This window comes from Salmo salar, chromosome ssa20 (assembly GCF_905237065.1).
Source record: "Salmo salar chromosome ssa20, Ssal_v3.1, whole genome shotgun sequence".
NCBI classification, from domain to species: domain Eukaryota; kingdom Metazoa; phylum Chordata; class Actinopteri; order Salmoniformes; family Salmonidae; genus Salmo; species Salmo salar.
In genome coordinates, this window is record NC_059461.1 from 6251448 (window position 1) to 6361988 (window position 110541).

A 110541-nucleotide genomic window follows, 5' to 3' on the forward strand; every position below is an offset into this window, starting at 1 on the left:
GTTGCTAAACAACGATACAAAAAACGTTCTAATGCAACTAGTATTCAACTTGACCAGGATTTCATAAAAGACGTCATAATGATGTTGTTGCAACCAGTTTTGCCCGCTGGGTATAATTAATAACAACACCATAGATACTGCAGGCATTTCAAGACGTTCTACTCTTTCCCATTTACATGAGAGTGCTTATATGCGTAGAGGCAGTGGCATCATGCACCAATTGTTTTAACAGGTCACTAATGGTATCAATTCTGTATTTTTATTGTATAGTTTAATAATAAATATTGATCAAATTGTAGGGGAACGAGCGCCCTCAGTTTCAATAGGTGTGGCACATCTTGGCTCTATGGCCCATTACTTAACAAAACATTTTGAAAAACATTGTGGCTACTGGGCTACCTTTCAACTACTGATCAAGTAAATCCGTTTTGATGACAAGGAACATTTGGCATTGAAACTTGGCAGGTAATAGAAATGTTGAGAAGCTCTCAAATGTCTTGACTTCATATAATAATCAAATCAAATCAAATGTATTTATATAGCCCTTCTTACATCAGCTGATATCTCAAAGTGCTGTACAGAAACCCAGCCTGAAACCCCAAACAGCAAGCAATGCAGGTGTAGAAGCACGGTGGCTAGGAAAAACTCCCTAGAAAGGCCAAAACCTAGGAAGAAACCTAGAGAAACCAGGCTATGATGGGTGGCCAGACCTCTTCTGGCTGTGCCGGGTGGAGATTATAACAGAACATGGCCAAGATGTTCAAATGTTCATAAATGACCAGCATGGTCAAATAATAATAATCACAGTGGTTGTCGAGGGTGCAACAGGTCAGCACCTCAGGATTAAATGTCAGTTGGCTTTTCATAGCCGATCATTGAGAGTATCTCTAACGCTCCTGCTGTCTCTAGAGAGTTGAAAACAGCAGGTCTGGGACAGGTAGCACGTCCGGTGAATAGGTCAGGGTTCCATAGCCGCAGGCAGAACAGTTGAAACTGGTGCAGCAGCACGGCCAGGTGGACTGGGGACAGCAAGGAGTCATCATGCCAGGTAGTCCTGAGGCATGGTCCTAGGGCTCAGGTCCTCCAAGAGAGAGAAAGAAAGAAAGAGTGAAAGAGAGAATTTGAGAGAGCATACTTAAATTCACACAGGACACTGGAGAAATACTCCAGATATAACAGACTGACCCTAGCCCCCTGACACATAAACTACTACAGCATAAATCCCCCCTACCTCTGAGGAAGCACAGTTCCCGTTCAGCCCAGTCAAAACTGTTCGCTGCTCTGGCACCCCAATGGTGGAACAAGCTCCCTCACGACGCCAGGACAGCGGAGTCAATCACCACCTTCCGGAGACACCTGAAACCCCACCTCTTTAAGGAATACCTAGGATAGGATAAAGTAATCCTTCTAACCCCCCCCCCTTAAAATATTTAGATGCACTATTGTAAAGTGGTTGTTCCACTGGATATCATAAGGTGAATGCACCATTTTGTAAGTCGCTCTGGATAAGAGCGTCTGCTAAATGACTTAAATGTAAATGTAAATAAATACTGGAGGCTGAGACAGGAGGGGTCAGGAGACATTGTGACCCCATCCGATGATACCCCCCGGACAGGCTCAAACAGGCAGGACATAACCCCACCCACTTTGCCAAAGGACAGCCCCCACACCACGCCATAATAATATATGCCATGTAGCAGACACTTTTTTTCCAAAGCATCTAACAGTAATGCATGCATACATTTTACATATGGGTGGTCCTGGGAATCAAACCCATTATTCTGGCGTTGCAAGTGCAATGTTCTACCAACTGAGCTACAGAGAACCACTTTTCAGTCGATCGGTAACCCTTGGAATTTACAGGCAATTTCTTCATAGTTTGTTCAAAACAAATCAAAGTTTATTTGTCACATGCACCGAAATCAACAGGTGTAGAAGTTACAGTGAAATGCTTACTTACAAGCCCTAACCAACAGTGCAATTTAAGTAAAAAAATAGTTATTAGGTAAACAATAGATAAGTAAAGAAATACAAAATAAAAATAACAGTAAAATGACAGTGAAAATAACAGTAGCGAGGCAATGTACAGGTGGTACCGGTACAGAGTCAATGTGCGGGGGCACCGGTTAGTCGGGCTAATTGAGGTTATATGTACATATAGGTATAGTTAAAGTGACTATGCATAGATGATAAACAGAGAGTAGCAGCAGCGTAAAAGGGGGTTGGCAGGGGGGGTGACGAGACGCAATGCATATAGTCATGGTTGCCAATGTGCGGGGGGACCGGTTAGTCGGGCTAGTTGAGGTAATATGTACTTCAATGTATAGTTAAAGTGACTACGCATAGATGGTAAACAGAGAGTAGCAGCAGCATAAAAGAGGGGTTGTTGGGGGCGGGGTGATGGGACTCAATGCAAATAGTCCGGTAGCCATTTGATTACCTGTTCAGGAGTCTTATAATACAAAAGACCAGTTGTTTTTTCCAGATCTATTGTGTTATATTCTCCTACATTCCTTTCACATTTCCACAAACATCAAAGTGTTTCCTTTCAAATGGTACTAAGATTATGCATATCCTTGCTTCAGGGCCTGAGCTACAGGCAGTTCGATTTTGGAATGTCATTTTAGGTGAATATTGAAAAAAGGGGCGGATCCGTAAGATGTTAAAACCCCTTCCTTCACGATCAATATATTTTCTTAATATAACATTTTATTCCATTTCAATAAAAGAAAGGCCCTAAAATCAATGGGACTGAAATACTGACCCAATACTGAAATGTATGAATTTATTTCCATGCCTCTAATTCAGGCAGTGATGCAACCAGTCAGGATGCTCTCAATGTTGCAGCTGGAGAACCTTTTGAGGATCTGAGAACCCATGCCAAATCTTTTCAGTCTCCTGAGGGGGAATAGGTTTTGTCGTGCCCTCTTCACGACTGTCTTGGTGTGTTTGGACTATTCTAGTTTGTTGGTGATGTGGACACCAAGCTCTCAACCTGCTCCACCACAGCCCCGTCGATGAGAATGTGGGCGTGCTCGGTCCTCCTTTTCCTGTAGTCCACAATCATCTCCTTTGTTTTGATTACGTTGAGGGATAGGTTGTTATTCTGGCACCACCCAGCCAGGTCTCTGACCTCCTCCCTATAGGCAGTCTCGTCGTTGTCGGTGATCCGACTGTTGTGTTGTCTGCAAACTTAATGATGGTGTTGGAGTCGTGCCTGGACAGGGATAGTTAGCAGATGGATCCTATCTAATGTATCAACGTATTAGTAAAATTAAATACTTTTTAAGTAAAATTTTTGCTTTTGCCTGAAGCCGAAAAAAATACAACTTCAAAAGCTAGTTTGACCTATGCACTAATGAGGCTTTTCAGTATAAGCACCTTGACCTCTGCTAGAGTACTGTAGCTTTATTGATCTACTGTACTTCAACAACAGATGCACTCATATTGGATGGGTTGTCAAACCTTCTCTCAAACAGCCTAATACATACTCTTAGAGTAGGTTTACCCCATTAATGTATTTGGTAATGTAAATGGATTTTTTCATGTAAGACATCAACCCATTCCACTCATTTAAACAATATGGGGAGACACAGATTGAGTCTAGTCCTGGACTAAAAAGCAAGATCAATGGAAAATCTCCAGCCAAGATTCTATAAAGACGCGACCCAGTCGTTAATTATTTTTGATTTGTTGCTATTTATGGGTTGGTTGTTTAGCAACAAAACCGATGCGTGTGCAACTATGGGGTGGTACAGAACCAAGATAAAGTAGGTTTTATATCAAACATTCAACAGACGTTCAATAGACATTCGCTGTTAGCCTATTAAAAGGTTGACAACAATTTTCATTCCTCTCTGATTACCTCAAAGGATCTTTCACACAAATTCTTATTTACAATGATGGCCTACCAAAAGGCAAAAGGCCTCTTGTGGGGATGGGGGCCTGTGATAAAAAATAAATACAATGTAAATATAGGACAAAACACACATCACAACAAGAGAGACAACACAACACATAATTAAGAGAGACCTAAGACAACAACATAGCAAGGCAGCAACACATGACAACACAGCATGGTATCAAAACAATATGACAACAACATGGTAGAAACACAATATGGTAGCAGCATAAAACGGTACAAACATTACTGGGCACCGACAACAGCACAAAGGGCAAGAAGGTAGAGACAACAATACATCACACAAAGCAGACACAACTGTCAGTAAGAGTGTCCATGATTGAGTCTTTGAATGAATAGATTGAGATAAAACTGTCCAGTTTGAGTGTTTGTTGCAGCTCATTCCAGTCGCTAGCTGCAGCAAACTGAAAAGAGGAGCGACCCAGGGGTGTGTGTGCTTTGGAGACCTTTAACAGAACGTGACTGGCAGACCGGGTGTTGTATGTGGAGGATGAGGGCTGCAGTAGATAACTCAGATGGGGGGAGTGAGGCATAAGTGAGTTTTAATAATAAGCATCAACCAGTGGGTCTTGCGACAGGTATACCGAGACGACCAGTTTACTAAGGAGTGTAGAGTGCAGTGATGTTTCCTATAAGGAGCATTGGTGGCAAATCTGATGGCCGAATGGTAAAGAACATCTAGCCACTCGAGAGCACCCTTACCTGGCGATCTATAAATTACATCTCCATAATCTAGCATGGGTAGGATGGTCATCAGAATCATGGTTAGTTTGGCAGCTGGGGTGAAAGAGGAGCGATTACAATAGAGGACGGTTTACCGTCTAGCCATAGTCCCATGTACTTGTATGAGGTGACTACCTCAAGCTCTAACCCCTCAGAGGTAGTAATAACACCTGTGGGAAGAGGGGCATTCTTCTTTCCAAACCACATGACCATTGTTTTGGCGGTGTTCAGAAAAAGGTTAAGGGTAGAGAAAGCTTGTTGGACAATAAGAAAGCTTAGGTATGGATCCTCAGATTCTCAAAAGGTTCTACAGCTGCACCATTGAGACTATCCTGACTGGTTGCATCACTGCCTGTTATGGCAACTGCTTGGCCTCCGACTACAAGGCACGACAGAAGGTAGTACATCACTGGGTCAAGCTTCATGCCATTCAGGACCTCTATACCAGAGGAAGGCCCTAAAAATTGTCAGACTCCAGCCACCCTAATCATAGACTGTTCTCTCTGCATCTGCACGGCAAGTCGGTTTCCTATTTCGCAACAAAGCATCCTTCACTCATGCTGTCAAACATACCCTCGTAAAACTGACTATCCTACCGATCCTTGACTTTGGCGATGTCATTTACAAAATAGCCTTCAACACTCTACTCAACAAATTGGATGCAGTCTATCACAGTGCCATCCGTTTTGTCACCAAAGCCCCATATACTACCCACCACTGCGACCTGTTTGATCTCGTTGGCTGGCCCTCGCTTCATATTCATCGCCAAACCCACTGGCTCCAGGTCATCTATAAAGCCCCGCCTTATCTCAGCTCACTGGTCACCATAGCAGCACCCACCCGTAGCACCCGCTCCAGCAGGTATATTTCACTGGTCACCCCCAAAGCCTATTCCTCTTTTGGCCGCCTTTCCTTACAGTTCTCTGCTGCCAATGACTGGAACGAATTACAAAAATCACTGAAGCTGGAGAGTCATATCTCCCTCTCTAACTTTAAGCACCAGCTGTCAGAGCAGTTCACAGATCACTGCACCTGTACATAGCCCATCTGTAAATAGCCCATCCAACTACCTTATCTCCATACTGTTATTTTTTTGTTGTTGCTCCTTTGCACCCCAGTATCTCTACTTGCACATTCATCTTCTGCACATCTATCACTCCAGTGTTTAATTGCTAAATTATAATTATTTCGCCACTATGGCCTATTTATTGCCTTACCTCCCTTACCTCATTTGCACACACTGTATATAGACTTTTCTATAGTGTTAATGTAAGGGGTGCGTACTGGCGGCAGAGAAGTCAGACACAGGAGAGCAAAAACTGTGTTTCCAACGGCGCAGTTTAATAATTAAAACCCAATGGAAAACAGAACTGTCACAACTTCGGAGGAAGTCGTGACAGTACCCCCCCCCTTGATGAGCGGCTCCAGCAGCGCGTCGACACCGGCCTCGAGGACGACCCGGAGGGCGAGGCGCCGGGTGATCCGGATGAAGACGGTGGAACTCCTGCAGCATTAAAGGGTCCAACACGTCCTCGACTGGAACCCAGCACCTCTCCTCTGGACCGTACCCCTCCCACTCCACGAGATACTGAAGGCCCCTCGCCCGACGCCTCGAATCCAGTATGGAGCGAACAGAGTACGCCGGGGCCCCCTCGATATCCAGAGGGGACGGAGGAACCTCCCGCACCTCAGACTCCTGGAGCGGGCCAGCCACCACCGACCTGAGGAGAGACATGGAACGAGGGGTTAATACAGTAATTGGGGGGAAGCTGTAACCTATAACAAACCTCGTTCACTCTCCTCAGGACTGTAAATGGCCCCACAAACTGTGGACCCAGCTTCCGGCAGGGCAGGCGGAGGGGCAGGTTTCGGGTTGAGAGCCAGACCCGGTCCCCCGGTGCGAACACCGGGGCCTCACTGCAGTGGCGGTCTGCGTTCTCCTTTTGGCACAGCACGTCCCACTGAAGGTGAACACGGACAGCTTCCCATGTCTCCTCTGTGCGCCTAAACCAGTCGTCCACCGCAGGAGCGTCGGTCTGACCCTGATGCCAAGGCGCCAGAACAGGCTGGTACCCCAGTACACACTGGAAGGGAAAGAGGTTAGTGGAGGAGTGGCGAAGCGAGTTCTGTGCCATCTCGGCCCAGGGCACAAAGGCAGCCCACTCCCCCGGCCGGTCCTGGCAATAGGACCACAGAAACCTGCACACATCCTGGTTTACTTTCTCCACCTGCCCATTACTCTCAGGGTGAAACCCCCCCCCGTAGTGCCAGAAGACGTGCGTAAACAAGACCTCCGCAGTCTGTAGGGCCGTAGGGAGACCGGGCAGAGGGAGGAGATGACAGGACTTTAAAAAACAATCCACAATGACCAGGATCGCAGTGTTACCCTGTGAGGGGGGGAGAGATCGGTTAGAAAATCCACCGACAGGTGCGACCAAGGCCGTTGTGGAACAGGTAAGGGGTGTAGCTTCCCTCTGGGCAGGTGCCTAGGAGCCTTACACTGGGCGCACACCGAGCAGGAGGAAACATAAACCCTCACGTTCTTACTGTCCGACCGATCCCAGGATGACCAGAGGAGGGTGACGTGTTTGCCCAATAGATCAACCGGTCACGAACAGCAGACTGGACGTACAGACGCCCAGCGGGACACTGGACGGGAGCGGGCTCTGCACGTAACGCCTGCTCAATGTCCGCATCCAGCTCCCACACTACCGGCGCCACCAGGCAGGAGGTAGGGAGTATGGCAGTGGGATCCATGGTCCGCTCCTCTGTGTTATACAGCCGGGACAATGCGTCTGCATTCACGTTCTGGGAGACTGACCTGTAGGAAAGGGTAAACACAAAACGGGTGAGAAACATGGCCCACTTTGCCTGGCGAGGGTTCAATCTCCTCACTGCCCGGATGTACTCCAGATTGTGGTGGTCAGTCCAGATGAGGAAAGGGTGTTTAGCCCCCTCAAGCCAATGTCTCCACGCCTTCAGAGCCTTGACGACAGCCAACAGCTCCTGGTCCCCCACATCATAGTTTCGCTCCGCCGGGCTGAGCTTCTTCAAGAAGAAGGCACAGGTGCAGAGCTTCGGTGGCGTACCCGGGCGCTGAGAGAGCACAGCTCCTATCCCAGACTCGGACGCGTCCACCTCCACTATGAACTTCAAAGAGGTATCCGGATGGGCCAGCCCGGGAGCCAATGTAAACAGAGCCCTCAGGTGACCAAAAGCCCTGTCCGCCTCAGCCGACCACTGTAAATGCACCGGGCCCCCCTTCAGCAGTGAGGTAATGGGAGCCGCTACCTGACCAAATCCCCGGATAAATCTTCGGTAGTAGTTGGCAAACCCTAAAAACCGCTGCACCTCCTTTAGCGTGGTGGGAGTCGGCCAATTACGCACGGCTGAAATGCGGTCACTCTCCATCTCCACCCCTGAGGTGAAAATGCGGTACCCTAGGAAGGAGATGGACTGCTGGAAGAACAGGCACTTCTCAGCCTTGATGTACAGGTCATGCTCCAACAGGCAACCAAGCACCCTGCACACCAGGGACATATTCTCGGGGTGTGTAGCGGAGTATATCAGAATGTCATCAATATACACCACTACACCCTGCCCATGAAGGTCCCTGAAAATCTCATCTACAAAGGCCTGGAAGACTGATGGTGCATTCATCAACCCGTACGGCATGACGAGGTACTCATAATGCCCTGAGTTGGTACTGAAAGCAGTCTTCCACTCGTCCCCCTCCCAGATACGCACAGGTTGTAAGCGCTCCAGATGTCTAGTTTGGGGAAGAAGCGCGCCCCGTGCATTGACTCAATCGCTGTGGCTATGAGCAGTAGCGGGTAACTATACCTCACAGTGATCTGGTTCAGACCCCGATAGTCAATACATGGGCGCAGACCTCCCTCCTTCTTCTTCACAAAAAATAAACTCGAGGAGGCGGGTGAAGTGGAGGACCGAATGTACCCCTGATGCAGGGATTTGGAGACATATGTTTCCATAGCCTCCGTTTCCACCTGTGAGAGGGGATACACGTGACTCCTGGGAAGTGCAGCGTCTACCAGGAGATTTATCGCACAATCGCCCCGTTGATGGGGTGCTAATTGAGTCACCTTCTTTTTGGAGAAGGCGAGAGCCAAATCGGCATATTCAGGGGGAATGCGCACGGTGGAGACCTGGTCTGGACTTTCCACCATAGTAGCACCAACAGAAACCCCTAAACACCTCCCCGAGCACTCTCACGACCATCCGTGAGAGCCCTCTGTGGCCAAGAAACAGTGGGGTCATGACAAGCTAACCAGGGTAGGTCTAGCACCATGGGAAACGCAGGAGAGTCAATAAGGAAGAGACTAATTCTCTCTTGTGACCCCCCTGCGTCACCATGCCCAGAAGAGCGGTGGCCTCCCTAATCAACCCTGACCCTAATGGTCGACTATCTAAGGTGTGAACGGGGAAGGGCACAGCCACGGGAACAATGAGGATCCCTAAACTATGGGCGAACGATCTATCTATAAAACTCCCAGCCGAGCCTGAATCGACGAGCGCCTTATGCTGGGAATGCGGGGAAAACTCAGGAAAAGTGACATACACAAACATATGTGCAACAGAGGGCTCTGGGTGAGAATGGTGCCGGCTCACCTGGGGTGACACCAGAGCGCCCTGACTGCTGCCTCGATACCCAGAGGAACCAACCCGGCACCGACCGGCAGTGTGACCTCTGCGGCCACAGATGGTGCACGAGCTGGAACCCCCTCCGTTCTCCCTGCGCACCGCCTCTCCCAGCTCCATGGCTATCGGAGAGGGGGTGCAAGGGGATGGAACCAACAGACCCCGATCTGAACGTCCGCGGGTAGCCAGCAGGTTATCCAGCCGGATGGACTGGTCCACCAGCTGGTCGAACGTGAGGGTGGTGTCTCTGCAGGCCAACTCCTGATGGACAGCCTCGCGCAGACTGCAGTGATAATGGTCGATCTGGGCCCTGTCGTTCCATCCCGCGCCGGCAGCCATGGTCCGAAACTCCAGGGCAAACTCCTGGGCGCTCCTCGTCCCCTGCCTCAGATGGAAGAGGCATTCACAACCGTCCACCCGGCTCCTTCGGGCCATGACAGGGTGTCCGCCCTCGTCTCGTGCCTCACCGGGAAAGCCCTGGAGTGGGCCAACGCCGTCTGGAGAGAGGTCTGATGCGGCATTGGACCAGTTTGAGGAGTTCACCCGCCATTTCCGGGCAGTCTTTCGACCACCCGCCCGAGGGTAGAGTGGCGGGTGAACTGGTCCAATGCCGCATCTCCCTCTCTCCAGACGGCGAGGGGCGCGTAGTGGAGACCCCGGCTGTGCTGGTGGAGGCGCTGGGAGAACTCCCTGTCTCTCTCAGTGGTCCATTGTCTGGACAACGCGGTCCATGGCGGTCCCAAGATGGTGGAGCATTGCTGCGTGCTCCCAGACATGCTCCTCCACCCCTATACACAGGGTACATGCTCCTGCTGACTCCATAAGTTTGGTCCGGAATGCGTACTGGTGGCAGAGAAGTCAGATGCAGGAGAGCAAAAACAATGTTTCCAACGGCGCAGTTTAAACTCCCTGGGCAAGGTGGGACGTTTGCATTTTCCACCACTTGTGGCAGACCAGGGGATTGGGTCAAGACGTTTACACAGATAAGACATGGACAGAGTATGATTAGCTCGGTTTCAAGGGTGTTTATTAATAATAAAAACCCACCGGAAAACAGAACAATCAATAAATGGGTACAAAACCCGACGCACACCAGACATAACGTGCACAAGCACTTACAACAAACAATTCCGGACAAGGACATGGGGGGAACAGAGGGTTAAATACACAACATGTAATGAATGGAATTGGAACCAGGTGTGTGGGAAGACAAGACAAAACAAATGGAAAATTAAAGGTGGATCGGCGATGGCTAGAAGACCAGTGACGTCGACCGCCGAACGTCGCCCGAACAAGGAGAGGGACCGACTTCGGAGGAAGTCGTGACAGTTATTGACTGTATGTTTGAGACAGGACACATTTTTTAACATAAACTCAGCAAAAAAATAAACGTCCTCTCACTGTCAACTATGTTTACTTTCAGCAAACTTAAACCATTCACAATGAAAATCTTTGAAATTATTTGGATTTTTACGAATTATCTTTAAAAGACAGGGTCCTGAAAAAGGAACTTCCTTTTTTTGCTGAGTTTAGTACTCTGCATCAACCATAGTCTGTTCTGGACTTGGGGACTGTGAAGAGACCTCTTGTGGCATGTCTTGTGGGGTATGCATGGGTGTCCGAGCTGTGTGCCAGTGGTTTAGACAGACAGCTTGGTGCATTCAACATGTCAATACCTCTCATAAATACAAGTAGTGATGAAGTCAATCTCTCCTCCACTTTGGCATGAGTATAATAAATATTAGCTCTCTATGTACATCCAAGTGCCAGCCGTGCTTTCCTGTTCTGAGCCATTTTTTTTATTGCACCTGACAACACGACTGAACAGTAGTCCAGGTGTTACAAAACTAGGGCCTGTAGGACCTTCCTTGTTGATAGTGTTGTTAAGAAGGCAGAGAAGCACTTTATTATGGACATACTTCTCCCCATCTTAGCTATTATTGTATCAATATATTTTGACCATGACAGTTTACAATCCAGGTATACTCCAAGCAGTCTAGTCATCTCAGCTCAATTTCCACATGATTTATTTTCAAGATTTAGTTGAGGTTTAGCGTTTAGTGAATGTTTTGTCCCAAATACAATGCTTTTTGTTTTAGAAATATTTAGGGATAACTTATTCCTTGCCACCCACTCAAACTAACTGCAGCTCGTTAAAGAACACCCTCTGTGTTCTGTTAGACAATTAACGTTTTATCCACATTATAGCAGGGGGTGCAAAGCCATAACACAAACGTTTTTCCAGCAGCAGACTATGATCGATAATGTCAAAATCTTCACTGAAGTCTAACAAGATAGCCCCCACAATCATTTTATTTTATTTTTTTTTACTTTATTTATAGATTTTCAGATATAACAACAAAAACAGTACAACCCCAAACCCTCATTCTCCCATTCATCCCTCCCTCCCTCCCACCAGTCATTCCCTCCCAACCACCCACCCACCAAGGCATCTATAAAAGTTAAATAGGAAAGAAACAGAAACAAACAGTAATACAAAGAAAAACATTAGGAAAAATGTTAAAGAAAAATTCTTATCAGCACAAATGGCCACTAGAACAGAAATGACTGCTTACCACATTGTGCAAGTTACACTAAGTAAAAGACAGTCTCTCTACGTATTGTATTAATGGGGACCAGGTTAAGTCGAACTTTTGTCGGGACTCATTCACAGTGTACCTAACCTTCTCCAGAGGCAGAGATGACATCACCTCCTTAACCCACTGCATAAAGGAGGGCGGCTTTGCAGACTTCCAGTGAAAGATGACAAGGCGGCGAGTTTTCGCATTTGCCTGATGCGTGGTGGCATTCTGGTCTAGAGGAAGTACCTCAAAAATGGCAGTGACCGGGTTGGGGCTAACAGTTGTATTACACATATGTGAGAATGCCTAAAAAATGGAGTCCCAGAGGCCACTCAAAGATTGGTATGACCAAAACGTGTCCCACATACACTGGTGGCATCTCAAACACTTGGGGTCAACATTTGGGTACATTTTTGCCAATCTGTCATTTGAGTAAAGGAGACGGTGCAAAACCTTAAACTTAATAAGCCCATGCCTTATGCAAAATGATGATGTGTGGATACGCTCAATATTTTGTTGCCATATATCATTGGGTAGCTTGCCACCTATGTCTTGCTCCCATGCAGATTTTGTATTTGCAAAGGAAGGCGGATTAATGTTCTGTATTATGTCGTATAATCTGGAGATTGTGCCCTTCAGATAAGGGTTAAGATCTAAGCATCTCTCGACTGGACACTTAGTAGGATCGAGTGGATATTAAGGCAAATGTTTTTTGGCAAAGCTGCAAGTTTGCAGGTATCTAAAAAAAAGTGGGTAGTTGGAATATTATGGTCAACACTCAGAGTATCGAATGAGACAAATATGTTATCAACAAATAGGTCACATAAAAACACCAGATCGTTCCTATGCCAGAACTGGAATGCCGTGTCAATCTGTGACGCTGGGTAGAGATGATTAGATGTTAATGGAGAGAAGCCGCTTGCTTGTTTAAGGCTAAAGTGATTTTGAATTGGGACCAGATTTTAAGGGAGTTCTTAACAATGGGGTTCAAAACATGGGTGCCAAGGTTCATGGGCATTGGGGAGCACAGGAGCGAGACTGGAGAAGTTGGAAGTTATTAATTTGGACTTATTCCAAATGAAGTTGGAAATGTAGCTGTCCAGTTGTTTGAACATCGACTTTGGCAGAAAAATGGGAATCATTTGGAATAAGTACAAAAACCTAGGTAGTACAGTCATCTTAACAGAATTAATGCGACCTGCTAATGAAATGGGAAGAGACGACCACCTTATGAAATCCGGCTTCATGCACTCCAGGAGTGTTTTGAAGTTCTGTTTAAACAGAGCCTTAAATGAGCTTGTGACCTTTATCCCCAAATAAGTAAAGACCTGATGCTCCACCTTTAATAAGAATTTGTTCTTAACTGACTTGCCTAGTTAAATAAAGGTAAAATAAAATTAAATATTAAATTAAAATGGGAAATTGGAATACCCAATTCCTTCTGCTAACTGATTAATGGGGTTAACGGTATCATATATTTGAATTAAATAATAAACTTTGCTTACCTTAATACATTGAAATATCATGCTTATTGGTAGGCTACTTGTAAGTTGGTTCAACCACCGTTCTCTTGAGTTGTCATGCTGGAATGGAATGGCAGTTGGTTTTGAATCGGAATGATTGTTCAATTTTGATTTAACCAACAGGTTCTAAATATAACCCCTTTTATAAATCTAAGAGTGTATGCTTTTATTAAACACATTATGTCCTCTTGCTTCTAGCTAGCATTTAGTTTGCAACAGACCAGGTTTGTATGAACCTTGCCGTTGCCACTCAGACCTATGAATGTGAATAATAATATGATTTAGATCTTCCTCTTGCCATTGAGAGCTAACGTTCTCCACGGCGTCTCCAGACTCTGTCATGTCTGTCACGTGCTCAGTGTGAACCTGCTTTCATCTGTGAAGAGCACAGGGCGCCAGTGGCGAATTTGCCAATCTTGGTGTTCTCTGGCAAATGCCAAACATCCTGCACGGTGTTGGGCTGTAAGCACAACCCCCACCTGTGGACGTCGGGCCCTCATACCACCCTCATGGAGTCTGTTTCTGACCATTTGAGCAGACACATGCACATTTGTGGCCTGCTGGAGGTCATTTTGCAGGGCTCTGGCAGTGCTTCTCCTGCTCCTCCTTGCACAAAGACGGAGGTAGCGGTCCTGCTGCTGGGTTGATATCCTCCTACGGCCTCCTCCACGTCTCCTGATGTACTGGCCTGTCTCCTGGCAGCACCTCCATGCTCTGGACACTACACTGACAGACACAGCAAACCTTCTTGCCACAGCTCGCATTGATGTGCCATCCTGGATGAGCTGCACTACCTGAGCCACTTGTGTGGGTTGTAGACTCCGTCTCATGCTACCACTAGAGTAAAAGCACCGCCAGCATTCAAAAGTCACCAAAACATCAGCCAGGAAGCATAGGAACTGAGAAGTGGTCTGTGGTCTCCACTTGCAGAACCACTCCTTTATTGGGGGTGTCTTGCTAATTGCCTATAATTTCCACCTGTTGTCTATTCCATTTGCACAACAGCATGTGAAATTTATTGTCAATCAGTGTTGCTTCCTAAGTGGACAGTTTGATTTCACAGAAGTGTGATTGACTTGGAGTTACATTGTGTTGTTTAAGTGTTCCCTTTATTTTTTTGAGCAGTGTATATACATATATATATATATATATATATATTTATTTTATTTTATTTTTTATTTAAAAAGTGGATGGGGTTGGTCGGGTGGGGGGGGGGACGGACATGTTCCTATACCTCCTTTTTTATATATTGTTTTACTATCCTTCAAGTATGAATATTGCTTAAGATACCTTAGATAACTGAGGTGGTTCCCTCCACAGAATCCGACCCTGGTATAAACTTGATTATGTTCGCCCTGGATAGAGCTCTACTGAGGTTCAGTTTAACATGGTAGCATTTTGCTCTAGTCTAGGAGAGGTAGATGCATAGGGGTCCAAGGTTTTCTTCTGGGTATTTTGTTCTATTTTCTTTATATTTTATTACTCTGACCTTTTAGCACATTGGCGATGTGATCGTACTAACATTCCTTTCTGATTACTATGACTATTCCTAATTCTATGCTTTATCAGCTCGAACGTGAAAGGAATTAACCAGGTGATCAAGCGTAGCCGAGTGTATGCTCATCTTAAGTCCTTAAGTCCGGACATTGTTTTCTCCAAGAGACCCATCTCTGGTCCAGCAACCACGATAAACTAAAGAGAGGATGGGTAGACCAAATATTTCACTCCAACTTTGGTGTTAAGGCCAGAGGTGAAGCCATCCTTGTCGCCTCCAAAGTAATTTCAGATACTAATGGAAGATATATTATAGTGATGGGGAAACTGTTTAGCACACAGGTTATTCTGGCTAACCTCTATGGTCCTAATTGAGATGATGCTTAATTTTTCTCTGACCTCATCGCAACACATCTTGACCTTAACTTTCATCGTTTGATATTGGGTGAAGATTTCAATTTTGTGTTGCATCTAAGTCTAGACAGATCCAGACCAAAGCCCAACAATGTAATTTCAAAATCAGGCGCAGTAATCAACAAATTTCTAGAATCCTATAAATTGTCTGATCCATGGAGGAGGAGCAATCCCACTGCAAAACAGTACTCCTTTTTTTCTCCAGTCCACCGCTCATACTCTAGGATTTAATTTTTCCTGCTGGACAATAGAATTCTTCCTTTTGTAACTAATAGCCAATATCACAGTATCGTTATCTCAGACCATAGCCCTGTCTAGCTGTAACGAAGTACGCTGAGAGTCGGGAAGCAAGTTCAGGGAGTGAAATAATTGAATAAATAAATGAACAAAACAAGAAACACGAACAGCACAACGAAAAGTAAACAGCAACAATGACGACTGGGGAAGAAACCAAAGGGAGTGACATATTAAGGGCAGGTAATCAAGGAGGTGATGGAGTCCAGGTGAGTGCCATTATGCACGTAATGCTGGTGACAGGTGTGCGCCATAAATCCGCTTTCCGGACAATACTGTGTCACAACATCCATGGCTACTTGACCCACTACTATTATCCTGTAGTGCCTTTAAAAAATACATATCAACTCACATTGATGTCTTTTACAGACCAACTGCAACCTTGACGTGTCTCACTCTACTGTGGGGGAGTCGTTAAAAGCATATCTAAGGGGTCAAATTATTTCATACACTGTGTATTACAACAAACAGAGCACTGGAGCTATCTCAACTCATTCTAGATGTGGACAACAGATATGCCTCTACTCTGACTCCTGAACTCTACAAAGAGAGACTGCTACACCAATTGGAATCTGACAATCTTTCCACCAAACAAACGGAGAAGCTTCTGTTTAAGTCGAGGCAAAAAAATCTATAAACACGGAGAGAAAGCTGGCAAGTTGTTATCTCACCAGCATTGACAATCTGCTGCTAGCAGCGCCATACCTGAAATATGTGTTGCAGCTGATTTAACTTCTACCAATCCCAAAGAAATCAACAATCAAATTAAGCAATTCTACTCTGCTCTTTACTCGTCAGAGGCTCTTCCTGACACATCTCGTATGCATGCATTTCTAGACAATCTGGACATCCCCTGTTTCAATTCAGATGAACAAACTAACACGGATGCCTCAATAAGTGATGATGAAGCTACTCGGTAAAGCGGTAAAGCCCCTGAGCCTGATGGCTGCCCTACTGAATTTTATAAAGCATTCTCCTCTAAATTATCCCTTATCCTCAGCTCTATGTACAATGAAATCCTTTCTAGTCAGAAACTGCCACAGACACTTACCCAGGCGACTATTTCGGTTTTGCTTAAAAAAATTCAAAAATACCCTAGGGCTCATTATAGGGCTCATACCGCCCTATAAGCCTTTTGTGCTGCAATAATAAAATTCTCACTAAGGTCCTCTTGCGACGTTTAGAGAAAGTGATGCCTAATACAATTAACTCTGACCAAACCGGATTTATCTCTGGTAAGCAATCTTTCTATAATATGCGCTGGCTATTTAATGTTCTTTACTCTGCCCACTCAACTCTACAGACAGAGGTTGTCATCTCAGGGATTTGTGATGGCCACTCCAATACCTTGACTTTGTTGTCCTTGTGGCCATTTTGCCACAACTTCGGAAGTATGCTTGGGGTCATCGTCCATTTGGAAGACCCATGTGTGACCAAGCTTTAACTTCCCGACTGATGTCTTGAGATGCTGTTTCAATACATCCACATCATTTTCCTGCCTCATGATCCCATCTATTTTGTGAAGTGCACCAGTCCCTCCTGCAGCAAATTCACCCTCATAACATGATGCTGCCACACCCGTGCTTCACGGTTGGGATGATGTTCTTCGGCTTGCAAGCCTCCATATTTCCCTCCAAATATAACGATGGTCATTATGGCCAAACAGTTCTATTTTTGTTTCATCAGACCAGAGGACATTTCTCCGATCTTTGTCCCCATGTGCAGTTGCAAACCGTAGTTTGGCTTTTTATGGTGGTTTTAGAGCAGTGGCTTCTTCCTTGCTGAGCGGCCTTTCAGGTTATGTCGATATAGGACTCGTTTTACTGTGGATATAGATACGTTTGTGCATGTTTCCTCCAGCATCTTCACAAGGTCCTTTGCTGTTGTTCTGAGATTGATTTGCACTTTTCACACTAAAGTACATTCATCTCTAGGAGATAGAACTCGTCTCCTTCCTGAGCGGTATGACGCCTGCGTGGTCCCATGATGTTTATACTTGCATTCTATTGTTTGTACAAATGAATGTGGTACCTTCAGGCGTTTGGAAATTGCTGGATGAATCAGGCTCGTGGAGGTCTACCATCATTTTTCTGAGGTCTTAGCTGATTTCTTTTGATTTTCCCATGATGTCAAGCAACAAGGCACTGAGTTTGAAGGTATGCCTTGAAATACGTCCACAGGTGCACCTCCAATTCACTCAAATGATGTCAATTAGCCTATCAGAAGCTTCTAAAGCCATGACATAATTTTCTGGAATTTTCCAAGCTGTTTAAAGGCATAGTCAACTTAGTGTATGTAAACTTCTGATCCACTGGAATTGTGATACAGTGAATTATAAGTGACATAATCTGTCTGTAAACAATTGTTGGAAAAATTACTTGTCATGCACAAAGTAGATGTTGTTGGAAAAATTACTTGTCATGCACAAAGTAGATGTCCCAACCGACTTGCCAAAACTATAGTTTGCTAACAAGAAATTTGTGGAGTGATTGAAAAACTAGTTTTAATGACTCCAACCTAAGTGTATGTAAACTTTAACCAGTGCCTGAAACCTGGATCAGGTTGTCAGTCAACCTACCAGGGTAGTTACAGTCAGCACAGGAATTAACTCATCAACAAGTATTGATCACATCTTTACTAACACAGCAGATATTTGCTTTAAAGCCGTATCCAAATCCATAGAATGTAGTGATCACAATATAATAGCCATATCTAGGAAAACCAAAGTTCCAAAGGCTGGGCCTAATATAGTGTATAAGAGGTCATACAAAAAGGTTTGTAGTGATTCATATGTTGATGATGTAAAGAATAATTGCTGGTCTGTGGTGTGTATTGAGGAGCAACCAGACGCTGCACTTGACGCATTTATGAAACGACTTATTCCAGTTACTAATAAGCACGCACCCATTAACCCATTAAGAAAATTACTGTAAAAACTGTTAAGCCCCTTTGTATTGATGAGGAATTGAAAAATGTTATGGTTGAGAGGGATGAGGCAAGAGGGATGAGGCAAAAGGTATGGCAATTAAGTCTGGCAGCCCAACTGATTGGCAAACATACTGCAAATTAAGAAATCATGTGACTAAACTAAATAAAAATAAACCACACTATTAAACAAATATAAATGAAATAAAAAATTATAATAAAAAGCTTTGGGGCACCTTAAAATACATTTTGGGGAAAAAAGCCAACTCGGCTCTTTCATTCATCACAAAGCCCACTGATTTTGCAAACTACTTTAATGACTTTTTGTCACCTCCTGACCAGCAGAGGGCATAATGGTGTTAGTTTTGGTCAGGATGTGGCAGGGTTTTTGTGTGTGTGAATGGTTGTGTTGGTGATTGGACTCCCAATTGAAGGCAGGTGTGTTGAGTTGCCTTTGATTGGGAGTCCTATATAGTACTGTGTGTTTTTCTTTGGGGTTGTGGGTAGTTGTTTTTGCACTGCGTTTGATAGCCTGCAAAACTGTTGCTGTCTTGTTTATTGTTTTTTCCTGTGGATGCCTTACTCTTTTGAATTCAAATATGAGTATCCACATTCCCGCTGCGCCTTGGTCCATTCTTGAAGACAGCGGTTACACTTTTTCATTGGCAAGATAAGAAAACTTAGGGATGACATGCCAGCAACAAACGCTGACACTACACATCCAAGTATATGGAACCAAATTATGAAAGACAAGAATTGTACTTTTGAATTCCGTAAAGTCAGTTGTGGAAGAGGTGAAAAAAATTGTTGCTGTCTATCAACAAAGAAAAGGCACCGGGGTCTGACAATCTGGATGGAAAATTACTGAGGATAATAGCAGATTATATTGCCACTCCTATTTGCCACATCTTCAATTTAAGCCTACTAGAGAGCGTGTGCACTCAGGCCTGGAGGGAAGCTAAAGTCATTCTGCTACCCAAGAATAGTAAAGCCCTCTTTACTGGCTCAAATAGCCGATCAATCAGCCTGTTACCAACCCTTCGTAAACTTCTGGAAAAAATTATGTTTGACTAGATACAATGCTATTTCACAGTAAACAAATTGACAACAGAATTTCAGCATGCTTATAGGGAAGGACACTCAACAATCACAGCACTTACACAAATGACTGATGATTGGCTGAGAGAAATTGATGATAAAATGATTGTGGGGGCTGTCTTGTAAGACTTATGTGCAGATTTTGACATTATCGGTCATAGTCTGCTGCTGGAAAAACGTATGTGTTATGGCTTTACACCCCCTGCTATAATGTGGATAAAGAGTTACTTGTCTAACAGATCACAAAGGGTGTGCTTTAATGGAAGCCTCTAAAATATAATCCAGTTAGAATTAGGAATTCCCAAGGGTAGCTGTTTAGGCCCCTAGCTTTTTTCAATTTTTACTAACAACATGTTTGGGTGCTTTCTGTTAAGATAATGTTTTTTTGTTTAAAGGCTGAATAGCACAAAGCGAGTAAGCAAAGGCACTATGTGTAATCCTGGGATTAAGTGTACTTATTGGTATAATTCTATAATGGCCTATAGTTATCTGTACTTAATCATATAATGGCCCGTAATAATGTTATAGTCAGATAATAGCATGTAGAAATCTTATAATTGCCTATAGTAATCTGTATTTATTATTTTATGGAAATAATGTATTGACACGCCACCAATATAATTGATCCAAGGACTGACCCACCGCCAAACCGGTCATGCTGGAAGATGTTGCAGGCAGCAGAACGTTCTCCACGGCGTCTCCAGACTCTGTCACGTCTGTCACGTGCTCAGTGTGAACCTGCTTTCATCTGTGAAGAGCACAGGGCGCCAGTGGTGAATTTGCCAATCTTGGTGTTCTCTGGCAAATGCCAAACGTCCTGCACGGTGTTGGGCTGTAAGCACAACCCCCACCTGTGGAAGTCGGGCCCTCATACCACCCTTATGGAGTCTGTTTCTGACCGTTTGAGCAGACACATACACATTTGTGGCCTGCTGGAGGTCATTTTGCAGGGCTCTGGCAGTGCTCCTCCTTGCACAAAGGCGGAGGTAGCGGTCCTGCTGCTGGGTTGTTGCCCTCCTATGGCCTCCTCCACGTCTCCTGATGTACTGGCCTGTCTCCTGGTAGCGCCTCCATACTCTGGACACTACGCTGACAGACACAGCAAACCTTCTTTCCACAGCTCGCATTGATGTGCCATCCTGGATGAGCTGCACTACCTGAGCCACTTGTGTGGGTTGCAGACTCCGTCTCATGCTACCACTAGAGTGAAAGCACCGCCAGCATTCAAAAGTGATGAAAACATCAGCAAGAAAGCATAGGAACTGAGAAGTGGTCTGTGGTCTCCACCTGCAGAACCACTCCTTTATTGGGGGTGTCTTGCTTATTGCCTATAATTTCCACCTGTTGTCTATTCCATTTGCACAACAGCATGTGAAATTTATTGTCAATCAGTGTTGCTTCCTAAGTGGACAGTTTGATTTCACAGAAGTGTGATTGATTTGGAGTTACATTGTGTTGTTTAAGTGTTCCCTTTATTTTTTTTAGCAGTATATTTAGTTTCTTCTGTACTGCTAGTTGGTAAAGCTGGCTGGCAATTGATCTCCAATCAGAGGTAACGTGGATCAGCTGCCTTCAACTGGAGATCAACCCAAAAAAACAACATAGAAATAGAAAAACTAGAACTAAAACATAGAAATAGACAACATAGAAAAACCAAAACACCCCCGTTACACCCTGACCTACTCTACTATAGAAAATGACATCTTACTAGGGTCAGGACGTGACAGTACCCCCCCCCCCAAAGGTGCAGACCCCGAATGCAACAAAAACAAAAGAAACCACAAAACAAAAGGGAGGGTAGGGAGGGTGACAAAAGTCTATGGCGGCTCAAATGCAGTCCACATAACCTTAACCTCCAGCATAGGAGGCGGCTCCAGTTCTGGGCGTACTCCCCACTCCACCCGCTGATCCTTCTGCTTTATTACCACCTGACCGTGGATCGTCGTCGAAGGAACCGGACTGTAGATCATTGCTGGAGGTTCTGGGCTGCAGACCGCCGCTGGAGGTTCTGGGCGGCAGGCCGCCGCTGGAGGTTCTGGGCTGCAGGCCGCCGCTGGAGGTTCTGGGCTGCAGGCCGGCGCTGGAGGTTCTGGGCTGCAGGCCGCTGCTGGAGGTTCTGGGCTGCAGACCGCCGCTGGAGGTTCTGGGCTGCAGACCATCGCTGGAGGCTCCGGACTGGGGAGCGTCGTTGGAGGCTCCGGACTGGGGAGCGTCGCTGGAGGCTCCGGACTGGGGAGCGTCGCTGGAGGCTCCGGACTGGGGAGCGTCGCTGGAGGCTCCGGACATGGGAGTGTTGCTGTAGGTTCCGGACTGGGGACCGTCGCTGCAGGCTCCGTGCCATGGATCATCACTACAGGTTCCGCGCCATGGATCATCACTGGAGGCTTTGTGCCATGGATCATCACTGGAGTCTCCAGGCCATGGATTATCACTGGAGGCTTTGTGCCATGGATCATCCCTACAGGCTCCGGGCCATAGATTATCACTGGAAGCTTCGTGCCATGGATCATCCCTACAGGCTCCGGGCCATGGATCATCACTGGAGGCTTCGTGCCATGGATCATCCCTATAGGCTCCGGGCCATGGATCATCACTGGAGGCTTCGTGCCATGGATTATCACTGGCGGCTTCAGACCATTGATCATCACTGGAGGCTTCCTACGTGGAGCTGGAACCGGTCTTACCGGACTGGGGAGACGCACAGGAGACTGGGTGTGCAGAGCAGGCACAGGCTATACTGGGCCGTGGAGGCGCACTTGAGGTATGGAGCTTAGGGCTGGCACACCCCGTCCTGGCTGGATGGTTATTTTAGCCCAGCAATGGCAGAGTGCTGGTACAGGACGAACTGGGCTGTGCTGGTGAACGGGGGGTACCGTGCGTAGTGCTGGCGCAGGATAACCTGGGCCGAAGAGACGCACCGGAGACCAGGAACGCTGAGCAGGCACACTCCTTCCTGGCTGAGTACCAACGGCAACGGTGAGGAGCTTGCACCGAGCGCACCAGGCTGTGAGTGCACATTGGCGACACAGTGCGCATCATCGCATAACACGGTGCTTGCTCGGTCACTCGCTCCCCACGGTAAGCACGGGGAGTTGGCTCAGGTCTCAACCCCGACTTCGCCAATCTCCCCGTGTGCCCCCCCCCCAAAAAAATGTGCCGCTTCCTCTCGGGCTTCCATTGTTTCCTTGCCTGTTCCTCCCAGTATCGCCGTTCTGCTTTCGCTGCCTCTATCTCTTCTTGCAGACGGCGATACTCCCCAGGCCTTGTCCAGGGTCCTGCCCCATCCAGGATTTCCTCCCAGGTCCAGTCAATCGGCCCACGCTGCTTGGTCCTTTGATGGTGGGTAGTTCTGTTACGGCTGTCGAAAGGAGGGGAGCAAAGCGCAGCGTGGTGAGTGTTCATGATAATTATTTAATAATACGAAACACTTTAACAAATGAAACAAAACGAAAGCCAACAGTTCTGTCAGGTCACATAAGACAAAACAGAAAACAACTACCCACAAAAACCAGGTGGGAAAAAGCTGCCTAAGTATGGCTCCCAATTAGAGACAACGATAGACAGCTGCCTCTGATTGGAAACCATACCCGGCCAAAACATAGAAATAAAATACATAGAATGCCCACCCCATATCACACCCCGACCTAACTAAACAGAGAAAAACGGCTCTCTCAGGTCAGGGCGTGACACACACACACACACACACACACACACACACACACACACACACAAATGCAAGCACACCTAAATACCTATCACACCCTACAGTAACCTGTGGATCATGAGATAACCTTCATAAATCAGCAGAATCAAATCAAAGTGTATTTGTCACGTGCGCCGAATACAACAAGTATAGACCTTACAGTGAAATGCTTACTTACAGGCTCTAACCAATAGTGCAAAAAAAGGTATTAGGTGAACAATAGGTAGGTAAAGAAATAAAAACAACAGTAAAAAGACAGGCTATATACAGTAGCGAGGCTATAAAAGTAGCGAGGCTACATACAGACACCGGTTAGTTGGGCTGATTGAGGTAGTGTGTACATGTAGATATGGTTAAAGTGACTATGCATATATGATGAACAGAAAGTAGCAGTAGCGTAAAAGAGGGGTTGGCAGGTGGTGGGTGGGACGCAATGCAGATAGCCCGGTTAGCCAATGTGCGGAAGCAGTGGTTGGTCAGCCCAATTAGGTAGTATGGTAGTATGTACGTGAGTGTATAGTTACAGTGAGGGAAAAAAGTATTTGATCCCCTGCTGATTTTGTACGTTTGCCCACTGACAAAGAAATGATCAGTCTATCATTTTAATGGTAGGTTTATATGAACAGTGAGAGACAGAATAACAACAAAAAAATCCAGAAAAACGCATCTCAGAAATTTTATAAATTGATTTGCATTTTAATGTATTTGACCCCCTCTCAATCAGAAAGATTTCTGGCTCCCAGGTGTCTTTTATACAGGTAACGAGCTGAGATTAGGAGCACACTCTTAAAGGGAGTGCTCATAATCTCAGTTTGTTACCTGTATAAAAGACACCTGTCCACAGAAGCAATCAATCAATCAGATTCCAAACTCTCCACCATGGCCAAGACCAAAGAGCTCTCCAAGGATGTCAGGGACAAGATTGTAGACCTACACAAGGCTGGAATGGGCTACAAGACCATCGCCAAGCAGCTTGGTGAGAAGGTGACAACAGTTATTCGCAAATGGAAGAAACACAAAAGAACTGTCAATCTCCCTCGGCCTGGGGCTCCATGCAAGATCTCACCTCGTGGAGTTGCAATGATCATGAGAACGGTGAGGAATCAGCCCAGAACTACACGGGAGGATCTTGTCAATGATCTCAAGGCAGCTGGGACCAAAGTCACCAAGAAAACAGGTAACACACTACGCCGTGAAGGACTGAAGTCCTGCAGCGCCCGCAAGGTCCCCCTGCTCAAGAAAGCACATATACATGCCCGTCTGAAGTTTAGCAATGAACATCTGAATGATTCAGAGGACTACTGGTGAAAGTGTTGTGGTCAGATGAGACCAAAATGGAGCTCTTTGGCATCAACTCAACTCGCCGTGTTTGGAGGAGGAGGAATGCTGCCTATGACCCCAAGAACACTATCCCCACCATCAAACATGGAGGTGGAAACTTTATGCTTTGGGGGTGTTTTTCTGCTAAGGGGACAGGACAACTTCACCGCATCAAAGGGACGATGGACGGGGCCATGTACCGTCAAATCTTGGGTGAGAACCTCCTTCCCTCAGCCATGGCATTGAAAATGGGTCGTAGATGGGTATTCCAGCATGACAATGACCCAAAACACACGACCAAGGCAACAAAGGAGTGGCTCAAGAAGAAGCACATTAAGGTCCTGGAGTGGCCTAGCCTATCTCCAGACCTTAATCCCATATAGAATCTGTGGAGGGAGCTGAAGGTTTGAGTTGCCAAACGTCAGCCTCGAAACCTTAATGACTTGGAGAAGATCTGCAAAGAGGAGTGGGACAAAATCCCTCCTGAGATGTGTGCAAACCTGGTGGCCAACTACAAGAAACGTCTGACCTCTGTGATTGCCAACAAGGGTTTTGCCACCAAGTACTAAGTCATGTTTTGCAGAGGGGTCAAATACTTATTTCCCTCATTAAAATGCAAATCAATGTATAACATTTTTGACATGCGTTTTTCTGGATTTTTTTATGTTATTCTGACTCTCACTGTTCAAATAAACTTAGCATTAAAATTATAGACTGATCATTTCTTTGTCAGTGGGCAAACATACAAAATCAGCAGGGGATCAAATACTTTTTTCCCTCACTGTATAGTGACTATACATATATGATAAACAGAGAATGGCAGCAGCGTAAAAAGAGGGGTTGTGGGGGGGCTCACAATGCAAATAGTCCGGGTATCCATTTGATTACCTGTTCAGGAGTCTTATGGCTTGGAGGTAAAAACTGTTGAAAAGCCTTTTTGTCCTAGACTTGGCACTCTGGTACCGCTTGCCATGTGGTAGTAGAGAGAACAGTCTAAAACTGGGGTGGCTGGGGTCTTTGACAATTTTTAGGGCCTTCCTCTGACACTGCCTGGTGTAGAGGTCCTGCATGGCAGGCACCTTAGCCCCAGTGATGTACTGGGCTGGGCCGTACGCACTACCATTTGTAGTGCCTTGCGGTCAGAGGCCGAGCAATTGCCGTACCAGGCAGTGATGCAACCAGTCAGGATGCTCTCGATGCTGCAGCTGTAGAACCTTTTGAGGATCTGAGGCCCCATGCCAAATCTTTTTAGTTTCCTGAGGGGGAATAGGCTTTGTCGTGCCCTCTTCACGGCTGTCTAGTTTGTTGTTGATGTGGACACGAATGAACTTGAAGCTCTCAACCTGCTCCACTACAGCCCCGTCGATGAGAGTGGGGGCGTGCTCGGTCCTCCTTTTCCTGTAGTCCACAATCATCTCCTTAGTCTTGGTTACGTTGAGGGATAGGTTGTTATTCTGGCACCACCCGGCCAGGTCTCTGACCTCCTCCCTATAGGCTGCCTCGTCATTGTCAGTGATCAGGTCTACCACTGTTGTGTCGTCTGCAAACTTAATGATGGTGTTGGAGTCGTGCCTGGCCATGCAGTCGTGGGTGAACAGGAAGTACAGGAGGGACTGAGCACGCACCCCTGGGAGCTCCAGTGTTGAGGATCAGCGTGGCAGATGTGTTGCTGCCTACCCTCACCACCTAGGGGCGGCCCGTCAGGAAGTCCAGGATCCAGTTGCAGAGGGAGGTGTTTAGTCCCAGGATCCTTAGCTTAGTGATGAGCTTTGAGGGTACTATGGTGTTGAACGCTGAGCTGTAGTCAATGAATTGCATTCTCACATAAGTGTTCCTTTTGTCCAGGTGGGAAAGGGCAGTGTGGAATGCAATAGAGATTGCATCATCTGTGGATCTGTTTGGGCGGTATGCAAATTGGAGTGGGTCTAGGGTTTCTGGGATAATGGTGTTGATGTGAGCCATTACCAACCTTTCAAAGCACTTTGTGGCTATGGATGTGAGTGCTACGGGTCTGTAGTCATTTAGGCAGGTTGCCTTTGTGTTCTTAGGCACAGGGACTATGGTGGTCTGCTTGAACATGTTGGTATTACAGACTCAATTAGGGACATGTTGAAAATGTCAGTGAAGACACCTGCCAGTTGGTCAGCACATGCTCAGATCACACGTCCTGGTAATCCGTCTGGCCCTGCAGCCTTGTGTATGTTGACCTGTTTAAAGGTCTTACGTCGGCTACGGAGAGCGTGATCACACAGTCGTCCGGAAAAGCAGAACATTTATAACCTATTATTTTACACTTTATGTAGTGTCCTGTAATACTTAGTTTGACATCTACGCGTAAATATATGTTACATTTCTAATCCCAATGAGTGGTTGTTAGGGTGCTAAATGTTTTGGTTACGGTGAGCGTAGTTTCCAAATGTATGTACGATAAGTTGACTCTCTCTGTCTCTCCCTCTCTTTATCTTTCCCCACCCCCTTTCCATTGTGTAACCAAACAATCATGTTTTTGTTAGTCCACTACGGACTCTTTTCATTGCATTATGTTAGTAATCAATAACCTATACCGTGTGTGTGTTTATGTTTTTCTGTGTGATTATTTAGTTAGTTAGTAAATAAATAATTAAGCCAATTTGTGTATTGCTGATTCATCACTTATGTTAGGGTTCGTGCAGATTTACGAAGTCAATGACGTTCAAAATGAGTCTGATATGAGGACATAATTAATAATTGACTGTTATTGATGTAAGAGATATTTAGATAATCTTTTGAGTTTAAGTCGGGAGATAGTAACTTGGTAAACAACTTTTTAATTGTTAATTGTTACATGATTAATTTAATAGAGTAATAATTAAACGTAGTAGGTAATTATTCAATAAATAGCAGTCATCACATTAATGATAGTCACGTCACAACACCTTGCTTGCTAGCTAGCCAACTGCGGATAACTTACAGTTACGTCAAAAAAGTGCAGCTAGAATAACATCAAAGTAGTGACATTGATTTGGATACATCCATTACAATTTTACATTTACATTTTAGTCATTTAGCAGACGCTCTTATCCAGAGCGACTTACAGTAGTGAATGCATACATTTCATACATTTTTTTTTTTCTGTGCCCCCCGTGGGAAACGAACCCACAACCCTGGTGTTGCAAACACCATGCTCTACCAACTGAGCTACAGGGAATACAATAAGCTGATGAAGTGAGATTTTGCCTGGCATAGAAAATGTGATCACTTGTCAGGACACTGTTGTTTAGAGGAGCTAGCCAACAACACAGCTACAGTAACACAATCACTTCAAACTGAAGATAGAAAGACTGCAAATGATCTGTTTCGTTTGACCTTTTTAAAATTTACATTTTTTGTATATACCCATAAAAAGTATGCCAGTCATGATTTCGACTGGCTGAGAAATGCCTGTCTGTCTTGTTCCGACTCACAACATGTTCATTACTATGGGACATCAGTACGTCGAATTTGAATACTGAAACAATGTTGCAAATGTCGGAGAGACAGACAGCAAGGATTATACAAATCTCGGCTGTTGAAAACTAAATGTTAGTCTAAAAGAAATGTTTGATAATGTCTAGATGCTTTTTATAGTGGAGATCAAGTTTATAAATTGCTAGGCTGGGCTGATGAGACAATGGATTACGCAGTTAGATGGAACAGAGTAAACCAGGCATTTTAATGTCATAGATTTAGCCGGTGGCAACTTGTGGAATAGACACCGGCTGGAATGCGTTTTTTTCAGGATTAGACCCACCCTTTGTATAAACTGGAGTTGCTTACCAAGAAGACAGTAAATGTTCCTGAGTGTCAGAGTTACAGTTTTGACTTAAATCTACTTAAAAATCTATGGGAAGACCTGAAAATGGTTATCTACCAATGATCAACAACAAATTTGACAGATCTTGAAGAATTTTCAAAAGAATAATGGGCAAATGTTTTACTTTGAAAAATATAGATTTTGGGTGGCGTTTTCCTTTAAGACTTACACATTGAATAAAACACATGAATCTAATTATACAGTTGCGAGACAAGAAAATTATCGCTTCAACAGCACTCCTGTCACAACGTCCACGGAAGGTGGCGCCTCTCCCCGGTCGGGCGGTGCTCAGCGGTCGTCATCGCCTGCCTACTAGCTGCCACCGATCTATGTTTCTGTGTCTGTTGGTTTTGTCTGATTAGATCTGCACCTGTTTTGTGTTAGTTAATTAGTGGGGGTATTTCGCTCTGGATAAGAGCGTCTGCTAAATGACTTAAATGTAAATGTAAATGTATTTAGTTTGTCTGTTTCGTTTGGGGATTTGTGCGGGATTGTTCTTTGTCATGTTGTTTGATAGTCGGGAATTTTTGTATGTTTTCCCAGTGAAGCTGCTTGTTTAGGCTTTAGGGTTGCCGGGCTGCGCCGCCTCCTTGTGGATCTTTGAAGCTGTCCTCCTTCCTAGTTGTTTTGCAACCTGCCTTGTTGCAGCATTTTTTCTGTTTTGATTGTTAAACGTACGTTTAAACGGATCTCAGTCTCCTGCGCCTGACTTCACCCCTCCTGCTATCAAAGTTTTCCCTGACACTCCTTCATAATGATTAATACACATTTTTAAATTAAAAAAGCGCAGGACGGCAAAGAAAGAAATAAGAAGTATTTCAGTCTTCAGGACTCTGTCAAATAGTGTATGATTAGAGGGAAAGAATATGCATGAGGTTAAAATGCTCCATCATTCTTGCCAATGCAGATTAGTCGAACAAGTCCAAGTTTGTAGTACTGTAGCTACTAGTTGACAGGAGGTTGCACGAATGGGACGTTAGAGGAGAGACACGGTAAGGAGTAGTGAAGCCCCGGCTGACCGGGACCTCTCAACCCTCCTGTCCCAAGTTCTTTGTGAACTTCCTGACCTTGAACAAGTCTTCCGTGTTGACTGTGGGTCGCATGGTGGATAGTGAGCACAGCATGTCAGACTGGAGGGCAGAGGGACACAGAGAAGACAAACACAAGCATGAGCATGGTTCAGCAATTACACAAATGTGAGAGTTAATGTGCAATACCTGGACGTGTATGTTGAAACAGCAAGTACCAGCATGTTTGTGAGCAGTGAATGTGAATGTCAGTGAACATAGTGAGTATGTATGTGTTGTGCATGTGTGTTTCTCACCATGCAGAGGACAGGCTCCAGCAGCTTGTCACTAGGCACATCCATCAATCAAAGGTCAATTCTATGGCAGCTGGGTCCTCAGGCAACCACGGGATGGCCTTCGCACCTAGACTACCATTACAAACAACATGCTACAATATCTTAAATCTTCTTAATAGTAGAGAAAGAGATAGACCTTTAGTGTGATGTACAAGAGATGACTCTAATAGAGTTACTAGTATATCGTGTGTATAAATTACTTTTTAGAAGAGTGTGGAACCGGAAGAAATGACAGTTTTACGGGCGCCAAACCAGTTTTTTTCGCGTTATTTGTAACTTATTTTGTACATAATGTTTCTGCCACCGTATCTAATGGCAAAAAAGAGCTTCTGCATATCAGGACAGCGATCATTCACCTCGGATTAGAGAAATATTTTTTCTTCAACAAGCAGGACGCACAGGATGTACTTCGAACACGTGACAAGTCCAACATCCCCGTCATTGGCAAGAGAAAGAGACGCAGGTACAGAGGACACAGAGCGGGGTGCCTCGTAAGGATCCGCAGACGGTGAGTTGGAAAGCTGCCATTACCGTCCATATTACTTGCCAACGTGCAATCATTGGACAATAAATTAGACGAGGTACGATCACGAATATCCTACCAACGGGACATCAAAAACTGTAATATCCTATGTTTCATGGAATCATGGCTGAATGATGACATGGATATTCAGCTAGCGGGATATACGCTGGTGGTCTGGGGGGGGGGGTGGTCTGTGCATATTTGTAAACAACAGCTGGTGCATGAAATCTAAGGAAGTCTCTAGATTTTGCTCGCCTGAAGTAGAGTATCTTATGGTAAGCCGTAGACCACACTATTTGTCAAGAGAGTTTTCATCCATACTTTTTGTAGCTGTTTATTTACCACCACAGACGGATGCTGGCACTAAGACCACACTCAGTCAGCTGTATAAGGAAATAAGCAAACAGGAAACCGCTCACCCAGAGACGGCGCTCCTAGTGGCCGGGGACTTTAATGCAGGGAAACTTAAATCAGTTTTACCTAATTTCTATCAACATGTTAAATAACAAAACAGAGGGAAAACAGTTCTAGATAACCTGTACTCCACACACAGAGACACATACAAAGCTCTCCCTCACCCTCCATTTGGTAAATCTGACCACAATTCTATCCTCCTGATTCCTGCATACAAGCTCAAATTAAAGCAGAAAGCAGCAGTGACTCGGTCTATAAAAAAGTGGTCAGATGAAGCAGATGCTAAACTACAGGACTGTTTTGCTAGCAGAGACTGGAACATGTTCCGGGATTCTTCTGATGGCATTGAGGAGTATACCACATCAGTCACTGGCTTTATCAATAAGTGCATCGAGAACGTCATCTCCACAGTGACTGTACGTACATACCCCATCCAGAAGCCATGGATTACAGGCAACATTCGCACTGAGCTAAAGGGTAGAGCTGTCACTTTCAAGGTGCGGAACTCTAACCCGGAAGCTTACAATAAAACCTGTTATGCACTCCGACGAACCATCAAATAGGCAAGATTAAATCATACTACACCGGCTCCGACGCTCGTCTTATGTGGCAGGGCTTGCAAACTATTACAGACTACAAAGGGAAGCACAGCCGCGAGCTGCCCAGTGACACGAGCCTACCAGACGAGCTAAATCACTTCTATGCTCGCTTCGAGGTAAGCAACACTGAGGCATGCATGAGAGCATCTGCTGTTCCGGATGACTGTGCGATCACGCTCTCCGTAGCCGACGTGAGTTAGTCCTTTAACTTCTCAGGGCTACGTGGGATGCTACCGTCCCACCTGCGGGACACACTATTCAACAGCCAGTGAAATAGCATGGCGCAAAATACAAAACAGCAAAATTCTCATAATTACATTTTCTCAAACAATCAACTATTTTACACCATTGTAAAGATAAGACTCTCGTTAATCTAACCACATTGTCCAATTTCAAAAAGGCTTTACGGCGAAAGCATAAAATTAGATTATGTTAGGACATAAACTTCACAAGAAAAACCACACAGCCATTTTCCAAGCAAGGACATGCATCACAAAAACCAAAAGTACAGCTAGAATATTCACTAATCTTTGATGATCTTCATCAGATGGCACTCATAGGACTTCATGTTATATAATACAGGTATGCTTTGCTCAATAAAGTTCATATTTATATCCAAAAACAGCATTTTACATTGGCGCGTGATGTTCAGAAAATTTATTCCCACCAAAACTTCCGGTGAATGTGCACATCAATTTACAAAAATACTCATCATAAACGTTGATCAAATTTACAACAGTTATTGAAAGAATTATAGATACACTACTCCTTGACTCAACCGCTTTGTCAGATTTCAAAATAACTTTACGGAGAAAGCAGATTGTTCAATATTCTGAGTACATAGCTCAGCCATCGAAGCAAGCTATACAGCTACCCGCCAAGTTTTGGCATCAACAAAACTCTGAATTAGTATTATAAATATTCTCTTACCTTTGCTGATCTTCGTAAGAATGCACTCTGAGGACTCCTACTGCCACAAGAAATGTTAGATTTGTTCGAAATACTCCATATTTATGTCCAAATACCTCCGTTTTGTTCGTGCGTTCAGATCACTAGCCAAAGGCATAACACGCAAGTGTAAATCAGGACACGAAAAGTCAAAATGTTCCATTACCGGTCGTAGAAACATGTCAAACATTGTTTACAATCAATCCTTAGGGTCTTTTTAGATAAAACGTCGATAATATTCCAACCGGACAATAGCGTATTCATTCCAGGAGAAAAAGAAGGCACGGCGCACTCACGGCTCGCGCATACCCAAGCCCTTTGTCCATAGGCAGTCCACTCATTGACTGAGCTACTATTCTCTGCCCAGTAACAGGAGAATGATGAAACATGTTTCTAAAGGCTGTTGACAGCCAATGGAAGCCTTAGGAAGTGCAACGTGACCCCACAGACACTGTAGTTTTGATAGGGATTCAAAAGAAGAACTACAATTCTCAGATTTCCCACTTCCTGGTTGGATTTTTCTCAGGTTTTTGCCTGCCATATGAGTTCTGTTATACTCACAGACATCGTTCAAACAGTTTTAGAAACTTCAGAGTGCTTTCTATCCAAATCTACTAATAATATGCAAATATTTGACTCTGGGCCTGAGTATTAGGCAGTTTACTCTGGGCACGCTTTTCATCCGAAAATGAAAATACTGCCCCCTATACCTTAAGTTAAACAGGTCAACATTCACAAGGCAGCGGAGCCAGACAGATTACCAGGACTTGTGCTCTGGGCATGTGCTGACCAACTAGCAGGTGTCTTCACTGACATTTTCAACATGTCCCTGATTGAGTCTGTAATACCAACAAGTTTCAAGCAGACCACCATAGTACCTGTGCCCAAGAACATTAAGAATAACAACCTATCCCTCAACATAATCAAGACAAAGGAGATGATTGTGGACTACAGGAAAAGTAGGCTGTAGTTGAGCAGGTTGAGAGCTTCAAGTTCCTTGGTGTCCACATCACCAACAAACTAGTTGTGAAGAGGGCACAACAAAGCCTATTCCCCCTCAGGAAACTAAAAAGATTTGGCATGGGTCCTCAGATCCTCAAAAGGTTCTACAGCTGCAACATCTAGAGCATCCTGATTGGTTGCATCACTGCCTGGTACGGCAACTGCTCGGCCTCCGACAGCAAGGCACTACAGAGGGTAGTGCGTACGGCCCAGGACATCACTGGGGCTAAGCTGCCTGCCATCCAGGACCTCTACACCAGGCAGTGTCAGAGGAAGGCCCTAAAAATTGTCAAAGACCCCAGCCACCCCAGCCATAGAATGTTCTCTCTACTACTTCATGGCAAGCGGTACTGGAGCGCCAAGTCTAGGGCCAAAAGGCTTCTCAGTAGCTTTTACCCTCAAGCCATAAAACTCCTGAACAGGTAATCAAATGGCTACCTGGATTATTTGCATTATCCCACGCCCCCAACCCCTCTTTTACACTGCTGCTACTCTCTGTTTATCATATATGCATAGTCACTTTAAACTCCCTGGGCAAGGTGGGACGTTTGCGTCCCACCCTAGTCAACAGCCAGTGGAATCGCGCGGCGCAAAATACAAATGCCTCAAAAATGCTATAACTTCAATTTCTCAAACATATGACTATTTTACACCATTTTAAAGACAAGACTCTCGTTAATCTAACCACATTGTCCGATTTCAAAAAGGCTTTACAGCGAAAGCAAAACATTAGATTATGCCTAATTTTTATGGCATAGATGTATCTGTCTAACATATCCAAAATGTCCCAGATAATATACATATCATGTGAAATAGTGACATTTTCCATCAGTGCAGCAAGCTTGTGGACTCTATCAAGTACTGTTGAAAGTCTATTTGATCTGTGGGTATACGACGACACCTAGTGTTCGTAAGGTTGATTTCTCCCTAACCATCATTTTTATCCTCCCCTGGTTGTTCACTGTTTGTTGTGAGTGCTATACTACATAATGTCGCCCATGCGCAAAGCGCCATGTTGGAGGAAATTGCTGGGAACGAGAAGCGCTGATACAAATCCGTTTTGTTATCCAACTTATCTGATGTTTATCTACGTTTATTTTGAAATTCAAAAGATTTCCTTATGTTATTTTAAATGATCGAACAAAGAAGCACGGACGATCAGCACAATTCGAGCGCATATGCAAGAGGAGAAATAACGCGTTTGCAGGGTATGTGGATGAGGCCGAGACGGGAGGCTAGCGTAGTTTGGGAAACTAGTGCAGCCTGCCAGCTAGCCAGCGAAATAGCCTAATCGATGGGCTCAAACCTCCCTTATTTTACACCGCTGCTGATTAATATCAGGCAAAGTAACAGTGGATAGTTAGCTAACGTTAGCAAGACCGTATGAACATTTGGACTGAGAATAACAGCTAATTTCTGTTGACATCTTCGTTTTGAGAAGCCAAAGCCAGCACGTTAGCTAACTGGTTGTAGCAACAATAGCATCTTGTGACCGACTACCAGATAATGTTTTATTATTGTGCATTGGGTTACTTTAGTTACCGTAACTAACTACTGTTAAAATAGCTGACTAAACTCCACTCCGTTGCAGTTCATCAGAAGCTTCCTTCACCGTGGAGTTTAGTCCGCTAATTTAGCTGTAATGTTAGACGTGTTTTGAAGTCAGCCACAATAGTAGTTTTGACCTATGTGATGCTAGACACAATAAGGATTAGTCACTTGAATTTGTGGTTCGCCTTCAAAATACGTCCCCTCTATTTGAAAGTGATGCAAGTGGATACAAATAGTGCTATCGTTACGTATTTGATCTAGATAATGTTAAACAAGTTTGGAATGTTGCCATATAAATTGAACAAAATATATATATTTTTTAACTAATGTTGAAGTCACACTGTGGCTGTATTAGAGATCAGAATTCCCTTACAAAAAAGATTGCACTTAGAGTATGAGTATACTTAGAGTATGTTGCAAATACTGCATCCTAAATATCAAAAAAATAATACTGCAGTAATTTTGATGTGTAACTACAGTTACAGTTCAGTATAACTGCAATTACTGTGTCCAAAATACCGCTGTTACTGCACTTTTACTGCAGTTTCAAAACTGCCATCTTTTTTCTAAGGATTGAATTGGGGGCATACTTATATTTCACTGTACAGTACATTTTAATGACCAAAGACATGACATTTCTACCTTTTAGATTCTGTGGCATAGAGAAAGTTGACATATCAGACAGGGGAGGTGATATAAATAATAATCTGAGCAAAAGAGAATGTTTTGGGATTTTCACCCTCCAGACATAATTTCCTAAAGGTCTTAATGATGAAATGGCTATGTATGTTATGTTGTAAATGTGAACATGAATTAATGCCCCCATTTCTGATTACTCTGATGTGTTTCTTGCGCTGCAACCATTGGTTTATGAAAACTTGCTTGGTGTGCCGATGTCCTCATTGTGGTTTTACAGACGTGTTTAATACGTTTTATGTACACACCTTTTATTAGAATATTTATGAAATGCACATTGTTATATTTGGTAACACTTTTTTTCCCCTCGACTCCAACCTCGTTGGATGCATTGGAACAGATGTGTGTGGAGCTATGTCTACATAAGGCTGCACATTTTAAACTCACAAAAGCTCTGACGAAGGCCTTGAGTCCGATAGTATCACTGCTCTTTAATAAGCTTTACCTATCGAGAGCAGTGTGTGGGTTTCTTCATTTTTCTTATGAGATATTGGTAAAATACACTGAACAAAAATATAAATGCAACATGCAAGAATTTAAAAGATGTTATTGAGTTACAGTTCATATAAGGAAATCAGTCAATTGAAATAAATTCATTAGGCCCTGGGAATACAGATATGCATCTGTTGGTCACAAATACCTATTTTTAAATTTTTTAAGTAAGGGTGTGGATTAAAAAAAAAGTCAGTATCTGGTGTGACCACTCCTCTTCAATGGCAGCTCGAAGTTGCTGGATATTGGCGGGAACTGGAACACGCTGTCGTACACGTCAATCCAGACCATCCCAAACATGCTCAATGAGTGATATGTCTGGTGAGTATGCAGGCAATGGACGAACTGGGAAATCTTCAGCTTCTAGGAATTGTGTACAGATCCTTGCGACATGGGGCCGTGCATTATCATGCTGAAACATGAGGTGATGACGGCGGATGAATGGCATAACAATGGGCCTCGGGATCTCTGTGCATTCAAATTGCCGTCGATTAATATGCAATTGTGTTCGTTGTCCTTAGCTTATGCCTGCCGATACCATAACCCAACCACCATGGGGCACTCTTGTTCACAACGTTGGCATCAGCAAACCGCTCGCCCACATGACTCGATACACGCTGTCTGCCATCCGCTCGGTACAGTTGAAACCGGGATTAATTCGTCAAGAGCACACTTCTCCAGGGTGCCAGTGGCCATCTAAGGTTAGCATTTGCCCACTGAAGTAAGTTACGACACCAAACTGCAGTTAGGTCAAGCCCCTGGTGAGGACACTGGGCACGCAGATGAGCTTCCCTGAGATGGTTTCTGACAGTTTGTGCAGAAATTCTTCAGTTGTGCAAAACCCAGTTTCATCAGCTGCCCGGGTGGCTGGTCTCAGACAATCCCGCAGGTGAAGAAGCTGGATTTGGAGCTCATGGGCTGGCGTGGTTACACGTGGTCTGCGGTTGTGAGGCCTATTGGATGTACTGCCAAGTTCTCTAAAACAATGTTGTAGGTGGCATATGGTAGAGAAATTAACATTAAATTCTCTGGCAACAGCTCTGGTGGACATTCCTGAATTCAGCATGCCAATTGCACACTCCCTCATTTGGAGACATCTGTGGCATTATGTTGTCACAAAACTGCACATTTTATACTGGCCTTTTATTGTCCCCAGCACAAGGTGCACCTGTGTAATGATCATTCTGTTTAATCTGCTTCTTGATATGCCACACCTGTCAGGTGGGTGGATTATCTTGGCAAAGGAGAAAAGCTCACTAACAGGGATGTAACCAAATTTGTGAAAATGTCTGTGATCTTTTATTTCAGCTCATGTAAAGTGTTGGTCCCATGTTTCATGTTGTGTTTATATTTTTGTTCAGTGTATGTACAGTGCCATAATAACCCACTCTTGTCCTCTTTTTCCCTTAATCCTAGCCCTTGAAGTGGTGGGTTTTGGACGCACAGCAAGTGTGACAATCCATTTAATTTTGTTCTGGGATGCCTTGGACTTCAACTTGGACAACTGGACAACCAGAGTGACAGTGACTGGAGGGGAAACAAACACCCTCTCATATCGAAATCTTTCTTATGCGTTGCTCCACACTATAAACACGACAAAACAGCAACATTTATTGTTGGGACAAATTATTTATTTCCTATACGGAGTAGTATACTCTATTGGACCTCAGGATGTCTATCACCAACATGCCTACGAGTAACGACGCTTGCCTGAGCATTGTACACAGCTTGATGTGTCATAGGCAAGGGGCAGAGAGTGAGACCTTTGCCAAGCGAGCAATAGAAAGTCTAGTGAAAAAGCTGAAGGAGAAGAAGGATGAACTGGACTCCCTTATCACAGCCATCACCACCAATGGAGCTCACCCCAGCAAGTGTGTCACCATCCAGCGGACTCTAGATGGCCGCCTGCAGGTAGGGAGTGCACCACTGTCTGGGGATCAAGGGTGTATTCACTAGTACACACCATAGAAAAACATGTAGTAACAGAAAATGTTTTGCAACCAAAACAATCCTTTGTCATTGTTCAAGTTAGTCTCTCCCGATTTCGGCCCGTTTGCTTCTTTGGTTCCTAGTGAACCTAGTGAATACACCCCTGGGGTAAGCGGCAAAGGTAAAAATGGCGAGATGAGATGGCATTATGACTGGGGATCTTGTAAAGGTGAAAAGTATAGGGTATGGGACCTATTAGCACTTTTGGGTGAAGAACAAAGTATTTATTTAGTTAAATCAATGGGTTTAATCTTATATTCTCAGGTAGCAGGGCGTAAAGGGTTCCCCCACGTGATCTACACTCGGTTGTGGAGATGGCCCGATCTGCATAAAAATGAACTGAAGCATGTCAAATACTGCCAGTTTGCATTTGACCTGAAGTGTGACAATGTCTGCGTGAACCCCTACCACTACGACCGGGTGGTGTCTCCGGGTATTGGTGAGTGCACTGATGCCTCTGGTGTTAGTTTATTTTTTACGGTTTAACTCTAGAGTGATCTTTTTATTTTATTTCACAGACCTATCAAGCTTGACTCTTACCAGCACAGGTAAGTTACCTTCGTTTTGATAATTCCGTTAAAAAAAGTATACAACTATCTTCTGTTAATGTATGTTTTGTTTGTTGTTGACTTGTATCATGACTGCTGCTCTCTGTGCTCTCAGCTACCAGCCTGGGACTGATGGTTAAAGATGAGTACGACTTTGACGGCCAGCCCCAGCTGCCCACCATGGATGGGGGTCACTCCCTCCAAACCATCCAGCATCCTCCCTCCAGCCGAGTTGGGACCCCCTCGGAGCCCTTCAGCACCGCTGGCCTGCTGCCCCTCGCTGATGCCCGCACCACCTCCGCCTTCCCCAGCATCTCTGTTGGATCAGGAAGTGAGTGCCTACTCCACCACCCTATCCACTTTATCTCCCCCTAATTTTATGGCTCTTTGTATCCTCCTCACCCAAATCATTGGAGGTCATAGGCAAAGTTTGAGTGGTTTATTTGGCTACAGCTTATCTACTTGTGGCTTGTTGACAGAAGATTACAACACCCCTAAATTACTCATCTCACAGTAATGTCAAACTCATTCTGCAATGTAATGGCTTAGGAAAAGGAACTTATTATGTTGCCCACCTGTGGTCACTTTCTCTCTTCCCTCTCATTGGCTCTTATTTACACCCCGACTTTCCCCGACCCTCTTTGAAATGTATCACAGCTCATTTACTAGCTGTATGGACAGTGTCGAAGTGTGGCTCTCCCTACAATTCTCACCTGTAAGAATCCACCTGTGCCCTTACAGATGCCACCTCCACCTGGACGAGAAACAGCAGCTTCATGCCCAACATGCCTCACCATCAGAATGGGCACCTGCAACACCACCCACCCATGCCTCATCCAGGGCACTACTGTGAGTCCATGCCACCATCAGGATTACTCTCTGTAGTAGTAGAACATGAATTTCACTTTTAGAACATATAATGCCTGCAACTCAGAACTGGGTTGAAGGAGTTACGTTCCAAGATTTAACATTGCTGCTTTCATGTCACCTTCGTAGGGCCTGTGCACAACGAGCATGGCTTCCAGCCCCCCATATCCAACCATCCAGGTAAGTGAAGCACAACACCTATATTCACCCAACAAGGTGTTCAGAGTGCCATGAGTGAGTCTGGAGAGGACTGAGTTCGGGGTGTTGTTGCTGCGGTCTGTTGCAGCGCCCGATTACTGGTGCTCCACCGCTTACTTTGAGATGGACGTGCAGGTGGGCGAGACCTTCAAGGTGCCCTCCACTTGCCCTGTCGTGACCGTGGACGGCTACGTGGACCCGTCGGGTGGAGACCGCTTCTGTCTGGGCCAGCTGAGCAACGTGCACCGGACAGAGGCCATTGAAAGAGCCAGGTACGGCGTCCCAGCCTCCTACCCCCCTTACCATTTAACTATGATGAGCTTCTAGCTCTGAATGGAGGTGAATTCTTGACATTGCCAGAAGAGTATTTGGTCACCCCACTGATAATAACTGCTGTTCTTTTCACTTCAAGGCTCCACATCGGGAAGGGGATCCAGCTGGAGTGCAAAGGTGAAGGGGACGTGTGGGTCCGTTGCCATAGCGACCACGCAGTGTTTGTGCAGAGCTACTACCTGGACAGGGAAGCCGGCCGCGCCCCCGGCGATGCCGTGCACAAGATCTACCCCAGCGCCTACATCAAGGGAGGTCCCAACTTCTCTGTTTGCTTAGCTTTACCAATGTGTTCATTGTGTTGTTATCAACCCCCTGGTGTCCAAGCTGTGAATTGCATGCAGCTGGTAGTAAATGTACACTACATGACCAAAAGTATGTGGACACCTGCTCGATTATCTCATTCCAAAATCATTGGTATTAATATGGAGTTGCTTTCCACTAATGTTGAAACATTGCTGCGTGGACTTGCTTCCTTCCATTCAGCCACAAGAGCATTAGTGAGGTCAGGCACTGATGTTGGGTGATTATTCCTGGCTTGCAGTCGGCGTTCCAATTCAACCCAAAGATGTTAGATGGGGTTGAGGTCAGGGCTCTGCAGGCCAGTCAAGTTCTTCCACACCGATCTCAACAAACTTTGTGCACGGGGGCATTGTCATGCTGAAACAGGAAAGACCTTCCCCAAACTGTTGCCACAAAGTTGAAGCACAGAATCATCTAGAATGTTATTGTATGCTGTAGCGTTAAGATTTCCCTTCACTGGAACTAAGGGGCCTAGGTTGAACCATGAAAACCAGCCCCATACCATTATTCATCCTCCACCAAACTTTACTGTTGGCACTAGGCATTGGGGCAGGTAGAGTTCTCCTGGCATCCACCAAACCCATATTCATCTGTCGGACTGCCAGATGGTGAAGCATAATTCATCACTCCAGAGAAAGTGTTTTCACTGCTTCTGAGTCCATGGCGGAGAGCTTTACACCACTCCAGCCGACGCTTGTCATTGCGCATGGTGATCCTTCAGCTTTCAGCGGTCATGTTCATTGAGCTTGTGTGGCCTACCACTTCGACGGCTGAGCGGTTGTGGTTCCGAGATGTTTCCACTTCACAATAACAGTACTCCCAGTTAACTAGGCAGCTCTACCATGGCAGAAATTTGACGAACTGACTTGTTGGGAAGGTGGCAATGTTTGTCTATGGAGATTGTATGGCTATGTTCTCGATTTTTATATACCTGTCGGCAACGGGTGTGGCTGAAATAGTCTAATCCACTAATTTGAAGGGGTGTCCACATACACGATATACATGTTTTTTTTTTTGTTCCCCTTTCCAGGTGTTTGACCTGCATCAGTGCCACAGGCAAATGCAGCAGCAGGCAGCGACGGCGCAGGCGGCAGCCGCAGCTCAGGCTGCCTCTATTGCTGGGAACATCTCTGGGCCGGGCTCAGTGGGAGGCATCGCTCCCGCCATCAGTAAGCAGCACAACACTTCCCTCCTTTGAGCAACACTCACATACTCCCACAGACAGGACACTTGGCTGCTATTGACTCGCACACAACTTCAAACCTGTTACATCACTCACACCACTTTTATAATAGATATATACAATGCTCACATAGCCCATTCTAAAGTAATTTACCAATTATCACATCAAATTGCAGCATCGGTCAGTCATTGACGATCCGTAGGAATCCATACTAGTTCTGTAGTTCAGATACCTCATCAGTGTGGATGTATACCCAACTCGGGCTCACTCTCTCCTCACCCAGGCCTTTCGGCAGCAGCCGGCATCGGCGTGGACGACCTGAGGAGACTGTGCATCCTGCGCATGAGCTTTGTCAAGGGCTGGGGTCCTGACTACCCCCGGACGAGCATCAAGGAGACCCCCTGCTGGATTGAGATCCACCTACACCGCGCCCTCCAGCTACTGGACGAGGTGCTGCACACCATGCCCATCGCTGACCCCCAATCCTTGGACTGAACCACCAGAGTGACCCCTCCCCTGTGACACTTCATTATGAGAGAACTTGGAATGAGGTGGGGTAGGGGACAGGAAAGACTCCCTGTTTAGCTATACAAGTAAACAAAGACTTGTTTCTCTCTATGGGTCGTTCCTCTTCTCTTTGCCTTCATATTGTCAAGTACGTCCAAGTCAGGACAGAGGCTCTGATGAAGAAAGGAGGCTACTATTCTCAATCGCCCTGGTGCCCTTCACCAGTGATCCCATCTGGGTAACCTATGCAGTGTTTTCCACAAGCACATGGAGTATTCAGCCAAATAGAAAAAGTAGCCAGCCAGGCTCCCCTGTTGTTTTTTTTTTCTTTTGCAGAACAAGCTCTATTTTGGTGGTCTCTGATACATTCTAATGCCTTGATTCCATACAAAATACATAGCAAAATCATTGCATACTTTGAGGTTACCTCCCAGATTGGAAAAGTGTTTACAATTTAAATGACTGAATTGAAGTATTGTTAGTTGTTTAGGATATTGATCATATGATCAGGACTATTTTCTAAGTAAGAACATAAAACCTCTCAACATTTAACCTGCCTACTCTTGAGATTAAAGTATTTTACTGCAAGATATGAATTGCCACAATTGTTTGTTCTTCAGATTGTATTTTATTAAAACAGAAAAATGAAGTAAATAGCCCAATTTTTTTATAAATTAAAGGTTAAATGTCAAATTAAACAAATGTGTCGAGCACTTTTGTCAAATGACAAAATAGGTCTCTAAAATGAACAAAAAGCTAAATTAAGTTCTGGGTCCATAGGTGTTAAGAGAAGAGAGAGACTGACAAGATAAGTTACGGAAAGAATTTCAACAAGTGTTCAACTATCTTTGTGAATTGCAGTATGTAATTTATAGTAAAACTCTAATAGTTAACCTAATGTCAGTTTGTGACAAGATAAGCTAGTATAGTTTAGATAATCATTGTACCATCTAAACCGCTGTGAAATATAATTTCCATAACCATCAATATTATTTCAGCTGTTCGAAAACAAAACTTAATGGCATCTTCCACTTCTTAGACCTTTTTTAAATCTATTTTTTATAACCTCATACACCAGCCCCCCCCCTCGGAGGACACATCTTTTTTTGTTTTTACAGAATTTCTGCTACATTTACAGTGCTTTCATAAACTATTCAGACCCCTTGACTTTTTCCACATTTTATTACGTTACAGCCTTTTAAAATGGATTAAATAAAAAAATGTAAAAAGTCTGGAAAATTAGTCATGATCGCTAGCAGTGACGATTCAAAAAATGACTAGATATCCCCTCTTACCCCCGTCACTGTCCATTTCTTGTTTTTAAACGATGAGAGAAGTGCTACACCTGGTGGAGAGAGATTGTAAGACAGAAATAGTTGCTTTACTCGTGATGTACATTACGGTATGACACGTCACGATGTAACGGAGGGACAGTTTTTTTTTCTTCAACTTTTCTCCAATACTATAGAGCCATTACCATGTCGATCAACGCTTGAATAGAAACGTAGTTCACACCCCAGATTTTGAAGTCAACACAGTCGCTACAGTCCCATTAGTTTTCTTTGCAGCCTCGTTTGAATGTCGCGGTTGCGCACATTTGTACGGAATGGGGTGAGTTTATGTTACTCATTCATTGCAGCCCGAGCGAAGTACGGAGAAGCGCTGAATATAAACTAAATCATGAACTCACTCATAAAAACACCAGCTCTTTGCTGTATTCGTTGACAGTCTCTCTGTGGTCATGGTTTTAAAAGTTATTCAATCTTACGTAGGCTAGTAGCCTATTAAACTTGGCTGTGGCCAGGGTAATGGAAGCTCTGTAGCCACGGTGATTTGAGCTATCTGATTGGGCAGCGCAGTAGGTGCACTCGATTTAGGCACAGATTCGCCGGTCTGCGGAGTAGGCAGTGTGTCTCATGGGAACACTTTGCTACCTGGTGCGCAGGACTTTTGAATCAAGTGCACCTACCGGCAACAGCTCAACGCGATTTTTTAAAAAGGAGCATAAGCCTTTGTCGTTTGTTGGCTTTTCTACAGAAATATTTGGTGAACGACTAGGAATGCCTTGAAGATCGGTTGGCGACCGCTGGTGTAGAGGCACAGATCTGGGGAAGGGTACCAAAAAATGTCTGCAGCATTGAAGGCACCCAAGAACACAGTGGCCTCCATCATTCTTAAATGGAAGTAGTTTGGAACCAGGAAGACTTTTCCTAGAGCTGGCCGCCCTGCCAAACTGAGCAATCGGGGGAGAAGGGCCTTGGTCAGGTAGGTGACGGTAGTCACTGACAGTGCTCTAGTGTTCCTCTGAGGAGATGGGAAAACCTTCCAGAAGGACAACCGACCCTGCAGCACTCCACCAATCACACCTTTATGGTAGAGTGGCCAGATGGAAGACACTCCTCAGTAAAAGGCACATGACAGCCCGCTTGGAGTTTGCCAAAAGGCACCTAAAGACTCTCAGACCATGAGTAACAACATTCTCTGGCCTGATGAAACTAAGACTCAAGTCTTCGGCCTGAATTCCAAGTGTCACGTCTGGAGGAAACCTGGCACCATCCCTACGGTGAAGCATGGTGGTGGCAGAATCATGCTATGGGGATGTTTTTCAGAGGCAGCGACTGTGAGACTAGTCAGGATCGAGGCAAAGATGAACGGAGCAAAGTACAGAGATCCTTGATGAAAACCTGCTCCAGAGTGCTCAGGACCTCAGACTGGGGCGAAGGTTTACCTTCCAAAAAGGACAACGACCCTAAGCACACAGCCAAGACAACGCAGGAGTGGCTTCGGGACAAGTCCTTGAGTGGCCCAGCCAGAGCCTGGACTTGAACCCGATCTAATATCTCTGTGGAGACCTGAAAATAGCGGTGCAGCAATGCTCCGCATCCAACCTGACAGAGCTTGAGAGAATCTGCAGAGAAGAATGGGAGAAACTCCAAATACAGATGTGCCAAGCTTTTTGTGTCATACCCATGAAGACTCAAGGCTGTAATTGCTGCCAAAGGTGCTTTTAATAATGAACTCTTGCCTGTCCCCAACCTGCCTTTTGCCCACTCCTTGGATTATAATAAATATCAGAGCTCAAACCATCTGCCTCCCATGTCTGCATCTGGGTCTCGCCTTGTGTCGTTATACCAGCCGATAAGAGTCAAGACTATTGCTCAGTGTTACATTGAAGAACAATCTCCTTCCATGTGTCATTCTGCTGTTTCAGTTCAAAGTTCTCCTGTGTAAGTTTGGAGATCTGCTCCAATTCATCCACTTCGTTCGTGAGCTTTACGCTGTCTGATGACCGGTACTGTTTTAGGAACTCTTCAGCTGTGTTCTTTGTCACATTTGACTTCTGGATATCATGTGAATAATACATTCTGACAATCACTGTTCATTGAACACAAGAAGGGCAATTTTTGTAGCAGTAATAAAACCTAAATGAGCCTTACTTTTGGATGCAAGGGGGTTGGGTTATCTATGTCTGTTGAGGAGTCTGACTTTTCTCCTTTTTGGGGATGGAACAGAGGCCCTCTTGCCCTGCTTGGGAGCCTGGGGTTGGACATGGTTATCACACAGTGATTTAATCTTGCTTGTTGGGTGGAATCGGTTGCCTGAAACAAATACAAGGTAGAAGACATTACCAGAGTAAGGCTTAAACCAATCTGAATGGCATTTAACTTGGCATAACTGTAGCGTGTAGGATTGACTACCATAAGGGAAAGTGGGATAACTAGTCAGTTGACCAACTGAAATGTGTCTTCCACATTTAACCCAACCTCTCGAGGTTTGACCCAGCAATCTTTTGGTTACTGGCCCAACACTCCGACCCTGCCAGGCTACTTTCCGCCCCCTCTATTGACAACCGTTGCAAATATTCCAATAAAACTAAATCTACAGACCAACATCCATGCAATGGAACTCCTATTTTTGTGCCTTACCAAATAAAATGTGGGTTTGGGTGGTTCACATCATGCTATTACCTAACCTGTTATTATTTGAATATTCTACCCTTGATAACTTAAGTTAATTCTTACACCTGACATTTTGACACATCTCTTGTTCCAGTGTGGACTTTTTTCTCCTGTCTCTTTACTTTAGCCAATTACACTGACCAAAAATATAAATGCAACATGTAAAGTGTTGGTAACATGTTATGAGCTGATAAGAATTCCCAGAAATTCTCCATATGCACAAAAAGCTTATTTCTCAAATAAAATTGCACAAATTTGTTCACATCCCTGTTAGTGAACATTTTAGTCTTTGTCAAGATAATCCATCCACCTGACAGATGTGGCATATCAAGAATCTGATTAAACAGCATGATCATTACACAGGTGCATCTTGTTCTGGGGACAATAAAAGGCCACTCTAAAATGTTCAGTTTTGTCACATAACAATGCCACAGATGTCTCAAGTTTTGAGGGACCGTGAATTTTTCATGACTGCAGCAATGTCCACCAGACCTGTTGCCAGAGAATTCAATGTGGATTTCTCTACCATAAGCCACCTCCAACGTCATTTTTGAGAATTTGGCAGAACATCCAACCTGCCTCACAACCGTAGACCACTTGTAACCACGCCTGCCCAGGGCCTCCACAGCATTCTTCACCTGCGGGATTGTCTGAAGGGAGGCGGGGCGGGGTGCTGAGGAGTATTTGTCTGTAATAATGCCATTTTAATAATGCCACTTCATCCTCATCAGTGACCATGCCCCACTCACCTGGATGCATAGGGCTAAAGAGAAGAATGCTCGGGTGATGCGGTGGTTTTTGAGGCTCCAACCGTTTCAATTGGACTTAAAACACAGAGCAGGAAAGGAAATGGGAAATGTGGATGGGTTATCCCGCATGCACGCATATTTTGCTGCGGTAGCCTGACCTAGGGGGTCGGATCTAGGGGGGAGATGTGTGGCAAAGAAGAGGGTCGAGTGATAAATGGCAGATATGTGAGAGCAGAACTAATAAACGGGCTCTACCCTCTCACTAAAATGGCCACACCAATCAGAACTACAGATCACAAAATGACCGACCGCCAAAACTACAATTCCCAGAAGCAAGGGGAACGCTCAGAAGGTGGGGCCGACCCACAAATAAGGGGTCAAGACAAACCAGGAAGAGAGAGAAGGGGCTGGAAGGATCTGCGAACCATAGAGAAAGAGACAATATATTTCGACTGGATTTACCGTGTATGAGCTGGACTGTTTGGACTTACCTGTTGGCGTTTGGACCTGGACCTACCGAGAACCCGATTCGTGTACCGAACCTTGCTATCCTTGACCTCGCCTGCGGCCTGCGTGGACCAGGACGGAGAAACAAACACGCAGGTACTGTCCTGTTTGAAAGAACTCTCCTTCTGGAGTGATTTTGGTCATTTGATTTTGGTAATTTGTGACAAACTCTCCTAATCTTGAAGAGGTTTATCACATGTAAACTCACTTTTGAGAAAAGGGCCTTTGAATGCATTCAGCATTGTTCACACCCTCTTAAGCCAGCCCCACCCATCTCTTTATGGATTCACATGTGAGGTCATGTGCTAAACAGTGAGTAGTGTAGTAAAGATGAAGACTAAAAGTGGTAAAAGTAATAGCTTACAATAAGGAAAAATTCCAGGTAAACAAAGTGTCCAGACAAAAATATTTTATTAATATTAGATGATACTTACCCAGTCTAAATTGATGGGTCATGTGAAAGAAATGCTATAACCCCTAGCCACATCCAGTGGTGAAAAATGTACTACATTGTCATACTTCAGTAAAAGTAAAGATACTTTTACTTGAGTAATTTTCTATTAAGGTATGTTACCCAGTAAAATACTACTTGAGTAATGAGTACTTTTGAGTGCCAGGGAAAATGTATGGAGTAAAAAGTACATTATTTTCTTTAGGAATATAGTGAAGTAAAAGTTGCCAAAAATGTAAATAGTAAAGTAACGTACAGATACAACAAAAAAATAAGTATTTTTACTGAAGTACTTTACACCACAGTACATTAGCATACTTCATATACTGTTACACACACACTTATCACATAGTATTCCATACATAAATTAAGGCCATGCAAACTGAGTTGAAACCTGAGTGAGATGCACATGTACAGTACATAAACAGCTGCATGCTCCATATATATATATGGTGGACACTTGATACGGTCAGATTATATTTTTCTGGTATGTCACAAAATCATGTTACATATCAATATTAATTTTATGTATATCAATATTTTCTAAGTCTTGCTAAGTGGAAGGGTCTCTACAGAAGGTGTAAACGGTACAGCCAAATGGTTACTTGCATAGTAGCAATATCAGACATAGATAGTGTCACTATAAATAAAATAATATACAGTATGTACAAGAACAATATCAATAATGATAGCTGAGGTAGTTATATGCATACAATCAGGGGTAAAGTGGCTGAGCAGCAGGATAAAAAAAAAAAATGGTAGCAGCAACGTATGGCGTGTGTGTTAGGAGAGAGTCATTTGAATAGAGGCACTGCAGATATTGCTGATGGCTGGTCTGTCCGAACTACGCATGAACAAGGGAATCTATCTTCGGAGAGCCTGTTTCTGTCCTGCCCTTGACTTTGGTGCAGGACATGTGATGTCCATAGCCTCTTCGTCGCAAAACTCCCTGATCTTCTCAAAAATATAGTTTGTCTAGCTGTGTCCAGTCCAGGTGGTGATTGTACATGCAGACCATCCATGGCAGGAAGGATGTCAGCGTTGCGCAGCAGCTGAAACCTGGTCCCAACAACACCAGGCTCCAGCGCATCAAAGCTGTAAAACAGGAAATAGATAAAAACAATAACCTCATACAATGAAAATTATATTCACCTGAAGTGCTGGTACTGCTTGATCTGTTGCAGCGGCCTGAAGTACGGCGTCAGGTGTTGCCAGCCATAGCTTTTCACAACACCAACAATCTCAGACAAAGTGTTTACTCTGATCTTTCTGAAGCACTGCTTGAAGAGGCCGAAGCACCAGTCGGGGGAAGAAATAATGTGAAATCAATAAAAGTAGTGTCAATCATGTTGGAAGTCAATTAAATAATGAAAACGTGTTGTTTCTGCTTTACATACCAAGTGCTGTCATCGATTCCTTGTAGAGATGCCACACTGCTGCTTTTGTCACATGGGATAGCAGCAGCTTTCAGCCAGTGTTTGTGTCCTGTGTGGTGTCCTGGTAATACTATTACATTATCCTCTGCGTAGTTGTTGTTGAAGTTCACCACTCACTGCAAGTCCTCATGCTTCAGGTGTAACCTGTGCTTGCTTGGGCCAGCTCTCTTTTTGATGGGAGGCATAAGCTTCCTTGTATGACTGGTGTAACCTTTGATTTATAAAGGTTCAAGTCCTTTGTTCTCTATTAACAGGTTAGAGTCCTTTCTTTTTGTTAAACCTTCTTGTTGCATAGAAGTGAGTTGTTAGTTGAGTAAACATTTTTACACATGTGGTTAATGTAAGCCATCGAAAAGCTTTTTGAAGTGAACATCATACGTTTTTATGGGTAGCCAGGGCAAACAGAGACAATTTGTGTCTAAGAAGAGGTTTGAGTCCTCAAAGGGTATATATATATATATATATATATATACACTGCTCAAAACATAAAGGGAACACCTTAAACAACACAATGTAACTCCAAGTCAATCACACTTCTGTGAAATCAAACTGTCCACTTAGGAAGCAACACTGATTGACAAATTTCACATGCTGTTGTGCAAATGGAATAGACAACAGGTGGAAATTATAGGCAATTAGCAAGACACCCCCAATAAAGGAGTGGTTCTGCAGGTGGGGACCACAGACCACTTCTCAGTTCCTATGTTTCCTGGCTGATGTTTTGGTCACTTTTGAATGCTGGCGGTGCTTTCACTCTAGTGGTAGCATGAGACGGAGTCTACAACCCACACAAGTGGCTCAGGTAGTGCAGCTCATCCAGGATGGCACATCAATGCGAGCTGTGGCAAGAAGGTTTGCTGTGTCTGTCAGCGTAGTGTCCAGAGCATGGAGGCGCTACCAGGAGACAGGCCAGTACATCAGGAGACGTGGAGGAGGCCGTAGGAGGACAACAACCCAGCAGCAGGACCGCTACCTCCACCTTTGTGTAAGGAGGAGCAGGAGAAGCACTGCCAGAGCCCTGCAAAATGACCTCCAGCAGGCCACAAATGTGCATGTGTCTGCTCAAATGGTCAGAAACAGACTCCATGAGGGTGGTATGAGGGCCCGATGTCCACAGGTGGGGGTTGTGCTAACAGCCCAACACCGTGCAGGACGTTTGGCATTTGCCAGAGAACACCAAGATTGGCAAATTAACCACTGGCGCCCTGTGCTCTTCACAGATGAAAGCAGGTTCACACTGAGCACGTGACAGACGTGACAGAGTCTGGAGACGCCGTGGAGAACGTTCTGCTGCCTGCAACATCCTCCAGCATGACCCGTTTGGCGGTGGGTCAGTCATGGTGTGGGGTGGCATTTCTTTGGGGGGGCCGCACAGCCCTCCATGTGCTCGCCAGAGGTAGCCTGACTGCCATTAGGTACCGAGATGAGATCCTCAGACCCCTTGTGAGACCGTATGCTGGTGCGGTTGGCCCTGGGTTCCTCCTAATGCAAGACAATGCTGGACCTCATGTGGCTGGAGTGTGTCAGCAGTTCCTGCAAGAGGAAGGCATTGATGCTATGGACTGGCCCGCCCGTTCCCCAGACCTGAATCCAATTGAGCACATCTGGGACATCATGTCTCGCTCCATCCACCAACGCCACGTTGCACCACAGACTGTCCAGGAGTTGGCGGATGCTTTAGTCCAGGTCTGGGAGGAGATCCCTCAGGAGACCATCCGCCACCTCATCAGGAGCATGCCCAGGCGTTGTAGGGAGGTCATACAGGCACGAGGAGGCCACACACACTACTGAGCCTCATTTTGACTTGTTTTAAGGACATTACATCAACGTTGGATCAGCCTGTAGTGTGGTTTTCCACTTTAATTTTGAGTGTGACTCCAAATCCAGACCTCCATGGGTTGATAAATTGGATTTCCATTGATTATTTTTGTGTGATTTTGTTGTCAGCACATTCAACTATGTAAAGAAAAAAGTATTTAATAAGATTATTTATTTCATTCAGATCTAGGATGTGTTGTTTAAGTGTTCCCTTTATTTTTTTGAGCAGTGTCTATATATATACAGTGCCTTGCGAAAGTATTCGGCCCCCTTGAACTTTTCGACCTTTTGCCACATTTCAGGCTTCAAACATAAAGATATAAAACTGTATTTTTTTGTGAAGAATCAACAACAAGTGGGACACAATCATGAAGTGGAACGAAATTTATTGGATATTTCAAACTTTTTTAACAAATAAAAAACTGAAAAATTGGCCGTGCAAAATTATTCAGCCCCCTTAAGTTAATACTTTGTAGCGCCACCTTTTGCTGCGATTACAGCTGTAAGTCGCTTGGGGTATGTCTCTATCAGTTTTGCACATCGAGAGACTGACATTCTTGCCCATTCCTCCTTGTAAAACAGCTCGAGCTCAGTGAGGTTGGATGGAGAGCGTTTGTGAACAGCAGTTTTCAGTTCTTTCCACAGATTCTCGATTGGATTCAGGTCTGGACTTTGACTTGGCCATTCTAACACCTGGATATGTTTATTTGTGAACCATTCCATTGTAGATTTTGCTTTATGTTTTGGATCATTGTCTTGTTGGAAGACAAATCTCCGTCCCAGTCTCAGGTCTTTTGCAGACTCCATCAGGTTTTCTTCCAGAATGGTCCTGCATTTGGCTCCATCCATCTTCCCATCAATTTTAACCATCTTCCCTGCCCCTGCTGAAGAAAAGCAGGCCCAAACCATGATGCTGCCACCACCATGTTTGACAGTGGGGATGGTGTGTTCAGGGTGATGGCCTGTGTTGCTTTTACGCCAAACATAACGTTTTGCATTGTTGCCAAAAAGTTCGATTTTGGTTTCATCTGACCAGAGCACCTTCTTCCACATGTTTGGTGTGTCTCCCAGGTGGCAAGTGGCAAACTTTAAACAACACTTTTTATGGATATCTTTAAGAAATGGCTTTCTTCTTGCCACTCTTCCATAAAGGCCAGATTTGTGCAGTATACGACTGATTGTTGTCCTATGGACAGAGTCTCCCACCTCAGCTGTAGATCTCTGCAGTTCATCCAGAGTGATCATGGGCCTCTTGGCTGCATCTCTGATCAGTCTTCTCCTTGTATGAGCTGAACGTTTAGAGGGACGGCCGGGTCTTCGTAGATTTGCAGTGGTCTGATACTCCTTCTATTTCAATATTATCGCTTGCACAGTGCTCCTTGGGATGTTTACAGCTTGGGAAATCTTTTTGTATCCAAATCCGGCTTTAAACTTCTCCACAACAGTATCTCGGACCTGCCTGGTGTGTTCCTTGTTCTTCATGATGCTCTCTGCGCTTTAAACGGACCTCTGAGACTATCACAGAGCAGATGCATTTATACGGAGACTTGATTACACACAGGTGGATTCTATTTATCATCATTAGTCATTTAGGTCAACATTGGATCATTCAGAGATCCTCACTGAACTTCTGGAGAGAGTTTGCTGCACTGAAAGTAAAGGGGCTGAATAATTTTGCACGCCCAATTTTTCCGTTTTTTATTTGTTAAAAAAGTTTGAAATATCCAATAAATTTCGTTCCACTTCATAATTGTGTCCCACTTGTTGTTGATTCTTCACAAAAAATTACAGTTTTATATCTTTATGTTTGAAGCCTGAAATGTGGCAAAAGGTCAAAAAGTTCAAGGGGGCCGAATACTTTCGCAAGGCACTGTGTATATATATATATTATATATATATATATATATATAAAAAAAACGTTTTGAGGACTCAAACCTCTTCTAGGACACATATATATATCACATACACACAGTTGAAGTCGGAAGTTTACATACACTTAGGTTGGTATCATTAAAACTCGTTATTCAACCACTCCACAAATTTCTTGTAAACGAACTATAGGTTCGGCTAGTCAGTGAGGACATCTACTTTGTGCATGACACAAGTAATTTTTTTTGTTTACAGACAGATTATTTCACTTATAATTCACAGCATCACAATTCCAGTGGGTCAGAAGTTTACATACACTGAGTTTACTTGTGCCTTTAAACAGCGTGGAAAATTCCAGAAAATGATGTCATGGCTTTAGAAGCTTCTGATAGGCCAATTGACATCATTTGAGTCAATTGGAGGTGTACCTGCAGATGTATTTCAGGGCCTACCTTCAAACTCGGTGCCTCTTTGCTTGACATCATGGGAAAATCTAAAGAAATCAGCCAAGACCTCAGAAAAAAAATTGTAGACCTCCACAAGTCTGGTTCATCCATTGGAGCAATTTCGAAATGCCTGAAGGTACCACGTTCATCTGTACAAATAATAGTACGCAAGTATAAACACCATGGGACCACGCAGCCATCATACCTCTCAGGAAGGAGACGCGTTCTGTCTCCTAGAGATGAACGTACTTTGGTGTGAAAAGTGCAAATCAATCCCAGAACAACAGCAAAGTACCTTGTGAAGATGCTGGAGGAAACCAGTACAAAAGTATCTATATCCACAACCTGAAAGGCTGCTCAGCAAGGAAGAAGCCACTGCTCCAAAACCGGCAATAAAAAAAGCCAGACTACGGTTTGCAACTGCACATGGAGACAAAGATCATACTTTTTGGAGAAATGTCCTCTGGTCTGATGAAACAAAAATAGAACTGTTAGGCCATAATGACCATCGTTATGTTTGGAGGAAAAAGGGGGAGGCAGCATCGCGTTGTGGGGGTGCATTGCTGCAGAAGGGACTGGTGCACTTCACAAAATAGATGGCATCAAGAGGTAGGAACATTATGTGGATATATATATATATATATATATATATATATATATATATATATATATATATATATATATATATATTATGTGGATATTGAAGCAACATCTCAAGACATCAGTCAGGAAGTTAAAGCTTGGTCGCAAATGGCTCTTCCAAATGAACCATGACCCCAAGCATACTTCCAAAGTTGTGACAAAATGGCTTAAGGACAACAAAGTCAAGGTATTGGAGTGGCCATCACAAAGCCCTGACCTCAATCCTATAGAAAATGTGTGAGCAGAACTGAAAAAGTGTGTGCGAGCAAGGAAGCCTACAAACCTGACTCAGTTACACCAGCTCTGTCACGAGGAATGGGCCAAAATTCACAACGAGGAATGGGCCAAAATTCACTCAACTTATTGTGGGAAGTTTGTGGAAGGCAACCCGACACGTTTGACCCAAGTTAACAATTTTAAGGCAATGCTACCAAACACTAATTGAGTGTATGTAAACTTCTGACCCACTGGGAATGTGATGAAAGAAATAAAAGCTGAAATAAATCATTCTCTCTACTATTATTCTGACATTTCACATCCTTAAAATAGTGGTGATCCTAACTGACCTAAGACAGGGAAATATTACTTGGACTAAATGTCAGGAATTGTGAAAAACTGAGTTTAAATGTATTTGGCTAAGGTGTATGTAAACTTCTGACTTCAACTGTATATACACCCACATATATATATTGGGGTTAAATAAATACAGAAACATATATATATATATATATATATATAACAACTGGACTTCCGGCGCTGACAGAGATGGCCGCCATGCTTCTCGTTCCTAGGTATTTTTTTTTTTTAGGTGTTATTTCTTACATTGATACCCCAGGAAATCTTAGGTTTTATTACATATAGTCGGGAGGAACTATTGGATATAAGAGCAACTCACCAACATTACTACCAGGAATACGACTTTCCCGAAGCAGATCCTCTGTTTGGTCCACCACCCAGGACAATGGTTCGGAACCCAGCCGGCGACCCAAAACAACGGCGCCGTAGAAGGGGCAGATGGAGCGGTCTTCTGGTCAGGCTCCGTAGACGGGCACATCGCACACCGCTCCCGAGCATACTACTCGCCAATGTCCAGTCTCTTGACAACAAGGTGGACGAGATCCGAGCAAGGGTTGCATACCAGAGAGACATCAGAGACTGTAACGTTCTTTGTTTCACGGAAACATGGCTCACTCGAGACACGCTATCGGAGTCAGTACAGCCACCTGGTTTCTTCACGCGTCGTGCCGACAGAAATGGGCAGCTCTCTGATAAGAAGAAGGGCGGGGGTGTATGCCTTACGATTAACGAGACGTGGTGTGATCATAACAACATACAGGAACTCAAGTCCTTTTGTTCACCTGACTTAGAATTCCTCACAATCAAATGCCGACCGCTTTATCTACCAAGATAATTCTCTTCGATCATAATCACAGTTGCGTATATTCCGCCCCAAGCAGACACATCGACGGCCCTGAAAGAACTTCATTCAACTCTATGTAAACTGGAAACCACATATCCTGAGGCTGCATTTATTGTAGCTGGGGATTTTAACAAGGCTAATCTGAAAACAAGGCTCCCTAAATTTTATCAGCATATCGATTGCGCAACCCGGGCCGGCAAAACCCTGGATCATTGTTATTCTAACTTCCGCAATGCATATAAGGCCCTCCCGCGCCCTCCTTTTGGAAAAGCTGACCACGACTCCATTTTGTTGCTCCCAGCCTATAGACAGAAACTCAAACAGGAAGCACCCGCGCTCAGGTCTGTTCAACGCTGGTCCGACCAATCGGATTCTACGCTTCAAGATTGCTTCGATCATGTGGACTGGGATATGTTCCGCATAACGTCGAACAACAACATTGATGAATACGCTGATTTGGTGAGCGAGTTTATTAGCAAGTGCATCGGTGATGTTGTACCCACAGCAACTATTAAAACATTCCCCAACCAGAAACCGTGGATTGATGGCAGCATTCGCGCAAAACTGAAAGTGCGAACCACTTCTTTTAATTAGGGCAAGGTGACCGGAAACATGACCGAATACAAACAGTGTAGCTATTCCCCCCGCAAGGCAATCAAACAAGCTAAGCATCAGTATAGAGACAAAGTGAAGTCGCAATTCAACGGCTCAGACACGAGAGGTATGTGGCAGGGTCAACAGTCAATCACGGACTACAAAAGAAAAACCAGCCCCGTCGGGGACCACGATGTCTTGCTCCCAGACAGACTAAACAACTTCTTTGCTCGCTTTGAGGACAATACAGTGCCACTGACATGGCTCGCTACGAAAACCTGCGGGCTCTCCTTCACTGCAGCCAACGTGAGTAAAACATTTAAACGTGTTAACCCTCGCAAGGCTGAAGGCCCAGACGGCATCCCCGGCCGCGTCCTCAGAGCATGCGCAGACCAGCTGGCTGGTGTGTTTACGGACATATTCAATCATACCTTACCCCAGTTTGCTATTCCCACATGCTTCAAGAGGGCCACCATTGTTCCTGTTCCCAACGAAAGCTAAGGTAACTGAGCTAAATGACTACCGCCCCATAGCACTCACTTCCGTCAACATGAAGTGCTTTGAGAGACTAGTGAAGGACCATATCACCCTACCTGACACCCTAGACCCACTCCAATTTGCTTACCGCCCCAATAGGTCCACAGACGACGTAATCACACTGCACACTGCCCTAACCCCTCTGGACAAGAGGAATACCTATGTAAGAATGCTGTTCATCGATTACAGCTCAGCATTTAACACCATAGTACCCTCCAAACTCGCCATTAAGCTCGACACCCTGGGTCTCGACCCCGCCCTGCGCAACTGGGTCCTGGACTTCCTGACGGGCCGCCCCCACGTGGTGAGGGTAGGTAACAACATCTCCACCCCGCTGATCCTCAACACTGGGGCCCCACAAGGGTGCGTTCTCAGCCCTCTCCTGTACTCCATGTTCACCCACGACTGCGTGGCCATGCACGCCTCCAACTCAATCATCAAGTTTGCAGACGACACTACAGTGGTAGGCTTGATTACCAACAATGACGAGACGGCCTACAGGGAGGAAGGTGAGGGCCCTCGGAGTGCGGTGTCAGGAAAATAACCTCACACTCAATGTCAACAAAACAAAGGAGATGATCGTGGACTTCAGGAAACAGCAGAGGGAGCAGCCCCCTATCCACAATGACGGGACAGTACTGCAACTTGCCTATGCCGTTCGGCCATCACTCACTTATATTTTTATGTACATATTCTTATTCATTTCTTTACACTTGTGTGTGTATAAGGTACTTGTTGTGAAATTGTTAGGTTAGATTACTTGTTAGATATTACTGCATGGTCGGAACTAGAAGCACAAGCATTTCGCTACACTCGCATTAACATCTGCTAACCATGTGTATGTGACAAATACAATTTGATTCGAAGTTAAAATAATGCCATTGTTAAGTGAGAAAACCACTCTGGAAAAGGGTGGGACAGCTCCTCTGGATGTGAGTATGAAAAATATTTTAATTCACTGTCTAGTGATATGAAGAACCATTTTAAAGTAGAGAAGTGTAGGCTGGAGGTCTCTGATGGGTTTATTTAGTCAGCCGTTGGAAAGAACTGATTGATTAGCAATCAGGGGCCAATCTCGGGTGAAGAAGCATAGTAAGATGATCAGAACATGATAAGCGTCAATGTTGTACACCACAGTCATCATATTAGGAATATCTAGGTGAAATATCCTGAAGTATCGGGACATGCGTACTTAGGGAAATATCAATTTCTCTTCAAAGCAGGACATGTTACTTTCACCTTTTTGTTTCCTTCATTACAGGTTATGAGAATCTACAGTCTGAAGCAATATCCCTTGATCCATGGACTGTACTTGAAATGATACAAGATCACCGGTGAAGTGTTCATTAGAAGTCCTTATCAATCAGTGGAACAGAAGAATAATTACTCACTACCGGCAGACTGTCAGAACATAATTTCTAATAGTTATCTATGTGGGACTGATACCAGTGTGTAAGAGCTGTTCACTTTTAAAGGACTTGGTGAATGATTACCTTGCCAATAGGACAATTGAATATTATTGTCTTGTAGACAATCATTTTTTTTGTGTGAGTTTCCTACCTAATACAAGATGTGGTAGGAATCGTAAGGGACATCATCATTAAACCTGTTAATACTTATTTTCTATAACTTTGTTTGAAATCTATTTCTTATTGTAACATCAAGTGTTTTATAGAAATGCAAGGTGTTTAATGTGAATGATTCTATGCTTACTGCCAACGTTTTATATACTGTCTATTTTTACATGTTTTTTTATTGTTTTCTAAAAATACATTTTGAAGAATATTTATTTTTAAAATGGTCTAGGGGGAGTGTAAGAATATTTCCAAGATAAATACACAAAGCAGAGTACGAGAGGTCAAGAGGACAAAAAGTCAATAGAGTACTAACGATCAACAGAAATAGTTGTTTTTCTGTAATATCAATGGGTTAGAGACAAGGAATTTTAATTGTCAACCACAGGCTAGTGCTGGGTTATAAAACTACATCCTGTCCCTTTGTTCTGTAGAGAGCATCACTGAGGAGAGAATCACCAAGGACAGGGGAGCATGAACATCTACCATCTACCGCCCCGCATGATTTGTTCATTTTGAATAAACCTATTTTCCTCCCCCTGATTTGCTTTGGGGTCTGTGTTATTGAATAATAACATCAACTACTAACACGTCACGTTAACATTAGCTAAAGTTAACCAAATATGTTTGTACATAAATCAGGGATTTCCTCATCGTCTGATTCATTTTCAGAGTCAATTTGGCACTATCGTCCTCCAGAAAGTAGTCCATCACAACTTTTTCCCACAGACCTTTGTCAATAGCGCCTGATAAAATCAGGACAGCAATGTTATTGAGAGCAATAGCAACATATTTGCAGTTCTCCATGGCTAATGTTATATCTTATGAAAAAAAAATTGTATAAAGGATTATCTATGCATAACAAGCAGCTTATTTTATAGACTCAAGATGCAACACCGCAGACCAATCTGAAACTCATCTCTCGGCAGGTCCACCCCACTCATTATCTCAGCCAATCATGGCTAGTGGGAAGGTTCCTGCCTTTTCTTTTGCTATACCGACTAGGCTCATAATTTAACAACTTTATTCGCATTTACAGATGGCATGAAAGTTCACATGTTCAAGAAGGCATTTTTGCCAAAAAACGCATTTTGATTTAAAAAAAATGGTTTACGTTCAAATGGCTCTCCTGTGAAGTCGTTACTTGCAACATACGCCTAGTTTCCTGAAACGGGTCACATTTGGGGAGTTTCTCCCATTCTTCCCATTCATTATTATTTGTAGATCAGTCAGTCACAATTTACCTATGATATATTGCGGTTTTGATCGCTAAGCGCCACAAATGTGTGGCCAGTTGAAGCAAAATGGTAATTAAAAGCACCACAAATTTCGACCATAGTAGAACATCATGTCGGAGGATAACAACACAGACAAATTAATCAAGGTAAGGGTGATTCATTTGAATACAGAACAATTGTTTGGATATTGGATTTGGTTATTAAAAGCACCACACATTTTTGGCCAGCTGAAGCCAAATGGTTATTAAAAGCAGCAACGAGGGGGTGCAGTTTTGTTTAAAAGATTTGACCACTGTGCAGAAGTTAGCTGGATTACCACCACTCTCAGATACACAATTCAATAAATATGTTGATTTTGCTTTTTCTAACCAGAGATAGACATCTATTTCTCATTGTCTGAAGGACTGGCAATTAGACGTAGAATCAGTCAGTCTTTACCCACGCTACATTTATTTCCTGTAATTTAAGACAATTCATGCGTGAACCAAGGATTAGATCTGTTTTTTACCCTTATCTTTTTGTACAGCACATGTTTATCTGCAACAGAATTAAATTGGGAAACAATTAAGGGCCTGATCGGAGTCAGTGATGGTTGGCACAATCCACCAGTCACTCATCCCCAGCTCAGACACAAAATATTGCTCATTAAAATAAAAAAATGTCTATTTGTAATACCCAAATCTCGCTTATGCAGTATCTAAACACCTCTTATGCAGGAAACGGGACAATGGTCACTGAACTCATTAGCAAATATCCCATTGGCTGTACAATTATGAGGGGCATTTGTTAGAATAATATCTAAAAGAGTAGATTTGTTAGGGTGTTTAAAGTTGGAGCGAGTTGGTTTAGTTATCAGCTGAGTTAGATTTAGCTCAGAGGTGGTAATGGATACAGAAACATTTAAATGGCTCTTTATGTATATGGCGACTACTTCTCCTCTGCCAACTTTGTCAGACTAAAAACATTATAATCAGTCAGAAACACACCAGAGTCCGGCATAGACTCCTTTAACCAAGATTCAGTTATAACCAGAATGTCCATGTTGGTACAGAAGCCAGATAGAATAAAAATTATTTTCCCCAAAGCTGCAGCTGTGGGATTTCAGATCAGAGTCTCTTATAAGAACATGCCATGCTCAGCAGGCTTTCTATTAGAAAATACCATGGGGTTGGCTTGAATTGGAATAGATACAAGACTGCCTAGAACCGAACTATTAGGCTGAACCACTGAATCCATAATTCCTCCCTGGCTTATTAATTTGTTGTCATTTCAAACAACAATATATTCAAAGTGCTGCCCACTATATTCCAGCTATTGAATTATAATAATCTTTCTATTTCCATTATTCATACAGTTCACCAATAAACTAGGCCTAGATTGTTTGCCCATATTTACCATTCAGCTCTACGTGGCACAATTTGGAGATGATAACAAAAGTGTAGTAAATGCAGAAATTGATGAAAATGCAGGAAATTATTTTTGGTTTAAGTTATGTTTTATTCTCTTCAATCAGAATGTATAAAGCCCCATTGAAATCACTAATAATGTATTTGTTGCCACCCTAGGCTAATTTAGAACTTTTATTATTCAAAAACATAAAATACCGTCAAAAACGTGATATGATATTTTGGCCGTATCGCCCAGACCTAGGTCAAAAACTCAATCATGGACACTCTTACTGACAGTTGTGGCTGCTTTGTATGATGTATTGTTGTCTCTACCTACTTGACCTTTGTGCTGTTGACTTTTTTGTTTGTGCCATGTTTTGGTGCTGCTACCATGTTTTGTTGTTGTCGTTGTCATGTTGTGTTGCTACCATGCTATGTTGTCATGTGTTGCTGCCTTGTTATGTTGTCTTAGGTCTCTCTTTATGTAGTGTTGTCTCTCTTGTTGTGATGTGTGTTTTGTCCTATATTTATATTGTATTCATTTTTTAAATCCCAGGCCCCGTCCCCGCAGGAGGCCTTTTGCCTTTAGGTAGGCCGTCATTGTAAATAAAATATTTGTTCTTGCCTAGTTAAATAAAGGTTAATTAAAATAAATAAAGGTTAAATAAAATAAAGACATTGCATGCATCAACCAATGGTTGAGTGCCACGTCATCGACTGACAGATTGCTGTAACATATGTGGTTAGCTGATAAGTAAAATACCTATACAGGCATTGTACGATCTTGCATGCATCAGCAACGCCTGGGCAGAGGAATGCGCCCATAGGTTGCATAGCACATTATCGACTGGGTAATTTACTGAATGAATGCTATAACATATTGTAACGACCCTGGGTTTATAACGCGGATATCGACTCTGCCGCTTGAGCCTGTTTTTGGGGTACAGTCGATAGCGCACTGGACTTCGGGCTAGAAGGTCGAGGGTTCGAGACCTGCTCTCTGCCTGTTTCATTACAATATGATGTGGTTAGCTGATGCGTAAAATACCTTATCTTTTTTTGAATTAACAACAAATTAATACAGGAAGTACATGTGGGAACATTAGTATATATGAATAATATTCAAAGGACAACTGGGCTAGGGGGTACATACACTTATTATTCCAACAGCTTTTTTTGTTAGTAGAGTATTTAATTGTCTTAAAATACAGTTACATTTATTTTTGTAAGGTAAGAAAATGTGGTGTTTTGTTTGTAAATTTACATTTGTGAATATGAAATTTGGCCAAAAGAATAATGAAATTAATTCCATAAAAATGTTTCAGCTTATTTCTATCGTAGGTAAAGAATCCAAGAAGTACATCTCTCCACAATAGTGTAATATCTTCATAAATATGTTAAATTATAAATCTACTGATGTCTTGCCACAGTTTTCTTACGTAAATACAATGCCAAAAAAGATGCAACACTGTTTCTGGGTGGTCATCACAAAAATAACAATGAGTTTGTTTTCCTTAAACTTTTTCATGCCTAAAATACCTATTCAGGCGTTGTATGATCTGGTATGCGTCAGAAACGCCTGGGCAACGAATGTGCCCAAAACTCAACATCTGGCCTTGTTTGACGTCATTACTGCCGACAGTGCAGGCGGCTGCCAACTGACTTATCTACAAAGAACATTGCATCATAAATAACTACTCGTTATTATTTGTAGGTCAGGTACAGTCACAATTTACCCTTGATACATTACGGTTTTGATACTTTCAAACACCGCCAGAGATAGAGCACGGCCTCTTTGTTCTCGAATTGAACACGATGGACCCTAAGGCCCAATACATGTCTGTCCTTTTCCTGCCTGTTTTCAAAACGGCGAAAATGTGTTAAGTGAACCGGGCTCAATGATACTAATATATTTTACTATGATATTGAAAGGTTTCGTGATCACAATCCTCAAATATTTTGAATTGTAATGTCTTCAAAAATGTATAATTTTCATCAGGCTTTCGTTATAGACAGTTCTTGTTTAGTTAGACACTATTTTTCCTTTGACAAGAACCGTAGCTAGCTAGCTAGGGTTTAAGTCACTATACGATTAATATTTATTATCGTTTAGCTAAGTGATATCTAACCTGGATGGCTATTCACTTTTACACTAGATGGCAAATAATGATTGGGACGGTTTGCTAGCAAGCCAGGCTCTTTCAGCGAGCGAATTAAGTTAGCGTCGACGAGTTTTGGTACTCGGCGAACCTCCCCCCGCTTCATGTTCACATGAGGTCTCTCAACAACGCATTTCACTTAGCCAGTTTGCTTGCATTTAACAGTAACGAACCCCGAGACGAAGTCATTAGACCGGTGCGTGTCCTGTGGCTATCTTGCTACTGCTGTAGCTAGGCAAGTACAGTAACTAAGTGCTCAAGCATAGCACTCAATGCTGGCTAAAAATAACAAACTCTTTGTCCCCCATTCAGCACCCCACCAAAAGTGGTGAGCCCGTCCACCTTACGACTTTACATACAACCAGTTGGGACTTTGTCGTTCTACATGGTCGATACAGCCAAGTCAGGACGATCAGAAGAGGTTGGAGGCACTGTAGTTTGTGAAACGAACTGGCATGAGGTATCTCTCTCCGCCTGGGTGTCTTCAAGTCGGGTTACCAAAGTAAACGCATTTAACTCGCTTTTTGACCGAACATCAAGCGTCATCCATGGCGTTGGCCTGTCACCAGTAGCTTGTTCCCGGCAGGGAAAACATTAGCTATTTAACATTAACAATACTGTTAAAGGTCACCCCTTTGTTTTGATTGTAAACTGTGAAAGAAATCCTTAAAAGTTATTCTACCACAGTGGAACATCATGTCGGAGGATAACAACGCAGAAAAATTCATCAAGGTACTGTAATGTTGATTCATTTGAATACAGAACAATTGTTTGCATGTTGGATGTGCTGCTAATGTCATAAGGCTAGGGCTGGGAATTGCCAGGGACCTCACGATGTTATCAAGATACTTCGGTGCCTATAAGATATCTATTGCGATTCTCACGATTCTAGCAATATGTATTGCGATTCGATGTTCCAAACATATTGCTGCAGAAGGACACGAGAGCCAAGAGAGAACGAGTTTATCAGTCATGGAAATAAGTGTTGAAAACACATTTGCTCCATATTTAAAAAGAACATTTAGAACCAGCTGTTAAGGAAAAATACTGAAGTTTTGGTGCAGGTAGCTAGCGCAAAAATAATAGGATATGGTCAAAATGATATGATACGATTTATCGTCAGAAATAATATCCGGATATGTAACTATCAATTCCTCCCGTCACTACATAATTCATTGGAATAAGTGTCACTTGACTGATAAGAGTCAGATTGTACTTCAAAGACTAATGTCAGTTGTTTATTTCTATTGCAGACACATTTCGTTCCTCTTGGTATGTTATTGTTGTTTAGAAGAAATGTTTAATGCAAAACATACACTCATGCTCATTTCAAATGACACAAATCTGACATGTTTTGGAAAGATTACTTTTTATTTCATCTCACATGAAACTTGCCTGGTTTGGTTTTCCACTTAAAGGAACACTCCACTCAAAAGTATATTTTGGTATTTATTTAATTAGTCCATAGTTGACATAGTCCCAAAATATTTGGGTCAAATCAGCAATCAAGTTTTCAAGATATGTAACTTAAAAATACAGAGATCAATAAAAAATATAATAAAGTTACACAATAACGTGGCTATATACATGGGGTACCTGTACCTAGTCAATGTACGGGGGTACAGGTTAGTCAAGGTAATTTGCACATGTAGGTAGGAGTAAAGTGACTATGCATAGATAATAAACAGCGAGTAGCAGCAGTGTAAAAACATGGGGGATCAGTCAATGTAAATAGTCCAGGTGGCCATTGTATTAATTGTTCAGCAGTCTTATGGCTTGGGGGTAGAAGCTGATAAGGAGCCTTTTGGATCTAGACTTGGCGCTCCGGTACCGCTTGCCGTGCGGTAGCAGAGAAAACAATCTGACCATTTTTTGGGCCTAACTCTGACACCACTTGGTATATCAGTCCTGGATGGCAGGAAGTTTGGCTCCAGTGATGTACTGGGCTGTACGCACTACCCTCTGTAGCGCCTTACGGTTGGATGCCGAGCAGTTGCCATACCAGGCGGTGATGCAACCGGTCAGGATGCTCTCGAGGGTGCATCTGTACAACTTTTGAGGATCTGGTAACCCATGCCAAATCTTTTCATTCTCCCGAGGGGGAAAAGGTGTTGTCGTGCCCTCTTCACGACTGTCCTGGTGTGTTTGGACCATGATAGTTTGTTGGTGATGTGGACACCAAGGAACTTGAAACTCTCGACCCGCTCCACTACAGACCCATTGATGTTAATGGGGGCCTGTTCCGCCCTCCTTTTCCTGTAGTCCTTGATGGCTCCTTTGTCTTGCTAACATTGAGGGAGAGGTTGTTGTCCTGGCACTACGCTGCCAGGTCTCTGACCTCCTCCCTATAGGCTGTCTTGTCCGTGATAAGGCTGTTGTGTTGTCAACAAACTTAATGATGGTGTTGGAGTCGTATTTGGCCACACAGTAATGGGTTAATGGGGAGTACAGGAGGGGACTAAGCACACACCCCTGAGGGATCCCAGTGTTGAGGGTCAACGTGGCAGATGTTGTTGACTACCCTTACCATCTGAGAGTGGCCCGTCAGGAAGTCCATGATTCAGTTGCAGAGTGAGGTGTTTAGTCCCAGTGTCCTTAGCTTAGTGATGAGCTTTCTGGCCACTAAGGTGTTGAGCTGTAGTCATTGAACAGCATTCTCACATAGATATTCCTTTTGTCCATGTGGGAAAAGGCAGCGTGGAGTGCGATTGAGATTGCGTCATCTGTGGATCTGTTGGGACGGTATGCGAATTGGAGTGCGTCTAGGGTTTCCGGGATGATGGTGTTGATGTGAGTCATGACCAGCCTTTTAAAGCACTTCATGGCTACCATGTGAGTGCTACGGGGCGATAGTCATTTTGGCAGTGCATTAATATGGAGTTAATCCCTCCTTTGCTGCTATAACAGCCTTCACTCTTCTGGGAAGGCTTTCCACTAGATATTGGAACATTGCTGCAGGGACTTGCTTCCATTCAGCCACGAGAGCATTAGTGAGGTCGGGCACTGATGTTGGCCGATTAGGCCTGGCTCACAATTGGCGTTCCAATTCATCCCAAAGGTGTTCGATGGGGTTGAGATCAGGGCTGTGTGCAGGCCAGTCAAGTTCTTCCACATTGATCTAGACCAAACCATTTCTGTATGGACCTCGCTTTGTGTGTGGGGGCATTGTCATACAGAAACAGGAAACGGCCATCCCCAAACTGTTGCCACAAAATTGGAAGCACAGAATTGTCTAGAAAGTCATTTTATGCTGTAGTGTTAAGATTTCCCTTCACTGGAACTAAGGGGCCTAGCCCATACCATGAAAAACAGCCCCAGACCATTATTCTTCCTCCACCAATTTTACAGTTGACACTATGCAGGGGGGCAGGTAGCGTTCTCGTGGAATCCACCAAACCCAGATTTGTCCGTCGGACTGCCAGATGGTGAACCGTGATTCATCACTCCAGAGAATGCGTTTCCACTTCTCCAGTGTCCAATGGTGGCGAACTTTACACCACTCCAGGCGATGCTTGGCATTGCACATGGTAATTTTAGGGTTGTGCACAGCTTCTCGGCCATGTAAACCTATTTCATGAAGCTCCCCACAAACAATTATTGTGCTGACGTTCCTTCCAGGTGCAGTTTGGAACTCGGTAGTGAGTGTTGCAACTAAGGACAGATTATTTTTAAGCACTTCAGCACTCGGTGGTCCAGTTCTGTGAGCTTGTGATGCCTACCACTTCACGGCTGAGCCGTTGTTGCTCCTAGCCGTTTCCACTTCACAATAACAGCACTTACAGTTGACCTGGGCAACTCTAGCATGGCAGAAATTTGACGAACTAACTTGTTGGAAAGGTAGTCATCCTATTATAGTGCCATGTTGAATGTCACTGAGCTCTTAAGTAAGGCCATTCTACTGCCAATGTTTCTCTATGGAGATTGCATGGCGGTGTGCTCAAATGTATACACATGTCAGCAACGGATTTTGCAGAAATAGCAGAATCTGCTAATTTCAATGGGTGTCCACATAATAATAATAATAATAATAATAATAATATGCTTGCAATAATAGTTTTTAACATGATTTTTGAATGACTACCTCGTCATTTTTATTTTATTTCACCTTTATTTAACCAGGTAGGCCAGTTGAGAACAAGTTCTCATTTACAACTGCGACCTGGCCAAGATAAAGTAAAGCAGTGCGACAGAAACAACAACACAGAGTTACACATAAACAAACGTACAGTCAATAACACAATAGACAAATCTATGTGCAGTGTGTGCAAATGTAGAAGATTAGGGAGGTAAGGCAATGGAGGTGAAGTAATTACAATTTAGCATTAACACTGGAGTGATAGATGTGCAAGTACAGATACTGGGGTGCAAAGGAGCAAGAAGATAAATATCAATATTAGAGGTCGACCGATTATGTTTTTTCAACGCCGATACTGATTATTGAACGACCAAAAAAAGCTGATACCGATTAATCGGCTGATTTTTATTTTATTTTTTATTATTATTTTGTATTTTTATTATAAATATATATATATATTTCTTTTTTAATAAAAAAAAAAAAGTATTAATTTATTTTTTTGATAATTTTTTTGGGGGATGGTTTGTTCTATTTTTTTAATTTAACTTTTTTTCAATTTATTTTTATTTGTAATAATGACAATTACAACAATATTGAATGAACACTTATTTTAACTTAATATAATACATCAATAAAATCAATTTAGCCTCAAATAAATAATGAAACATGTTCAATTTGGTTTAAATAATGCAAAAACAAAGTGTTGGAGAAGAAAGTAAAAGTGCAATATGTGCCATGTAAGAAAGCTAACGTTTAAGTTCCTTGCTCAGAACATGAGAACATATGAAAGCTGGTGGTTCCTTTTAATATGAGTCTTCAATATTCCCAGGTAATATGTTTTAGGTTGTAGTTATTATTTCTCTCTATACGATTTTTATTTCATATACCTTTGACTATTGGATGTTCTTATAGGCACTTTACTATTGCCAGTGTAACAATATAGCTTCCGTCCCTCTCCTCGCTCCTACCTGGGCTCGAACCAGGAACACATCGACAACAGCCACCCTCGAAGCAGCGTTACCCATGTAGAGGAAGGGAAAAAAACTACTCCAAGTCTCAGAGCGAGTGACGTTTGAAACGCTATTAGCGCGCACCCGGCCAACTAGCTAGCCATTTCATATCGGTTACACCAGCCTAATCTCGGGAGTTGACAGGCTTGAAGTCATAAACAGCGCAATGCATTGCGAAGGGCTGCTGGCAAAACGCACGAAAGTGCCATTTTGAATGAATGCTTACGAGCTTGCTGCTGCCTACCATCGCTTAGTCAGACTGCTCTATCAAATCATAGACTTAATTATAACATAATAACACACAGAAACACGAGCCTTAGGTCATTAATATGGTTGAAACCAGAAACTATCATCTCGAAAACAAAACGTTATTCCTGTTACATTGCACAACCTTCAGTGTTATGTCATAATTACGTAAAATTCTGGCAAATTAGTTTGCAACGAGCCAGGCGGCCCAAACTGTTGCATATACCCTGACTGCGTGCAATGAACGCAAAATGACACAATTTCACCTGGTTAATATTGCCTGCTAACCTGGAATACTTTTAGCTAAATATGCAGGTTTAAAAATCTATACTTCTGTGTATTGATTTTAAGAAAGGCATTGATGTTTATGGTTAGGTACAGTCATGCAACGACTGTGCTTTTTTCGCAAATGCGCTTTTGTTAAATCATCCCCGTTTGGCGAAGTCGGCTGTCTTTGTTAGGAAGAAATAGTCTTCACAGTTCGCAACGAGCCAGGCGGCCCAAACTGCTGCATATACCCTGACTCTGTTTACAAGAGAAGTGACACATTTTCCCTAGTTAAAAGAAAGTCATGTTAGCAGGCAATATTAACTAAATATGCAGGTTTAAAAATATATACTTGTGTATTGATTTTAAGAAAGGCATTGATGTTTATGGTTGGAGCAACGTGTACCTAAGCGATTATATGCAACACAGGACAGGTTAGATAAACTAGTAATATCATCAACCATGTGTAGTTAACTAGTGATTATGATTGATTGATTGTTTTTTATGAGATAAGTTTAATGCTAGCTAGCAACTTACCTTGGCTTCTTACTGCATTCGCGTAACCTCGTGGAGTGCAATGTAAAGCAGGTGGTTAGCGCGTTGGACTAGTTAACCGTAAGGTTGCAAGATTGAATCCCTGACCTGACAAGGTAAAAATCTGTCTTTCTGCCCCTGAACAAGGCAGTTAACCCACCATTCCTAGGCCGTTATTGAAAAGAAGAATGTGTTCTTAACTGACTTGCCTAGTTAAATAAAGGTCAAAAAATAAATGAATAAAATAAAAGAATCGGCCGAATCGGCACCCAAAAATACCGATTTCCGATTGTTATGAAAACCTGAAATCGGCCCTAATTAATCGGCCATTCCGATTAATCGGTCGACCTCTAGTCCACATATTTTAAGTCAGAACCGTCCAGAGTAGTGATGCTGGACGGGCGGGCAGGTGTGGGCAGCGATCGGTTGAAAAGCATGCATTTAGTTTTACTTGCATTTAAGAGCAGTTGGAGGCCACTGAAGGAGAGTTGTATGGCATTGAAGCTCGTCTGGAGGTTAGTTAGCACAGTGTCTGAAGAAGGGCCAGAAGTATACAGAATGGTGTCATCTGCGTAGAGGCGGATCAGAGAATCACCAGCAGCAAGAGCGACATCATTGATGTATACAGAGAAAAGAGTTGGCCTGAGGATTGAGCCCTGTGGCACCCTCATAGAGACTGCCAGAGGTCCGGACAACAGGCCCGCCGATTTGACCCACTGAACTCTGTCTGAGAAGTAGTTGGTGAACCAAGTGAGGTGTTCTCAAATGACTGCAAGGCTGTTGACTCTGCCGATAAGAATGTGGTGATTGACAGAGTTGAAAGCCTTGGCCAGGTCGATGAATACAGCTGCACAGTATTGTCTTTTATCGATGGTGGTTCTGATATCGTTTAGGACCTTGAGTGTGGCTGAGGTGCACCCATGACCAGCACGGAAACCAGATTACATAGCGGAGAAGGTACAGTTGGATTCAAAATGGTCGGTGATCTGTTTGTTAACTTGGCTTTCGAAGACCTTAGAAAGGCAGGGTAGGATAGATAGGTCTGTAGCAGTTTGGGTTTAGAGTGTCTCCTCCTTTGAAGACAGGGATGACCGCGGCAGCTTTCCAATCTTTGGGGATCTCAGACGAAACGAAAAAGGGGTTGCAACAATTTCGGCAGATAATTTTAGAGAGGGTCCAGATTGTTTAGCCCGGCTGATTTGTAGGGGTCCAGATTTTGCATCTCTTTCAGACCTTCAGCTATCTGTATTTAGGGTGAAGGAGAAATGGGGGAGGCTTGGGCAAGTTGCTCTGGGGGGTGCAGAGCTGTTGACCGGGGTAGGGGTAGCCAGGTGGAAAGCATGGCCAGCCGTAGAGAAATGCTTCTTGAAATTCTCAATTACCATGGATTTATCGGTGGTGACAGTGTTTCCTAGCCTCAGTGCAGTGGCCAGCTGGGAGGAGGTGCTCTCGTTCTCCATGGACTCTACAGTGTCCCAGAACTTTTTGGAGTTTGTGCTGCAGGATGCAAATCTCTGTTTGAAAAAGCTAGCCTTTGCTTTCCTAACTGCCTGTGTATATTGGTTCCTAACCTCCCTGAAAAGTTGCATATTGCGAGGGCTATTCGATGCTAATGCGGTACGCCACAGGATGTTTTTGTGCTGGTCAAGGGCAGTCAGGTCTGGAGGGAACCAAGGGCTATATGTGTTCCTGTTTCTACATTTTTGGAATGGGGCATGCTTATTTAAGATGGTGAGGAAAGCACTTTTAAAGAATAACCAGGCATCCTCTACTGACGGAATGAGGTCAATATCCTTCCAGGATACCCGGGCCAGGTCGATTAGAAAGGCCTGCTCGCTGAAATGTTTTAGGGAGCGCTTGACAGTGATGAGGGGTGGTCGTTTGACCGCAGACCCATTACGGACGCAGGCAATGAGGCAGTGATAGCTGAGATCCTGGTTGAAGACAGCAGAGGTGTATTTAGAGGGCAGGTTGGTTAGGATGATATCTATGATCGTGCCCGTGTTTATGGATTTGGGGTTGTACCTGGTAGGTTCATTGATCATTTCTGTGAGATTGAGGGCATCAAGCTTAGATTGTACGATGGCCGGGGTGTTAAGCATATCCCAGTTTAGATCACATAACAGCACGAGCTCTGAAGATAGATGGGGGGGGGGCAATCAATTCACTTGGTGTCCAGGGCACAGCTGGGGGCAGAAGGTGGTCTATAGCAAGCGGCAACGGTGAGGGACTTGTTTCTGGAAAGGTGGATTTTTTTTTAAAGAAGATGCTCAAATTGTTTGGGCACAGACCTGGATAGTAAGACAGAACTCTGCAGGTTTCTCTGCAGTAGATTGCAACTCCGCCCCCTTTGGCAGTTCTATCTTGTCGGAAAATGTTATAGTTAGGAATGGAAATTTCAGGGTTTTTGTGGTCTTCCTAAACCAGGATTCAGACATGGCTAGGACATCCGGGTTGGCAGAGTGTGCTAAAGCAGTGAATAAAACAAACTTAGGGAGGAGGATTCTAATGTTAACATGCATGAAACCAAGGCTTTTACGGTTACAAAAGTCAACAAATGAGAGCGCCTGGGGAATGGGAGTGGAGCTAGGCACTGCAGGGCTTGGATTAACCTCCACATCACCAGAGGAACAGAGGAGGATAAGGGTACGGCTAAAGGCTATAAGAACTGGTCGTCTAGTACATTCGGAACAGAGAGTAAACGGAGCTGGTTTCTGGGCATGGTAGATTAGATTCAAGGCATAATGTACAGACAAAGGTATGGTAGGAGGTGAATACAGTGGAGGTAAACCTATGCATTGAGTGACGATGAGAGAGATAGAAACATCATTTAAACCAGGTGAGGTCACCGCATGTGTGGAACTAAAGGGTTAGCTAAGGCGTATTGAGCAGGGCTAGAGGCTCTACAGTGAAATAAGGCAATAATCACTAACCAAAACAGTAATGGTCAGGGCATATTGACATTAGGGAGAGGCATGCGTAGCCGAGTGATCATAGGGTTCCAGTGAGTAGATCGGCGGGCTGGAGACACGGCGATTCAGACAGCTAGCGGCCCGGGGCTAGCAAGCTAGCAGAAGGGCCTTAGAGGGACGTCGCGACAGAAGAAGTCTGTTGTACCTCCCTCGTGCTGTTACGGCGGCAGAGTAGTCGTGATGGGTCAGCAGGGCTCCGTGTGGTGAAAGGGTCCAGGCTAATTGGCAAAATAGGTATAGTGGCCAAAGAATTTGTCCGATGGGCCTCTTCAGCTAACAGTCCGATATGCTCTAGACAGCTAGCGGGCCGCGGCTAGCAGGCTAGCAGATGGGCATTCAGGGGACGTTGCGACGGAGGAGCCAGTTGAAAAACCCCCTTGGGCAGATTACGTCGGTAGTCCAGACATGATGCATCGGTGGGGCTCCGTGTTGGCAGTGAAAGGGGTCCAGGCTAATTGGCAAAATAGGTATTGTAGCCCAAGGAGTGACTGATGGACCTCTTCGGCTAGCCGGGAGATGGGTCTAGCAAAGGCTAGCTCCAGGGTAATTGGTTCTTGCTTCGGGACAGAGACGTTAGCCAGGACTGGCCACTCGGATAGCATCTAGCTAGCTGCGATGATCCAGGTGAAAAGGTTCAGAGCTTGTGGTAGGAATCCGGAGATATGGAGAAAAACAAGTCCGATTTGCTCTGGTTTGAGTTGCGCTGTGCAGACTGGCAAGAGTTGTTCGGGCTAAAGGTTAGCTGATGACCGCTAGCTGACTACTAGCTAGTAGCTAGTTAGCTGGCTAGCTTCTGTTGGGGGTTCCGGTTCAAAAGTAATGGAAATAGCAGATCCATATCACATTGGGTGAGGCGTATTGCATGTTGAGGTTAAGAAACATATTTTTTGAAATATGCGAAGAAAAAATATATATACACCGGACAAGACGAGGACAAAGATGTCTGACTGCTACGCCATCTTGGATGATAATGACAGAATAGGAACCAAAGTTTTCGTCAGTGTTTCCAGGTGACCCTAATTAGGTGTTACGTTACATGTTTGCATACTTCATGTAGCTAGCTAGCCAACATATTCATCCTTATTTCTAACAGATTAGATACTGTGGCACAAACATGCTTATCTAGGCCTACGTCAGCGCTGGTACCAGGCGGTGTTAGATAACTAACTACGTTTGCTCTGACTCTTAGTACATTTAGCAAGCTAGCTAACTAGCGATTAGCATTAGCAGCTAACACAAGTTATTTTAGCAACACCTTGCTAAGACAAACTAGCAAAAAGTAGTTTGCAGACAGTAAGATACACAAACAAATAGTGTAATTATAGAATGCTTGTGGAAAGCAGCATGTCCCCAACAATTATCCATCCATCTGACCATACAGAGTGGTCGAGCAACTGCTCTCTCCTTGAGTGTTGGGGGCAGGGTTTGGTGTAGTTGGGGGCAGGGTTTGGTGTAGCTCGGGACGGCAGGTAGCCTAGTGTTTAGAGCGTTGGGCCAGTAACCAAAAAGTTGCTGGATCGAATCCCCGAGCTGACAAGGTAAAAATCTGTCGTTCTGCCCCTGAACAAGGCAGTTAAGCCACTGTTCCCCGGTAGGCTGTCATTGTAAATAAGAATTAGTTCTTAATTGACTTGCCTAGTTAAATAAAAAAAACATAGTTTGGGGCAGGGTTTGGTGTGGTTAGTGGCATGCAGGAGCGGGAGAGCGATGACTGAAGAAGCAAATGGAGTAAACTACAACAACGGACTTTGCGTATCACATTTAACAAACCAAACATTGAAATACCGTTATAGAAGGTAAAGTAAAAACCCAAACCAGTATGTGCATCAATACCGGTGTATATAGTAAAATACAGCATATCGCCGAGCCCTACCCAACCCATGACCTATCAATGTGTTTAGTTCAGTTTTTCATTTGCTACATATCCAGGCAATGTTTTTTGTGCTTTTTACGCTACAGTCCTTTTTCTGGAATAGATTACATTTAAGTGTGACATTAAACCTCTGGAATGTGATGTCATGGTCAGAATAAGGAGTAGCTAACTACTGTATCAAGCACCCTCAAGCTCAAGGCAGTACGGGTATTGTTAGCCCAAATCTAGACAGCTTTATGAATTATTTAATTTATTCTAAGGGCACTCCATTGTGACAGCTTGTGAGAAGTCATGGTCAAATGACGGGACGTGCTGCAAGCGGGTACAATGCCCAAAACTATATCCATAATTGGTAGAAGGTTCTGATTGGAGAGGCGCCGTTTGCATTGCCGAGCAGTGAACAAGAAAATATGAAATCCAGTTTTTAGATGCAATGTTTTGGTCTGGCTTTGCGCGAACATGTTTCCTCTACTTGGAATCCATTTTCGAAATAATTAAAAAAGGTTCCTAAATTTGGGCTAGGGTATTATAGACTAATTAGCCTATCAGATGCTTTTAGCTGGAAACACTTTAATGTATTAAGGCTATGTACTGCCCTGTGAAGTGTGAACCCCCTGCTCACACAGCTGGGTTAGAATGTGCTAAGGATGGGAGAGAGGGTGGGTTTTTGGAATAGCCTAGCACTGAGAATTGGAACACAGCTTGAGCGTGACTGCACACCAAAAGCTTCAAGGGCCAGAACGGTCCACTAGACTGAAAAGGAAATGCTTCAAGTGACAATTTAAGCATTTAGGCTTTTAAAAACAACTCATCCCTTGTTTTTTGTCAAATATGCCCTAGCTAGCCATAGGATAGAAATGGTGGAAGCAGAGCCCAGAGGTAAGGGATAGGTCATCTCTGGTCCAAGAAAAGCCTTGGACGGAATTGTAACGCATAACAATTACTCAAGTGTCAACACAATAGGAGCTTGACCTAGCAAAAGAGGGATTAGCCAATATTAACTGTGAACAGGGATGCTGCTGCCTACACTTGTTTCGTGTGTGACATTTTCCAATATCTATCTCTTGTGTTTGTCCTCGTCTCCCTCTCTTAGGAGACCTCCATCTTGGAAGAGTACAACATTAACTGGACACAGAAGCTCGGGGCAGGGATCAGTGGACCTGTTAGGTGAGCATTGTTCTATCAGAGTTTCCCCTACTTTTCCTAGTTTGCCCAGGGATACTAACTCATTTGTGCAATGTAGGAGATGCATAAATTATTTCATATTAGGCCTAAATGCAGATGAGGTTGAAGAGTGGTCCTCCAGAGGAGTCACTGTTAAAGGTGGTGTCACTGTGTGTTTATAGTGCCAGGGCTGGGAATTGCCAGGGACCTCACGATACAATATTGTGCCAATACGATATGTATTGTGATTCTCACAATTCTATATACTCCGATTCGATACTGCAAACTTCTACAGATGCACCATCAATAGCATTCTGTAGGGCTGCATCGCCGCCTGGTATGCAAACTACACCGCCCACAACCACATGACTCTACAGAGGGTGTTCCGGTCTGCCCAACCGATCACCGGGGGTAAACTGCCTGCCCTCCAGGACATCTACAGCACCTGGTGTCATAGGAAGGCCAAGAAGATCATCAATGACCTGAGCCACGGCCTGTTCACCATGCTACCATTTAGCAGACAGAGACAGTACAGGTGTATCAACGCCGGGACCGAGAAACTAGAAAACAGCTTTGATCTCCAGGCCATCAGACTGTTGAACAGCCATTAGTAGCCAGCCACCGCTTGGGTACTCTGCCTGGCAACTTAGACTGCTGGCCCATGTATGAAGAGACATTGAACACTGGTCATTTTTACAATGTTTACATATGGTTTTATCCACTTTATATGTATAATGAACAAAATTATAAATGCAACAGTTTAAGGGTTGGTTTCATGAGCTGAAATAAGTGTGTGTAAAGTTTGGGGTCACTTAGAAATGTCCTTGTTTTTTGAAGAAAAGCTGATTAAAATAACATCAAATTTATCAGAAATACAGTGTAGACATTGTTAATGTTGTAAATTACTATTGTAGCTGGAAACGGCTGATTTTCTTTTTTTTTTTACATTTCTTTTATTTTTATGAAATATCTAGAGACCCATTATCAGCAACCATCACTCCTGTGTTCCAATGGCACGTTGTGTTAGCTAATCCAAGTTTATCATTTTAAAAGGCTAATTAATCATTAGAAAACCCTTTTGCAATTATGTTGGCACAGATGAAAACTGTTGTGCTGATTTAGACTAGTTGAGTATCTGGAGCATCAGCATTTGTGGGTTTGATTACAGGCTCAAAATGGCCAGAAACAAAGAACTTTCTTCTGAAACTTGTCAGTCTATTCTTGTTATGAGAAATGAAGGCTATTCCATGCGAGAAATTGCCAAGAAACTTGATCTCTTCGACAGCTGCATCATACTTGGGTAGCTAGTGCCACATCACCTCATTATTCAGAAGTCTCCGCAGTGGCTCACACACTTCAGAGAGGCGCGACATGAACTTGGAGAGGTAGTTCACAACACCTATGAACCTCTGCACTGCCTTGGTGTCTTTGTGGTGGGGCATGTCCTCTTTGACTTTGAACTGGAGCTTTCTCAAGCTCAGCCTCAGTCCAGCAAAGCTATCACTTTAGCATCATGGTCTTGGATTGCCTCATCTGTTTCTCCACAGCCGACGACAAGTATGTAATCTGCAATAGGCTGATGGTCAATCAGGAGTTTTCTTTTTCAGCTGGTACACCTGCTTTTGCGTGCTTTTGGCAGCTTGTACAGTACATCAACAAAGGTCGGCATTATGTACAGTGCATTCGGAAAGTATTCTTTCCTCTTGACTTTCTCTACATTTTGTTACGTTACAGCCTTATTCTAAAATTGATTCAATAGTTTTTTTCCCCCTCATCAATCTACATACAAATACCACATAATGACAAAGCAAAAACAGGTTTTTAGACATTTTTGCAAATGTATAAAAAAATAAATCAACTATGACATTTACATAAGTATTTTGACTCTTTCCTCTGTACTTTGCTGAAGCACCTTGGCAGTGATTACGGCCTTGAGTCTTCTTTGGTATGATGCTACAAGCTTGGCACACCTGTATTTGGGGAGTTTCTCCCATTCTTCTCTGCAGATCCTCTCAAGCTCCGTCAGGTTGGATGGGGAGCGTCGCTGCACAGCTATTTTCAGGTCTCTCCAGAGATGTTCAATCGGTTTCAAGTCCGGGCTCTGGCTGGGCCACTCAAGGCCATTCAGAGACTTGTCCCGAAGCCACTCCTGCTTTGTCTTGGCTGTATGCTTAGGGTCATTGTTTTGTTGGAAGGTGAACCTTCGCCCAAGTCTGAAATCCTGAGCGCTCTGTAGCAGGTTTTCATTAAGGAGCTCTCTGTACTTTGCTCCGTTCATCTTTCCCTCGATCCTGACTAGTCGCCCAGTCCCTGCTGCTGAAAAACATCCCTACAGCATGATGCTGCCACCATCTTTCCTCCAGACGTGATGCTTAGCATCCAAACTTTTTCCATTTAAGAATGATGGAGGCCACAGTTCTTTTGGCGACCTTCAATGATGTATACATTTTTTGGTACCCTTCCCCAGATCTTTGCCTCGACACAATCCTGTCTCGGAGCTCTACGGACATTCCTCATAGCTTGGTTTTTGTTCTGACATGCACTGTCAACTGTGGGACCATTTTATATAGACAGGTGTGTGCCTTTCCAAATCATGTCCAATCAATTGAATTTACCACAGGTGGACTCCAATCAATTTCTATAAACATATCAAGAATGATCAATGGAAACAGGATGTACCTGAGCTCAATTTCGAGTCTCATAGCAAAGGGTCTGAATACCTATGTAAATAAAGTATCTGTTTTTATTTGTAAAACATTTGTAAAAAAAAAAAAAAGTCTAAAAACCTGTTTTTGCTTTGTCATTATGGGGTATTTTGTGTAGATTAAGGCTTTAAAAAAATGTCATCCATTTTAGATTAAGTCTGGCTTTTTGACAATCACCATGTTGCTAATCCAGTCGGTGGGCTCTGTGACAGTGGCTAGGTGGCCATCCCTCATGTTTGTCCGCTGCCTTCAGGGCCACGGGGTCATTTCTTGGGGCACACTGCACCAGTGTGATGCTGTTGTCGAGCACGATAGTGGATGTCACCTTGTAGTGACTCTATTGAAAATGTCACCTGGTAGTGAGTCGTTGAAAACATCCTGGTATGTAGTAACAAGGTGCTGCTTAGTTAATGTCCCTTAACCTCCCTGTTATACCTTGTGCAGGGATAGTGAAGTGCATTAACCCAATTTTCTTGCATGCTGAGCCTTTCTGATTGGCCTCTACAATCTCAGTCAATTCTATGTGTGCTCCCCTGACCACACATTCTGTTCTCCACAGTCATACTTAGTTCATTGTCTCACCTGAATATAGCTTCAGTTTGGTTTTGCTGGAGATAAGGTTAATCTTGTCCTTTATGCTCATCATGTCACAGGTTGCTCCTGAGTCTAATTGACACTGCTTTCCTCCATTGTGCAGTTGTAGGTTGACAATACATTTTTTTCTCCCTGTGCATGCATTGCTCCTGGTTGAATAGATATGTCCATTCTCCAGTTCCTCTTCCAGGGCTGGGGTATCCACTGTGTTTAGTTGGCACGAGGCTTGTTTCTTCATGCACATTTTAGCAAATTGATTTACAATTTCACACAGACGTCAAGCCTTACCATAGGCTGGGCATAGCTCCCGTTCTCGCCTGTGATTGTTGTCGCAGTATCTGCATGTCCCAGGGCTTTCCCCTGCTGCACTCAATTGATGTTGGGTTTTTTCTTGCTTAAGTGTAGACTGCCGTCGGGGTCGCCATCCGTTGATGCTGTTGTCCCCTGATCTGTCCTGCGTCATTGCTCTCATTCTCCTATCTGTCAACACTGCAGCCCGGCAGATCTCAATGGCAGAGGCTGGAGTGAGATCACGTTCTCAGAGGAGGCGACGACAACGTGCACCCTCATCAGCAATCCCAAACACCACTCTGTCCCTTATCAGCTCATTTTTTTAATTGTCCATAGTCACAAGAGGCTGCTTTCTCTTAATCGGGTCACAAAAGCATCAATTGACTCACCCTCTTGTCTGCAGGTGCTGAAAATAAAGCGTTCAAAGATACTTTAAACTGTATATTTTATTTATCTCTCGAGGGCAATTAGAATATCTACAATGTCCTTTTCTTGATCTGCTGTTATATACAAGTTGTGTTTGTAGATGGGATGACACTCACTGCCCATCACTCTTCTCAGTGTTGCTGCCTGCACTTCAGATGATTTTTCGTATAATCCAGAGGCTAGCAGATCGCCTTCAAACTCAGCCTTAAAATTAACCCGGTTATTGCCTAAATCGGCAGTCATTTCATCTGGCGGCGGGATGTTGGTAGCCATGCTGACACTGTATGCAATTTAGTTAACGAGGAACAAATTGCTAGTTAACTAGCTTGCTGCTGATGCCAAAACCTTTATCCTAAAGTGCTTACAGCAGCAGTGCACTACAGACTCCAGCAACGTGATGTACACTTATTTTGGGTTCAGTTACTTCTGACACCATGTTTGTGTGATAATAATGGCTCGGACTCAGAGCTTTGAGAATACTTCAGTCATGTTAACATGGAAACCATGGAATGCTGGGACGGCCCAGAATGCAACCATAATACATAAGGTGCAGTACACCTGAAGGCCAATAGGTGGGGACCTAGTCCCTCTAACAGGTGGACTACTCCCTGTAACATCTGTCTGTCTCTGGTATTTCACTCCTACTGATCATTGGTTGAAGCAAAATGTACCTCCAGGATAGGCTAGGCTTTATTCGTAGTGTAATCTGAGTTTAGGAGCAGAGGTTTTGATTGAATGTTTTGGTCCTCGTTGGGGACTGTCTTTATTTGTTTCTAGGAACAAATTGTAGCCTAGTACTGGTATTTGGCCTACTTTTTTATTTAAATCTGCAAAATTTAACTTTTTGGGTTACCTGACCAAATGTGAGTTATAGATCTGGAATTGTCATTGAAAGCAAGTCTAAGAAGCAGTAGATTTGTTCAGTGTGCGCCATATCTATGCTTTCCGTTAAGTTTTTGCGTCTTTTACTTTCAGTTTTGTACACCAGCTGAAAATACAATATTTTTTATTATGAAAAATATATCTTACTGCAGTTCAGATGGTAAAATGATTCTCTACACAATGACTGATTGTTTTGTCACAAACTGAAAGTAGGCAACTATTCCAATTTTACCAACCAGGAAATGGCGGAGCGATTTCTGCATATTGCACATTTAACTTAATAATAGAGTGGACTACCGTGCACCATGAAAAACTGCCTAAATATTTTAATATTGTCAAATGTTTTCCTTTAAATGTTTATTTTCCCCTCCAAAGAGTTTGTGTGAAGAAGTCAACTCAGGAACGATTGGCCCTGAAAATCCTAATTGATCGTCCCAAGGCCCGAAATGAGGTTTGAACCATTGTTTTGCTTTTCTGATTGTCTTTTGTACGTCCTTGTGTGTTTGTCGTCTGCGCTGTAGGTGTCTGTTTGGTCAGCGTTGAGTCTCCTGTGTTGACTTTGTCTACGTTCCAATGGACATCCTATTCCCTATGTAGTGCATTACTTTTAACCAGGGCTCTAGGGGTAAAAATAGTGCACTATATAGGGAATAGTGTTCCATTCGGGGGCATGCACTTTGTCTCGTGTTTCGTCATTGTGTGTCTTCTTGTCTTATCTCCACTCTTCAACTAATACTCAGGGTGGCTGTGGCTCACTCACCCACTCAATGTCATCACCAGCCCACGACTTACTTCCCTGATAAAGCACCTCCAATAACTGCAGTTGATCAGCTGTGTGAGGTGAAGTCGAAACGAGCAATGCAGTCACATGCCGCCCCCCTCCCAAATTGACCCACTACTACTGTTTACTTTGTCCATCAGGCATCTTACTGAGTCTACCTTTAACTCCCTGTTCTGTCCATGATTCAGGTGCGGCTCCACATGATGTGTGCTACACACCCCAACATCGTGCATATTATGGAGGTGTACGCCAACAGTGTGCAGTTCCCTCACGAATCCAGTCCAAGGTAAGGAAGAGCGAGTCCAATGTACCAGCACATACAACATGTTATTGACGGGCTCATTTGAAACACGTGAATGTTATTATCGAATTGCTACATAGTGTATTTACACGTGTTATGCTCCTGCACCAAGTGTTCGTGTATCTGTTTAAATGTAACAATGGGTAACCATGACATTCACAGATGTAACAACGAAACAAAAACTTTTCCCCAGATTTGAGTAGAGGGAAATGCCTTGATTGCCTTAATTTTCCACTTCTATGTGGCTGCAGAGCGAGGTTACTGATCGTCATGGAGATGATGGAGGGAGGCGAGCTGTTCCACAGGATCAGTCAGCACAGACACTTTACAGAGAAGATGGCTAGCCAGGTCACCAAACAGGTAACCCCAAAATTCCTCTGTGGCTCAGTTGGTAGACCAAAGTGCTTGCAACACCAAGGGTTGATTCCTATTGGGGCCACCCATATGGAAAATGTATGCATGCATGACTGTAAGTCACTTTGGATAAAAGTGTCTGCTAAATGTTGTGTATTAGATTTATGCACATTCAAACGTGACAAATTCCTCCTCTCAGACTTCTAATGCACCTGTGCATTAATAACATCCTGTGAACGTTGTGTAGTTGAGCCTCTGTCTGAGTTTACTCTGTCCCCCATCAGATCGGCCAGGCCCTGGAACACTGTCACTCACTGAATATTGCACATCGAGACCTGAAACCAGAGAACCTGCTCTTCAAGGATAACTCCCTGGTGAGGGGCTAGATGGGCTTACGGGGAAACGTGCATGTGCATGCGCACACACACAGCTCTTACTACAGCTGTCTAGTAATAGGCTACAACAAACATGTTGTTGTAATAGGCTACAACAAGCACGTTGCAAGAGTCCTTTCACCTTTTTAGGAAATATGTTCTGACGTTCTCCCTTTCATGTTCAAGGATGCACCGGTGAAGTTGTGCGATTTTGGATTTGCAAAGATTGACCAGGGTGACTTGATGACCCCACAGTTCACTCCTTACTACGTTGCACCTCAGGTAAAGATGGGTGCTCTGCTCAGATCTGACACCAGGTTGGGGACCATTTAAAACAAAAAAAAAGAATTAATAAAAAAAAAAAATCCTGGTTCAATGAGTGTCGTCTTCTCCTCTCACCCTAGGTACTTGAGGCTCAAAGGCGACACCAGAAGGAAAAGTCTGGAATAATACCTACCTCACCCACCCCTTACACCTATAACAAGGTGAGCAACTACCCTACCTCAGCCACGACAAACCATTATCCCACAAATGGCAACATCTCAGTTTTTTTTAAGGGTTTACAAAAACATCTCACAAGGATCTTCACATGCTGCAACATATTTCCACTAAATGACATCAGTGTTTGCAGGGTTGTGTCGAGCTACTCTTCTCCATTCTCTCCCTCCCTCTCTTTCTCTCTCTATACATATGGCCTGGCTCATTCACGTTCCCTTGCTGTGCATACAGAGCTGTGACCTGTGGTCCATTGGGGTGATCATCTACGTGATGCTGTGTGGCTACCCTCCCTTCTACTCCAAGCACCACAGCCGCACCATCCCCAAGGATATGCGCAAAAAGATCATGACGGCCAGCTTTGACTTCCCCGAGGACGAGTGGAGCCAGATCTCTGAAATGGCCAAGGACATTGTCCGCAAGTACGTCCCTACAGCAGGTCTTACTGTGTGTGTGTGTGTGCGCCAAGGATATTTTCCTCAAATACCTCCCCAACATGGATTGTGGGTGTCTCCAAGTTTTAAACAGATGGCATGGTTCATGAGTGTTGTTTTAGGCAAAACCAATTTGGACCGCAAACAGTGCTTTAGTGCTGTATTGTTTGGATTGAGTAGGAAGAATCTAGTTCACTAATATTACTCTCCCTCTGTAGGCTGCTGAAGGTGAAGCCTGAGGAGAGGCTGACCATTGAGGGTGTACTGGAACACCCCTGGCTCAACTGCACAGAGGCCCTGGACAACGTGCTGCCCTCTGCACAGATGATGATGGACAAGGTGGGCCTGGATGGATGGACAGAGATGGAGAGCATTTATATAGCTCTCTGTCTCAAAGCATTACATAGAGCCAGTCATACTTTTACAGGGCTGTGAGACTCCGGGGACCAAACTTTTGCTGCCTGCCTTAAAAACTTCAATGTTCATGGTGTAACACTTTGCCTTGTGACCCTTCCTGTCTCCCGCCAACTCTCTCTCCCTCTGCCAGGCAATGGTAGCTGGGATCCAGCAGGCCCATGCTGAACAGCTGGCTAACATGAGAATACAGGACCTCAACATCAGCCTCAAGCCACTCAACTCAGTCAATAACCCCATCCTGAGGAAGAGGAAACTCCTAGGGTCCGTTGGTCTCTCTGCCTATCTGACTTGTTACATGCCTCTCTGCCTCTTTTGTAGTTGGTTAGGATCTGCTTCACATTGTCTGACTGTAGAGCCCATAGTGAGGAGTGACTTTCAACAGCACTGCTAAACCAAATATGTGTGTGTGCGGTTGGTGTCTGGTATATGTATATCCTAACTGTGTGTCTTTTGTGGTACAGCAGCAAGCAGAGGGATGGCTTCTTCATCCACGATCCAGAGAACGGTGGCGAGGACGCCAATGTGGCCCTGGAGAAACTCAGAGACGTCATCGCTCAGTGTATCCTCCCACAGGCTGGTCAGTCTCGCGCGCGCGCGCACACACACACACACACACACACACACACACACACACACACACACACACACACACACACACACACACACGCACCACACACTTCACGTCAACCAATACAGGTATACATCTATTGACAAGCACAGACAAAAAGACATGTATGCACTTACGCATTTACTTGGTATACAGCACAGACACTTGACACTTAACTGTGTGTTTGTGGCAGGGGAGAATGAGGACGAGAAACTGAATGAGGTGATGCATGATGCGTGGCGTTTCAACCGAGACTGCAAACTACTGCGAGACGGGCTGCAGGGCCTCAGCTGGGATGGTAGGCACAACACGGCACTATATACGGCATACAGTGTGCAATGTCAGCTTATACAGTTGAAGTCGGAAGTTTACATACACTTAGGTTGGAGTCATTAACTCCTTTTTCAACCACTCCACAAATTTCTTGTTAACAAACTATAGTTTCGGCAAGACGGTTAGGACATCTACTTTGTGCATGACACAAGTCATTTTTCAAACATTTGTTTACAGACATATTATTTCACTGGTCAGAAGTGGGTCAGAAGTTTACATACACTAAGTTGACTGTGCCTTAAACAGCTTGAAAAATTCCAGAAAATTATGTCATGGCTTCAGAAGCTTCTGATAGGCTAATTGACATTATTTGAGTCAATTGGAGGTGTACCTGTGGATGTATTTCAAGGCTCACCTTCAAACTCAGTGCCTCTTTGCAAAATCAAAATAAATCAGGCAAGACCTCAGGGGGAAGAAAAAAAAAATTGACCTCCAGAAGTCTGGTTCATCCTTGGGGGCAATTTCCAAATGCCTGAAGGTACCACGTTCATCTGTACAAACAATAGTACGCAAGTATAAACACCATGAGATCATACCGCTCAGGAAGGAGACGCATTCTGTCTCCTAGAGATTAATGTACTTTGGTGCGAAAAGTGCAAATCAATCCCAGAACAACAGCAAAAGACCTTGTGAAGATGCTGGAGGAAACGGGTACAAAAGTATCTATATCCACAGTAAAACGAGTCATATATCGACATAACCTGAAAGGCCACTCAGCAAGGAAGAAGCCACTGCTCTAAAGCCGCCATAAAAAAGCCAGATTACAGTTTGCAACTGCACATGGGGACAAAGATCACACTTTTTGGATGAATGTCCACTGGTCTGATGAAACAAAAATAGAACTGTTTGACCATAATGACCATCATTATGTTTGGAGGAGAAAAAAAGGAGGCTTGCAAGCCTAAGAACACCATCCCAACCGTAAAGCACAGGGATGGCAGCATCATGTTGTGGGGGTGCTTTGCTGCAGGAGGGACTGGTGCACTTCACAAAATAAATGGCATTGTGAGGAAGTATGTGGATATATTGAAGCAACATCTCAAGACATCAGTCAGGAAGTTAAAGCTTAGTCGCAAATTGGTCTTCCAAATGGACAATGACCCCAAGCATACTTCCAAAGTTGTGGCAAAACGGCTTAAGGACAACAAAGTCAAGGTATTGGAGTGGCCATCACAAAGCCCTGACCTCAACCATATAGAATATTTGTGGGCAGAACTGAAAAAGTGTGTGCGAGCAAGGAGGCCTACAAACCTGACTCAGTTACACCAGCTCTGTCAGGAGGAATGGGCCAAAATTGACCCAATTTATTGTGGGAAGCTTGTGAAAGGCTACCTGAAATGTTTGACCCAAGTTAAACAATGTAAAGACAATGCTACACTCAATTAGTATTTGGTATGTAAACTTCTGACCCACCGGGAATGTGATGAAATAAATAAAAGCTGATTTAAATCATTTTCTCTACTATTATTCTGACATTTCACATTCTTAAAATAAAGTGGTGATCTTAATTGACCCAAGACAGGGAATTTTTACTAGAATTAAATGTAAGGAATTGTGAAAAACTGAGTTTAATGTATTTGGCTAAGGTGTATGTAAACTTCCAACTTCAACTGTATACAGTATTCAGAACCCTTGACCTTCCACAGTTTATGTTACAGCCGTATTCTAAAATTTATTAAATTGTTTTTTCCCCCCTCATCAATCTACACACAATACACCATTAAAAACATTATTATTATTTTTTTTTTTTTACATGTTTCCAAATTTATAAAACAAACTTAAATCACATTTACCTAAGTATTCAGACCCTTTACTCAATACTTTGTTGAAGCACCTTTGGCAGCGTTTACAGCCTTGAGTCTTCTTGGATATGATGCTACAAGCTTGGCGCACCGATATTTGGGGAGTTTCTCCCATTTTTCTCAGCCGATCCTCTCAAGCTCTGTCTCTCCAGACATGTTCAATCGGGTTCAAGTCCGGGCTCTGGCTGGGCCACTCGAGGACATTCAGAAACTTGTCCCGAAGCCACTCCTAAGTTGTCTTGGCTGTGTGCTTAGGGTCGTTGTCCTGTTCAAAGGTGAACCTTCGCCCCAGTCCAAGGTCCTGTGCGCTCTGTAGCAGGTTTTCATCAAGGATCTCTCTGTACTTTGCTCCGTTTCTTCTTTCTCTCGATCCGGACTAGTCTCCCAGTCACTGCCGCTGAAAAACATTCCCACAGGATGATGCTGCCACCACCATGCTTCACCATAGGGATGGAGCCAGGTTTCTTCCAGACATGACGCTTGGCATTCATGCCAAAGAGTTCAATCTTGGTTTCATCAGATCAGAGAATCGTTGTTTCTCATGGTCTGAGGGTCTTCAGTTCCTTTTGGAAAACTCCAAGCAGGCTCTCATGTGCCTTTTTACTGAGGAGTAGCTTCCGTCTGGCCGCTCTACCATAAAGGCCTGATTGGTGGAGTGCTGCAGAGATGGTTGTCCTTCTGGAAGGTTCTCCAATCTCCACAGAGGAATTCTGGAGCTGTATCAGAGTGACCATCGGGTTCTTGATCATCTCCCTGACCAAGGCCCTTCGCCCTCGATTGCTCAGTTTGGCCGGGCGGCCAGCTCTAGGAAGAGTCTTGATGGTTCCAAACTTCTTCCATTTTTAAGAATGATGGAGGTCACTGTTTTCTTGGGGACCTTCAATGGTGCAGATCTTTTTTGGTACCTTTCCCCAGATCTGTGCCTCGACACAATCCTGTCTCGGAGCTCTACGGACTGTCAACTGTGGGACCTTTATATAGACCGGTGTGTGCCTTTCCAAATCATGTCCAATTCATTGAATTTACCACAGGTGGACTCCAATGAGGTTGTTGAAACATCTCAAGGATGAGCAATGGAAACAGGATGTACCTGAGCTCAATTTCAAGTCTCGTAGCAAAGGGTATGATACTTAAGTAAATAAAGTCTTTCTGGGCAAACATTTAAAAACTTTTCTCTTTGTCATTATGGGTTTTTGTGTGTAGATTGCTTTTTATTTTATTTTTTTTAATCCGTTTTTGAATAGGGCTGTAATGTAACATAGTGGAAAAAGTCTAGGGGTCTGAATACTTTCCGAAGGCACTGTACATCAACACTAATTTCTGTGGAGGAAATCCCATAATTAAAGGGAAGTTCTACCTTTTTTCAGCATAAAATTCTAATTCCTCAGTTAGTAACCTTTACCTGCTCTTGGTTAAAATCACATGATGCACAGCAGATGATGGCATCAGTGTCTCCGGATGATGTCATCGGTAAACACTTATCTTCAATCTGTTTGTTTATCTATGTTTTGTAATCAACGTTTTGAAATGTGTTGACGTTGGATGGTGCTGGAGATGAAAATGATGTTGAAAAAGAGTGGAATTTCCCTAAAATCTGGTTCTAGTCAACATTTCTTTCTTTGGTCTCCATTGTAGGACGGGCCTTCTCTGACAAAGTGGATCGCTTGAAGTTGGCTGAAATAGTGAAACAGGCCATAGAGGAAAAGACACATTTACAAGACTCTCAGTAGCATTTATTTATATCTCCTTTTGTATCATTTATTCTAACATTTTTTAAGCTAATGACTGTAGAGGCATTTTTTGTGTAAATTAACAGCTTAAACTATAGGATTTTTTTTAAAGAACTCACTTGCAAGACTATTGTACTGTAGATATATTGAAAAGAGGCCTTGTTGGCACTATATATTTTTTTTATGAACAGGTGCAAAGAATAAAAAATCCTTATATTTTAGTAAAAAAAAGAGGAAAATCACAAAAATATTATTTTCTGTAACCCACTGGAGGGAATTTTTACAAGCTGCTTGTCCTGGATGTCCACGGTGATGTTTTAATCTCACTCGTTTTTTTATTTCATTTGATTCTTATTCCTTTACCTTTTTTAACAATGCTACAAATTGTATTTATTTCACAAAGAAACCCTTATTTTTTACCATGAAGCCTGATGTTTGATCATTCTGTCAGTTGAACAATATGGGTCTCTAAAGCAGACAGAGGAACTAGGCTTAGACTTGGGTTGTTCACCCACTGGGTGGTAAGTGGTCCTGGGGGTAGGGTGAAGGGACCTCAGTGGAAGTGTGAGGGTCTCCTGTTTAGCTCCAGTAGTTAGCTGAGATTACTGCTGTTGTACCTTGAAGCTGCTCTGCTTCAATCTAGATATCAGCAACAGTCAACTTTATTACGTAATGTGCAATAGTAATTTAAAGCATGTGCATAATTTGTACATAGGTTCTATATACATACATGTTCTAAAATACACTAAATGCCCAAAAGTATGTGCACACCTGCTCGTTGAACATCTCATTACAAAATCATGGGCATTAATATGGAGTTGGTCCAAATAGCCTGTCCTCAGTTGCAACACTCACTACTGAGTTCCAAACTACCTCTGGAAGCAAAGTCAGCACAATAACTGTTCGTCGGGAGCTTCATGAAATGGGTTTCCATGGCCGAGCAGCCGCATACAAGCCTAAGATCACCATGTGCGATGCCAAGCGATTGGCTGGAGTGGTCTAAAGCTCGCCTCCATTGGACACTGGAGCAGTGGAAATGTGTTCTCTGGAGTGATGAATCATGCTTCACCATCTGGCAGTCCAATGGGTGAATCTGGGTTTGGCGGATGCCAGGAGAGCGCTACCTTCCAGAATGCATAGTGCCAACTGTAAAGTTTGGTGGAAGCGGAATAATGGTCTGGGGCTGTTTTTCATGGTTCGGGCTAGGCCCCTTAGTTCCAGTGAAGGGAAGTCTTAACGCTACAGCATACAATGACATTCTAGAGGATTCTGCGCTTTGAAATGGTTTGTCGAGATCGGTGTGGAAGACCTTGAATGGCTTGCACAGAGCCCTGACCTCAACCCCATTGAACACCTCTGGGATGAATTGGAACACCGTCTGCGAGCCAGGCCTAATCGCCAAACATCAGTGCCGGACCTCACTAATCCTCTTGTAGCTTAATGGAAGCAAATCTCTACAGCAATGTTCCAACATCTAGTGGAAAGCCTTCCCAGAAGAGTGGAGGCTGTTATAGCAGCAAAGGGGGGACCAACTCCATTTTAATGCTGATGATTTTGGAATGAGATGTTTGACAAGCAGGTGTTCACATACTTTTGGTCTAGTAGTGTATATTTATGTATGTAAAGTCTTATTTATGGCTAACATGGACTCTCCCTGCTGTGGTCAAGAGCTTAGAGAACACTAAACAAGACTGATAAAAAAATGCAATGTAGGTTTTCTACTACAGTACTTGATTATTTGTTACTTGTATGTATGGTATAATATCTTAAAATGTTTAAACATTTACAAATGTACAGTACCAGTCAAAAGTTTGGACACACCTACTCATTCAAGGTTTATTTTTTATTTTTACTATTTTCGACATTGTAGAATAATAGTGAAGACATCAAAACTATGAAATAACACATATGGAATCATGTAGTAACCAAAAAATTGTTAAACAAATCAAAATATTTGTTATATTTTAGATTATTCAAAGTTGCCACCCTTTGCCTTGATGACAGCTTTGCACACTCTTGGCATTCTCTCAACCAGCTTCACATGGAATGTTATTCCAACATTCTTGAAGGAGTAGGCATGTGCTGAGCACTTGTTGGCTGCTTTTCCTTCACTGGAGTGCTGCATCATCTGATGCAGCGCTCCATCCATCACTCTCCTTCTTGGTCAAATAGCCCTTACTCAGCCTGGAGGTGTGTTGGGTCATTGTCCCTGTTGAAAAACAAATGATAGTCCCTCAAAGCGCACAACAGATGGGATGGTGTATCGCTGCAGAATGCTGTGGTAGCCATGCTGGTTAAGTGTGCCTTGAATTCTAAATAAATCACTGACAGTGTCACCAGCAAAGCACCATCACAACACCTCCATGCTTCATGGTGGGAACTACCTATGCGGAGATCATCCGTTCATCTACTCTACGTCTCACAAAGATATGGCGGTTGGAACCAAACATGTCACATTTTGACTCATCAGACCGAAGGACAGATTTCCACCGGTCTAATGTCCATTGCTAGTGTTTCTTGGCCCAAGCAAGTCTTCTTATTGGTGCCCTTTTAGTAGTGGTTTCTTTGCAGCAATTTGACCATGAAGGCCTGCTTCACGCAGTCTCCTCTGAACAGTTGATGTTGAGATGTGTCTGTTACTTGAACTCTGAAGCATTTATTTGGGCTGCAATTTCTAAGGCTGGTAACTCCAATGAACTTATCCTCTGCAGCAGAGTTAACTCTGGGCCTCCCTTTCCTGTGGTGGTCCTCCCTTTCCTGTGGTGGTCCTCCCTTTCCTGTGGCAGTCCTCATGAGAGCCAGTTTCATCATAGCGCTTGATGGTTTTTGCGACTGCACTTGAAGAAACTTTCAAAGTGCTTGAAGTGTTCCTGAATGACTGATCTTCATGTCTTATAGTACTGATGGACTGTCGTTTCTCTTTACTTATTTGAGCTGTTCTTGCCATAATATGGACTTGGTCTTTTACCAAATAGGGCTAGCTTCTGTATACCACCACTACCTTGGCACAACACAACTGATAGGCTCAAACGCATTAAGATGGAAAGAAATAACACAAATTAACTTTGAACAAGACACACTTGTTAATTAAAATGCATTCCAGATTACTATGAAGCTGGTTGAGAGAATGCCAAGATTGTGCAAAGCTTTCCTCAAGGAAAATGGTGGCTACTTTGAAGAATCTCAAATATATTTTGATTTGTTTAACACTTTTTTGTTGTTGTTTGGGTTACTACATGACTCTATATGTGTTATTTCATAGTATTGATGTCTTCATTGTGATTCTACATTGTAGAAAATTGTAAAAATTATGAAAAACCCCTTGAATGAGTATGTGTCCAAACTTTTGATTAGTACTGTATACAGTTGAAGTCGGAAGTTTACATACACTTTAGCCAAATACATTTAAACTCAGTTTTTCACAATTCCTGACATTTAATCCTAGCAAAAATCCTCTGTTTTAGGTCAGTTAGGATCACCACTTTATTTTAAGAATGTGAAATGTCAGAATAATTTTAGAGATTTATTTCAGCTTTTATTTCTTTCATCACATTCCCAGTGGGTCAGAAGTTTACATACACTCAATTAGTGTTTGGTAGCATTGCCTTAAAATTGTTTAACTTGGGCCAAACATTTCGGGTAGCCTTCCACAAGCTGCCTTCCACAAGCTTCCCACAATAAGTTGGGTGAATTTTGGCCCATTCCTCCTGACAGAGCTGGTGTAACTGAGTCAGGTTTGTAGGCCTCCTTGCTCGCACAAGCTTTTTCAGTTCTTCCCAGAAATGTTCTATAGGATTGAGGCCAGGGCTATGTGATGGCCACTCCAATACCTTGACTTTGTTGTCCTTAAGCCATTTTGCCACAATTTTGGAAGTATGCTTGGGGTCATTGTCCATTTGGAAGAGCCATTTGTGACGAAGCATTAACTTCCTGACTGATGTTTTGAGATGCTGCTTCAATATATCCACATAATTTTCCTGCTTCATGATGCCATCTATTTTGTGAAATGCACCAGTCCCTCCTGCAGCAAAGCACCCCCACAATGTGATACTGCCAATTCCTGTGCTTCACGGTTGGGATGGTGTACTTCGGCTTGCAAGCCTCCCTCTTTTTTCTCATAACATAACGATGGTCATTATGGCCAAACAGCTCTATTTTTGTTTCATCAGACCAGAGGACATTTCTCCAAAAAGTACGATCTTTGTCCCCATGTGCAGTTGCAAACCGTAGTCTGGCTTTTTTATGGCGGTTTTGGAGCAGTGGCTTCTTCCTTGCTGAACGGCCTTTCAGGTTGTCAGTATAGGACTCGTTTTACTGTGGATATAGATACTTTTGTACCCATTTCCTCCAGTATCTTCACAAGGTCCTTTGCTGTTGTTCTGGGATTGATTTTCACTTTTCGCACCAAAGTACATTAATCTCTAGGAGACAGAACATGTCTCCCTCCTGAGCGGTATGACGGCTGCGTGGTCCCATGGTGTTTATACTTGCGTACTATTGTTTGTACAGATGAACGTGGTACCTTCAGGCATTTGGAAATTGCCCCCAAGGATGAACCAGACTTGTGGAGGTCTACAATTTTTTTTTCTGTCTTGGCTGATTTATTTTGATTTTCCCATTCATGTCAAGCAAAGATGCACTGAGTTTGAAGGTAGGCCTTAAAATACATCCACAGGTACACCTCCATTTGACTCAAATTATGTTTTCCTTTAGCCTATCAGAAGCTTCTAAAGCCATGACATCATTTTCTGGAATTTTCCAAGCTGTTTAAAGGCACAGTCAACTTAGTATGTAAACTTCTGACCCACTATAATTGTGATACAGTGAAATAATCTGTCTGTAAACAATTGTTGGAAAAATGACTTGTCATGCACAAAGTAGATGTCCTAACCAACTTGCCAAAACTATAGTTTGTTAACAAGAAGTTTGTGGAGGGGTTGAAAAACCAGATTTAATGACTCCAACCTGAGTGTATGTAAACTTCAGACTGTACATTTGAACCTTCCTATGGACTTACGTCTTAGCCTTATTTGCGCATTGTGCCCCTTGCAGGCACTTACACTGAGGTGAGTAACATTAGGAAATAAATAATTTTGATTTTCTTAATCGATGTGCTGAATGTGTTGACTCCCTGTTTGGCCATGAAAATACGTCCTCTTACATTCAAGTGTATTGAGCAAGGGTTGGTTGCAATGTAAATGCATATTGTCTTATTGTTAGACTGTTTTCCTCAATTCATATTTGATCAAAGCAATGACTGTGTGTGTGTGTGTGTGTGTGTGTGTGTGTGTGTGTGTGTGTGTGTGTGTGTGTGTTTGGAGGCCTATGAATCAATGCTGATGTTGTCTCCCAAACTGCTGCCTACCTCTGCAATAACCAGCTGGAAGAGAGAGGCTAGTGATGTGTAGCCGAAGTAAGAAGCTAGATATTAGGCCATTCATTAGCTAAATATTAGGGCTATAGGCTAAATATTTACCATTCAAAGTGCAAGAAAAAAAGTTAATAGATTATGAAATGGCAGATCCAGGCTGTGCTCTGTGGTCGCCGGGCATGCAAAGCTCCGCTATTGATTAGGCCTACGTTTTTAGACAAGACAATTATTATACCTGGGCTACAAAAGTGAAAATCAAGTGAGTGCACAATTATTGTCCATAGGCTGTAAACTGTAGTGATGTAGGCTAATTTGAATAACCGCTCAAAATGTCCGGTTTTGTTTCAGGCTGGAATAACTGCATAGGCTTACAGCCTAGGCCTGACTATGCAACCGTTTGGGTCTATTCTCAAAAGTTTAGAAGGTCCAGAAAGGTACATTAGCAGGCCACTCATGTATGTATTTTGTCAGGATGTATGTAGCCCAGTGTTAAGATTAGCCTACTAGAGGAAAATATGGGCCTCTCTCCAACTCCCCGCTCGTTCTTAATGCTGTAGCCTATTTTACATTCAGCAAGTAAGAGCAAGCGTGCATCCATTGTTCAATAGGTTATTAGAAAGCTAAAGAAAATCAGTTGAATTAAGTGTCCAACAAGCTTTTGTAGTCTGGCTTTTCCTGGGACTCCAGAAGATTTAAGAGGAATAGCGGTGGTCGAGATGTAGCCTATAGCCTATTCAAGTTAGAAGCATATTAGCCCGTAATTCATAAGCTCATTGTTAGGCTTAATACTGCAGTGGATATATCCAGTCAATTTACACAGCAGAAAATGTTTATTAGATAACGAAGTCATAGGTATCCTTACACTATGTACGCTCCCTCCCAGTCCCCAGGTACCAGCTCGAAAACCTACTCTATTTCAGTTTTTTAGGGACAAGAAATGTATCCTACCTAGGCTGCAACAACACAACGTAATGAAGAATGTTGTTATTGTTAAGTGGGTACAAATCTCTAGTCTAGGTCTCCCGAGTGGCATACCGGTCTAAGGCACTATCTCAGTGCTAGAGGCGTCCCTACAGACACCCTGGTTCAAATCCAGGCTGTATAACAACCGGCCGTGATTGGGAGTCCCATAGGGCGGCACACAATTGGCCCAGCGTCGTCCGGGTTTGGCCGCTGTAGGCCGTCATTGTAAATAAGAATTTGTTCTTAACTGATTTGCCTAGTTAAATAATGGTTAAAAAAAAAATTAAATGCCGTGAATAGCCTACGTCATTTGAATAATAGCTCAAAAGCCTGGTGTTTTGAGTGCATATTCATTTCAAAATAACTGCATCCAGCCCCATAACTGGGCAACCGTTTGGATCAGTTATGGGGTTTTTCTCTGCAGTTTAGCCTACAAGCTCCAGGGACATTAGCAGGCCATTAAGGTGTATTTTTTTCCGGATTTATCTGCGAACAGAAACATACTAAAGCAGGGATTTCTAGTGGCGCGCATATGAATTATGATATTCGCTGAGCGCGGAGGAAGTTATATCAATAGTTTCCACGTTTTTGCTTTGTTTAAAAGCATTTCAAAATTAGGTGAATACTTCTCAATCATTCTGATTGTGTTCTGATTGTGACGTGTTGTAAAATTTCTCACAGCGTGAAATGCTGCTGTCAGATCTTGCCATAGGTTTTGGATGTGATTCAGATCTGGCCACTTCACTCGCCATTCGAGAACAGTCCAGTTCACCAGTCCTGGGTGCTTTTTTTAATCTCTGGAGTTGTGCTGCTGGAAGACGCACAACCTTCAATGGCGACCCAGTTCTTGGACACTGGGTTGAACATTGGACTACAAAACACCTAACAATCTGCTGATTTCATGATGCCTTGTGCACGCAAGGCCTCTTTTTTTAATTTCACCTTCTGTATTGTCCACAAAATTTTCCATTTTCTTTTTATCGGTCTTCTTTTCCAACCAAATGCTAAACACCCTCCCTACAATTAATTATGGGTGAGGTTCGATACTGTGGGGTTGCTTTGCTGCCCCTGGTACTGGGGGCCTTGAATGTGTGCAAGACAGTAAATCATCAGATTATCAATGTGTTTTGGAGTGCAATGTTCAACCCAGTGCCAAAAAACTGTTGAAGATTGTGGGTCTTCCAACAGGACAACAACCCCAAACACACAAAAAGCACCCTGGAATGGTTCAAGAAGAAACGCTGGACTTTCCATGAGTGGCCAGTGACGAGTCCAGATCTGAATCCCATCCATAACCTACGGTGAAAGCTTAAAACAGCAGTTGGCGGAGGGCACCCTTCAAACATTGAAGACTTAGAGCAGTTTGCTGCTGCAGAGTGGGCCAAATTGCCAGTAGAAAGATGCAGCAAGATCATTGATGGCTACAAGAAGTATTTGTTGGCAGTTATCTTGGCCGAAGGTTGTGCAACCAAGTACTAGCTCCGGGGTGCCAATTTTGTCCATGCCATTTGTCTTTATTTTCTCAGTTAAAATTGTAAACTTAAGTTCACAAAAATATATTTGGTTCTGCAATGTTGAAAATCCAATAGTGTGGACACAGTTTTTTTTTCAATTTCAACTTATTTGAGAAGAAATGGAATTATTTAAAAGTGCAAGGGTGCCAATATATTTGTCTGCAACTGTACATATCTGCTGTAGATCCACAGATGCAGGCAGCCCCTATAGGCCTACATGTTGACCTCCTAGCTATACTGTATCTGTGTCTCAAATTAGCTTCGTATTCATCCACCACAAATTTTTTGTTGACAAACTATTGTTTTGGCATGTCGGATAGGACATCTATTTTGTGCATGACACAATTAATTTTTCCAACAATTGTTTACAGACAGATTATTTCACTTATAATTCACTATCACAATTCCAGTGGGTCAGAAGTTTACATACACTAAGTTGACAGTGCCTTTAAATAGCTTGGAAAATTCCAGAATATGATGTCATGGCTTTAGAAGCTTCTGATAGGCTAATTGACATTATTTGAGTCAATTGGAGGTGTACCTGTGGATGTATTTCAAGGCCTACCTTCAAACGCAGTGCCTCTTAGCTTGACATCATGGGAAAATCAAAATAAATCAGCGTAGACCTCCACAAGTCTGGTTCATCCTTGGGAGCAATTTCCAAACGCCTGAAGGTACCACGTTTATCTGTACAAACAATAGTACGCAAGTATAAACACCATGGGACCACGCAGCCGTCATACCGCTCAGGAAGGAGACGTGTTCTGACTCCTAGAGATGAAAGTACTTTGGTGCGAAAAGTGAAAATCAATTCCAGAACCACAGCAAAGGACCTTGTGAAGATGCTGGAGGAAACGGGTACAAAAGTGTCTGTATCCACAGTAAAACGAGTCCTATATCAACATAACCTGAAAGGCCGCTCAGCAAGGAAGAAGCCACTGCTTCAAAACCGCCATAAAAAAGCTAGACTACGGTTTGCAACTGCACATGGGGACAAAGATTGTACTTTTTGGAGAAATGTCCTTTGGTCTGATGAAACAAAAATAGAACTGTTTGGCCATAATGACCATTTATGTTTGGAGGAAAAAGGGGGAGGCTTGCAAGCCAAAGAATACCGTCGCAACCGTGAAGCATGGGGGTGGCAGCATCATGTTGTGGGGGTGCTTTGCTGCAGGAGGGACTGGTGCACTTCACAAAATAGATGGCATCATGAGGTAGGAAAATTGTGGATATATTGAAGCAGCATCTCAAAACATCAGTCAGGAAGTTAAAGCTTGGTCGCAAATGGCTCTTCCAAATGGACAATGACCCAAAGTATACTTCCAAAGTTGTGGCAGAATGGCTTAAGGACAATAAAGTCAAGGTATTGGAGTGGCCATCACAAAGCCCTGACCTCAATCCCATAGAAAATATGTGGGCAGAACTGAAAAAGTGTGTGCGAGCAAGGAGGCCTACAAACCTGACTCAGTTACACCAGCTCTGTCAGGAGGAATGGGCCAAAATTCACCCAACTTATTGTGGGAAGCTTGTGGAAGGCTACCCAAAAGGTTTGGCCCAAGTTAAACAATTTAAAGGCAATGCTACCAAATGCTAATTGAGTGTATGTAAACTTCTGACCCATTGGGAAATAAGAAATAAAGAAATAAAAGCTGATTTAAATAATTATCTTCTATTATTCTGACATTTCACATTCTTAAAATAAAGTGGTGATCCTAATTGACCTAAGACTGGGAATTTTTACGAGGATAAAATATCAGGATTTGTGAAACTGAGTTTAAATGTATTTGGCTAAGGTGTATGTAAAATTCCGACTTCAACTGTATATAGTGCACTAAGCTTTTATAAACGTTGCATACTCACAAAATATGCCCCAAAATTAGCATGTGCCTGTTTCCACAAAAGTTCGCATTTATAAAAACTGTACTTGACGTGAGAATGTGTTTTATTCTCCCGCAAACTCTAGACCATGCATTCGTACAGTTTCTAGTGGTTGAAGTACTGTATTGCAGTAAGGCAAAAGTACCCTAATAGCCCTGTGCAAATGGGAAATATGACTTACTCATACCAAAAAACGTGTAGCTAAAATATAACAAGTTGCAATAATTTGCTGTTAGTGAGAAGAGCGAACATCTATTTTCTTTGTATTCTAAAATAATTAGAAATATATTTATTATTTATTTCATTTCCATGATCATTGCAGAATAAATGTCTCACATTTTCTGACTGTGATGGTTTCATACTTACGAAATAGCCTATTGGCCTACAACAAGTTAGCATAAAATACCATTCGTCCCATCTCATTTAATTGGACCCACTTCACAGCAGTAAATCGATAAGCTACCAGTATTTTGCCCTGTGCGATCCGATCCAAGCTCAGTTTAACCGTAGAACAGACGGTTCAGCTTTTCCATTGACGTTTGAAGGCTTCGTCTGAATACTGTAATGTAAAACTTCTTGAGTAGCCTAAATATTTTAATTTAGAAACGAAATCCAATTTGTAAGTCGCTCTGGATAAGAGCGTCTGCTAAATGACGTAAATGTAAATAATACATATATCATAACCATTGCACCTTTTCTGGCCATGAGTTCATATTCCTGAAGTAGTGATACAACAAATTAACATGCACATCTCTCATTTCATTGGGACTATTAGATAGAGCAAAAAACTTGAAATTATAATAGCCTATGCATCCGAAAGGGAGTGCTGTTTATAACATACAGGTGAACAGACAGTTGATTTTTTTTGTATTGAAGTGTGTAGGCTACCACTGTAAGTAGACCTACTGTAGTTGGAAGAAAAAATCAGAGTAGACAGCGTTTCGAATTCGCGAGCAGTGCAGCATATTTAGGTTTGGTGAAAAAGTCAATGCAAAACATTGAATTCAAACGATCTGTTAACAGGTCCACAACAATTTGCAATTGTTTCAGAAACGGTCAAATACAGCAAATGTCACAAAAATATATAAAAATGGCAACACCAAAGACATTTGATCAAGTTTTCCTTTGATATTTCCTTTAGATATACTGTCTTGGCCTAATTCCAATACTTCCAAAGTATACAGAAAATAATTGCATTATTGTCACATAAAATGTGAATAATGGGCGTTGTTCGGCGGAGTTATAATGCTTGTAAACGCGTGGTTTTAAGACGAGTCTGATTTATAAAGGGAAACGTGTGTGTGTGTGTGTGACGTGCGCCAAGTTTATGAATCTCAATGTTTTTGTACATGCGCAGTATTTTTAGAAATAGCGCACGCAGATATCTAGTGTAAAATGTCATGCAACGGTTATAAATGAGACCCCAGAGGCGATGGCCCTGTTAAAAAATAGTGCATTTTATAGGGAATAGGGTCCCATGTGATAAACACTGTATATACAATATCTCTCCCCTAATGAATTCAGCAGAGAAGGGCTATGGCTCTACCAAAGCAATACCTTGCCTGTATTATTTATAATTAATCCTGCCTCCATGTTTTATTTTCTTTGGTTGTCTCCTATGTAGCACTTATATGAATCCATTATGGAAGACCTGTATCAATTAGTATTCTTCTTTTCCTTTCTTTGTCCTCTGCCCTCTCGGGCATGTTATGAACATGCTGACTACTTGTATTAAATTAATTCTTTGCAACGATAAGATACGTGTGTGATATTCAGGTCTCAGTGCCTTCAGAAAGTATTCACACCCCTCGACTTTTTCCACATTTAGTTGTGTTACAGCCTGAATTTAAAATGGATTAAATTCAGGTTTGTTCTCACTGGCCTCTACACAATACTCCATAATGTCAAAGTGGAATTATGTTTTTGGAAATCTTTACTAATTAATTAAGCATGGACTCACTCCGTATGCAATAATAGCGTTTACAAATATTACAAAACATGCATCATGTTTGCAATAAGGTACTAAAGTAATACTGCAAGGAATGTGGCAAAGCAATTAACACTTTGTATTCAGGAGAAAAAGTTATGTTTGGGGCAAATCCAATACAACACATTACTGGGTATCACTCTCCATATTTTCATGCATAGTGGTGGCTGCATCATGTTATGGGTATGCTTGTAATTGTTAAGGACAGGATAAAAAAAAAATGGAATGGAGCTAAGCACAGCCAAAATCCTAGAGGAAAATGTGGTTCAGTCTGCTTTCCACCAAAAACTGGGAGATTAATTCACCTTTCAGCAGGACAATAACCCAAAACACAAACCCATATCTACCCAGGAGTTGCTTACCAAGAAGACAGTGAATGTTCCTGAGTGGCCAAGTTACAGTTTTGACTTAAATCTACTTGACAATCTATGGCAAGACCTGAAAATGGTTGTCTAGCAATGATCAACAGCTCATTAGAATAATAACAAAAAGAATAATGGGAAAAGTTGCACAATCCAGGTGTGGAAAGCTCTTAGCGCCTTACCCAGAAAGACTCACTGCGAGCACTTATACAGTATATGGTAATTTTCACATTTTCATAAATTCGTAGAATGTTTGGGAATGACGTAGAGTAGCCCAAGGCATTTATGAAAATTCTATAGCAATGTAAAGTGGGAAAGCGGCCGTGCGTTTTGACAATTAAGACACTGCAGTAAATAAAACCCCCAAAAAAACATCTCTCTCATCAAGTAAGGGCAGATGGGTGTACCATCGCCAACCAGAGCTACAGTAGGCCTTTATGCAAATAAGCCATTTGCCACAGGGGCCTGCCATCATTCACTTTGAACTGGACTGTGTTCACAGGCAGTAGCAATACTACGATTTTAGAACATTAGAATGCATTCTCCAAAAGCCACAAAATATACCTGAATGGATTTCTGGAAATATGTCAATACCATCTGAGTTCTATTACATTTGGAAACTTTACAGACCTATTGATCAAACAAACATGAAAAGATAAGCTGTCTCTCCCTCAGTTATGCACATCAACAACAGATCAACAACTAATGCTAGTCAGAGCAAGATGAGCTAAAATCTAACGAGGGAACATTAAATAAATTATCTCAAACCTTTTCAGCTAGTTGGCTATCAAAATTGCACTGATAAGCGATGGGGAATACTATGGTGTCAACTCCGATTCAAAAGTTGAACGGGCTAGAGTGAGCAAACACTTGAGTCGAGAGAGAAGAAATGGGGTCGAGCGAGCAGAGGACCGTCTGTCAAGACGAATGACTGCACACATCCTGACTCCACACACAGATGTCTTTTCTCCTTCTCACACCAATTTTCCAGTTTACTCTCCAAAATCCATTTTGTTCTCGCAACCGCTTACTATAATTGTATAACGGGGACATTCTAGCCAATGAACATAGCCTGTAGCAGTCTACTGAAATGCAATTGGTCAGGTTTTTGCACCAATCAAGGCTTGACTGCTCTCTATCCTGATTTTTATTTTAACAGCGAGATGAAAGGGGATGGTGAAAGGTGAACGATGTCTGACAATATTAAAAAGATAAGTTCGATAGTTTCTCTACTGAAAAAATCTAACCAACTAGCAAGATAATCAAATATGTCAATATTGAAGTAAGTAGTTATTTGTATCTTCTGTTATTAAAGCAGGCTATTGAGGCATGCTAGGTTAACGTCAGCTAGCTAACTAACATTAGCAAATGTTTAACCATGTGGTTTAACCAAAGCCAAGGTGGTTTCGTTTTCTATACAGTCTTTGGTTTAATTAAGAGCTTTGTACTTAAGTCGAGGAGGCGTTTAGTAGAGGAGGATGACTTGGAAAGACCAGCATAACTGTGTGACAGAATAGGGGGAAATGCAGGGTGAAAAGTATTATCTCACAACTCGATGAAACCTTCACTCTTGCACAGACATTTAGAAACAAAACATGCCAATTTGAAAAATAAGCCACAGGAGTTTTTTGAGTGAGAATTGAGATGAATTTTGAGTGGTAAGACATGTATAAAAGCAACAGATACCATTAATAAGAAGGGGCTAGAAGTGTCTTATATAGTGAGCTAGCGAGTGGCTAGGACAGGCAGGCCCCATACTATTGTGGAGGACTTAATTATTTCTGCTGCAGCAGAAATGGCTGGGACAATGCCGGGGGAAAAGGCCCAAAAAGACTATACAGACAATATCTTCATCAAACAACATTGTTTCACGATGCATCAGTGACATGGCTGGAGATGTTTTGAAACAATTACTGCTTTACATACAAGCCAGTGAATTCTATGCGTTCCACCTGGATGAGTCAACAGACGTAGAGGGCCTGGCACAGCTTCTGGTATATGTCAGTTATGTTTATGGGGGGTCAATTAAGGAAGACATCCTCTTCTGCAAACCACTGGAAACCAGGACCACATTAGAGGATATTTTTAAAGTACTGGACAGCTTTGAGACATCAAATGGACTTTGGTGGTCAAGATGTGTTGGTGTCTGTACTGATGGCGCAAAAGCCATGACAGGGAGACATAGTGGAGTGGTAACGCGCATGCAAGCAGTTGCTCCCGACACCACTTGGGTACACTGCAGTATCCACAAGAAGCTCTTGCTGCTGAGGGAATGCCTGACAGCTTGAAAGACGTTTTGGACACTACAGTGAAAATGGTTAACTTTGTTAAAGAACTGTCGTGTATTTTCTTCACTATGCAATGATATGGGCAGTGACCATGTAATGCTTTTACAACATACTAAAGTGTGCTGGTTATCAAGGGGCAAAGTATTGATACGTTTTTTTAAATTTTTTATTGAGAGACGAGCTTAAAGTTCTTTACTGACAATTTTCACTTGTCTGACAGCTTGCATGATGACGAGTTTCTCACACGACTGGCCTACCTGGGTGATGTTTTTTCTCACCTTAAATCTAGGATTACAGGGACTCTCCGCAACTATATTATATGTGCGGGACAAAATTGAGGCTATGATTAAGAAGTTGGAGCTCTTCTCTGTCTGCATTAACAAGGACAACACACAGGTCTTTCCATCATTGTATGATTTGTTTTGTGTGCAAATGAACTCAAGCTTACGGACAATGTCAAATGTGATATAGCGAAGCACCTGAGTGAGTTTGGTGCGCTATTACGCAGGTACTTTCCTGAAACGGATGACAAACAACTGGATTTGTTATCCCTTTCATGCCCTGCCTCCAGTCCACTTACAAGAGAGACTCATCGAAATTGCAACAAGCGGTTCTGTGAAAATGGAATTTAATCAGAAGGCACTGCCAGATTTCTGGATTGGGCTGTGCTCAGAGTAGCCTGCCTTGGCAAATTACACTGTTAAGACACTGATTCCCTTTGCAACCATGTACCTATGTGAGAGTTGATTCTCGGCCCTCACTAGCATGAAAACTTAATACAGGCACAGACTGTGGAAAATTATTTAAGACTGAGACTCTCCAATACAACCCAACACTGCAGAGTTATGAGTATCCTTTCAAGCACACCCTTCTCATTAACCTGTGGTGAGTTATTCACAATTTTCGATGTACAAATAAGGTTTTATATGTAAGATGGTTAAATAAAGAGCAAAATTATTATTATTTGTGCCCTGGTCCTATAAGAGCTCTTTGTCATTTCCCACTAGCTGGGTTGAGATGACAACTCATACTCATTGTTATGTTTAATAAATGTATAGTATAGTGTGTGTGTGGCAGGCTTACAATGATGGCAAAAAATCATTTGAGAGTGTGCTGACCCTGGTGCTAGAGAGGGTACGCAGCTGGAGGTTGAATGTTTGAAGGGGTACGGGAATAGGGTTGCAAAGGGTCAGAAACTTTCCGGTACATTTCGGGAATTTTTCCAGAAATTTTACATGGGAAGTTAAGCCCAGGAATTTGGGGAATTTTGCTTAAATTCATCAAAAAAAAGTTAGCTTATAACAGTGAACCTTTTTTGTGGGATACAAAAAATACAATTCTAGGTCTTGTGACGTATTTTGGTTAAACAATCCCCAATTCAATGGAATTGCAGCCCTCTGATTGCACAGTGCATTCTTCCATCACATGTGTATTGCACTCTTCCATCACATGTACTGTTGATTCTCAAGATCTTGCACACTAATGAGATGCTATTGAGCCCACGCTACTACACTGTCTGAGCCAAGGACTACATGCTTTCTGATATGTTTTGATTACAGTACTGGGTGGGGTGAATATATTTTATATGACATACATGATTTTTTTGTTTACTAGTAAATAGTAGCCTACAGCAAAGTGCGTTTAAATCATTTCTAACTTAACAATTTTTGCTAGTTAGTTTTTGCTACCATGTGGATTTTAGCTTGCTTGAGCCTGCTTAGGAGTGTTAATTCACCTGTTTCCATACATGTTTCATTTTAAAACATTTATCTTACAAATTAGTTGTTTAATCTAACTGCTTAACTATGTATCTGTATATGGAATTTTATTATTATTTTTTACACATATTGTTTCTAATCTTTACAGGAAAATGCCAATGGCACTATCTGATGTGTGGAGACATTTCACTGCAGCTAATGTAGAAGGAAAAGCTGTAAACATTTGCAAATACTGTGCCAAATCATATGTAAAGAATGCAACAAGGATGCAGAATCATCTGGCCAAGTGCGTAAAGTTCCCTCAGCGCTCACAACAAGCAACCTCTGACAAAAGTCCTTCTACTTCTATTTGAGGTGAAAATGATGAATCAGACACCTTATCGATAGCAACAGCTCATGTTCTTCCTGGAATCTGAAGTTTTTTGACTCAATGGAGGAACGTAGTCAGAGAAATGCTGATGAATGTCTTGCTCGAGCTGTGTATGCAACTGGTTCACCTCTGATGCTCACAGGCAATGTGTATTGGAAGAGATTTCTGAATGTTCTTCGCCCAGCATATACCCCTCCAACCAGACATGCTTTATCTACTCAATTGCTGGATGCAGAGCTCAACAGAGTTCAAGCAAATCATAGAGAAAGCAGACTGTATTGCAATCATCTCTGATGGGTGGTTGAATGTTCATGGGCAAGGAATAATTAACTACATCATCTCTACCCCTCAACCAGTATTCTACAAGAGCACAGACACAAGGGACAACAGACACACCGGTCTCTACATTGCAGATGAGCTGAAGGCAGTCATCAATAACCTTGGACCACAGAAGGTATTTGCACTGGTGACAGACAATGCTGCGAGCATGAAGGCTGCTTGGCCTAAAGTGGAGGAGTCCTACCCTCACATCACACCCATTGGCTGTGCTGCTCATGCATTGAATCTGCTCCTCAAGGACATCCTGGCACCTAAAACAAGGGATACACTCTACAAGAGAGACAATAAAATGGTTAGGTATGTGAAGGGTCATCAAGTTATAGCAGCAATCTACCTCACCAAGCAAAGTGAAAAGAATAAGAGCACCACATTTAAGCTGCCCAGCAACACTCGTTGGGGTGGTGTTGTCATCATGTTTGACAGTCTCCTGGAAGTGAAGGAGTCTCTCCAAGAAATGGCCATATCACAGTCTGCCGATATGGACAGCCCCATCAAGAGGATCCTCCTGGATTATGTATTTTGGGAGAGTTGTAAGCAGCCTAAAACTCCTGAAACCTATAGCAGTAGCCATTGCACGGATTGAGGGAGACAATGCCGTCTTGTCTGATGTTCAGAGAAGAAATCTGTACTGCCCTGCCCACTTCACTGTTGCTCCAAGCAGAGGAAACTGCAGTTCTGAAATGCATCAAAAAGCGTGAAGACTTATGCCTTTTTATAGTCAAGTATAGGGTTGCACATTTTGTGGAATCTTTCTGTAGGAATTAATGGAAATGTATGCAAATTAATATTAATACCATTTAAATGTAGATGTTTTTTTGTGTTGGATATATTTACCATATCATATGGAGACAGAAACATACACCTTTTACCTTATTATACCTTATTATAAGTAGACATAATTGCAAAGGATTAAATCCTTCCGGGTTTGGAGCGAGTAGTCGTGCTGCACTTCGCTCCGCAGGTAATATTACATTTCATTACATTACAACGGTTTGATTTGTTTGATCTGAGCAATTTTTAGCTAGCTACATAGCTGTCTTTGTATCAAAGATAATTGTGTAGTTTAGAGTAATTATCGAGGTTAGCTAGCCAGCTATTTTCGTCCGCCGCGACGCCGTTCTCCAAACTTAGTCAACACACCTAGTCAACATCAAACCCACTGCTAGCTAGCCAACCTTTACCGACTAGCAGCACTGTAGAAACTAATACATTACAACGGAACGATTTGATTAGTGTAGTGTTAGCTAGCTAGCTACATAGTTGTCTTTGCTGTCTTTTGTATCTAAGATAATTGTGTAGTTTTAGAGTAATTATCGAGGTTAGCTAGCCAGCTATTTTCGTCCGCCGCGACGCCGTTCTCCAAACTTAGTCAACACACCTAGTCAACATCAAACCCACTGCTAGCTAGCCAACCTTTACCGACTAGCAGCAATGTAGAAAGTAATACATTACATTGGAACGATTTGATTAGTGTAGTGTTAGCTAGCTACATAGTTGTCTTTGTCATAGTTTGATAATTTTGTAGTTTAGAGTAATTATCAAGGTTAGCTAGCCAGCTATTTTCGTCCCCCGCGACGCCATTTTCCGAACCTAGCCAACTTTTCCGACGAGCAGCATTGTAGAAACTAAATACATTACAAAGGAACGTCTTGATTAGTGCTATGTTAGCTAGCTACATAGTTGCCTTTGTATCATGATAAAGGTGTAGTACTGAAACTATCGAGGTTACCTAGCCAGCTACACTTTCAAACAAAGTCAACAACGCAGCCACTGCTAGCTAGCCTACTTCACCAGCCAGCAGTACTGTATCATTTTAGTCATTTTAGTCAATAAGATCTTTGCAACGTAAGCTTAACTTTCTGAACATTCGAGACGTGTAGTCCACTTGTCATTCCAATCTCCTTTGCATTAGCGTAGCCTCTTCTGTAGCCTGTCAACTATGTGGCTGTCTATCCCTGTTCTCTCCCCTCTGCACAGGCCATACAAACGCTTCACACCGCGTGGCCGCTGCCGATCTAACCTGGTGGTCCCAGCGTGCACGACCCACGTGGAGTTCCAGGTCTCCGGCAGCCTCTGGAACTGCCGGTCTGCGGCCAACAAGGCAGAGTTCATCTCAGCCTATGCTACCCTCCAGTCCCTCGACTTCTTGGCGCTGACGGAAACATGGATTACCACAGATAACACTGCTACTCCTACTGCTCTCTCCTCGTCTGACCACGTGTTCTCGCATACCCTGAGAGCATCTGGCCAGCGGGGTGGTGGCACTGGAATCCTCATCTCTCCCAAGTGGACATTCTCTCTTTCTCCCCTGACCCATCTGTCCATCTCCTCCTTTGAATTCCATGCTGTTACCAGCCCATTCAAGCTTAACATTCCTTATCATTTATCGCCCCCCAGGTTCCCTTGGAGAGTTCATCAATGAGCTTGACGCCTTGATAAGTTCCTTTCCTGAGGATGGCTCACCTCTCACAGTTCTGGGTGACTTTAACCTCCCCACGTCTACCTTTGACTCATTCCTCTCTGCCTCCTTCTTTCCACTCCTCTCCTCTTTTGACCTCACCCTCTCACCTTTACCCCCCTACTCACAAGGAAGGCAATACGCTTGACCTCATCTTTACTAGATGCTGTTCTTCCACTAATCTCATTGCAACTCCCCTCCAAGTCTCCGACCGCTACCTTGTATCCTTTTCCCTCTCCCTCTCGCTCTCCTCCAACACTTCTGACTCTGCCCCTACTCGGATGGTATTGCGCCGTCGCAACCTTCGCTCTCTCTCTCCCGCTACTCTCTCCTCTTCCATCCTATCATCTCTTCCCTCTGCTCAAACCTTCTCCAACCTATCTCCTGACTATGCCTCCTCAACCCTCCTTTCCTCCCTTTCTGCATCCTTTGACTCTCTATGTCCCCTATCCTCCAGGCCGGCTCGGTCCTCCCCTCCTGCTCCGTGGCTCGACGACTCATTGCGAGCTCACAGAACAGGGCTCCGGGCAGCCGAGCGGAAATGGAGGAAAACTCGCCTCCCTGCGGACCTGGCATCCTTTCACTCCCTCCTCTCTACATTTTCCTCTTCTGTTTCTGCTGCTAAAGCCACTTTCTACCACTCTAAATTCCAAGCATCTGCCTCTAACCCTAGGAAGCTCTTTGCCGCCACCTCCTCCCTCCTGAATCCTCCTCCCCCCGCCTCCTCCCTCTCTGCGGATGACTTCATCAACCATTTTGAAAAGAAGGTTGACGACATCCGCTCCTCATTTGTTAAGTCAAACGACACCGCTGGTCCACTTTCTACCACTGGTCCTGCTCACATTGCCCTACCCTATGCTTTGACCTCTTTCTCCCCTCTCTCTCCAGATGAAATCTTGCGACTTGTGACGGCCGGCCGCCCAACAACCTGCCCGCTTGACCCTATCCCCTCCTCTCTCCTCCAGACCATTTCCGGAGACCTTCTCCCTTATCTCACCTCGTTCATCAACTCATCCTTGACCACTGGATATGTCCCTTCCGTCCTCAAGAGAGCGAGAGTTGCACCCCTTCTCAAAAAACCTACACTCGATCCCTCCGACGTCAACAACTACAGACCAGTTTCCCTTCTTTCTTTTCTCTCAAACTCTTGAGCGTGCCGTCCTTGGCCAGCTCTCTTGCTATCTCTCTCAGAATGACCTTCTTGATCCAAATCAGTCAGGTTTCAAGACTGGTCATTCAACTGAGACTGGCCACCAATTTTTCAACCCTTGTATTGGTCAGACTGTTGCGTGCTTTGGTGTGTGTGTTCCCAAACAAGGACCAGTTGCGCTCTGAAGCGGCTGAATTCTGGAGATATATCCTGCACCTTCTTTGTGGGAAACCTTTGTCTCTTTGGAGGACAATTGTTCTTAGGCTTTCATGTCCATTCTGTGAATAGTAATTTCAATATGTTTGTTTTCAAGAGAATTTGCGTTTTCAATTGTAACTTGCCTGCTTTGACCAATTGATATTAATAACAATAAAAAAAACATCAATCACTCATGATATAATGATAACTACAATCATTGCTTTATCTAAATTCAGTTAATTTAGCAAGCAGATAAAAATTATTGGGTCATATGGACAGAAGTTAGAGATTATAAATGCTGGGGCCGGATTCACAAAACGTTACTTACTTTTTTTTGTAAGAAGTTTCTTAAGGAAAAAAATAAGTAGTTCATAAGAGTGCAATTCCTCAATGTTCTTAGGAATTCATAGTTTTCTCAGGCACTTTGTAAATATATTTCCTAAGCACAGTAAATATCTTATGTGGCATTGACATTAGTGACGTGCTTGTTGTAGTATATGTTTTTTAAACCTTTATTTAACTTAGCTGATAGACACAAACAATATTCTTCCCCAAAGACATAGCAAAACAAAATAATCTGTTTCAGTAGCTATAGTTTGCTAGCTAAGTGTAACCCAGTTCCGTCAAGTCATAGCAGCCAGATGAAGCCAGCTGGCTGCTTATAACATTAGTTTTGGGCAACAGGGTTAAGTACTTACTCACATGGATTCCAAAATCATTGCTAAGAATATTGAAAATTACTGCAGTTTCTACTGGTCATTGTTTTCAGGCTGGTTGGATTGGCGCTAACTAGGTACCAAGCTAAAGCTAGCTAGCTACCCCAGAAGTTTCTAATAACATCTGTATCAAAGATATTTGCAAACATTTTTGATCTTGCTTGTTTGATCCTAATCTAATTTAAAATGCTCACACAGACGTTTTCCCATTCGGTCGAACAAATAATGCCTTATTACCAACGCAGTATTGTACAGCTTTGACAGTGATCGTAATGGTGGTGCTTGGCTTGCACGTGCAAATTCGGAACACAAAACATTCTATAATAGAATTGTGTTATTTGACGCGTCAAATTAAATGCTTATTTGACGCGTCAAATAGTGTTGTTTGATGTGTATCTTTTTAGACACGCAAAGACCCAAATGGTGTTCCATAGTCCTAAAGTTAAGTACATTTCCAAGAAGAAATCCTAAAACATTATCTTCAAGAATCCCATTTCTTGTTAACTTTTTTATTAGGAAGAAACATATGAAAAAAATTAAGAACATTTTCAATAACTTTATTGAGGAATGGCAACTTTGCTTAACTTTCTTCATGCGTTTATAGTTAAGGAAAAAATGGCAGTTAAGAAGACATTTCTTAAGGTTTTGTTGAATCCGGCCCCTGGTAGCTAGCTAGCTGTATTGTTGGAAAATATAGCCCTGAAACTGAGATATTATTATTTCACCTTGGGGTACGATAATTTAATCGTTCAGTTGATTATGATTCTTACCTTCTTTACTTATCAAATTCAAACTATCTGCCAGTGAGGGCCCATGTGGATCACTCATCATCAGCAAAGCAATGATCTCAATCCAATCTCCAACTGTCATTCCCGCCTGTCTTTGACTGGCGTCGAATTACATTAGGAAATGAATTATATGTTCTTTGAAATAAACACAAAACAGTATATGCCCAGGTTGATTAGCTAGTTGCCATGGAGCAAATAGACTTTATATGGTTTTGCCAGGGAGCTCTTCTTACAAACTCACGGGGAAAAGTTGCATCAGTGTTTGCAAGAGCTAACTAAGTAAAATAGCTTTATCTGTTTGTATTTGTAATGCAAGTTTATCACATAATATACTTCAGTCAAGGCCCCATGCATATTCCATTCCAATATAACGTTCACCTAGATGGTAGCCTTATGCATATCAAAAACAAAATAATGTGTTTATGCACAACAACACCTGTAGTATTTCAGCATATGTGTGTACTGTTTATAAGGGACAAAATTCTTAACAATTTTATTTGGTAATGCATATTAGTATTGCATCTTGAATCTTTCTAAGATGTGTTAGGCCTAACCCTGATGTCCTAGCCATGTCTGAATCCTGGTTTAGGAAGGCCACCAAAAATCCTGAAATTTCCATCCCTAACTATAATATTTTCCGACAAGATAGAACTGCCAAAGGGGGCGGAGTTAGCCTGCAGAGTTCTGTCATACTATCCAGGTCTGTGCCCAAACAGTTCGAGCTTCTACTTCAAAAAATCCACCTTTCCAGAAACAAGTCCCTCACCGTTGCCGCTTGTTATAGACCACCTTCTACCCCCAGCTGTGCCCTGGACACTATGTGAATTGATTGCCCCCCATCTTTCTTCAGAGCTCGTACTGTTAGGTGACCTAAGCCGGGACATGCTTAACACCCCGGCCGTCCTACAATCTAAGTTATATGCCCTAAATCTCACACAAATTATCAATGAACCTACTACCAGGTACAACCCCAAATCTGTAAACA

At 43.2% G+C, this 110541-nt stretch overlaps 2 protein-coding genes and 1 long non-coding RNA gene across 5 annotated transcripts; all 3 read left to right on the forward strand.

Moving 5' to 3' along the window:
• Nucleotides 1–34380: 34380 nt before the first annotated feature.
• On the forward strand, nucleotides 34381–42592 carry LOC100195274 (MAD homolog 4 (Drosophila)). The gene is made up of 11 exons (NM_001140303.1): nucleotides 34381–34546; nucleotides 37494–37988; nucleotides 38331–38505; nucleotides 38585–38614; nucleotides 38730–38945; nucleotides 39356–39463; nucleotides 39611–39661; nucleotides 39768–39951; nucleotides 40092–40260; nucleotides 41343–41481; nucleotides 41779–42592. The coding sequence occupies exons 2-11, from the start codon at nucleotides 37749–37751 to the stop codon at nucleotides 41988–41990; spliced, it is 1524 nt and encodes a 507-aa protein (NP_001133775.1). The 5' UTR covers nucleotides 34381–34546; nucleotides 37494–37748; the 3' UTR covers nucleotides 41991–42592.
• Nucleotides 42593–47054: 4462 nt separating this feature from the next.
• On the forward strand, nucleotides 47055–58547 carry LOC106580196 (uncharacterized). The gene is made up of 2 exons (XR_001322836.2): nucleotides 47055–47313; nucleotides 57692–58547. It is a non-coding gene; the product is annotated as an uncharacterized lncRNA (long non-coding RNA).
• A 3598-nt stretch (nucleotides 58548–62145) lies between these two features.
• LOC106580195 (MAPK activated protein kinase 5) lies at nucleotides 62146–87882 on the forward strand. 3 transcript variants are annotated; one of them, XM_014160996.2, is made up of 15 exons: nucleotides 62146–62985; nucleotides 63102–63521; nucleotides 74860–74933; nucleotides 80204–80279; nucleotides 80798–80895; nucleotides 81162–81270; nucleotides 81549–81638; nucleotides 81825–81920; nucleotides 82043–82123; nucleotides 82368–82555; nucleotides 82786–82906; nucleotides 83115–83245; nucleotides 83446–83561; nucleotides 83785–83889; nucleotides 87362–87882. In XM_014160996.2, the coding sequence occupies exons 2-15, from the start codon at nucleotides 63486–63488 to the stop codon at nucleotides 87454–87456; spliced, it is 1416 nt and encodes a 471-aa protein (XP_014016471.1). In that variant the 5' UTR covers nucleotides 62146–62985; nucleotides 63102–63485; the 3' UTR covers nucleotides 87457–87882. The 3 variants fall into 3 exon arrangements, with proteins under 3 accessions (XP_014016471.1, XP_014016472.1, XP_045560235.1); XM_045704279.1 differs by adding an exon at nucleotides 75226–75616 and having other exon boundaries at nucleotides 62148–63521; XM_014160997.2 differs by having other exon boundaries at nucleotides 62147–63521; nucleotides 83449–83561.
• The last annotated feature ends 22659 nt before the right edge of the window (nucleotides 87883–110541 follow it).

What these genes read in the sequence shown, in the direction of transcription:
- LOC100195274 (NM_001140303.1), top strand. Translation starts at nt 37,749, where the DNA reads ATGTCTATCACCAACATGCCTACGAGTAACGACGCTTGCCTGAGCATT. An exon ending in CTCTAGATGGCCGCCTGCAG is followed by an intron (nt 37,989 to 38,330) that starts GTAGGGAGTGCA and finishes TTATATTCTCAG; the next exon opens with GTAGCAGGGCGTAAAGGGTT. An exon ending in GAGGCCATTGAAAGAGCCAG is followed by an intron (nt 39,952 to 40,091) that starts GTACGGCGTCCC and finishes TTTCACTTCAAG; the next exon opens with GCTCCACATCGGGAAGGGGA.
- LOC106580195 (XM_014160996.2), top strand. Translation starts at nt 63,486, where the DNA reads ATGTCGGAGGATAACAACGCAGAAAAATTCATCAAG. An exon ending in ACGCAGAAAAATTCATCAAG is followed by an intron (nt 63,522 to 74,859) that starts GTACTGTAATGT and finishes TCCCTCTCTTAG; the next exon opens with GAGACCTCCATCTTGGAAGA. An exon ending in CACAGATGATGATGGACAAG is followed by an intron (nt 82,907 to 83,114) that starts GTGGGCCTGGAT and finishes TCCCTCTGCCAG; the next exon opens with GCAATGGTAGCTGGGATCCA.